At 45.6% G+C, this 144179-nt stretch overlaps 1 pseudogene across 1 annotated transcript; it reads right to left on the bottom strand.

Moving 5' to 3' along the window:
• Window positions 1-63755: 63755 nt before the first annotated feature.
• Window positions 63756-135753, bottom strand: LOC146871496 (uncharacterized; annotated as a pseudogene). Its single transcript, XR_014981005.1, has 3 exons — window positions 135587-135753; window positions 115483-115609; window positions 63756-64882 (listed from the first exon to the last, which is right to left on the bottom strand). The product of XR_014981005.1 is annotated as an uncharacterized LOC146871496 (transcript).
• Window positions 135754-144179: the final 8426 nt, after the last annotated feature.

The raw sequence follows: 144179 nt of genomic DNA, 5'->3' as shown, positions 1-144179 counted from the left end.
GTTTCACATGATTAACAACAAAGACACCAAACAATTAGTTCTTGGCAATTAATGCAAAACATTTATGAGAAATATCAAAGTATTATCAGCATTTATACAAAAAAGAAAAAATGACATCCATGTTTGCTACATTGCAATATCATTTGTAATCAATGATGTTTCACAAAAAACCAATAGACAATCACGAACGATGTTAAAAAATATTTTTTAGGCACTAAATATGAAATATCATCTTGCCCATCCTTGCCCAATGCATTTCGGGATATAGCAATTCCTTCTTCAGGAGCCTCTGGGAAATGAAGAATTAGAAAACAACAGTAAAGTTTTTATAATGATGATGAAGATAATCAATCAAATGCTTTATGTGCAACATCCAGCGAAGCCAAAATCCTTATATGTGTTAAATTATAGGCAAAAGAAAGGTGTGATAAAGGTTGTGGTTAATCACTGAATACAACAGAAATTATTTTGAACAAAAAAGAGTTAATAAAAAACTCAGTGTGTAGATTATGCACGTAAGGTCACCATTCTTTGTTAACTAAAGCAGAATAAACCACTCCCAGTGACATAAGTGAAAAAAAACATGCGCTGCCATATGTGTAAAGGATGGTAACCCACTATGTGATAGTTAAAAAACGCATTCATAGCCGTTGTCTAAATTTACGGGTTCTACTCTTTGCGCATGCCTGATAAAAACGCTGCTGTCTTTCTGTACTTCTCTGTTTTCGGTATGGGGTTTGGCGTTGGATAAAGTCTTAAAATCGTTGACTGATGCGTCCGCCGATGTCCAATTTTCCTTGCTCTGACTCCTAGCCTCTGATATTTTCTCCAGACTGAAACACCTTTTAGTCTTGTTTGTATTATCCCCAGTGCTGTCTATTGTCTTTTCAATTCTGAAATTGTATGTCTCTTCAATATGAATGCTCCAGGATTGTTCTGTTATGTCGGAGGTAACTTGGCGATGTTTGCCATTTAGCAGGAAATTGATTTTTGCCAAAAACTGTTTTGAGTTTCTCTGCTTACTTGCGTGGAGCAAGTTGGCCTCAAAGTTTTCCTTGTATGTTCGTTTGGCCACCTTTATTTTGTGTTTTAGTTCCCTTTTCGTCTTTTCTATGATTATGAGAGTCTTTTGTGAGGTTTGCGGACCTTTAGTTCGAATTAACCTTAGTTGTTTGTTCTGTACTTAATGTCTCCCCAGGAGAGGTCCGTAGATATATAAGTCGACAAGCCCCCTTTGGCCCTTCCATGCTGTGCCTCCTTTTTTGCTGGAATAATATTTTCTTTGTGGTCCACTATTAGAGAGTTTTTTGTCTGCCAGGTTTCTTGAAAAAGGAGTATGTCATGATGTTGGATAAATTCCACAAAATCTTCTTCTTCTAACTTTGCACGTATGCCATTAACATTCCAGGAGCAAATCCTAATGGCCCTTGATTTCCTAGGTCATTGGCTTGAACTGGTTCACACTTGTCCCCGCTGCTTAGGTCCCGATGTTTTTTGGGGAAGTGCCTCGAGATCCGCTGCTTCTCTTTGTGCAATTATAATTGTTATTTGTCTAATTGGATGACCCTCTTCTTCCTTGATGCGCGTTAGATCCGGGCCTTTTGTCCCTTTTTAATATGCTCTGTTTCTGTGGTTTTTTTTATTGTTATAATCGGCTAGGGTACCGTGGGGGCTCTACCTTTTTTAGTTCTTTGCCCCAATTTGAGAAGCCTATGCTGCAGGCTCAAGTCTCTAAGGCTATAATCGGTACATGTTACGTTTGTGGAGTCTGGACCGGTTAGGAGAGAGTTTGGTTTAAATTCTATACTTTACAAGTCACTGGATTTGATATGACTCATAGAAGGTAATTCTTCTAGTAGTTTTAGTATTGATCCCCTGTTCAAGATGTCATGTGGTCCCCTTGACTGTATTGCGGAATAAGCTCTATTTTGTTGCTTGTGGTTAAGCATAGTGAGTCTGTGTGATGATTTTTTGCCTCGTTGCTTGATTTAACAGTTGCAGCGCGGATTAGATCTTGATCTGGGGGGGGGAAGGACTTAGTTGGTAATGGGAGCTGTAACCTGCTGTGCCCCTAGGGATCGAGGCTGGAACAGCCTTGATTCCAGCCATCTACTCGTCCCATTTCCCCCCCCCCTCCTTTGCATGTGCTGCTCTCAACTATATCTGCTTGTCTACTAATTGCTGTCTCTTCTGTGTTGGCGCGTCCACCCGTTGGTATTGGAGGGATTTTCTGAGAATCCACGCTGGGTGGTTTGACCTTTTCTTTCCCTGCCTGAGGGTAGAATATACTGTACATTTTCATTGATTGTTGATTATTGCCAATGCGTTGAATTGTGCTTACTGTAGTTTTGTCCTCCTTTGTGGTGGGGTTGTATGGGATCTTTGCCCCTGTCATGGGCCTAATGTTACTTTCAGGGTTTTCTCTCTCTGGCGGACCCTTGTCTTTTGTCTCGGGCTTGATTTCTTGATGGAATAAATCGATCAACCCTCCATTTTTTGTTTTAATCTTTCTCGCTTTTCTCAGGCATTTTCTTTCCTTCTTAGTGAGGGGAATTGATGCGATGGATTGTTTGGGGCTAGTTTTTTCAGACAGGATGGATTGTTTTGGGCTTGCGTTTTTAGGCATTTCTAATGCTTGATTAGATGGCGCAGTCTTGTACTCCAGGGTGCGCTTGTTTGATCCGATCTTCTGGCCTCCTTAAGTCATTTATAATGGTGGCACTTGAGGGCATTGTGGTTGGTGGTCCCTCTTCTGCACTCAGGACTCCATCAGTACTGCCATTCCCCTGCTTGCCATGTTGTTCATCCCATGCCTGCTTAGGGGTTTTGTTGGACTCTTGAGGGGATTGTTTAACGGCCATCAGTATCTGCGACATCAAGATGGGTACTGTTGCCAATTTGTCGATTATCAGAGGGCAGTGACACGTATGGTAAGTAGTATACCTGTCTTGTTGTACCTTCTTAATTGTTGAGTTCAGGTCATGCAGGTTTGTTTCTATTCCTTGCACATGGATAGCTAGGAGATTTAACAGTTCGACTTGAATGTCAAGTTTATCTGCATGATGTATCATTGCTTTCCCGATCGTGTCTATTGTGTTTAATAGTTGGGGCCATGCGGAAACCGTAGGCTGGTTCATCGGTACTTCCTGGAGCGTTTGACTTAATTGAGGTGAGTACTCGAGATGCTCCATATGATCTTTGTGATCGCTCTGCTGTCTGTTTCTTTGTGAGATTTTGAGTGGCATAGCCCTCGCCTTTAGAGTACTTGGCTCAACGGTATCTTGGGGCTGGCGCCTGCTTCGTATGAAATGTTCGGGTTCTTTGTGATCTCTTGAGAGGCGGTTTGTAGGAGTTATTGGGCCCGATGGCAAGAAAAGATTATTATATTTTTCCGCCCGACCCTCTTGTTCCGGTGGATGCTGTTCTGTCATTAACGAAGGAAAATGGACCATTGCGAACAGGCCTGAGGCATGGTCCTGTTGATCTTGACCTTGATTTAAATTGTCATTGTTCAAAGAGCCGCCTTCAGATCCTGTGTTTGCATATTGCTGTGATTGCGAATAAGGTTGTTGTTTAAGAAGGGAGTCCCAGCTTACGTCAGGCTCCCTATGGACTAGAACGGGTGCTGGCTGGTGGCGATGAACTTGTTGAGCTTGAGGAAGTGACATTTGTAAAGGAGGATCTGACGCTTTGAATGGTGATGGGCTGATTCGGTCTTCTAGTCCGGATGGGCCGATATCAACGCTCCCTGAACTTGCCAGATTTCTGCTGATCTTGCTGCTGCACTCTTTATCTTTACATAATATTTTTTGTTTAATATTGCTGGGTGTGCTTTCCTTGAGTGTGCTTTCCTTGGGTGTGCTTTCCTTGGGATCCTCGATGTCATCACCTTCTGTGCTTTCCATGTGGTCCTTAAAGCTTCCTGAGGAGAGTCTGTGACAGACTTTAAAAAAATCTGTCATTAGAGCCCGCTTACTGGCTTTAAGACCGATTTTGTGGGTGGAGGGTGCACCTGGTTCATCTACTTTTATTCCCTCAGTAATTTTTGCTGAACTGCCTTCTGTGCCAGCTGCGGGAAAATCCTTAGCTGCACTGGGGGCAGGGCTCGACTCCCCTTGCTCTGAATTGTTTCGGAATTTTGAAGTTTTTAAGATATGTCTCCTTGGACCGATCACAGGCTCGATTTTTGTTTCCGTTTAGGTCACTGGCCGGGATAGATAGTTGGAAGATGCCATCCCCCTGTTTGTGTCCGTGTTGGTGTCTCGTGGGCCCCTTCTGCTTTTTTTTATTTTTCCCGCGGGTTTCACTTCTCCGTCTCTGGATTTCCCTGATCTCATGGTGGGCACTCTGGAGGAAGGCCCCTTTTTTTTTTTGGGTGACCAAATATTCTGGTGGTTAATAATGGTTAGTGGTGGTTAATGATGGTAATAAGTCACTGCCCCAGTTCCCTGATTGAGTTATTTCCCTGGTTTGCTGGGAACAGTGGGGGAACAAAGCCACGAGGTAACAGGTAGCTGTGAAGGTAGCAGGGAGGCCCGGCCTGTGCTTTTACCGGCTCAAGGCCTCGGGACACCGGGGGGGTAGCGCAGGGTTCCTCAGGGCTTCACAGATACACTCTGATGCGCGAAACCCCCTGCCACTGCCACCGCCACGCCTCTGCTGCTGCTGCTCCGTGGCACAAAACAAAACGAAACCAAGGGGTGGATTGCCGGGAGTCACTGGTCACTGGATATTCCCCATTCTCCCGGGACCCGCGGAGTCCCATGGTGCCGCGGGGCCGCGGATCAGTACAGCGTTTTTTTCACTGATGGGGAGAGGGGAAATAAGCTGGTGTGTGAGCAGGGCAGGAGCAAGCGGGCAAAGCGGCAGCGTCTACAATGCCTAGTCCTGCTCAAGCTCCAAGCTTCGTACTTCGAGCGCCTCTTCCTCCTCCTCCTCCTCCTCCTCGAGGCAAGTGCTGTGCTTCGTCTCCCTCTGTGGCTGGAGCTGCGGGCAGCTCCGGTACTCGGTGCTGGAGGAGGCTGCACCGGGAACCTCGGAGTATGCTAGAAGCCTCTGTCCTCCGCACTGCAGCACTGATTCAAACTGCACACACTCAATGGTATTCAGTTAAGTTTGGCAGGCCAGGAAAGTAGGTGAGATCATAGGTGCTGGAAGTACCGGTGTGGAGGTCCTGCATCACTACCCAAATTCACCAGGCTGGAGTTCAGAAGGTGAATGAGCGGAAAAGATACCTTTACATGCATTCTCATCTTGTAACATGTGTGGAAATGTGGATTTTCCTGGTCAGTTATGTCCCCTATCTTGGACCCCAACGGTTCTATGTGCATGTTACAAGTACATGTATGTTCCCTCCAGTTCCAGTTTTGAAGACGCAAACATATGTGCGTCCACCGTCAACATGTCCTCTGTCAGATCCGCCATGAATGGGCTGGATATTCGATTCCTAAGTATGAAAGGCCACCGACTTTATATGGCTCAGTTACTCCATTTTTACAGTTCAGGCGAGTAGGCCCGATTCTGTCCTCAAGCCTTTCCCTGCTCTCTGCCTCTGACAGCTTCAGCTTGAGCTCGCATCTGTATCCATGAACTTTGTCCTACTCCCTGTGCGGCTAACGGTGCCTGCCTCGGCCAGTTTTGCCTGCCTGCCAAGAAACTGTATTTCACCTTCGAATTATCTGCTTCCCCCTCAGCCGATGCATTCCTGCCTAGTAGTTTAAGTAAACATTCTTCCAGTTACCAAGCAAAAGGCCCGGCTTCTCTGTCTTCATGCAAGTAATTCATAGCCCTGTTACCATGGAAAGTTTCTGCCCCTTGCATCTCATATAGACACTTAGACGCTTGTACACGCACTCACAGTCAGTATAGAATAGATTTTGTCCGAGAGCCCTTCCCTTGTGGATAACACAGTTCTTTAAACATAGGATATTAGATATGATTTGGGATTAGGTTGACATAACCCCAGACTTTTGTCTCCACATGTAGAGCTAAATGTCAAGTCCCTTTCTCCCTCTAGTTGCACGTCTATCACACGTCATGCTGCTGCGCGCGCATCTCTGCCAAGTATTTCTGCTGACATTGCGAAATCATCTCCAGGTATCCACCCACACATGACAAATTACCCATTATCATCAAGTGGACGCCCACATGGACGCCCACCTTCACGCCTACTTACACGCCCACATGCTCTTATCTCATTCTCTCTTGCTCTCTTGCTTACGTACAATTGAGAAATGTATATATACTGTACTCTGTGAATAATGTTTTGAGAATATTGAGAATACTTTTCAGCCCCGTCCAGATCCTTTTTGGTGATGGAAATATTCTCCCTTTGACTCGAGTTATTGGAATAAAGCCCTTTATGAATCTGATACCACAGACTCAGCCTCTTGCTTTATGCATGATCTTATTGATAATATAAAAGTCTGAGAGCGTAATATTTTATTTACCACAGAATGGCGCCCGAACAGTTTAATCTCTTTCCCCACACGCCGGAGATGAAGGTCCAGTTTTGCCCCCTTCCATGGCCGTGATGGACTTCAAGCGCGCACGTCGCGGGTTTTCCCGCCAACTCCCTCAGGCCAATGAAGGGGACAGACTGCGACCAGGCATCCATACGAGGCGGTGAGGAACGCAGATTGTCTACCCAGAGCCCACCTGCGAGAGAGCTGTGTCCGAGGTATACAGAGGCCCACCAGGTTTTCGAAGTCCCGATGTCCAGAGGGTCCGATGTCCGCAGTCGTCGAGTCCAGTCCATTCTCCGAGGCCTTCCGTTTCAAGGAGCTACCCGGTGAGTACCATCGCCGGGGAGGCGTGTTGACGCGCACATAGGTTGTGCCGGTCAAGACGGATTTGGGTACACAAATCCGGTCTGCACTGTTTAGCAGTGTATATGTACTGTTTAGCAGTATATCAAGTATTCCGAAGTATCTAGTTATTGTCAAGAATTCTGCTTGGTGATTAGTTATGCAGACTGTCATCATTGTTGGTCATTTTTAAAGGTTAAAATGTTTTATGTTCAATGTTTAATGTGTTAAAATGTCCTGCATATTGTGGTATGAATGATTGTTCATTATTGTGCTTTTTGTATTAAGTGTGTTCAAGACCAGGTGTCAGATCAGTTGTCAATATGCCGCTCTTTTCGAAGTTAAGACAGATTACTACTAGAAAAGGGGTGCTTGAAGAAGCAGTTCCTATTCCTCCTAGGGACACTCCAGGGCACTTTATGTATCACAAGCATGGCTTAGACGCCATATTATTCCTTGATCTATGGGTGGACTACACCAAAGAGTTACCAGAAAGTCAGAGATGGCCCGTAGCTGGGACCTGGGATGCCGAATGTATCATGAAAGTCGAAGAAGAGTTGTGGAAGAGGAAAGCTAGACAGTCACAGAAAGACGCTGTTGAATTATGGCGTAAAGAATAGCATAGACGCACAGAGTAAGCGCTCAGAAAAATAGAGAAAAAGTAGGGAGGATTCAGACAAAGCCCGAGAAAGCGTATTAGTTGAGGAAGGTATCTGAGTAAAAGCAGAACAAGTAGACAGACAACGAAACACTCTTATGAAAGAGGAAATGTAGACCAGCTTGGAAGGATGCCATTGAGTTTTTGGCGCAAGGAGTGACATAGAAGGACAGAGTAAGTGTTTCACGAAGCAGAGAGAAGTGGACTGGTGTCTGGAAAAGCCAAGGATGAGATGTTACAGGAGGAATTAGAGCTGGTAAAATGAGCGTAGGCTGACAGAAAAAGAAATACTGACGTTGCTGGTATTTATCCCGTCCTTTCAGAGGACCTAGCAAGAGTGGCCCCAGTAGAAAGACCAGTTATAATACATATAATAATTACATAGTAGCCCAAAGGTTCTTGAGCCACCCACCAAATGAACAGCGCATAGCTGGTGTTTACATGGTCCAACATTTGACTACGTTGTCAATAGGAAATTGAGAGGGGTGCAGCTAGAGAAGGAGCAACTCCTGTGATTTGATGACACCCCTAATGTACAAAGTGTTAACGGAAAAATAATTAGTGAAAAGTTTAGCTTGAAAAAAAGAATTGTGGGTATTTCGAATTTGCAAATTGTTCATGAATACAGGTTTGTGTTCTTGGTGGTCCAGTGAGCCAATGTGCTGGGTCAAGTCGGTAAGATTATGACCCCCTGAGTGCAAATTGTATGTAAAAATAATTTTCAATTGAGCGAATTATTGCAGTTTTTATGGAATTGAGTAGTCTTTTTGTCTTTGACAGCTTCAGAGTGAGGAGAAGGTGTGGGCCGTGTAGAGCAGAATGTGATACAGAAATCGGAGTCAGATTCTGACCTTGTAGCCAGTGTAGGTGGGGGCCGGTGAGAGGAGCAGAATAGGCACTGCTTAGAAGGCTTCTCTGACATCGCATCTGTGTAATGCCTGCAGCTGGAGAGCCTTGGGGCCAGGAGTAGGAAAAACAAAAAAAAAGATGGCTGGCAGCCCAGGCTCAGGCCGCGCTGAGGGGCTATTTTTAGCTTCTCTGATAAGACAGGGCAGCTGAGAAATGTAAGTCGAGAAAGATTCCCTTGTTCTATTCTGTGCAAAACAAGTGCCCCGAGGAAATGTCTATGGAGAAGATTTGTTTTATTTTTTAGCAATTGTTATATTGCTTCTGGCCAGAAAGTAAAATGTTGCTCTTGTTTGGAATTTTAAGGGCTATGTGCCTATATAAAAACGATTTTCAAATTCAGACATTTTTGAATTGTGGCCACAAGCTGCCACCAGTTGCATTGGATAAATGATCCAGTGGTTACGGGTCTGTGAAGAAAGATGTGAGATGCATCTTCGACTAGGACATGAGGGTACATTGTGTACAAAGAAGCATAGCACATTTTTATAAAAAAAAAAAAAAAAAAAAAAAAAAAAAAAAGAGACAGGTTCGTGTGTTCGTCATTTTTTGATTATTGTTGCTGATCCTGTGTGTCAGACTTGACGCGGTCATCATTGGGATGACCCACTGCCAGATGGGGTTGTATAGGGCAGGTAAATAAGTTATTGATTATAAGCCTGACAAATTAAGCAGGCCAGAATGTTGGCATCTGAGCTGTAGGTACTGTAATTGCGCATCGCTGCTCATTTATATATGTTAGTGTAATTGTCTATGCTTTCTGTGCCTGGTATACTGATGGCTTGGCATATGTATTTTATATATGTTTTGTTTTTGTGTTGTATTGACCAGTCTGTTTAGCGTTTAATACCAAGTTCTCCTGTGCAAGTACAGAGATAGTCGTGACGACGGCGATCTTTGCACAGCGCTTGGCTGGAACTTGTTCACAATTACTAAATTTCACAGACGTGATATTACCTTTATCATGCTGTCAAAATAGCAGACAACACGTTATCAGTGTATGTCTAATTGGTATTGGAGATGAATAAAAGAAGGAAAAGTTATGCAAGACTAAAATATGTATCACATGACTGCCTTTCTCTTATAGACAGGCAGCCTCGGTCATATGTTTCCAGATTGGACATTAAGGAACAATTATGATCTGTGCACTTGCATCTTAACTCTTGAAGGCCTGTTTTAAATAAGGACTGCCACCACAGAGTGACAAATGAGGCCCGGTATTTAGGGTAATGAGAAAATATCTGACAGAATTTCCTTTTTAAAGTTTGCTTTAGTAAGCTCATTCTTGTGAGTGGTGGCCCCAAAAGTTGACTTGTTTTTGAATTAGGCTATTTATTGTATAGGTGGAAATTATTGCACAATGACTGATTTCTTTAGCAGATAAATTATTAATTATCAACATTAACAACTGTTCTTAAACTTGGTTTTCCGAATATTTAGGTAATTTAGCATTCCTATTAGGGCCTCCTAGCATTAATATTGACTTCAGGTTGGTGTAGGTTCATGTAATAGGGACATTTGCATATGAGATGTCATTTGGCCAGCTTATGAGCTAACACAATGAGGTTTGTACATTAATTTGAAGGATTTCTCGCCGTTTCACATACGCTGTGTATCTCCTATAATTTTGCTTACGCCCAGTAGCTACACACAGGGATTAATAGTGTTGACAAGACACAGGGTTTGATAGTGTTTGACAGCAGTGAAATCTGGTTCAGATTTCCTCCTGTCAAAAAGGGGGGGAAGGAGGAGAATATTGGCTTTCTGCTGGCCCCTGAGGAGGTTCGCTTCCCGCTAGCCCCTTAAGAAATTAAGCCCCTTAGAAATTAGCCCCCTTAGAAATTAAGCCGAGGAAATAGGTATGGTGCTTTCCCCTTTTTCTCATGTTTTATTGTGATCTTTCAGGGGAATTAGTTGTGGGCACCGGAACGTATTCAATTGATTTCTGGTTTTTCACAGCCCAAGACACAAAAAGACTAAAGTCCTCAAGAACACACTGTGGCATTTGAAGAATTAAAGAGAGCTTTATGCCAAGCACCAGTTTTAGCAAACCCTGATTACAACAAATCGTTTATGCTTTTTGTGACAGAGCGGGATGGAACAGCACTATCTGTCCTAACACAAGATCATGCAGGAAAACACGAGCCCTGTGCTTATCTTTCTAGTACATTAGACCCAGTAGCACAGGCTTTGCCTGCGTGCCTAAATCAGTTGCAGTAACGGCCTTAGCCATAAGACAAAGTGACTCGATAGTGCTGGGCCACCCTCTGACAGTACAAGTACCACACGCAGTAGAGGTTCTCTTGAACCGGACACAAACACAACACCTGACTGTAGCTAGACTGACGGATTATGAGCCAACGTTATTTCAACCACACACAGAGATCAGACGATGCAACATACTGAATCCTGCTACCCTTTTGCCCTCCAGTACAGAAAGCGTTTCACCACACGACTGTGTTGAAGTAATACATACCGTGACTAAACCAAGACAAGACTTGACAGACGTTGCACTCCCAGACCCCGACCTAACACTATAAGTTGACGGCTCATGCATGAGGACAGGGGCGGGAGAATTAGTGGCAGCATATGCAGTGACTACTGATACTGTAATAACAGAGACTAAAAGAATAGACATATTGTCAGCACAAGCAGCAGAGCTCATCGCCCTGACACAAGCGTGCATAAGAGCTAAGCACCTGAGAGTAAACATTTACACCGATTCTCTGGCGAGAAAGAGGTTTCTTGACCTCCCATGGGGCCAAGATACAGCATGGCCCCCATATTCAAGCCCTACTGGAAGCAATACATTTACCAACAGCCATAGCTATCCTAAAATGTAAAGCACATACTAGAGCCACAGATACCATTTTCCCAAGGCAATGATCTGGCAGACCGAACAGCTAAACAGACAGCTCAGACCCCACTAGACATGACAAAGTTACAGGTTCAATAAGTGTCCAAAGCCATGACAGTTAGGGATCCTTCCAGGGATGTACAAGACATTCAGACACATGCTACTGTAAACGAATTAAAGAAATGATCGGAACAAGGAGGGGTACTGACTGATCAAGGTTGGATGACAAAGGGCAAATCCACATGGTTTCTTTCTGATTCAAGGGTACAAGTGATTATAAATACCACACATAGTCCTGCACACTTAGGAGAGAAAGCAATGATAGATAGCTTACAGAATATATGGTTCAACAAGCACCTGCGTGCAGCAGCGAAACAAAAGGTCAGAACATGTATGATCTGTTGCCAATTCAATCCAGGTAAAGGCATTCCGATGGAACAAGGTGGATTCCATCCACCTGACCACCCTTTTGAAGTGCTCCAAATGGATTACATCCAAATAAACAGATGTAGAGGTTACAAATATGTCCTGGTACTAATGAAGCAGGTGTCCCTTCTGTTAGGGTATACCTGGAAATTCCATTGTGTGCGACATCCAGAAGCAGCAGGCCTTGTAGAAAGACATAATCAGACATTAAAATTTTGCGCAGACAAAGGTATAGACTGGATGGTAGCCCTGCCGGTTGCCCTCTTTTACATGCGAATGGTAGCTCATTCTAGAACAGGCTTATCTCCCTATGAAGTGGTCTTTGGTAGACCACCAAAATATGTGGGCACTACAATGCCTAAAAGATTACTTATGTTGACAGTAACATGCTGACAGATTACCTGGCTTCCTTGATGTCTGCACTACTCTCTTGTTGTTCGCAGGTTGCTGCCGCCTTGCCTGACAACACCCAGGTCAAAGAATACTCCATCGCTCCTGGATGGAAGGCGCCAAAGTCAGTGCTCTGGACCACGGGGACGGCCGTTAAAGTCAAAAGGCGGAAAGGATGATTGCACCTTCACCACTCTTTTACAAAGGAAAAAAAACTTTGAACTTGGATTTTGGATTTTGAACAACATTTTCTAGAGGAGAATGCCCAGAAGTTTCCACAAAGCTAAATTGTGATCCAAGAAGTCAGAACCCGTTTGATCAATTAAGTCCACTAGGTGGTGAAGCGGTTGAACATGTATTCTGGCTCGCATAAGATCTTGGACAATAACATAAAGCAAAAATAAGAGAGCTAGATAAGAAGCAAATAGATGTATAGTGACTGTAATTTTTCAATCTCTTATGTACATCACGATAATATGTATCAGCTTAATACTACATGCTATTTTTCCTCCTATTGCCTCACTTTTACACTCCTCCACTAATGATACCATAAAGCACACATTTAGTGATCTGCCATCCTATGAGCTATCATATCGACTTGCCTTACGCAACAATACCTTTATTCAGATGCTGCACCATTCACATCAGACTGGCAATGCTACAGACTGCTGGGTCTGTGGCCGACTCCCCCCCTATCAGAATTATAAGGGAGTTTTTGCCCCTTTTTCTCTATCCGTTCACACACAATGGCTCCTGTGGAGCATGGTTTAGTTTGATTAATTCCCTAGATTCGAATTCCGCAGTTTATCAAGACAACTGGGTATGGGGAAACCTGAATTTAGTTTTTGCTTAAAGTCTGCTACCCTAACAAGGAGGGACTTCCCAAAAGAACAGGAACTGATCTAAGAAATGAAGTATATGGATTAGGTAATTTTACACTTAACCTCATGATCCTGAACGTTGAATCTGAAGCTACACCAATCTTGCCCGCCATGTCCGTATTCCCAGTAAAAGGGGAATTATGTATAAGAAAGAATGGCTCCATACACATGGGCCATAGTAAATGCACCACTGTAATAAAATTCAGTGATCAAGGCAAGTCTACATTTAGAGCTTCTCGTCATTCCTACTTTATATGTGGCCAGACCGCATATATACGCCTACCTCTAGATTGGGATGGTACCTGTTACATAGCATTCCTCCTACCACCTGTTTTCCTAGCTCCTCCTGATTATCATAAAAATACTCATTTAGTACACAATAGACAGCAGAGAGATCTCCCAATTGTCGATTACACTGAAGCAGCATGGGAAAAATACACAGATTTCAATAAAGGTTTCTTTCCCTATATAGGTACAGTTACCAATAGTAAGCTGATACGTAGATTAACCAGAACCCTTGAAGCAGTAGTGAACGAAACTATTTCCGCCTTAGGCAATTTAACAGAAGAGCAGTCTGCTATGCGGATTGTTGTGCTTCAAAATAGTCTTGTCCTTGACGTTATCCTGGCCGATAGGGGCGGAGCTTGTAGGGTCATCGGATCAAGCTATTGCATTTTTCATACCAGAAAATTCGCCATCTGTATATAAAGCCATAACTCGCCTTCATAAGATTGTAAACCAGATACACCAGAACCCAGGCACTTGGACTTGGTCCAGTTGGTTTTGGAGTGTGATATCAGCCTGGGGATGGAGAGTTTTATCCTTCCTAGGTATTGGCCTTCTCATACTATTCAGTTGCTGTCTATGTCTACAATGTGGACCAGCGATCTGTGGTCTGTGTGCCACATCGTGTATTCCACCACCAAGATTTCATTCAAGATCACGGAAGAAGAAAGAAGAACAAATGATGCTATATGAACAGATCAATGGATTGATGAAGATTGATATCTCTTGAAGGGCAAGTAGGGGACAAGGAGGGAATGTGGAAATGTGGATTTTCCTGGTCAGTTATGTCCCCTATCTTGGACCCCAACGGTTCTATGTGCATGTTACAAGTACATGTATGTTCCCTCCAGTTCCAGTTTTGAAGACGCAAACATATGTGCGTCCACCGTCAACATGTCCTCTGTCAGATCCGCCATGAATGGGCTGGATATTCGATTCCTAAGTATGAAAGGCCACCGACTTTATATGGCTCAGTTACTCCATTTTTACAGTTCAGGCGAGTAGGCCCGATTCTGTCCTCAAGCCTTTCCCTGCTCTCTGCCTCTGACAGCTTCAGCTTGAGCTCGCATCTGTATCCATGAACTTTGTCCTACTCCCTGTGCGGCTAACGGTGCCTGCCTCGGCCAGTTTTGCCTGCCTGCCAAGAAACTGTATTTCACCTTCGAATTATCTGCTTCCCCCTCAGCCGATGCATTCCTGCCTAGTAGTTTAAGTAAACATTCTTCCAGTTACCAAGCAAAAGGCCCGGCTTCTCTGTCTTCATGCAAGTAATTCATAGCCCTGTTACCATGGAAAGTTTCTGCCCCTTGCATCTCATATAGACACTTAGACGCTTGTACACGCACTCACAGTCAGTATAGAATAGATTTTGTCCGAGAGCCCTTCCCTTGTGGATAACACAGTTCTTTAAACATAGGATATTAGATATGATTTGGGATTAGGTTGACATAACCCCAGACTTTTGTCTCCACATGTAGAGCTAAATGTCAAGTCCCTTTCTCCCTCTAGTTGCACGTCTATCACACGTCATGCTGCTGCGCGCGCATCTCTGCCAAGTATTTCTGCTGACATTGCGAAATCATCTCCAGGTATCCACCCACACATGACAAATTACCCATTATCATCAAGTGGACGCCCACATGGACGCCCACCTTCACGCCTACTTACACGCCCACATGCTCTTATCTCATTCTCTCTTGCTCTCTTGCTTACGTACAATTGAGAAATGTATATATACTGTACTCTGTGAATAATGTTTTGAGAATATTGAGAATACTTTTCAGCCCCGTCCAGATCCTTTTTGGTGATGGAAATATTCTCCCTTTGACTCGAGTTATTGGAATAAAGCCCTTTATGAATCTGATACCACAGACTCAGCCTCTTGCTTTATGCATGATCTTATTGATAATATAAAAGTCTGAGAGCGTAATATTTTATTTACCACACATGTAACACAGTGGTTCTTAACCTGTGGTCCGGGGACCTCTGGGGGCTCCCAAAGCCTACTCAGGAGGGCTACGACTGCCTAGAAAATGTAATATTGACATTTTAATAAACGTGAAAGTTTGAAATTGGAGGCTGCAAATGAAGTTAATATTATCAGATTGATTTGTGAGAGCAGTGCAAGTGCATCAAACAGAATATAGTATGGAGGCTGAGTGGCCTCAATTGAATTTAGAACTGCTCCAACCTTCATATTAGAATTAAAACCTACATTATTTTTATATTTGTTAAAAAAGTTAATCATTTGTGTATTTCTTTGATAAATGCTTGTTTCTGTATTTTTTGTGTAGTGTTTTGAAGTTCAAATCATAGAAACTGCTAAGTTGGGATTCCCGGCTTCCAGTAATAAATCACTGAGGGTCCCCGGATTCCAAAAATGATTCAGTGGTGGTCCCTGGGTTCCAGTAATGATTAAGTGGGGGTCCTTAAAAGTCAAAAGGTTAAGAACTGCTGATGTAACATTTGCTGTCCTTCAAAGACAGAGATCAAATGTTACGTTATGCATTCTGCTGAATTGCTGCTTATTCGTTTAACATGGAGTTTGGTGTTTATGCAAAGTAAAAGGATTTTGGAAAGTGAACTATGACAATCTTGTTGCGATACAGAGAGCGTGAAAGGAAAGGCAAAAGCACAAATGAATTACCTTTTATTGAAATTCTGAAGGGTGATAGAAACAAAGATTTTTGTAGGATAAATTAAAACACTTTACTTAGTGAAGCGCAAATGATAAATGCTGAAACTCGTTTTCCACACATTATCGTGTCATTCATAAAACTGCACATCCGGGCAAATTTAGAGATCATTTCAATGGAAAGTGTGCTGCCTGTAAATGACAGTGAGCTATCACATTATTCTTTAGTAATATATTAGCAACAGTGCACCCCAAAATGCACCACCAACTACATACTAAACCCTTACCACTCTCATGCTGAATCGATTTACTACGCTGGTTCTTTGTGTGACACTTGGATTTTTCATTGTCCTTACAACTTAAGAGATGTAACACTGATGCAGCATCCCAACTCTGAAAATAGTTCCAGCACCACTGCGTGAGCCTGAGATTCTTCATACTAGGAGTGCAGGCATACATTCCCTTAGAAAGTCTCTGTTCATCCAATAAATAGGAAACTGCTAATCGTCTAAGTCTTTAGTAAATCAATGGCTTAACCACATTTAGTTCAGGTAATAATTCGAAACCATTATGATTGGTGGGGAAGGAAATATTATCTTTCTAATCACAGAAGCCACAATTTAGCATTCAGTGGGTTAAAAACTTAAATAACTTGCTGCAATTTATAATTTTTTAAGGCAATTTCGACCGATTGGCTCCTAAGTCAAACATGCAATATTGTATTTTACTTATGAGAGAATAATTACAGATAAAAACAAAATGTTTGTTTGGATTGCAATTTACAGGATGTACATGTTATTTTCGTGCCAAGTCTGAGTGCCATAGCAGACACAGCACAGCAAGCAACAGACACATGGAGAAAGACGAACTTGCCATAACTTATTATTACATACGAGTAATTATTCCAGTAATCAAACATTTGTTGTTTATAGCACTTGAAAGTCAGTATGCAACAGCTGCTTCGGGCCCCAACTTAAATGGTGTACATTTTATCAGTCTTTGAAAGAGTAAGTCTGACTGTGCTATACATTTCCCCAGCAGGCTCCCTAACCCACTGAGCTGTCCTATCTGGTAGCTTGTAAAGCTACGGACAGTATAACTGGAATGATCTCATGAACACAGAGTAACACAAAGGCAGCAAGAGAGACTCGGGCTCCCACAGGGAGCTCGACCTTTAATTACTTCTGACATCCTGATCAAATACGATGATTGGCCAGGTGTGAGAATTTGTCCAGGGCGTAATGTAGACCTATGCGGTGCAATCCACCCTACCTCTTCAGGATTCCCCAGTTAGCTTAAGGCTAGGTTGGTAGGACTGTCCTCGTTCAGATCGGGGTGCTTGACCAGGCCTGGGTTCCCAAGGCCCGCCAGGAGAGAGCTGCACGGGTGGTGGAGGTGGCTTCTGTTTTACTGTGCTCACCCCCCCCAAGAGGAGACTGAGGAAGGTGGGTGAGGTTGGGGGAAGTGGCAGGAAGTGAGGGAATGATCTGCTGTGGCTGCCCTGAAGACGTCGGAAGACTGTTTGGGAGCTGTTTAGGTAAGGTGGAGAGCGGCCTCCCTGCTAAAGAGAACAGTGATTGCTTACAAAACATTGTTGGATGACGAGATGGAGGAATTGGGGATATGGAGGTGCCTGGCACAAATGGTTGGGTGGAATAGGGTTTTGGACGACAGTGAGTTGGATTATGAAAAGGGGGTGGAAGAAGGTGAGAAAAGAAGAGGATGACGCAGAATATAGAGATGTGGGTGGACAACATGGGGAGGAACGGGAGGCTGCAAGGGGTTAATGCAGCGAAGAAGGTTGACTTCCTGCAGACTTACAGGACATCAGTGTCAGAACAAGGAGATGGGAGCACAGAAGAAAGAATGAGTGCCATTGCTGGATGGACGGCTTAAGAGCAGGCCTCGATCCGACAGCCAGGAAAGGCAGACAACAAACAGGGCAAAATGGTGATGCAGTCAATTGATGTGAGAGGCTGGCTCAGTATATGAAGTACACTTATGTAAGGGGACACCTTGCACTGATCCAGACAACACTTATGGTGATTTTAGTCGTCTTAGACAACCTTAGAAAGCTCTCTAAGTAGTAGCATTGGAGGGCAGTCTTCAGGCTTAGTCCAGAAAGAGTGTAAAGCAGATTGTTTTACAAGAACATAATCTTATAGGTATAGATTAGGTGAAAAAGAACCACACACTGTATTTATAAAAATATGTATTTATTATAAGACACTCACTAACACATACAGATATCTCCTAACCGGGGATATACACAATGCACACAATACTTTGCAACAGAAACAGGTAAGTAGCACAGGATACACAGTGCTCCACAGGGGTAGAAACAACCATATACTAAAATAGTGGTATGCGAACCACGACTCGAGTTAAGACAATACTCAGAGGACGTAGAAGTGACGGAGACCTAAGGAACCACCCAAGGTGAGTATCTAGCAGCACCACGGAGGTCGTGTGCAATGTAGGAACATGACCGCTTTCTCCATATAAATCAACGTGTATGTCGCGGTTGCAAGTTTAAAGAAAGAGGACACTTGCAAGTGGACCCTGAAGAAACCCCATGGTAGACAAAAGGTTGGAGCACCACCACACACATGGATAACTTAGGAACAAGGATACCTGCACCAGGGAAACCAGGTGCATAGGTGTGAAGTGGAGTCAGAAACCACCGTCAAATCCAATTAAGAACTTCAGAAAGATACCGCTGCTGGAGAAGGTGAAAGTGTCCGGTGCAACCCAAAGGTGGATTCAAGATGTGAAGAACCTGCAGGCAGAGGAGACAGAGTCTATGGCACTCAGGAGTGACCAGGAGGCACGGAAGACGGATGCCCACCGATGTCGGGTTTTGCAGGAGAGCTGATGGTGACCTTGGAACTGCTGTTGTGTGGACCAAGCGATGCTGTGGAAGACCTGGGGCCATACACGAGCTTTACCACAAACCGATGTCGAGAGTTAAGGGGTCATGTCTGGCGGGAGCTCCAACAAGCCTTGGTAACTGCAACCAACCTGGAAGTTGAAGAAGGTGCTATGTCAGGACAAGCAAGGTCCAGGAGACTCACCACAGGAAGGGTAGTCAGGGCAGGCCCCGAGCAATCAGGGGAGCCAAAATAATTCAAATGTGACCCTTGACAGGACCCACAGGCCGTAGGCAATGAAGTCACCAGAGGACCTCGAGCAGCTTACCAAAGAAGCAGTCCCACAGTGCAAGCAATGCCGTCTGGTCGAAGATACTGGTCACTGGAGATGCTTGAGTATGGGAGCTACTTGGAGCCCAAAGATCTTGATGGAAGGAAGCCAACAAGCCTTTGCAACGGCAAGTCGACGCGGTGAACAGGAGTTTGGTTCCTGCGGCTCCGACGACGATACTGGCCTCAAACTTGGTGTGGGGACAGGGCAGGCCTCGAGAGATGTGGAGAACCACCACCTGTGTTGCTGAACCTTTTGGAGTCCGTGGGAGCCCAGGATCAGCAGACCGATCAGCATAGTTCAAGGGAGATTCCTTCAGGTGTCTTGGATGCCCACAGACCTTAGAAGGTTTCCTGTATGGAGCACAGACACTGACATTGTAGCAGATGAGCAAGGTGAAGAGATCAGGAGCAGCAGGAGTCTTCCCGGTTGCAGCCTTGATGCCCAGAGCGAAGTCCAGCGTGCCAAGACGGTCAAGTTTAAGTGGTGTCTCAATTAAATTGTGTTTCACGACGAATCCAGGGACCCACCCTTAGGTAAGCCCTTAATACCCAAGGAAAGGTTTGGGACGATTCATGGTTCCCTCCCAGGGGAGTTTGGACAGTGCGGAGGATACTCCCATGTCCTTTGTTCAGTTTCACGCCAGAGCTGGTTTGAACTGGACTATGCAAGGAGGGCACCAAATGCTCCCTTCGAGCAGACTGAGTGGCGCTGGCAAGCGATCTAACCCAGCCCCCATACACTAAACCCTATCTGGGAGGTGGTCACACCTCCCTGTGACAGGATACCTATTGTTCTGCCTTCCCCTGCTCGAGATTGGCTCAGCAGCAGGAGGGCAGAATCGCATCTTTGGTTGGCAGCAGCCATGTTGTGCTGTCTGGGTCTAGAAGACTGGTACCAGGAACACTGAGGACCTAATAGATGGCCTTTACAGTGCTTGAAATCATACCTCTCACACCATTTATGGTGTCGGGGTATGATTCCAACATGTGTTACCAAACATGACCGGGTTCGTTACAGCCAGTTTCGAGATGGTCATCGCGTAATGATGCGGTGCCCCTCTTTATGTTATACGGCTGTCTCACTTACAACCCAGGAGAATGGACTTCGAAAGCTGTAGGGGTGTCCTGCTCATTCAGGGGCACCCTCACACTTAGAACTGAGCACCCTGCCTTCAGGATTGGAAAGGCCTGCTTTAGGGGTGACTTATAGGTTTTAAGTGCAGTGACCTTAGATATAGGGAAACCTATATCTTTCGTAAATGGTGCTAGCACCAGCTTACACATGCTGCCAAGGCAGACCTGTAGTTACAGTTTGAGTGGTCCCTCATGGGTGGCCTAATGCATGCTTCAGCGAATGGGGTACCTATGCCCTGGGTACTTTAGTACCATATACTAGGGACTTACAAGAGTACCCCAGGGGCGTGGCCAAGACTCCGATGGAGGAAGACGCACATCGTGTCTGCTCCGTCTCCCAGCGGCCGGCCAACAGCATAAAATCGCCGCAAGACCTCGGGTACGCAGCCCAACCTTACCCTGAGTATCAGGGCCGGACTGGGAACCAAAACCAGCCCTGGAAAAGTGCTTGGCAGCCCTCCCCAACCCCCGCCCCCTCTCCGGGCCTTGGGGGAGCCGCCGAGCTCTTTGCCAGAGCCGGTTTTGGGCCGATTTTGTTACAGGGCCGATTTTGCAGCTATGCTGCAGAAATGGCCCTGTAACAAAAACGGCCCCCAGGGGGCCAAAACCAGCCCCCACCCTTGCGGCGCACCGGGGGATTGCCCGGTGCCCGCTACGGCCAGTCCGGCCCTGCTGAGGATCATGAGAAACCCCTCCCCATGTTGTTCGGCCCGTAATAAACCCTAGTCCGATTGGAGGAGTTCGCTGGTGGGAGCGGCCTTACCCGCCATCTAGGTCCCAGCTGTGGCAGAGATGGATGACTTTGCTGCGGCCTGGGGCACTGCGGACGGGGCCTTGCTGCTGGCTCTGCTGCCCGGGGGCTGACCTGGAGGAGTCGGGGGACGTGGACCGGGACCCGGCCATCGCATTGCCCGTGCAACTTGGAATACCGGGCCCGACTGCAGCTGAGGCGGTCCCCTGGTACTGCAGTAGCCCTGGGGTGGACCTTCTTTGCCGGGGGCCGGTGAGGTCGCTACATACCGGGCCCCGCCCTCCGATTCCTTCTCGACCTGCTGCTTCTGGGTGGAAGCCCTGAGTAACTGGGCTCCTCCCTTGGTATAAAAAGTAATTGCTTGGGGCCGGCGGGGCCTCTATCGAGCTGCCATTTTTGGGGGCCTTCTCCCCGTGAAGGGAAAAGAGCCCACCACGCCATCGCCACTGAGGCTGAGCTGCTGTGCTCCCATGAGGGGTGAAGTGGTCGATCCTACGGCCCCCCGAGGTGGGGGAGGCGCCGACTCCACATCTTCGGACCAGAGGCCCTGACCATCGCAGCAGTGTATGAGAGGGGAGCCGACATGGTTTCTGGGCCCATCCAGACATCCTGGATACAAGAGCACAGTAATACAATGCGTGGGCTGAGGTGAGTTGGGGGCACGTGGCTGGAGTGATGAGGGAACATCTGTGTGCCCTGCGGGGGCAGAGGAGACCGGCTGTGCACTCGACCGACTAACTGGGGCTCCTTTCCATCACTTACCTATCCTTAACTTTTGCTGGCAGTTTGGTGGGGACTCGGACCTGTTCTCCTGGATTAAGAGTCCCCATGATATGAGGATACAGCTGGATGCTCTGGGGGAAATTGGGGCGATCGGCTGCATAGTCGGGCAGCAAGTCGGAGCCTGAGTCGGGGCCTTCTGTGTTTTACCCCTGGCAATACCCGGACCTGTAGATGAGGATCACTTTGGCCCCCTTCTGAAACCTTTCCACGTCCCACCCCCCCTGCTGCATCCACTGCCGCCTGAATGAACTCTAGTGATGCAGTTGGGGCAGGTTTGGCTATTGGGACGATCTTACCCCCTTACATGGAACCTTGTTGGGGGCCCTTGCTAATGCTCCGGGCGGCAGGATTATGAACCCCCATTATCCTTCCTCTGGGCTCTGTGCCATGCTTCTCCCTCTCTGGGGTGATCCCTTGCCTTGTTACCTCCTGGCAGGATCCACTTGATAGCGCTGGACTGGGGAATTTCAGGGGCAATTCCACTGCAATCCCTGGTCTGATAACCAGGAGTTCACCCTCAAGAGTTGGCCACCCAGACTAATGGGAATTTCGACAGAAGCATACCTTGCACCAAGGTGGGGAGGGGGGGGGAGACACTGCTCCTGGTGCCTCTGAGGAAATAACAGTTGCCTCGCTCTGGGCGAAACCAACCCTCTGCTGCGAGGGGCTCAGCAGGCCACCACAATGGCGACATCCCTGGTGGGGAGTGTGGCGGACCCCCTTACACAATCTTTTATGACCAATTTCCTCCAGGAGATAAAGGCAGAAATTCATAGTCATGTCAGCAAGACATACGGAGTGATGTGATGGAAATCGGAACCATAGTCAACGACCTTGAACGAAAACCAGGAGGAACTTTGGTGCCACATGGCAATGCTCGAAGAACAGCATACAGAACTCGAGATCAAGCAGGAGGATTTGTAAAATAGGAGCCGTAGGAATAACCTACGTATTTGAGGGATCCCTAGGGATGCGGAGGGTCAGGACAATGACTTACATGGCGGAGCTCCTCCAGGAGATATGGGGTGATGAGGATCCTTCCCCCCTACATTGGATAGAGCACATCGAGTGCCAGCCCCCCCACGCTAATCCAAATCTAATCCCTGATATTTTAACCCGAGTGCACTTATTCACGGAGAAAGAGGTGATCGTTCGTGAGACCAGGGGAAAGTCTGACCCATCCTAAGGTGGACACCCTTTACAAATTTTTCAGGATCTAGCCCCAGTCACCCTACCACGACGCAGAGAATTTAAACCAGTCACTGATAAATTGAGGGACCTCAAAATTAAGTATCAGTGGGGACATCCTTTTTCCCTGATTTTTACATGGGAGGGTAGACGTCGATCTCTCAGATTCTTGAAGGAGGCTCATCAGCTGGCCTCTACGCCCCCCTCACCTGCTGCCTCTGGAGCATGACGGCAGTCTCTAGAGTGTCTCAGACCCTCAGTCGGGGGTGATGAGTGCTTACCCCTATACGGGTATGATCCCTCCGGACTATTTGTTTGATTGAGGGTATAACTATCTGGCCGGTGAGCCCCCTCATACCTTGGCTATCCTGCCTACATGATTCTGTATCAAGAGTTCCCGGAGTCTCTCGAGGGTGGGGGCGAACTAAGTCTTACTCCCCGTAATCATACAGTGGGCCGGCTGGAGTGGTAGCGACCAACTACATGATCTTGCTGACACCTCCCGCCATTCACTTGGTCCACATGAGAAGGGACTTCCTCAGTCGCCCTGGTCCATACCAATGGGCTTCTCCAGGACTGGGATGGACTAACATGGCCCGGTTGGCCTTTTCTTTATTTGGTTTGTTTGTTCCTTTCTTCTCTCTCCTTTTCTCCCTTTCATCCTATGGGTTCCTTTGGAGGGGAAACCGCAATACATCCTATCGCCCGGTTTTTCTAATGCAATCGATATTTGGCTTTAGAGAGGATGGTGCTCAGGGGTCTAGATCAGTAGGCATATCTCCTTCTGCACTCTCCACTTCACAGTCATGCTTCATTGGTTGGGTTGGGGACACCCTCAGGAGTGGGGTGGTGACTTACTATCCTGGATGGCTTCCTCTTTCACGCACGAATGACCATGGCACAGATTAAACGTCTCCCCCTTAATGTGAAAGGGTTTAATTGCCCTAATAAATGGCGACAGATTTGGTGCTACCACCTGATTTAGGAGCCAGACATTTTTCTACAGGAAACCCATCTTCTACAAGCAGACACAAAGCGCATGGCACATCCTGCATACCCTGGTCAAGCGTGGGCCTCTTCAACATCAAAAACAGCAGGGGTAGCCAGTCTCCTTCAACGGGCCATACACATACAGGGAATCCGGATGGTGCGAGATAAGGAAGGGCGGTATTTAAAGCTTAAGGTGTTGATTAATAATAGACCCCTTACATTGATCAACATTTATGCTCCTAACCATTCTCAAGACACATACATCAGAAACTTCCTAAAGGAGCTGGTCTCTCAAGAAACAGGCCTGATCCTTCTTTGGGGTGACTTTAACATTGATTGGGAACCATGCCTAGATTGCAGTACATCCTCCTTCCAAGGTACTAGGGCAATATCTGCAGCATTCAAGTGGGATTTCGAGGCTTTGGTCCTTCTACATGCATGGCGTTATGCAGAACCAAAAACAAGGGATCATACTTTCTATTCATATGTCCATCGGTCTTACTCGCGTATCGACCACTTTATTTATCTCAATCACTTATTCGCTTGCTAGAGTCCGCTAATATATCGGACATGTCGATCTAGGATCATGCCCATCTGGAAATCACCCTGGCTGGTCTGGGTGCGACAGCACGCTCCGTCCCTCGCTGGAGGCTCTCCCCATATAACCTACAAGATTAGGTTAATGTATCTGAAATACGTCAGACAATCCAAATGTATTTTGAAACAAATGATCTTCCAGACACTAGAGACTATATACTTTGGGATGCGTTCAAGGCAAGCATTCGAGGCACGATCACCTCAATTTCAATCGCCCAAACGCGTGAATCTCGCTTGGTAGAAGCCAGCCTTTCCCACAATATTAAAGTATAGGAGAGGCAGGAGTATGTCGCGCCCTCTAGACAGCGCCACAATCGCCTAGCCTCACTTCGGGGCCAATTAAAAGCACTTCGGGTAAACACAGCTGAACTCCCTCTCCTTGCTCTGAAACAAAAGTTCTATGAAGGGGAGAACAGGGTCAGCTCCTTAATGACTCGTCAACTTCGTATGCGCATTTCTCTGAGCCATATCTCCAGGATTGAGATCGGTAAGGGTCAATGGGCCACACCGCAAGCAGATAAACAGGCTTTCTGTACTTTTTTTCATCTCTCTACGACCAGGGCGAAGTTGCCCAGGAGGAAATCGAGCCATTCCTCGCCTCGTGCACCTGGGAACCACTGAATCCATCCCATGCGCGGCAGCTGGAGGATCTGATTACCCCGGAAGAACTTCAAAAAGCTTCTTACTGGAGAAATCCCCAGGGCCAGATGGCCTTATGGTCTCTTTTTACTGTCTTTTTCTCCCCCAGCTGCAGGCACAGATGCTTTGTTTATTTAACTCTTTTGCCGAAACCGCCAGTGTGACCCCTACTATGGCCAAGGTGACATCCTGCGCCTCTTTCCGCCCCATCTCCCCCCTTAACATTGATGTCAAAATAGACACCAAAATTTGGGCACATCGCCTAGCGCCATTTCTTGCTGGCTTGGTTTATCCAGACCAAGCAAGCTTCATACATCAAAGACGGGGGCGGACAACATCTGGTGAATAGCCCACTTGGTGGAGAAAGCCCATTGGCATACTATCCCAGCATTTTTGCTTTACCTCGATGCTGAGAAATATTTTGATAGGGTTGATTGGACCTTTCTCAGAGCAGTCCTGCGGAGGATAGGACTGGGACCAGTTATGATATTTCGCATAATGGGCACTTACATGTGGCCCTCGGCACGAATTCGAATTAATGGCCCATTAGCCCCCCAGATTCAGATTCACAGGGGAACTCACCAGGGGTGTCCCTTGTCACCCATGCTCTTTGCCCTGGTCATAGAATCCCACACAATTACAATACGCCAGTCAGTGGCGGTTATGGGCATTCCATCTGTGGGAATTGAAAACAAAGCTGCCCTCTTCAATGATGATTTATCTGCTCCTGACTCTTGCCGACCCTCAGAGTTCCCTTCCCGCCTTGCTCCTCATACTTTCTCAATTCGAAAGTGTTTCAGGGTTTAAAATTAACATTAACAAATCGCAGGCATTAAACCTCACCCTGTTCCCTCAGGAGCCTGCCGAGTTAAGAGTGCACTCCCTGTTCCAGTGGGCCCCTCACTCTATTCGATACTTGGGCCTTAACCTCACAGCCTCACTGGACTCTTGGACTGAGGCAAACTGGCCAGAGTACAGACATTTCGTTAGAGAGGACCTTAGAAGATGGAAATCGCTCCCCATAGCGTGGTTGGGCCGTCTTAACGCGGTGTCCAAATTATTGTATCTCTTTCAGGCACTCCCGACCTCTGTCACCCAAAGGGATATTGTAAGCCTCCAGAATGAGGTCAATTCCTTTATCTGGGGCAAGGGAAGGCCGAGATTCTCCAACAAACTCTTCATGTCACCAAAAGACCGAGGGGGTATTGCATGCCCCAATCTCCTGGTTTACCATTGGGCGTCACATTTGCGTTTTATCTCAAAGTGGGTGGTTCATGAGAGCGAGAAGCACTGGTTCCATATGGATAGGGCGGTGACCTGTCGCCCCCTATGGGACCTGGCCTGACTACCAAAAAGAGTGCGTCCTCACAGTGCCTATATCGCCACCACAACAAGAACGGTCCAAACCAATTTACACAAGATTATCATCTTCTCCCTAGGGCACACTTTCAATATTATAAAATTAGGCACTGGTTACATACTATCGAAAATAAACTGGGAGCCACACTCCCACTGACCCCTTTTGAATTATTAATATGATCATTTGATGGTTTGCGGGGCCTGATTTCCCAAACCTACAGGGTCCTGCAACACTCTCGCCCCCTGCCTCTCCACCCATATCAACGGAAGTGGCACATAGGCAATACAAAAGATGTCCCCTTCCCTGAACACTGGGAACAGCTATGGAGAGACATTACGAACACTTTTAAAAGTGTCACACAACATGAGTGGGCCTACAAAGTAATGACACGTTGGTAATCTACCCCTCTTCGTCTCCAGAAAATGTTCCCTATTTCCACAGCCCTATGTTGGTGATGCAGGGCAGACACAGGTTTGTATATTCATATACAGTGGTCTTGCCATCTTTTGAAGATCTTTTGGAAAAAGGTGCTAAGCCACATCAAGGACGCAATAGGATTTCCCATTCCGAATGCTCCTGGGGTGGTGGTACTGAGACTCCGACCTCAGTCTCTCAAGGCCATGACTCAGTTAGACTGGCGCTTAATACTTCACATGATAGGAGCAGAAAAACAGATCACTGCGCTCCACTGGAAGAAAGCCCTGACCCCCCCATCTTCGGTGTGACTCACCCGCCTCTGGCATGTAATGGCGATGGAGCTTCTTTCCAGCCACCTTGCACACGCGGATGCCAAATTCACACGTATCTGGCAACCCCTGGTGCAATATTGATCTAAATTAGAACATGCTCAATCTGTTCCCCCCGCCTATAGTCTCTTCAGCTATTTGAGGATGCCCTTCTCCCAAGCGGGGAGGATCAATCAGAGTGAGGCCGAACAGATAGAAGATTCACTATACCCTTTCAACCCTTCCTTCTCTTCTCCACCTCCCTACAGGTAAGGATACCTCCCGTGGTCAGGGTTGGGGAATATATCAACATGGGAATGGTCCCCCCCCCCCGCCCGGGACCCCCCACTCCCTTTTCTGTGCCCCCCCCTCCATTTCTGGGTTCTTTTTGTTCCCCTCTTTTTATAGTTCCCTTTAAATAAAGTAGCATTTCAAGGAGGAAATGGTGTTATCAACGCTACTACATCACCCCTGGCTTAACCCTTTCTCCACAGATAGTAATAATGTTTGTTGGCCAGGGTGCCTGGTTGGAGCTTAGCAGTTATTGATGGATAAGCATCTTTGCTGCGTTGCAAAGTAATATATCTGTAACCTCCTTGCTTGACGCTTATATTATCATTGTAGACGTTCTATAGCATTGCTTGATTGTGAAATTAATAAAAAAAGATTTCAAACAAAAGTACCCCGGTATCCATCAGGGATGTACCCAAGTACTTACCATAACAATTTAGGGGAGAAAGCAGAGAGATTGGGGTCCTAATTAGCAGGATCCCAGTCAGACCAGTCAGAAACAGCATAGCACCAGGCAAAAAGTGGGGGTAACCATAAAAGCAGATCCTACTTTCCTGCAATTGGGGTAAGAGATGATTGGAGGGGAATAGGGTGCTTTGCTTGCGTAAGGTTAAGCATGTGGAAGATAAGGGGATGGAGACAGAGATGGTGTTAATCTTGAAGGAAAGAGAGGAAAAAGACAAAGGTGTGAGCGAGTCACACGAAGGTAAGGGCAGAGAGACTGAGGAGGATTAAAGAAAGAGATTAAAGTGATTAAACTCAAAAAGTTGTTGTACAAGGGCATAACCAAGCGTTTGGTAGGTGCACCTCATGGCGGCAACGAACTAGAGAATGTAAAAAGGGGAGTATATCACAGTGTTCAAATTATGGCACAGGGAGGTCCGAGCAAAGAAGGGGTACATGGAAGAAAAGTATGAGCTATCAAGCGCCCAAAAGTTCAGGTGACAATTGAAAAATGGATGGCGGCATTTCTAACATATCCCAACGTATATTGTGAAAAATGCCAGTATAAGTACATTGTCCTATTAAAATATATCAATATCATAAGAAAGGCACAAGTAATGTTTTGGGGTCTTCCATGGGTATACTATCATGAATATTCAGGGCGAAGCTTGCCAAGGAAGCACAAGGAAAATGAGGCGAGCTGGACAATGATTTCTGGTTTCATACAATGGTGCATCACTGTAGCTGTGAGTTCATATCAGTTTGGAAGTGTTGGTATTTAAACGTGGTTATATGCAGGGGCGGCTGGTGGATTTTGAAAGTGGTGAGGCGAAAAATGTTGTGCGAGGGCATATACAGCTTAGCGTACTTACTGAACCGCCTTCACCAACAATGTGAACTGAATGCTGAAACAAACCCAAAAAGCATTACACTGAAACCCTACTAGATCAACCAATCAGCCACAGGTTACTTGGCAGATGTTATGCAGGAAAGCACCACTAAACCTTAGAATGAGGGCTTGCCTTTCCTGTGTTGGTAGTGCGACATTCGCACGCGTATTCACCTATAAAACATTGCACTACCTTCTCCGCATTAAATGCAAAAGTACTTTTTTGGCTTTTGTGTATTCTAGACCTGTTGTGTGGTCGTGTTTCTCAGGGGCACTTCTGATGGCTTCAGCATTAAGTTTCCATCAGCCTGTAACATAACAGGCCTTGTTTAACAATATTTATACCCACCCAGGTAACACTGGGTGGGCTTTCACTGAGCCTTCTGTTGCCACATTAGTCAAGCGCTCTGATAGGGAGAGGGGTGGAGGGTGGTCTCGACCTGTACTGCAGATAGATATTGGACGCCATTAATCAGAGTGCAGTGTTTATAATAATCTCGGTAAAATACATCTCAATCTCCGAGAACTTGCATTCTCATCGGAAGGCACAGCGTAGTAACTGCGCATGCAAGGGCATAAACTGTATCCCTGCCAGATTGCATTGCTTGTTAATACCCGCAGGCTATTAATAATTCTTCAATATGTTGCGCATGTGCCCACAGACTGCAGCTTGTTCTGCGGCTGCGATTGTGGCTAGCCACCAGTAAGTGAAACGCTAACAAGGCACTGCCGTAATTAACACTGGTGCACTTGCCCAACAAAATCCTACCGCTTTTCTAATTCTAAATAGTCTTCAGTCTGTTATCCTTACGAATTTAAGGAATAGTCCCAGGCCTCGTCTTCTACTGACTGCACCCTTGCTCGCATTTGACTGGTGATCTCGTTCCGAATAAAGCACAATGAACACTCGACTCGACTGGAAGAGAGTAGATTATGTTCCACAGTAAATTATACTTGTTCACTTACCTCAAAAGCTTGTGCTGCCTGGTTAAGTCCCATCTCGTCTGGTCGGTGTCCCTCCTGGATAATAAACCGCCAAGGCGCCAACAACACAATACACGACGCACGCACACCTGCTGCATTCTGATTATTATCTCGACCCCGAAATGAAATCGGAGCTGCCTAGACAAAATCCTCCACAGCCAGCCCACTCCCCCAGCCTCCAACATCCAATCAGGAGGCTTAAACAGCAGTACAAACATGAAGGGAGTCCTTCAGTTGTTGCCAGCCACTTCACTTCCTCGATGTAGGCCAGCCCTGCCCCTTACCATTTATTTCAATGGCGCTCTGCTGAAAATGCCTGGACCACAGCATAAGCGCCCCATATACAAGTTAACCATTACCGCTTCTACTGGCCACTCCTACCATGCTGACATCACTCTCCTCGTGTGTGTGCCTCAAGGGCGAGCGATAGCCGTCGCTCCAGCTAGCAGCCTAGCACATGCGCACGAGGACTTCCGACTTGTCTCGCTCCTCAGCTCTTCATTAAGAGGCAACAGAAAGAATCTGTGTTAACGCGAAGCAGAGAGCACTTTATTTAAAGCTGCTTCATGTTGTACGTTCATTCTCTCTTTCCTCTCGGATGCTTGATAGGGCAACGCCCCTTTCGCCCGTTATAACCAGCCGCCACTGGTTATATGATGGGTGCACGGGCACTTGATAGCATGACATGGTTGTATGTCCATGTGATGGTGGGTGTAATGTGCGACTTTCCCTTTCTGCTTGTCAGCTCCCATTTCTCATCTCTTTGTTTATGTGCCTGTCATATTGCTTTCCATCAGTTGCGGTTTCTCAGTCCTCTGTCCCTCTCATTTTGTCTCTGTTTCTGTCCCTCTAGCTTTATCCATGGTATTGTCCATAAGTCTCTGTTCCTATGTCCATCTACCAGTCTCTACCTCTGTCTGGTGCCAGTGATGGTGACACTTTCTACTGTGCTCTGGTGGAATGAGCACGCAATCATTCGCAGGTTTGCTTTTTAGCCAGCCTATAGCAGATCGTGATCAATAACACAATCCATCGGGAGATAATTCTCTTTTGCACTGCTTTGCTCTTTTTTGCTCTTGAGAAACAGACAAATAATTGGTCATCTTGTCAGTAAGCTCGATTTAGAAGTTAAGGGAACTCTTATGGTCCAGATGATGGAGCCATTCTTCATACTTGGAGAGATGGGTTGGTGCATAAGTCAGCAAAGTGATGGATTGCCTTTGGCAGGAACGCCGCTTTTGTCCACAGGACCAGTTTGTCTGGGAAGAATGAAGTATACGGCTGTACTACAGACAATGCCAGAAGTTCACCGACTCACCTTGCAGATGTTATGGCATTGAGGACCACTGTCTTGATGGTCAGCTGCAAGGGAAACTGCATTGGTTCGAAAGGCATGCACATCAGGAAAGTGAGTACCAAATTCAGTCCATGAGAGCCTATACCCGTTCTCCCTCAATGGTTCAGTACCAAGCAAATCACTCGTAGCTGATGAGAAGGTGAGCTTCCGCAGGAGATAAGTCTTCTGATCTCTACCTCTCCCAGATAATATACCCAATCCAAAAACGATGCATCACTCAAAACCATTAGCTTTAGGTGGGGTTGGGACAGGAGACTGCAGAAGGTCTAATTGCAATTAGACAGCCATTACTGAAGATGTTTTGCAGTCTCCTCCAACACCTGGAAGGCCTTTGACAGGTCCCTTTGGTGATGGGCCCACTGAGAATTCAGAACCTGCATGTGCCACCTGGGGTGTTCCACAAGCAGGACACAGAGGTCAAGAGGCCCAGAAACCTCAGAGCCACTCTCATTGAGATCCAAGTCAAGGGTTGAGACACTAGGATGAGAGTCTGGACATGCAGAGGAAGAGGGATGGCTCCAATGAAGGGGAGCCGTTGTGAAGGAGTCAGATGGGACTTCAGCATGCTGGTCAAAAGCCCGACAATGACAAAAAGTCACCCATCATCTGGAGGTTTCTTACAACTGTTCAAGTTGAACCCAACTTCATAAGTCAGTCATCGAGGTACAGGAAGACTAGAATTCCCAACCTCTGCAGACGGGCTACAACCGCCACCATCATCTTTGTGAAGACCTGAGACATGCTGGTAAGGCCGGAGGGAAGCACAAGGAACTGAAAGTGTTCTAGGTCTACCTCAGAACTGCAGGTAGCATCTGTGCAACTGCAGAATTGCGATGTGAAAAAAGGCATTCTGCAAATTCAGGCGTGATAAAATAATACTTCAAGGGGAGATGCAAATATAAACTGGCACTTCTGTGTATTTCATACAGGCTTCATGTGGGTGCATGTTTGAAACCTGAAACAGATGTAAAGCCTTTTTCAAGCGAGTATTTTGAAAGAAAATCTGAATTTAAAGTTATATTGCACTAGCAAATCATTGCGTTTATTTGTACCCCGATTTGCTGGTGAAACATTTTTAAATGTGATTGCACCCAAAACACACACTTACATTGCACTTTTATCACTGCAATGGAAAGTTTATTTAGGTATGCATTTACAAAGAAAATCATGCAATTAAAAGCCTTTTTTAAGCATTTGTTTTGCTATTAAAATCAGTTGCACTCAGAATTAAAAGTAACGGTGCACCAGCAAATCAAAATAAAAAATACATGCAGGATGTTTAAAGTATTTAACTTTTTCATTTGCCAGTGCTACATTACTTTAATTATAAATGTGTGTGAATTACTTTTACAACATGTGCTTAAACAAAGGCTTTGCAGCACTTGATTTTTTTGTTAACACACACTCAAATAAAGTCTTTACATTGAAGTAATAGAAGTTTTGAAAATCAATCACGGGCACAGAGAATTTTAAGTATATCATACCAATGCTGGACCCGAGTGTTGAAGTACACCAATCATGTGTAAAATATATAAACAGGTGCCTTCGGAAAACAGCATCTGGCATTTGACCTCGGTGTTTGACTAGGCATCAAATGTGGCGAGATAAGAACAAGATTTAGAGGCCTGTTTAGAGAAGAGTTTGGAGCAGAGAATGAAAATATGAGCACTCATGTTAAGTGCACTTTAACAAAGAAAAAAGTAGTTCCTGAAACTGAACCTAAAATGGAAGCAGTATAGAGATAGTGCAATTGGTCCATGCTCTCTGGGAGGGCTAAACCCAGAGAGAGGCATGATAAATGCAGGTCATGGACAATTACGGAGAAAGAATATGAGAGTGACATAGTAGATAGCAAATGGAAAGCCTATGGGTGGGCTGAAACCCACAAAGCAGGCACAGCATGTCCTTTCAAGACAGCGCATGCTCTGTCTAGCTGAGACCTAAACAGTACAATACCTCTGAGAACACAGGTAAGAAACATGGTTTTGGTGATGTCAGGTTATCGTAAAATTAAAAATAGGTTAATGCCATGGATGATCTCCTACCTGCACGTCCCATAGGTTTAAATGCTTTTTGAGAGCTGGCAGCATAGGCCCAAAGAGGTAGGCCAGCTTGAAAAAGGACAGAAGTTGAACTACAGAAATATGACAGCAGCATTGCACTCTTGGAAGTGTTTATAAACAACCAATTCTAGTGCATCCCACTGGATGTATTTAAGGTAGATCATGATTTGCAAGTCATCCCCCAGATCATTCATGTTTTGAATATTAATAGAGATATTGGTAGCACATAAAGGGTAGCCAACAAAACTGTCAAAGATGAAGAAGTAAGGCTGACCAATGTAGGCTCACATAAGCATATTCTAGGTGTAGGTTACCCAGTTTTACCTGCTGTGTCCTACCAGACAGGAAAGAGATATTTGGGATAAAATAACCCCTTGCCATCTACAAGATAAGGATATTAAAAAGACATTGAGGAGTTCTGTGACCATAGAGAGAAGCAAAGGCAGAGCTCCTCTATAAAGTCACAGAAATTAGAGGTGACTTGCAAGATCCTTAAAATGTATGTCAGAGGGTATTGTATTCTTACAATACACAGTCATATCATCACCCTACCGTCAAATCGCGTAAATCCTTTGTGCCTTACTCTTTTAGATGATATAGTTGCAGACATTAAGAAAAGCAGAATCAACTGAAATATTAAACACATAAGAAGAAAAACAGTAACTGGTTTAAAGAAAAATATTAGAATCCGTTTAATGCAAGTCAGATTACAAAAAGTGATGGGGCTCACAATGTGTAGCTAAATGGAGAGATCATATTTTTCCTGTAGTGATCTTTAGTGTTCTCAAACTAAATTATAACTCGCCCTCATAAGTGTTGTTATGAATGATTTCAGATAGTATAAGTGATGTAATATGAGAGGGTATAAGCAGTGCATGGTAGAGTGGCGAGTTAGTTGTGCAGTTAGCGAGCTGACAAGTGTATATAGAGGGGCACTAGTTATAATAATGGGAAGGTGGTGCATAAATTAGCAATGTAAGGTAGAACTAACTTTTACATTTTTTATTTTTGTGTACTTTAAGTTTGGTTTGTATAGAAAGAATAAATAAAGCTTTCCTAACTATAGAAAAGTTTTAACTTTTGTTTTTTTCCATTGAATTTAAAAAAACAAATTAATTTGTAATAAAAATGGGTTTCCAATTGAGTTGAGTGGAGCGCTGTTGTATGGAGAGTTCTACAATTCAGTGGAGGACAGTGTCGCGGAGTGGCAGACTATATTGTGGAGTAAAGTGTCATACAGTGGAGTGGTGTCTCCTGCAGTACAGTGGCCTAGATTGCAGTGCAGTGGAGTGGCGTAGCGTTGAGTGATAAATTGTAGTGGGGTCTTGTAGAGTACATTGGAGTGCTGTGTCAAAGTTTTTTAGAGTGGAGTAGAGAATTGTATAGTGGAGTGTACCGCAATAGAGTGGATTACAGAGTTTTACAGCTAACTGTATGGGCACAGAGTGTAGTGGAGGATCAAACAGTGGCATAGTGTGTGTTCAAGTATCATACAGCGGATCAGAGTGGAGTCACATACGTTAGACTGGAGTTGAGTGTCAGAGTGGAGTGTTATGTAGTAGAGTGGCATGGAGTGGCCTGGTGTAGTATACAGTTGTGTAGTGTCGGAGTGGTGTGGTGTATTGTACAGTCTTGGAAAGTGTCGCAGAGTGCAGTACAGTGGAGTGCCACATAGTATATTACAGAGTTATAGATTGGAGTGACATGGAGTAGAGTGCGGTACAGTGTGATCAAGAAGATTTAAGTGGCATAAAGTGGAGTAGTGTACAGTAAAGTAGTGTGTCCGCGTATTGTGCAGTAAAATGGGTTAAAATGGCATAGAGTGATGTGTAGAATGTCATACAGTGCTAAACACTAAACCAGAGTGCTGCAGACTGACACAGAGGAGTACATTGTTGTACAGTGAAGAGCTAAAGAGTGGAGTATAGTGTAGTAAAGTGAAGAGGCGAAAACTGCCGTTTGGTGGAGTACAGTGATGAGCGGTGTGCAAAGGAGTTGGGTGGAGTGGCGTACACTGGAATAGCGCAGAGTGGAATAGCATGGAGGGAGGTAGTTGTGTACAGTGGAACAGAGTGGAGTGGCGAACAGTGGAATAGCATACAGTGGAGAGGAACACCGCAGAGTGGAGTATTGCAGAATATCATGGGGTAGACTGTAGTGGGGTAGTATACAGTAGAGTGGAATAACGGTGAGTGTAGTGGCATACAGGGAGCGACAGAGTGAAGTGCCATAGAGTGGAACATCATATAGTGAAGTGTCGTACAGTGGAACAGCGTACAGAGTAGTACTGTTGAGTGGAGTGGGTAGAGTGTAATACAGTGGAGTAGAGTGGAGTACAGTGTAGTGAGGTAGAGTGTAGTGGCATTCAGCTGAGTGGAGTTGTGTACAGTGTAATAGCATACAGTGGAGTGGCATAGAGCGGAGTTACATTGATGGTGTCCATTTTACCACCTATGGTAACAATATCTTCCTTTCAAACCTGAAATGTTGGCTTAACCAATATATTTAAGTTTATTTTCTTTTCCAAAGAACCAGAGGCTCTTAAGAGTCACTCTATATTATAAACGATATATTACTGTGATCAAATCTACCCACCCCCCCCCCCCCCCCCAATTACTGGTACCATGGTACTTCCTAGGTCAGGAGTGATATAATATGCAAGGTCAAACGGTGCATTGTGGGATCACAAGTTATAGTTAGGTCAGATATCTAGAGCTGCAGAATTTCACTGGTTTTGTACAAGTGAAATCTGAGCCTAACTAGATTGTCCCTGTAACCTTATTTTGTTTGTGGATTTCTAAAGTTTTTTTAACCTCTAGTAAGATGCCCACCATAATGCAGTCCCCCTCCTCCTTGCTATCCATTGTACAAGTTCATTACCCTGCTCCCTCATTACAGCTGTGTAGCCGTTGCTCTGCCATTGTCCTTCCTGCATGCCCTAAACAGTAACATTGCTGCCCCATCGACCTCCTCCCTACCCTCTGTTGTCCGAATCCATGGACCAGCACCCTCCCTCATGCCCTGCATGGTCCGATAAGCTGCCATTGCCCTCCATTTAGGTTGACATCCCTGTCTACTCCTACAAGTTCCCCAATTCTGTGCTCCATCATTGCCCTCCAGCTTAGCCTCTGTGCTTAGCTTGCTGCATCTACTCAAGTAAGTCAAGAATACTTTATTTCGACTCTAGAAGAGCCATAAAAGATTGCGCACACACAACTTCATTTAAAAGACAAGTCCACATACACAAAATCCACACATTTTAAAATGATCAGTATCTGCTACGAATCTTAAAAACAGTAAAAAGATCATTTAAAATGCAATATATGATCTCATCTGTTCCTATGGAGAGTAGAAACTCCATTGCCAGGTTATAATTCCTAATCCCTGCGGCAATTAATAATGGGCGAATAAACTGCTTCCTCTGGGGGGTGTAAAATCTACAAAAAAGAATAAAGTGCGTAGTGCTTGGAGGTGAGCAACTGTCACACAGACAGACAGGGAGTGATGCAAACCACGAGCCTTGGATAGGAAAAGCAACTAAGAAATGTACAGTTTTTAAACCCAGCCTCGTCAACAAATGTTTTTCATTTAAGTCAATTTACAGATAAAGGGCAGGTTCTCTTTGTGGTTGACAGAGAAGCTCTGGCTGACCAGTCGCATTGCATATGGGGCCTGCCTGCACATGACTGGTATAAAAGAGACTTTATAGTGGCAGTCGATACATGTTTGTAGGAGAGTAGGGTCTGCTATCCTATGGTCACCCCAAATTTTTGCTTCACTGGTTTTTGACATACTGAGGCTGTGGGCCTGCTAATCAGACCCCCAGCCTGCTGTTCTCTCTACTAAATTGACACTATGCACTCTAGGTGCATAACCAATTGGAACTGGATCACCCTGTGAGCCCCTGTACCAGTGTACACTAGGTACCCAGGGCATTGGTGTATCTAAGGCCTACCAGGGGCTGAAGCATGTATTGTGCCACCCCTGGCCTGGCCTAACAATTTGACACAACTGGCTGATCACTCAGCTGGGGTAAGTTGGTGTATCCACCTCTTACTTAGGTGTAGTATACCTATACCTAACCTTAAATGGGACACATGTTAACCTATAAGTCACTCCTATGGCAGGCCTTAACAATCCTGAAGGCAGAGTGCTTGGTTCCATGTGAGATGGTGCTCTGGCATGAGCTGAGCCTGTCTGCAGTGGTCGGAACAACTTCCTTCTACCGTTTCCAGATATCGCCATACCATATACTCTTAAGTGCATTATGAACCTCGCGGTTAAATGCTATCTTTGGTTTGGCTTTATCAAAACATGTCGAGTAAGGTGTTATACGAATTGGAATACTAACCCCTCGCCAATTCTGGCGACGGGGTTAGCATTCCACCCTTCTAGAGGGACACGACATGTACAGATCCTGAAACCCGGGTAAAATCAGACATAGCCTCAGCTCCACAAAATGGACACTGCCACCACCGACACAAGTCTGCCCTCCTGCTGCTGGGAGTCCTTCCAGCTTGGGAGACGTGGACAAAGGGTTTCCAGCCAGGGGAGGTGCGAGCACCACCCCAGACAGGATTTTGTGTATTGGTCAGGTAGGGCTTCAATAGAATCAGACATGCCTGAGGCTCACAAGGAGCCTCGGTGCATATGCCAGTTCAAACCGGTCCTGGGGCACACCAGCCCCAGACCCGGGGCGAGCTGGACAAAGGATTGGGGGTGTATCCAACCCCCTTCCTGGTCCCACCCTTAGGGAGGGACCTAGCAGGTAGTCCGGCCCCTAGAATCCGCTTAAAGGTAGGAGCTGTGTCCTAAGACTTCGGACATCCTGGAATCAACTTGAAACTAAGAAGAAGACGGGAACTTCGACGTTCTGCTGCACAGAAGACTGGAGGAACTCTCCCCTATGGTCAGGGAGTGACCATCTTGCTAACGCAAGCACCATCCAGCAAATAGACGTCTGCTTTGCTGCCGCCTCCTGCCGGAGCCCGAGCCCAGAGACCGACAAGAACTGGACCTCCAGACCTCTCACCGCCCGATCCACAGTCCCTGCAAAGAAGGAACCCGTGGAGGCACCGAGACACGTGGAGCCAGCCATCTTGGAAGACACTCGACAAGCTGCAAGCGCGACAACAGAGGCTCCCTCCGAGTTGTGCTTTGGGTCCTGAGAAGCCCAACATCCGAGCAGCATCTGCACCAAAGGGGAGCCCTCCAGCATCTCCACGATCTGCGTGGGGCCCCTCTGCACTTTGCGACTCGACGTGCCTACCCGGTCCCTGGCCCGTTGGCTAGTGGCTATCTTGGCGAACCTTTTTGAAAACTACGACGCTGGTCTGGTTGCTCCAGACTGGCCCCTGCTTCCCTCCAAAGGAGCAGCCCCTCTGACCTTGCTGGTCAGAGCTAAAAGCTTTCTTCACTTCCTGCGACTCCTGCTTTTGCCAAGGCTTGTTTGCTTCTTCTGAGTCGCCGACAGCGAGAGCCTGCGTGGGACAGCTCGTGAACCGACTCCTGGACGTCGTCGACCTTCAGGGACCACGTGGCTGCAGAGACAAGCTACACCTCTTCACCTGTTTGCACCCGACATCGCCTGGTACCTACCTGGTGCCACGCCGGTCACTGGCTAGTGACTGTGAACACTGTCCCCTCCGCTTACAGGTCTTCTACACTTCCGATCCACCCTTGGATCCACCGCATCTCTTCTGGACCGACCGCCTGCAGCATCTTTGTCGTCAGGCTCCATTGAACAAATAGACGAAACCCGACACACTTCGAGACCTATGCACCCGCTTCCTGTGGGTGAGGTAAAGCTGGCACTCCGGTGCACAAGTGTAGAGTAACATCTCTAATGTCTAGGTTTGAAGTCTTGATTTCGTAGTCCAACCAGAAGACCCTTCTAGCAGTAACTTTTGAACTTTTACGGACCCATTGAAAACCTATGGGAGCCTGCGTGTAACTTTCCTCACTGCACACGCGACCCGTGGACCTCCTGGTCACTAACTGAAGTTAGCTCCTTGTAGGCCCGGCGATTCTAGACGCCCTAGGCCTTTTCCCTTTCCTGTTCGTGGTACTTCTACCACTATTTTAGTATATGGTTTGAGCGGCCACCAGGGCCTATCCATATAAAGTGCAACTTCTGTATATTGTGATACTTTCTTGTTTAAAGATCTGTGCTCCTGTGCTCATAAAGAGCCTAGGGGATACTTTGAGTAATAAATACATATATATTTTGAATATATATCTGTGTGGTGTCCTTTCATTGGTATAAAAGGGGGTTACATATGGTAAAACAGCTTGCTTAACACGCCTAAACAAGTTTAGCCTCAAAGAGTGCTTAGCCTACGCTACCACTAGGGCAGCTGGTCCGAAAAGGTTGACTTACAACCACACCATAAGGGTTGCTTGGCATGGTACAAGGTGGTCACTTTAATTAGTGAACATCATATACCAGGCCAACTTCTCACATTGGTGAGCAGCGGTTGGGATTTGAGCTTGCTGTGTTTTACCTCTGTAATCTCTTTGTTACCAATTGAAAGATCATACAGGTACCTTTAGGTACATATAAAACAAGCTAGTTATATACTTAAGTTCTACGGAACTTAATTGTTGTAGAGCAAAGGGAGTAGCACACCCTGACTACAACTACTAGATAGGTCTAGTAGGAAAACCCAAGTGAAGGTAGTTGCAACACTTCCACCCACACTTAAGAGCAATGGCTGGGGCAGAGGGGTCCAACGTACCCATCTCTGTCGAGAGTGACCCCCAGAGGGCACCATCCATCTTTGCTACCCTAAACCAGAATGAGCTCAGGCAGTTGGCTAATTCCAGGGGCCTTAAACAGCCCAGGAACCCTACCTCTGCTGAACTCAGAGAACTCTTGCAAACTGATGAAGATCAGAGAGCTCTCAAGAAAGCCTCCCAGTTAGGCCCCTTAGGGACTGGAACAGGAGGCCCTCCTTCTGAAGATGCTACTGAAGCACCCCTTCCTAACAGTCGCCCCTTAGTTGAGAATCAGACTACAGATGATGAGGATCAGTATAGGGACAAGGATGACAAAGGGGATGAGTCTGATAGTAGTAGTAATTCTGATGGGAGAAAAAGCCCAGTGCCAAGTGTTATACTTGGCTCAGCTAACTTAAGGCTATTGGGGAATGACAATGGGTTCCCCCCCATTGAATCTCCCTATTGGACTTAACCAGGGGTTTGGGAGACAGAGGACTCACTCATGTGACTCTAATGCCTCTCATGCCTCTAGAGGCTCTCAGGGTCATTCCAGAAGAAGGATGACCAGACCTCAGAGGAGGTAGCATGAGGCCAGAATGCAGGAAGCTCAGCTGAGGATCAGGAAACAGGAGCTAGAAGTAGCCCTGATGGAAGAGAAACTGAACAAGGCTAGGCAACCTAGAGAGAGTGGGTCTATACCCACTGGTGGCAGCATTGTCCCTAGGGACAAAGATAGGGTCTTTGATAATAGGAACCTGTCCAAGGTTGTGCCCCCCTACAAAAGTTGGGATGATATCCACAAGTGGATGACTGCTCTTGAGAGAGCCTGCAAAGTGCAGCAGGTTCCTGAGGACCAGTGGGCAGCAATTTTATGGCTCTCCTTTGAAGGTAGAGGCAGAGATAGACTCCTCACTGTTAGAGAGGAGGATGTCAGAAACTACAGAGCCCTGAAGAGTGTCCTTGTTGATGGGTTAGGCTTAACCACTGAGCAGTACAGGTTAATGTTCAGAGATACCCAGAAGGCACAGACTCAGGAGTGGTCTGAATATATTGAATGTGCCACTAAGGCTTTGGAGGGTTGGTTGCTGGGAAGTAAGGCTTCAGATTATACAGGATTGTACAATTTGATGATGAGAGAGCAGATTTTAAATAACTGTCAAAACCAGCAACTGCATCAACACTTGGTTGACTCGGATCTGACCTCTGCCCAAGAATTGGAAAAGAAGGCAGACAAATGGGTCAGAACCAGGGTTAAGCAAAAGAACCAGGGCCAAGGGGGTGATCAGAAGAAAACAGACCAAAAGGGTAATGACCAGAAATCCAAAGACCAGAAGTCTTCAACAGGGCCCCAAACTAGTACTAACGAGGGTGGGTCCCAGCCTAAAGGGAAGAAGAAAGAAGGTCCAAAGAAACCCTGGTGCAAATCTTGCAAGAATACAACTCACTGGACTAGTGATTGTAAGAAGGGTGGAGCCCCCCAACACTGTTGCCCCTAAGGCACCTGCTCCCAGTAGTACTGTTAGCAGTGTTGGTCCCCAGACAAAGGGTGTAGTGGGAATCAATATGGGAACTGAAGGAGATTCTGACTTAGATCAAGACTGCCCGTGTAAGGGTTCTGTCTGTGATGGGGAAATGGATTTGTCCCTGACTGTGAGCCCCAGTAATCTGGGCAAGTACAGACAGACTCCATTGATAAATACAAAAGTGGCTCAAGCCTACAGGGACACATGTGCCAGTGTCACTATGGTGACACCAGGCTTTGTGGATCCTGGACAGTACATACCAGGTGAGAATTACCTGGTGACCAATGCCAGCAATACCACTACTTCCCATAGTGTGGCTATTGTTAACTTCTCATGGGGAGGGGTAACTGGCCTCAAAAGGGTTGTGGTTAGTGCAGACCTCCCAGTAGAATGTTTGTTGGGCAATGACCTAGAGAGTTCTCTATGGTCAGAAGTGGAGTACAGGACACCTGCAGAGATGTTAGGTATATCACCACATGTCCTTGCTGTGACCAGGTCACAGGCCAAAAAGTGCCTTACTGAACCTCAGGTCTTGGATCCTGGAACAATGGACCAAGCACCTACCAAGAAGAAGAACAGGAGGGTTAAGGCTGTGCCTTCCCCCCTGCCTCCAAGTGATGATCAGTCTTCCCAGGAGGATGATCTAGAGAACCCTGAAGGAACTGTCCCTGAAGAGCTTGAACCTGACCAGGTTGAGTTTCTGGGGGCAGGGGGACCTTCCAGGGCTGACTTGGGGCAGGCTCAGTTATCCTGTCCATCTCTTGAACCCCTCAGACAGCTGGCTGCTGCTGAGGCTGCTGGGAATGCTCAAGGTACCCATAGAGTGAATTGGGATGATGGGCTCCTTTATTCAGAGGCTAGAGACCCAAAACCTGGTGCAACCAGGAGGTTGGTTATACCTCTGCAATTTAGGGGCTTCCTTCTTACCTTGGCCCATGATATTCCTCTAGCAGGACACTTAGGCCAGAACAAGACTTGGGACAGGCTTGTCCCTCACTTTCACTGGCCTCACATGAATGAAGATACCAAGGAGTTTTGTCGCTCCTGTGTGACCTGCCAAGACAGTGGCAAATCAGGTAGCACAACAAAGGCCCCCCTAATACCACTACCTGTGGTGGGGGTCCCCTTTGAAAGAGTGGGAATAGATATAGTGGGTCCCATGGATCCCCCCCACTGCATCTGGGCACAGATTTATACTGGTGGTAGTGGATCATGCCACCAGGTATCCAGAGGCAATTCCCCTTAGGACCACAACAGGATTCACCCAGGAGGACTGCCAGAGGTTCCAGGATTTCTTCGTAAAGAAGATATCTGATATCCTGGACGAAATTGCGGAAACCGCACCCTTCGAATGTCCGCGGCTACCGGACCCTATCGCATCACTAAACATCCCACCATTAATTGAGCTATCTCCTATCTCCACACAGGAACTACTTAAAATCATGGGCCGAGTTAAATCAGGTTCCTTGGTGGACCCATGCCCTCCAGACATATTTAAGATGGCAATGCCAGGAATAGAGGAAGAGGTCCTGCATCTATTGAATACCTCTCTTCTTACAGGACAGATCCCCTCAGCTTTTAAAGAGGCCCGCTTGATCCCCTTGTTGAAGAAACCTGGAGCAGATACTAAATGTCTGAAAAACGTCCGGCCCATCTCCCAGTTGCCTTTCCTTGCTAAGGTGATTGAGCAGCACGTGCTAGCTCTATTATCGGGCCATCTAGAGAATAACAACCTGCTGGAGACCAATCAGGCAGGGTTCCGTGCTAATCATAGCACGGAACTAGTCATGCTATCCATTCTAGATGAGCTAAGGATGCGAGCTGATGGAAAAACACCGTGCGCCCTGGTACTACTGGATCTCTCCGCGGCGTTTGACACCGTGTGTCATAAACAGCTTCTGTCGCGGTTGAGAACCTTTGGCGTCGTGGGTACAGCACATGCATGGCTCACATCATTTTTGCAAGGTAGGACACAACGAGTGCAGCTGGGGGATCTACTTTCCACCCCTGCCCCGATTACCTGTGGGGTCCCACAGGGCTCTGCCTTGTCCCCCCTACTCTTCAATATTTACCTGCAGCCATTAATTGCTCTCTTGAACAGGATGGACTGCCTAGTGTACAACTATGCTGACGATACCCAGATAATTATCCGGCTGGATGATGGCCCAGGAGCATCCACTAGGCTACAGGACATATTAAAAACCACAGTCAATTGGATGTCCGAGAACTCTTTGAAAGTCAATCCGGACAAGACGGAAGTATTGCCCATTTCCATCTCGGGTAACCCTTGGAGCGAGAAATTTTGGCCTAGGGAGTTGGGTGCACCACCTAAACCGGCAGCTGCGGTTAAAAGCTTAGGCCTATATGTGGATAATAAACTTTCCATGGAAAAACAAGTTGCCACTGTAGTAGGCACTAGTATATGCCTGTTAAGGCAACTAAGGAAGATCTCTGCCTTACTTTCTTTCCCTACTCTGAGACACGTGGTCTCGGCCACAATTCTGGCTAGGCTGGACTACGGTAACTCCCTCTACTTAGGTCTACCACAGCGGTTGCTGGACAAACTACAGGGAGTTATGAACGATGCGGCTAGGCTAATATTCAAAAAACCCAGGACTGCCCATGCTTCTCCCTTGATGCAGGAGTGGCATTGGTTGCCAACTCGGCAGAGAATTGTCTTTAAAGGACTGTGTATCGCTCATAAGGCTCGGTATGGCAAAGCACCAAAATACCTTAAATCCCGACTATCCCCCTATATACCGGGTAGGACTCTGCGTTCGTCGGACGCCACTCTTCTGTCCCAGACCCGTTTCAAATTGTCCACGGTGGGCGGCCGCGCTTTCTCCAATACGCTCCCAGCTATATGGAACAAATTGGACCCAAAGCTCAGGAAGGAAAGTAATCTACTTTCCTTCAGAAAAAAACTAAAAACGGTTCTGTTCAAACAAGCATGGAGCAGATCTTAGGTACATAGTTGGTTTTCCAAGTGTATGCAACATCTTTCACGCTAATTTGGTCAGACTGCGCTTAGAGACCCCTGTGGTTATAACGCGCCATACAAATTAAATAAATAAATAAATAAATAAACAGCTCCTGTTATGGCCAGGGCCTTACTGGGAGTATTCTCCAGAGTGGGGTTTCCTAAGGAGGTAGTTTCTGACAGAGGTACCAACTTCTTGTCAGGATACTTGACAGCTATGTGGAAGGAATGTGGTGACAGCTATGTGGAAGGAATGTGGTGTCAACTACAAGTTCACCACTCCTTATCATCCACAATGCAATGGGCTTGTTGAGAGATTCAACAAGACCCTAAAGGGTATGATCAAAGGATTACCTGAAAAGCTCAGGCGAAGATGGGACATCCTTCTACCCTGCCTTATGTTTGCTTACAGAGAGGTCCCACAAAAAGGAGTTGGCTACAGCCCCTTTGAATTGTTGTTTGGGCACCCTGTAAGAGGCCCCCTACGTCTGGTGAGGGAAGGATGGGAGTTACCTCTCAAAAAGCCTAAGCAAGACATAGTGGACTATGTACTTGGTCTCTGCTCCAGGATGGCTGAGTACATGGAGAAGGCATCCAAAAACCTTGAGGCAAGCCAGGCCTTACAGAAAGCTTGGCATGACCAAAAGGCTGTCTTGGTTGAGTTTCAGCCAGGACAGAAGGTATGGGTGTTGGAGCCAGTGGCCCCAGCAGCACTCCAAGACAAATGGTCTGGACCCCATACAATCCTGGAAAAGAAGGGAGAGGTTACCTACTTGGTGGACCTAGGCACTCCCAGGAGTCCCCACAGGGTACTCCATGTTAACAGGCTTAAAGCATATGTTGACAGGGCAGACATGGGCTTGCTCATGGCTACAGATGAGGGACAGGAGGAAGAGAGTGACCCTCTCCCAGACCTGTTGTCTCAGAACCCTGAAGATGGTTCAGTTGAAGGAGTGACCCTTGGAGGCAACCTCACTGAGCATCAGCAAATTGAATGTAGACAAGTTCTACAATCATTTCAGCATATGTTCTCACTGATACCTAGTCAAACTGACTGGTGTACCCATGTGGTGGACACCAGTGACAGTCTTCCTGTGAAGAACAAACTTTACAGACAACCTGACCATGTCAGGGACTGTATAAACGCTGAGGTACACAAAATGCTGGAACTGGGTGTCATTGAGCCCTCAGAGAGCCCCTGGGCTAGCCCAGTGGTTCTGGTCCCCAAACCTCACACCAAAGATGGCAAGCGAGAGATGAGGTTCTGTGTGGATTACAGAGGACTCAATGCTGTCACTAGGACAGACGCACATCCTATTCCAAGGGCAGATGAGCTCAGATAAACTGGCTTCTGCTAAGTTTTTGAGCACATTCGATTTGACAGCTGGCTATTGGCAAATCAGGTTAGCTGAGGAGTCCAAGGCCAAAACAGCATTTTCAACCCCAGGGGGGCACTACCAATTTTTGGTGATGCCCTTTGGTCTGAAGAATGCACCTGCCACCTTCCAAAGGTTGGTGAATCAAGTCCTTACTGGGTTGGATGACTTTTGTGCAGCATATCTTGATGACATTGCTGTCTTTAGCTCCACCTGGGAGGATCACCTGATCCACCTGAAGAAGGTACTTGAGGCTTTGTAAAAGGCAGGCCTCACTATCAAGGCTACTAAGTGCCAGATAGGGCAGAGTAAGGTTGTGTACTTGGGCCACCTTGTAGGTGGAGGCCAAGTTCAACCACTGGAGAGTAAGATACAATCCATCAAGGACTGGTCTCCTCCAACCACCCAGACTCAAGTCCGAGCTTTCTTGGGCTTGACTGGGTACTACAGGAAGTTTGTTAAGAACTATGGGTCCATTGTGACTCCTCTTAATGATCTGACATCCAGAAAGATGCCCAAAAAGGTTCATTGGACAGTAAGCTGTCAAAAGGCATTTGATGACCTGAAGAAGGCCATGTGCTCTGCACCTATCCTGAAAAGTCCTGACTACTCCAAAGAGTTTATTGTCCAAACAGATGCTTCTGAGTTGGGTGTGGGAGCTGTGCTGTCACAACTTAATGTAGATGGTCAAGACCAACCCATTGCTTTTATTAGCAGAAGGTTGACCCCCAGAGAGAAGAATTGGTCAGCTATTGAGAGGGAGGCCTTTGCAGTGGTGTGGGCCCTGAAGAAACTGAGGCCATACTTGTTTGGCACTCACTTAAAGATTCAGACCGACCATAAGCCCCTCTTGTGGCTAAATCAGATGAAGGGTGAAAACCCCAAACTGCTTAGGTGGTCCATTTCCCTACAGGGGATGGACTTTACAGTGGAGCCAGGTACAGAGCATGGGAATGCAGATGGTCTCTCCAGGTACTTCCACTTAGGACATGAAGACGAGACTGGTCATGGCTAGTTTAATGTCCCTGCGTTTGGGGGGGGTTGTGTAGGAGAGTAGGGCCTGCTATCCTATGGTCACCCCAAATTTTTGCTTTTGCTTCACTGGTTTTTGACATACTGAGGCTGTGGGCCTGCTAATCAGACCCCCAGCCTGCTGTTCTCTCTACTAAATTGACACTATGCACTCTAGGTGCATAACCAATTGGAACTGGATCACCCTGTGAGCCCCTGTACCAGTGTACACTAGGTACCCAGGGCATTGGTGTATCGAAGGCCTACCAGGGGCTGAAGCATGTATTGTGCCACCCCTGGCCTGGCCTAACAATTTGACACAACTGGCTGATCACTCAGCTGGGGTAAGTTGGTGTATCCACCTCTTACTTAGGTGTAGTATACCTATACCTAACCTTAAATGGGACACATGTTAACCTATAAGTCACTCCTATGGCAGGCCTTAACAATCCTGAAGGCAGAGTGCCATGTGAGATGGTGCTCTGGCATGAGCTGAGCCTGACTGCAGTGGTCGGAACAACTTCCTTCTACCGTTTCCAGATATCGCCATACCATATACTCTTAAGTGCATTATGAACCTCGCGGTTAAATGCTATCTTTGGTTTGGCTTTATCAAAACATGTCGAGTAAGGTATTATACGAATTGGAATACTAACCCCTCGCCAATTCTGGCGACGGGGTTAGCATTCCGCCCTTCTAGAGGGACACGACATGTACAGATCCTGAAACCCGGATAAAATCAGACATAGCCTCAGCTCCACAAAATGGACGCTGCCACCACCGACACAAGTCTGCCCTCCTGCTGCTGGGAGTCCTTCCAGCTTGGGAGACGTGGACAAAGGGTTTCCTGCCAGGGGAGGTGCGAGCACCACCCCAGACAGAATTTTGTGTATTGGTCAGGTAGGGCTTGAATAGAATCAGACATGCCTGAGGCTCACAAGGAGCCTTGGTGCATATGCCAGTTCAAACCGGTCCTGGGGCACACCAGCCCCAGACCTGGGGCGAGCTGGACAAAGGATTGGGGGGTGTAACCACCCCCCTTCCTGGTCCCACCCTTAGGGAGGGACCTAGCAGGTAGTCCGGCCCCTAGAATCCGCTTAAAGGTAGGAGCTGTGTCCTAAGACTTCAGACATCCTGGAATCAACTTGAAACTAAGAAGAAGACGGGAACTTCGACGTTCTGCTGCACAGAAGACTGAAGGAAATCTCCCCTATGGTCAGGGAGTGACCATCTTGCTAACGCAAGCACCATCCAGCAAATCGACGTCTGCTTTGCTGCCGCCTCCTGCCGGAGCCCGAGCCCAGAGACCGACAAGAACTGGACCTCCAGACCTCTCACCACCCGATCCACAGTCCCTGCAAAGAAGGAACCCGTGGAGGCACCGAGACACGTGGAGCCAGCCGTCTTGGAAGACACTCGACAAGCTGCAAGTGCGACAACAGAGGCTCCCTCCGAGTTGTGCTTTAGGTCCTGAGAAGCCCAACATCCGAGCAGCATCTGCACCAAAGGTGAGCCCTCCAGCATCTCCACGATCTGCGTGGGGCCCCTCTGCACTTTGCGACTCGACGCGCCTACCCGGTCCCTGGACCGTTGGCTAGTGGCCATCTTGGCGAACCTTTTTGAAAACTACGATGCTGGTCTGGTTGCTCCAGACTGGCCCCTGCTTCCCTCCAAAGGAGCAGCCCCTCTGACCTTGCTGCTCAGAGCTAAAAGCTTTCTTCACTTCCTGCGACTCCTGCTTTTGCCAAGGCTTGTTTGCTTCTTCTGAGTCGCCGACACCACCGACAGCGAGAGCCTGTGTGGGACAGCTCGAGAACAGACTCCTGGACGTCGTCGACCTTCAGGGACCACGTGGCTGCAGACAAGCTACACCTCTTCACCTGTTTGCACCAGACATCGCCTGGTACCTACCTGGTGCCACGCCGGTCACTGGCTAGTGACTGTGAACACTGTCCCCTCCGCTTACAGGTCTTCTACACTTCCGATCCACACTTGGATCCACCGCATCTCTTCTGGACCGACCGCCTGCAGCATCTTTGTCGTCAGGCTCCATTGAACAGATAGACGAAACCCGACGCACTTCGAGACCTATGCACCCGCTTCTTGTGGGTGAGGTAAAGCTGGCACTCCGGTGCACAAGTGTAGAGTAACATCTCTAATGTCTAGGTTTGAAGTCTTGATTTCGTAGTCCAACCAGAAGACCCTTCTAGCAGTAACTTTTGAACTTTTACGCACCCATTGAAAACCTATGGGAGCCCGCGTGTAACTTTCCTCACTGCACACGCGACCCGTGGACCTCCTGGTCACTAACTAAAGTTAGCTCCTTGTAGGCCCAGCGATTCTAGAGGCCCTAGGCCTTTTCCCTTTCCTGTTCGTGGTACTTATACCACTATTTTAGTATATGGTTTGAGCGGCCACCAGGGCCTATCCATATAAAGTGCAACTTCTGTATATTGTGATACTTTCTTGTTTAACGATTTGTGCTACTGTGCTCATAAAGAGTCTAGGGGATACTTTGAGTAATAAATACATATATATTTTGAATATATATCTGTGTGGTGTCCTTTCATTGGTATAAAAGGGGGTTACATATGGTAAAACAGCTTGCTTAACACGCCTAAACGAGTTTAGCCTCAAAGACTGCTTAGCCTACGCTACCACTAGGGCAGCTGGTCCGAAAAGGTTGACTTACAACCACACCATAAGGGTTGCTTGGCATGGTACAAGGTGGTCACTTTAATTAGTGAACATCATATACCAGGCCAACTTCTCACAATGTTGTAGTGTTTCGGGGTTTGTGTAATAATCTGTAACACCCATTTTTGCAAAACTCGTTTTGACATACCTTGTCTGAGATATTATTCAGCTTCATGCAGTCTGCCAGTATTGTCCTGTAAAGAGCGGCCTCTGGGTTCTTCCAAGTTTTTAACCAAAGCAAAAGTGGTTGTATCACAATATAGTCTATCAAATACCTCTGATCAACTTCCTCATGACAAAAAGAAACAGTGGAACTCTGTGGCACTGAGAGAAGTCTTCTTAAAAACGTATTCTCTATTATTTGATGTGATTTACAATTTGCACGTCCCCACACCCAGGCCCCAAAAGTTCCATAGAAAGGCTTTTACTCTTATAAATACGTAAAATCTCCTTAGTGGGTTTATGTCCCAGTCTTTTAGCAAATCTAAAAATAGCATTGATCAATTTCTGAATTGCATAATTCTAATATTTAAAACAGGTTTCCAATTAAAATCAGATTCCAGTGGTACCCACAGAAAAGTAAAATGTGGAACTTTTTCAATTTTTTCACCCTCAAATAAATCTTATTTTGGCTTTTTTTTTTTTTGGACCACATTTCATAATGAATTTTTTTTTTACGTTACGGTTAATTTTTCGCCCAAGATCGTTCATAAAAACATTGAATGAATCTAGCAGTATTTGTAAGCTATTTGCTGCCCTGGCTATCAGGACAGCGTCGTCAGCATTTAGGAGAATGGGGATTTGGAACATGTTGCATTTTGGGGTGTCCTTTCCCACCTTACATAGTTGGTTTGCCAGCCCGTTAATGTATAGTAAAAAGTGGAATGGGTCCAGGATGCAGCCCTTACCCCTATATCAGAGGAGAATTCTTCTGTCAAATCTCCCTTACTACTATAGCGTGCTGAGGTGTGTTCATGAAGCCTACTGAGCAAGGTGATAATTGCTCCATCAATCCCCATTTGAACACAGGCATTTTGTGCTTTGGTGTACTTTTGGACATTTAATGCCAGATTTAGAGTTTGTCCCACAGTTTCAAGGCCTGGCCGGAATCCAATTTGATAAATTGGTAGTGGCTGATGTTCCAGCGCCCAAAGTTCTAATTTGGCCAAAATTACCCTGCCCAAGATTTTGACTGAACTATCGAACAGGAAAAATTGAGTGATAGCAATGAGGGTGGGTTTTATCCCCTTTTAAAAAATCTGCACTATAATGGCTTCTTGCCAGGTCTCGACTAGTGAGCCCTGTTGGACTTGGCCCTTTTTGCAGGGTCATCCTTGAATTTTTTGCCTTCCTCCTATATTTTCTCTGACCTGTTTTTGTTGGTTTTATGACTCTGGGCACTTTACTACTGCTGACAAGTGCAGAAGTGCATATGCTGTCTTGTGTAAATTGATGTATTGATTAGGGACTCCCTGATTGGGTTATTTGATTTACTTGTCAGACCCTAGTACAGTGCACCATGTGTGCCCAGGGCTTGTAAATCAAATGCTGCTGGTGGGCTTGCAGCACTGGTTGTGCCACCCACAGTAGCAGCTTGTAAAGTGTGTCTCAGGCCTGCCATTGCAGAGCCTGTGTGCAGTCTCTGACTGCCATGTCGACAGACCAAGTGCACCCACTTGCCAGTCCCTAAACCTTCCCTTATCTTCATATCAGTCACCCCTAAGGTAGGCCCAAGGGCAGGGTGCATTGTAAGTATTAGGTAGGACATGCCCTGGTATGTGTGGCATGTCCTAATAGGGAATTACAGCCATTTTAATTTTTCACTATTGCAAGGCTACCTGTTCCCCATTAGCCAGAATGGGCAGTTTGATTATAACATCCTATAATCCTAACTGACCCAGGGAACATGGTAGAAATTAGAGTTTAGTATGCCTGAACTCAGAATGATAAAATACATCTTTTAGTGAAGGTGGTTTTAACATTCTGTGTTTGAAAATACCACTTTTAGAAAGTAGGTATTTTCTTGCTTAACTGTCCAAGCCTGCTTCTCCTAGGTTGTGTATTGTGTGTCTGGAGTTTGAGTGACAGGAGCTGGGGGATTCCAGGAGACCGGGTGAGTCAGCACAGGGCTGGATAGAGATCTGCATGTAGATGGGTGGGAGGAGCTGCACCTGGGACCTGAATAGGGCTGTGCCTTCCCTCCACAATACTGGCACCACCTCCTGTGGTGCAGCTGATGTCCCTGGCCTGCACTGTGACAGGAAAGAAGGAGTCTTGTCAACAAAGTGCTCCAGAACTGGTTTGGACTAGGCAAAGGCCTCTCTGCCTTCAGAGAACAAAGAGAATAGTAGTATAAATATGGGGACCCAGACCCCAAGACTTTAGATCACTTCTGGAACAGCAAGACGAACCTCTGCCAAGGAGAAGAACCAAAGGAAGCTGTAGGAGTTGTACTGCCCCCCTGCCAGTGTGCTGTGTTGCTGAGTTGGCCTACAGTGGTGTCTTCAGTGCCAAGGAGAGAAGGAACTTTCAAAGGACTTTCATCATCTTGCAGAATATTACTCCAAGGGCTTGAACTTGTGCTTGCCTCCTGCTGAAGCCTCAGGGACAAAAGACTTCACCACCAGCTTCCGTCTGAATTCCCTTGCTGGGAATTCTATCTGCAGAAGCCTGCGTGTCCTTGGGAGCTGGAAGCGCGACGCAACAAGAAGAGTGTCACCGCCGCAGCTGTAGTCGACGCATCGCCGGAGAAGCGTGCCACCGCCACCACACCTACCCAGAAGCGTGGCTTTGTCACAGTTGAATGCTGTCGCATCCCGAAGAAGCGGGTCGCCACCGTGAGGGTCGCCGTCGCATCACCGGCAAAGCGTGTCACAGGGCCTGTCGCAGCTCCAAAGTACAGAGTCGCCGCAAGGCTGCCAGGGCGTGCATGCATCGTCTTAACATCATCGAATCAAGACCACCATCTTATCGCATCGGATTGTCACATCGCATCGAGGTGCCATCTTGCCGCATCGCGACCAGGCTGCAGCACGAGAATCTATGCATCACCTCCTCTCCAGTAAGGATCAAGACGCATCCCCTACTCTGCACAAGCATTGAGGCGCGAGGCATCGTCTCCCCCGAAGCAAGGAACCGACGCATCTCCAACGCTGCGAGCCTTTTGTTTATTTTGCGTTACGCATCCAGGTACTTTTGTGAGAACTGTGTCGCATTTACCATCAACTTGAACTAAGTTAAGTCTACCATCTTTAAGTCAATTTTGAGTACAGAATTATGGACTTTGTCATTTGTGGTCGTGTTAAGTCTATATAAAGAATACTTATTTTTATAAAACATGTGTGGTGTCCATCTGTAGTGTTTTCACTGTATTACTGTATGTGTTCACAAATGCTTAACACACTGCCTCTGAGATAAGCCTGTCTGCTCGTGCCAAGCTACCAAGGGGTTATCCAGTAGTGTAATCCCCTTTCCCTGACTTAGAAGCAAGGGTACCTATTTGGTCAAAGGTACCTACCTCTGCCAACTAGAGACCCCCAGTTATAACAGGCCCACTATTGCAGCTTTAAAACATTTGTAATCAAAGGGGCCCAGAAATCTGGTAATTCTATCTGGCCAGGGGCTTTCTTTGTGGGACTATTTTCTATAGCTAACAGTACCTCACTCACCCCTATTGTATTGCTTAGGGCCTGGACAGGTCTTATATCACTGGGAATTTCTATGGCCAGCGATCGATTTACTATCCTTGGCTCCAGAGAAAACATTTTCAAAAAATAGTTAATCCAGGCTTCAGCTGGGGCTATGGTATCTATTTTGGGCGTTTCATCACCAGACATAGAAACTGAGTTTACCACCTCCCAGAAAGCAGGAGTCTTTTAGGGTTGACGCAATTTTTAGATCTTCCAAGGCCTTATCCTTCAGGAACAGTTTCCTTTCCCAATTGCATTTTTATAATCTTTCCTTGCTTTTATTATTTCATCCTTTTTCCGCTGGGTCTTTTTCAAGACCGACCATAATGCCTTATGTGCTTCTGAGCAGATCTTTTGAACCACCTTGGGTGTTCAGGGGCTTTTCTACTACGTTTGGTTAATTTATCTGCCATGAGGCCATTTAGATTTGTGAAGGCCACTATGACGTTCTCTGGAAAGGTGGAATCAGAGTAGTGTCTCAATATCAACCTTATTTGTTATAAGGTCTTTAAGAAAGGCAACCGTATCAACCTTTTCCCATTTAATACCAATGCCCTTATTTCATTATATACTGCATTTACTGGTCCTTTTCTTTGGCCACAAGTAGGTTTAAAGTTAAAACAATGGGATTAAGACCACTCATACAACTTGCCTTAAGTACACATCACTTAAAGAATTGTACTAGGTCTTTGCTAATTAAAATGTGTTCAATAGTCGAAGACGATGAGGGAGCCACGGATGTTGGTAGGGGGGGGGGGGGGGGGGGGGGGGGGACGGTGATAACCACATCCAGGGCTTGTGCAAATTTTGGATCCTTAGCAATGGCAACTCTATTCAATGTATCCCCATACGGCGTATGTTTAAAATGGTTTAAGGACTGAGCCCTCTCATCCCTGATGCCACAACCTTCCTGGACCCTGGGATCACAAGATCCTATATTAAAAATCTCCATCCAAAGTTATATGCAGATCTTTTCTATGATTTTTCTGGGCTTCGGTTATAACATCCTCTAGGTCATCTACAATGTTTGTCACAGTTGGATCAAAAATATTAGAATAGTTAATTAAAAGCAGATCAAACGACTTTGGCGTAATAATTAAAAGCAGCTGATAATATTGGGATTTCCACAATTCTCTTATTGAAATATCTGTCAATGCCACTGATATAAGGGTGACAAAGCCCTCTTTCGCTCTGCCTGCTCTCGAGGGGACAGCTGGTATATAATAAGAGGCAAATACTTCAACATGCAGAGGGTCCACTCTCCAAGTCTCTTGGCAACAAATAATTCGATATTGATCAAGCAAAATTCTCCAGTCAGGATTATTGATCTTGGACCGAAGACACACAATGTTCCATGAGACAATACTAAAACCCTCTTGTCATACATTAGTCGCAGGGTGAAATAACGCCGATAATGCAGTAGAATCTTCATGTAAAATTTCTTTGCCCTGTGAGTACAGTAACTGTCAGTCTTGTGCTTCCAATTCTGACAGGAGAAATATCAATATCTTAACTGGTATAATTATCAAAAATAGGTAAAAATGCATGTCAAATACATTGCAGCACGGAAAGAGGAAGACTCTTGGTGGAATGTTTTAGGAAGGTGCACTGGGCATCATATATTTTCAAAACATAATCAAGTACAGTTGTAGCAGCACTGTAGGCAAAGAATTGCATGAAAAACAACCCGAAACTGAACTTGGTGCTAGATTGTGTAAGTGACAGAACAAGTGGCGACGCAAGTGACAATGTGTGTTCAGCAAAAAACGGCACAAAGTGAAATAATATATACAGTGAGAAATGGTTCGGATACTGTTTTCAATAAATTTTTAAATTGTTTGATGGAACCATAACAAATAGTGCGCTATGATTTGCGCTGAGCGGTCGACGACGTTTTCGATCCTCTAACTCAGGATCATCTTCCTTCAGGACCGGGTTGTCTCCTTTCTGCCCACCATATTCCATGGACCTGCCAACCTCCTATCTACTCTGAGTGTTCCATTGAGCTGCCACTGACCCTCTCACCTGCCTAGCATGTTGAGATGACTGCTGCCTGTCCCTGCTAAATCCCCCCTACCTGTCCAAGCTCCATGTCCTTATCCCCTCCCTCCTGCCCTCCGTGGACCATTTTGCTGCCACTCACTTCTGCCCTTCATACCCTGTTGTGCTGCAACGGCTTTTCCTCTATGCCCTGCATGGTCTGTAGCGAAGTTCCTTCACCTACCCTCTTGTCAGTGTCCAGTCCATACCCCTGCCTTCTGTCCAACATGGTCCTTTGTGCATGCACCTACCTCCTCTCTTGCACAACATGGCCATTGTGCTGCCACTAACTCTCCCACTTACCATGCATGATCTGTGCTGCCACAGCCCCCCCCCCCCCCACCTGCCCTGTGGTTAGCTTGCTACCCCAGCTCACATTCCCTCCATTATCTGTGTATGCCATTATAGTCTCACTGTTGCCCTTCATGGTCTGTTGTACTTCCAGTGCCCACGCCTCCTGCCCTCCATGGTAAGCTTGCTGCTCCTGACACCCTTTTTCCATGTGGACACCCTTCCCTCCTCCCTTGTCTGGTCCGCTATCAAACTCCTTCACTTCATGGACCATTATGCTGCAACTGTCCCTCCTGCCCCTGTTCCCTCCCTATTGCTTTCAATGGTTTGTTGTGCTGCACTGCAATCATGCTTGCCCTGTGTGGTGTATTCTGCTGCTGCAACCCCTGCCTATAAGGTCAGTTTGGTGCCTCTGTCCATCTTCAGCCTACCCTCTCGTATATGAAACCATGTCCCCCGCCTTCATTTCTCCTGCCCTCCGTGATCCAATGTGCGAGTGGCCCTCCCCTCCCCAGGGCCATTTCGGCCCGAAGGCCCATTGCCCAGCCTTTTAAAAAATATATATTATATATATTGAGAAAGGGAAGGGGGCAGTCGGTACGATTCTGGGCCTGGGGACTCTATCCCCCAGGGCCCAGCATCTCCGATGGGGAATACATGGGAACCTGAACGCACCCACGGTCCCTGGTAGCATTGCCTTTACACAGAGGGAGCTACTAAATATGCAGCTCCCTGCGTGTCAAAGCAAATGCTCAGCTTCTAGCAAGTGAGAGCATTTCTCTGCTTTCGCTTGTTGAAAGCAGAGCGTGTGCTATGGCTTAGCAGGAGCTGTAAAGCTCCCGCCAAGCCATAGCAAACAGATATGTCCCAGGGGTGGGCACCCCAGAACATAGCAGGTACCAGGGCCATTATTGGCTCAAAGAGAGGAGTCACACGGTCCCCTCTCCTTTCAATTGAACAGGCTGCCCAGGGAAGTTGGTGGTCTCAGAGACATATGGCCGGGGATCTCTTTTTAAAGTTTTGCCCCGTCTACGAGTACCCCCATGCATTTCAATTTAGCTCCAGGGAGGTGGGGGTGAGAGCCCCCCCCCTATTTCTCCATATGTAGCTCCCGGGAGGTGGCGGTCCATGGGGCCCAACCACGTGTTTTCTCATTTCTTTGTATATAGCCTTGGTGAGGGGGCACTCCCTGAGCTTGCAGGGGAAGTTGTGGGGCCCCCTGCATAGTTTATTATCAATACCTTGGGGGAGGTGGTGGACCTCCGGGTTTTCTAAACCCTAGGAGGCATGCCTCATTCGCCCCCATCCTTTATTTTTTTTACATGCCCCTGATCTCTGGTCCACCCGGGGGCTTCCTGAGAAAGACCAAGAGCCTGTTTTTTATTCAAATTTTACCGCAGATCCACCCACAGATTTACAGCAAAATTGAATTTGTAACCCTATGGGACCCCCCACCATATCTGGAGGGGTGTCATGCAGATCCCAAAATGGTTGCCATCATTTCCTGGTTGAAGTGTTGGCAGCCACTCAAATTTCAGTAAGGGGACTGCAAGGATCCTGCCCCCAGACATCTATATTTTTAAACCTTAAATATCTCTAAAACTACTGAACAGATTTACACCAAATCACAATAAGCACGATTTCAGGTCCAACATCTTGCTTTCTAGCAAATTTGGTGAAATTCCGTCCAGGGGTTTGGGCTGTAGTCTTGTTAAAAAAAAACCCTATGGAAAATTGCATGGGTACAAAGCGTTTAAGAACCCCCTTTTGTCACAGGTCTCACTTGACGGATCACCTCGAAACTTTCAACATAACAGCTAAACTCACTAAAGTATACGTTTTAAAAATTCTGGAAGATTTGTCAAATGGCATTAAAGTTATTGGCCAAACAAAAAATGCTCCTCCTAGGGAAACTAGGTCGCAACTTTAACTACCTACAGACAGACAGACACACAGACACACAGTATTTATAAGTAGGACCGAGTTTCCATAGGATTTTTTTTTCTTTCTAATAACTTGGGAGCAGTTTGATGAACCTTCACAAAACAATTCTTAAAAAAAGTCTTATCCACCTCGACTCATTCCTGGAATGTTTTGGGGCGATCTATCAATCTGGGACCCAATAAAACGGGAGGCCCCATGACACAATTAGCCATTCAATTGCCATAGAAATTTTTACACAGTGCTACAGCCAAAATGATTCACACCAAATTTGGCAGATAGCTAGATCTTTCTCCCAAAAGTTTACTTTTTCTCATTTGGTGTATTCCGTTTAGTAGTTTTTGAGAAATTAAAGTTCAAAATGTATAGATATCTGGATAGCTAGGTAAATAAGAGTATCGGAGAATCCAGCTGAAAATAATGGAGCAATCTTTTTTACCCTTCCCCTATCTCATGGGAGGCTACCACGGGAGCACTCGTTCGGACTGGCTGGCTGCAACACAAACAGAAATATTGTAGCTGCCATTACAAAAGAAAGGATCTCCATCCCAGTGTCCTGTAAATTTAAAGTAATCGAGGTATAGGGTGCAGGGTTATGATACCCTGATTCCCTAGCCCTTGTAGAGGAGGTTGGCCATACATGGCAGGGGTGGGGAGCACAATTGCTTTACGCAAAAAAAAAAAAAAGTCGAAATTCACTGAAAAAAAGATAAGGTTTAAAAGAAAAAGAAAAAAGGTGACAGGTGAAAATGTCAGCTAACATAACATTTTATATTCCCCAAAAACCCATTGAAATTCAGCTTTAACATTTTCAGTTACTGAAGAAGCTATAACTTGAGCCCTCGCCAAGCACCGCTTATGATCTCATATTACATTATTTATGAAATGTTTCATGAAATCCTTGATAAGATCAGACTTCAGAAAATCACATCATTGATGACAACACTGAATATATACTAATTCATTAGTTATACATGGTACTTTCTGTTGTAACTGGACAGTATTTACCAGCAAGAACAAATGGTTAATCCAATTCTCCGTTTAATTTTTGATTTGCAAAGTTCTCAAAAAACAGCAACTATGCCAACTAGTAAACGAACCAAAGCTGCACATCTAGGAAACATGAACACAATGAAACATAAGATTACTTTTAAAAAACACAAATGTTAAAAAAAGGAAAATATTTCAAATGAAACACACATTTAAAGTCACACAAGATGAACTCCGTTTTAGAAATATGGTTATCACCTTTTTTATGCTGGCCTCCACAGAAAAACACTGACAAGGCAGATGCCACCAAAACAAATGAAACATATTTTTTTTCCCGGTTTGTATGTCATAAATCCTTTGCTCAAATTTCTAGTAAAATATAGTTTCCCATTCTACCACCATCTTTCGGGGAGTAAAAGTGAGACTGCAGATTGATAAACCTGAATACCGCCTCAAGCATAGCTCAAGGATTAGGCAATTTATACTCTGGTATCAATCCACTGATCAGCTGCCTTTGAAAAAAGCATTAGCAAAAAAAATCAATAGCTATGGCCTTGGCAAGCTGCTGTGAGGATTATTTTTTCTTAATGAGAGCATATAAAAGCCCAAAAATAGAAAACATGCTCCCAATCTGGATAAAGCTGCCAAAAAATTTGTAGATTAAAGAAAATCCTGACCATTGGATATATATGTGCTTCCAAGCAGGCAGGCATAATTAGAACAAGTATAGAAACCCTTTTTTTTATTTTAAATGCATGTAACGTGATTCTCACTAGTGTAAAAAAAAAAGAAAGAAAAAAAAAGTGCTACTGGCTTTGAGTTACTGTAACAGAGATAAACGCACAAGGATGACAAAAAATGTTTCAAAAAGTGAACAAAAAAAAAGAAAGCATTGGCAAAGTGCAATATTGGTCAGCAGGCTCTGGCACTGAAGTACACTTCTTTTAAGGCAGATCTGCTCGTGAGCAGACAGAATGCATTATACTCACTGTGTAAAAGATAGATGAAGTGTGCTAACCCATATCCCCATGCTCTATACTGTAGGCAGAAGCAAAATGCCAATGACAATTGAACAAACCAATAGAGCAAAACATTTTCTGTTATTGTTTTTTCATTACACAAGTAAGTAGTGAAATATTGAAGGCCAGATGAAAAAAATAAAAGTGGTCTCCTGCTACATTTGGAACATAGAGCAGATCTCGCCAAAGTCACTCAACCTTGCCGAGGGTAGAAAAGGCTGGCTGAACAGTGACGTTTTGGACATCCAACAGGATTGCAGATCCTGGCGCTGTACAAGACTGGCCCAAGTAACATACGGGTGGTATGATAAAAACCTAATTACTTTTATTTTAAAAATAAATTATGTAAGTCAAAAAATGTAAACACTGTAAAGCTTCTAACATGCATCTACCCCAAAAATAAAAAACAAAATTAAAATATCACTCAGACATGGCGCATACTACTTTTGCTATCTACAGGTGCCTTACCTCGTATGTTTGCTGACAAGCACCTGAATGAAGTGTGCATATAATGAATGACATGTTAGCTTTCACAGATATAAAAAATATACATTATACTTGAGGGAAAAGTAGAAATCTAAACTGTAAATTACTATCAGAGACAGCCTCCAATTTGAGGGCTTGTATATACAGGCCATCAGTGGCTCAAGACCCATTACATATTTTATTTAGTCTGCAAAAAGGAGTCACATGGACAACACTTCAGATTACTTTCACTTTGTTTCACACCATCACAGTGAGAGTGGTCGTGTTTGGAATCTTTAGCTTCCCTCACCTTAACACTACAGCTTCAAGGCACAGGGACTTTGTAGGATGAATAGGTGACATTACAATGCATGCTATTACATCGCATGCCGTTGCAACGCAAACTTTTACTCCGACTTTGTCGGGGGGGCGGTGGAACTTGGAATAGAGTAATTTTCTATTCCAGTTCCAGTGTGTGCAACAGTAGGGAAGGTGTTGGAGTTAAAGCCAACACCTGCTACCCACTGCTGCACACCTTTTGCGTTGCAACGACATGCGATATAAAGGCATGCGTTGTAACAGTTTTGTTGTAAAGGCTGTCTCCCTTGTAGGACAGCTCAAAACTACGAAGACTACACATTTTCCAATAGGAAGAGCTTAAAGGACACCACAAACAAATCCTAGCACCTTTCCGAACGCCATGAATGTCAGGTGGCCAAGGTTACTTGAAAGGTACTCCTTGATAAATTACACATCAAGTTAGGCATGGATAGCAAAAAGATTGCTAACCAACAAAAAACATGTACTTTGAACACAGTGCTCAATCAAGAAGAATGTTAAATACACTTGTGACAAAAAAAGACAAGTGGGTAGGAAATGAGAAAAGGAGTCATCATACATTGTTAAACCACAACAAACTGCCACAAATGTACGGAGAAAACAAAAAAAGGCCTATAATAACACACTACTCTTTTCACGGTTAATAAATAAACCATTTGAGTCAAAGGGGAATCGCAAAGATTAACTGAGAACAGGTCTGAATGCCAGTCTATAGGTAGTCCCATTCATTATGAAATAACAGAAATATGAGAGGAGGTTCTTGGGTTGGAGTTAGTTCTATTTATTAATAATCAAAATCCTCCGGGAAGTAAACTTGATAGTCATGTGCCGACAGTAGTACTACCGAACATCATACCATACAAGCAAAGCATTTCATTTCCCTCCATTGTTAATAAATAAGAAATAAAACAGCAGTTTTCGGAACACTTTCCACAGAGCTAGTTAAAGCAATACTTCCCAGCCTCCGATAGACCTCGAGCCCAACTGACAGTATTTAATCACAGTAATGAAAATGTATTTTATCATGCAATGCAGCAGTCATACCCGGTAAGACCAGACTCAATGTTGAGAAGGCAGGGTGTTTTATACATTTAAAGTACCTTCATCTTACTTTTAGGGGGCAAAAAACAGTTTTGCACAGAAAAATACTTTCAATTAGGACATCTAAACTAATAGGTAGGTCTCAACTCAAACTTATTGGGTTCTAGATCCTTCAATTGCAGTCGACGTAGATCTCAGTAAAATGAACGTTTTAGAGGAAGGAACACAAAATATTATTGGTATTCAATATGGTGGTGTGTAGTCGGTTTTTAGATAAAGTAGAATTTGACAATTACTAGGCCAATTCGTAAAGAATTAGCTAGATAATATCATTTTGAAAAGGTAATAGTCACAAGAGCTGAGATATATCCGGTTTGAATATAGGTCACTGTTTACAATAGTCAATACAATTTCAAACTTTGGTTCTGAAAAGATTGGCAATGAAAAATGTAATCTACAACTCACTCGGCATGCAAGTTACAATATGCATTGGCGGGGCCCCAAACTACTCAGAGTTGAAGTTTTATACAGGTGACAATTATGCCTCTCTTTATTTTGCTTCCCCAAGACTATATAACTAGATGCTGCAGTTCCCAAAGAAAAATGGACCAATAATGGAATCCCTTATTATTGAGGACATATTGCTAATAAAGTCAATATCTTTGCCTATTTAATTTTGTCTATTTTCTAAGCTGTATACATCTACTTGCAGTTGGTATTGGGTGCTCCCGTGACAAGTTTTTATTAAAGTATTTGACATATATTACTATTTGCATGTTCTTAAGATCTTATAGGTATAACAGAGTTTCCAACAATATTGCATGTGGATGGGCAACATATTAGCTGCAAGCTCAGTTCATCAACAACAAAAACAAACAATGCTACGTAAAAATTGGATATAAATTCATTTTGTATCCGCCTTCTGGAGCAAACTTAATAAAATACATCTCTAGCCTTCAAAGCTACCTTTTCTTTGCCAATCGGGTCCAATAGTAAACTGATATTCTCTGAAGATCAAGTATCCTCTTCTGCTACATTTCACTGTTCCATAGAAAAGACCATGCATATTGCCCATCATTTTTAACCAAATAATTTTTAATTTAGATTTTAATCCGGTTGACTTTGTAGCCACGTTTTAGAAGCAAAGCAAATGCTAGCCTCTCATTCCCCAACCTGAACAAATGTGGGTATTTTGATATTAGTACTTTTTGAAGGCTGGTCTCTTGGTGGATCTACTTATAAACAAATGCTAGGGTGAACACAATTACCTACAATGTCTATATGCCTTGATTTAGCTGTTAAGAACGTTAATCTTAACATTATGTTTGCAAATAGGAGTTATTGCAGTGGAGCGGATTTACTGTTTGCCTCGTTGTTTAGGTAGAAACTGTACACCATCTGAACTGGATTCTTCTGGCTACTGTCAGGAATCTTAAATAAACCTTGTCAAACTTTAATATATTTGGTTGGGCTTTCCTTTATATTCGATTGATACTCTTTGGCATGTTCATAGGCATTTGTACTCACTTGTTTTTTACATTATACCACCATCAGGTTTTATTTTGAAGTCAATAAAGCTTTTCATTTTAATATAGGTTGCATATTGAATAGTGGTTTACAAAGACTAGAAAAAGGAGAGATTATCTGACATCACATGCTGTGTATCCATTAAGCAGTCAAGGAGAGCAGGCCAAATTGTAGGTGACATTAATATTGATTTTGGTATAAGGTGGAACTGGAACAGTGACAATAAATCTCCCTGAAAATGTTCGATTAGAATAGTTTATACATTCAATGGAAAAATTCAATTACCTTGCATATTAAATAGTGAAATGTCGCTGTTAAGCATCATTTTCATTAATGTTAAGAAATAAAGGCACTTCTGGAACCCTAGACATGTGACAATGCAGGTGTTGAAAAGCACAATCAGAGTCTTGCGTTCTTTCCAGAGGTTGGTTTCTTGTTGTAAGTTTAAGTAATTTGTAACGAAGTATTTCAATACCTCCGGCTTCCACCTCAGCTTTCATCTAGAGATTTTATTTTACTTCTTCCATGAATTTAACACAATCTAAGCTGTGGATTCTCCAGATAAGTGGCATTTAAATATTACTACATATCGCATGTGTTGTGTATATCATTTTCATACCTTCATTAAACGTATTTTTATTTTTTTATCACCTTTTTCCCTTCAGTCTTTGTACATGGACCTAATCGACAGAAGAAAGGGGCTTTGGATCTGGTCACACAGTTTGAAAATAATTTTTCATTTGAGCCAACGTACATTTGAAACTAGGAAATCCAGTTTTACATTTTTTCATAGTGAATTATTGCCTAGTCCCTATGGAAGTGCTTAGACCAGTATTGGTAGGCTGCTTCGTTCTTTTTTGCCATGTGTTTTACAGCTCTTATATTTTACAAACATAATATGTTTTGAGTCTTTGTGCAATTCTTTTCTTGATTCATTCACCAGCTTCTTAAATTTGGTCTATATTTACATATTTCGGAATGCTTCTAGCAGTGCCCCTTCTTTATAATTCTATAGCAAATTCAATTCTGTATCTGAAACTGTTGCATCTGTTCAATCTGTTGATTGTGTTTTTGTTGATGTTTGATCATACGAGAAGGGTGACTAAATCTCTTACCACATTCAATGCATGTATAAGATTTGGCTCCTGTGTGTATTCGTTGATGCGCAACAAGATTCGCTGACCAGCTGAAACTCTTCCCACAATGTTCACATGTATAAGGCTCCTCGCCTGTATGAGTTCTCTGGTGATTACGGAGATGAGAATTCTGACTAAAGCTTTTCTCACAAAAACTGCATTTATAAGGTTTCTCGCCTGTATGGGTTCTCAAATGATTAGTAAGATTTGCATGGTTGCTGAAACTCTTTACACATAAAGTACATGCATATGGCCTCTCTCCTGTGTGGGTCCTGAGATGGGTAACAAGATGTATATTCTGACTGAAACCTCTGCCACATTCACTGCATTTATAGGGCTTTTCTCCAGTGTGGATTCTCTGATGAGTAATGAGGTTTGTGATATTACTGAACCTTTTCCCACAATCAGAACATATAAAAGGTCTTTCTCCTGTGTGAGTTCTACGATGGTTAATAAGATGCGTGCTTTTACTAAAGCTTTTCCCACACTGATTACAAGTATAAGGTCTCTCTCCAGTATGGGTTCTTCGATGATTTACCAAGGTTGCATCATGACTAAAGCTTTTCCCACAATCAGTACATGTGTACATCCTTTCTCCTGTATGACCTCTTCTTTGCTTGGTCGGATTTGTTGATTTCTTTATACCTTTTTTACCTTCAGTGCATGTTTTAGGTCCTTCAACAGGATTTCTCTGGTTTGGTTTTGGAAGGTGAAGTGTATTTATGAGGGGTTCTTGCTCTGAAATTTGAAGAACCCCCTCTTTTCTGTTCTCTGATGTTGCCAGAGAAGATTTTATTTCATCTGCACATTGCTGATAATTCATCTCCATCCACTCAACCCTGGCTTCTGGTTCTACTGGAAATAAATAAAATACAGATTATATTCTATTTTGAATAAGATACAGTTTTTGCAATGAAGAGTATATTATACTAAACAGTTTGAGCAGAACTCAAACACTACAAATTTATTCAGAAAATGATTGCAGTTATGGACACGAAAAACAAAATGAACCCAAAGAGAAAAGATGTGAACATTGTCAGACGGGAAACCATCAATATACTTATCAAAATCACAAATACTATTGTCATCCTTCCTGAAGTACAACAGGGATCGCATCTACCACTCAACAGCCAGAATCTGGAATTATTTTATTTGAGTAAAGGGTCTGTTGGAAATGGACCGTTTTGCAGGGTCATCCCCAAACGTTTTGCTTCTTCCTCCTATTTTTTCCTGACCTGTGCTAGTTGGCAATAGGACTCTGGGCACTTTACCACTGCTGATCAGTACTAAAGTGCATATGCTCTCTGTGTAAATTGTTATTGCGATTGGTTGTCCATGAATAGCATATTTAATCTACCAGAAGGTCCCTAGTAAAGTGCAGAGTGTGCCAGGGCTGGTAAATCAAATGCTACTAGTGGACCTGCAGCACTAATTGTGCCACCCACATAATTAGCCCTGAAAAGATGCCTCAGTTCTGCCACTGCAGTGCCTGTGCGCAGTTTGTTAACTGCCATGTCGACTTGGCAAGTGCACCCACTTGCCAGGCCCTAACCGTCCCTTTTCTGACATAGAGGACTCCCCTATGGTAGGCCCAAGGTACCCCCTGGGCAGGGTGCAGTGTATGTGAAAGGTAGGACATGTGCTGATGTGTGTAACATGTCCCGATAGTGAAAATATTGCCAATTTAGTTTTTCACTATTGAAAGGCTATTTTGCCCCATAGGACAGAATGGGGAATGCTTGTAACATTTTACAAGCATATCTTCCCATAGGGATAGGATGGAAAAACGGAGTTTGGTAGCTCTGAACTCAGGATTTAATAGCTTTTAGTAAAGATGGTTTTTAAATTGAGTTTGAAAATACCACTTTTAGAAAGTGGACATTTTCTTTTTCATCCATCCTGTGTGCCTCTGCCGGTTTGTGGATGGACTGCCTGGTTTCAGTGTGAAAGAGACAGGGGTTGTGCATTCCCTGTAGACAGCCGGGAGGGTGGGGGGGGGAGGGAGGTTTAAGGTGTGCATGGCCCTTCCTGGATGACTCAGTGTTGAGCTGAATAGACCCTGGCTGCATATAGAGTGGTGGGAATAGATTAACCTTGCATCTGAAAGGAGCCTGTCTCACTTGCACAATGCTGTCTCCACCTCCAGTGGTCATGCTGCCCCAGTGAAGGAAGAACTGGACTCAGAGTCCCCTGTACAAAGAGAACAATGACATTGTGGGGTATAAGTATCTGACCCACAACCCCATACTTTAGATCATTCCCCGAATTCAAGAGGACCCTTTGCCAAGGAGACGAGCTGGAGAGACTGAGGAGGAGTACTGTCCCTTTTCTGTGTGGGGTTGGCCTGCAGGTACAGTTTCTACCAAGGAAAGGGGAATTACTTTGCTGTGTCCCCTGCTTGAAGGAGATCTCCAAGGGCCTGTGTGTGCTGGCCTTCTGTTCTGAAGTCTCAGGGACACACAGACTTCACTCCCAGCTCCCCTGAACTCTGCTGCTGTGAGTTCTGACCTGCCAAGAGGTGCCTATGCCAGTACTGGGCCTCTGGAAGGTGTTGCTGTAGTTTGGGAGCTGGAAGAAAGTTAAAGAACTACAGAAATCAACACATCGCTCCTATTGCGGCTGTTTTTCCAAGGCATCTTCACAGTGCGAGAAGAATTTCCACGCATCTCCGTGCCGCTGCGAAAACAGACGCAGCGCCTATCACCGCTGCAAGAATTGACGCATCAAGGGGTCGTGGTTGAAGAAGACCGACGCAACACCAACACCGCTCTATGCTGCCGCATCGATCGCCGACGCATCCCAGATTGCCACGCATTTCACCTGTGTGGCAAGTTTTCCCGATGCATCACCCACGGACCGGAACCGGCACGAAGAATCAACGCATCACTTCCCCCTACAGACCAGATGCAACGCATCACTTCTAATGGGTGCAGCAGAACTGTTGCATCGCCTCCCCAAGATCTAAGGAACGGACGCATCTCTCGGTTTTTGACCCTTCCTCACTCTGCGGCTGTTTGGCCTTGTGAACTTTGGCACATCTACAGGTACTTTGGTGAAAAGTCACTCATCCATAGTTCTCTATGGTACAAGTTCTTGAAACCTTTTGAAAGTCATATTTTTAACTGTGTATGTTGGATTTTTGTCCTTTTGGTCTTGTTAAGTTTAGATAAAGATATTTTATCATCAAAGACCCTTTGTGGTGTTTTCACTGTGTTACTGTGAGTGTTGGTACAAATTATTTACACATTGCATTTGGGATAAGCCGGTCTGCTCGTGCCAAGCTACCAAGGGGGTGAGCAAGGGTTATCTAAAGTGCGTATTCCCCTCACCCTGACTAGAAGCAAGGGTCCCTATTTGAACAAAGGTACCTACCTCTGTCAACTAGAGAGCCCCATTTCCAACAGTGTCAATAGCATAATACTCATTATAAACCACATAAAAAAGCCTTCCAATTACAATAAATAGTGAGATACAGCTCAGGCACAGTGGGGTACAAATTAGTTGAGCTTATTGAAGAGACGTAAACAGTACAACAGGAGCAATAAGGAGTCTGCTTTATCGGTTCAGCCCGGCGCTCCAACTGCATCATGCATTCCAGGAACTCTGATACTTACACCCACATCTACATTCTATGCTCTGCATTTTGCCTGGGGAAGCTCTAGGATACCACACATCTCCCTTTTTTAAACAAGAGGAAATTGTCAGCATTGGAATTACATTAACAGACCACACCCTGTACATAACTTAAACTCCGTATATTAGGTTACATAAAACTGTGGCGTTTTCACAATACGATTAAAAGTAATTTTAGTGCAGGGAATGGTTTTTATTCCACAAAGTCATTAAGATGCTTCGCCCTAATAAGATCTCATTTTGGGGTGACACTCAGTACTAATTTCTTCTGCTTTAGCTCTTTATCCTCCACCCGTTTCCTCTTCCATGGTCACAGTGCCTCTGCTTAGGTTACAGACCCTTTCAACTTTATAATTTGCTGGATTACTCAACACCACCTTCAACTTCAAGGTTCTAGGGCAGTGGTTCCCAAACTTTAACATGTGGCTCCCTTAACAAATTGGCTGCGGCTCCCCATTCCTTTTTTTGACAGTGGAGGGGGTCGAATTTGCACTGTATAAAACTGCAAGAAAAAGGGAAAAAAACACTTTATGGCTAAATGAGTCTATGCTTTGAGACCAATTTCTCGATCAAGAGGGGTCTTTAAATCTGAATACGATTGCACTGGACACCTCTCCTGGAGAAGGAGAAACTGCATTGTTTAATTTGTCACTACCAGAAACCTTTTAGCTCGGGTATTACCCACAACCTTTTGAATATATAATCTAATGGCGGTCGCCAGTAGATAGTTATAACCGTGTTTCCATTGGAAATCTCAAAATTTTATTTTGAATAACTTTGGCGCCGGTTGACGAATCTTCGCGAAATTTTCAAAACTAATGGGGCGCTCAGCTCCTACCCTGAAAGTCTCGGGGTGATTCATCAAGCGGGGCCGAGAAAAAAGGGGGGGTCCCAAAAAGCATTTTCCCTATGCATTTTTCCATAGGACCTTTAGTCGAAGGTACAGCCCGAACAGCTGAACAGAATTACTTGAAATTTGGCCGAGAGGTAGTCCTCAGGTCAGGGAAGTGCCTTTTGCATATATGGAGTCAATCTGTTCAGTAGTTCCTGAGAAAATTGCATTTAAAAGCACATACATATCTATAGCCGCGCACGGTGCGCGCACCCTTACGTGCGCGAGCATAATTGATTGGTTGTTACATGTCAGTCAACGTTCGAATCGGTCGAAATCAGGAAGTGTCGGCCGCCATTTTGTTTGTTTTCAGTGCGAGAATGGAAAAGGAAGGTGGCGAACGTGAAAGGGGGCAGGGTAGAGAGTTCCAGACCCCCTAGCCTTGGTCAGAGGCTCCCTGAAGGACCCCGAAGGCAGAAAAAAACATTTACGTTTTATTTTTTTAAATCGCGGGGGTGCGCGCACCGTGCGCTCACGGTGAAAAAACATTACAAAAAAAAAATATAATAATTTAATACGTAGTTTATTGAAAAATAAATATATAAAAAAAATATTAAGACATACATAACTTAGCATTTAAAAAAATATACAAATTCACTGAAAAAAACCATAGGTTTCACACACGTTATAGTTACGAATTAGCATTTAAAAAACCTTGCAAATTCACTTTAAAAACCATAGGTTTCACACGTTATAGTTAGGTGGATATTTCACTCGTAAAAAACCAATGAAATTCCCCCGTTATAGTTAGTTCAGATAACTATAACTCGCGCGACCGCCACTCTATCACAAGGATGATGTCATGAGTGATGCCACTGACCATGTCATGAGTGATGTAATATGTGACGTCATGAGCAGAGGATTGCGGGCGCGCGAGTTATAGTTCTCAACTAACTATAACGGGGGAATTTCATTGGTTTTTTACAAGTGAAATATCCACCTAACTATAACATGTGTGAAACCTATGGTTTAAGTGAATATATATATATATATATATATATATATATATATATATATATATACATACACACACACACATATATACATACACACACACACAAACACACACACACACACTTACAGGGGCTTTCGGTCGGCCCTTTTCATCCATTATTAGTCTACTGTGGTGTCATTCACATTTTGCTTCTGCCCACCGCAGCACATGGAATAGGGCACAACGTAGGCCCACTTCAACCATTGATTTAACGGACTTTGAGTAATGGTGCTTACGTCCTGCACAGTACATACTCTTAATGCTCATTCATCAGCCTTCTAGCAGAGACCTTATATAACGATGGCTAATGTATCATCAGATCACAGCGAAGGGAAAGAGAATACATTAAAATGCCAAATGCAAGCCAGGCAGCTTGTTGTTTCTGTACACCACCAGAAACTGAAAGAGGTCACACATAAATCCCTACTGCATACCTTCTGGAATCAAAAGTATATCACACAATTTGTTACAAGGGTAAGCCTGAGAAACTATGGTAATTTAAAGGCCAGTTTGACTGTCGTGAACACAGGACTGAATTGGGAAGAAAAAAAACATGTTAACACCAGCATGTTCACAACTTCAAAAGAGAGTCCTGATGTAAAATATCATCAGTATTCCGGCAAAGCTGAAAAAGTGCAACAGTGAAAACAAAAGTGAGTCGCCTTGAGTGTGAAGGGCAAGGGTACCATTCTTGTGAAAAACTGTGTTTTTAGTCTGGATGAGGTGGCTTACAAAAGGGGAGACAAGATAGAAGAACTTGTCATTCAGCAATCACAATGATGCAACTAGAGCCGCTGTTCTAAATTCTGGAGGTATGTGCTCATACTGGCATCCAGTGGCTGTTATAGGAACTGCAGTTCATTGAAATGACCTGCAAAAAGCTTAACAGTTGAACAATGAATGTTGTGTCCAGTATTGATAGTTTGTCACCATTGCGCCCCTGGCCGAGTTTGGTGGCGCAACGGGGTGCCGCGGCGCTAGTGCTCTAGGGACTTTAGAGAACTATTAGCCTCCAGCTGGTGATTTTACAAATATTAAACCTTCTACAGCCACTCGCTGCCTTAAGTGAGTTAAATCCTGCTTTTCGCAGCCTGTGTCAAGACTTCTGTGAGAACCTCAATCTACGCTCCAAACATCTTACGCACCACCCTTTGTTCCAGTCCATCGACCCCGGTAACAGGTACGCATAAGGCTTCTACCCCTCGAAAAGTTCAAATGGACACCTAGTCATCCATGCCAAGTTTTCAGAGTGCATGTGTGACACTTCTATGGTTTCAGTGTGAATATGAAGTTGATTCCAATGTCAAACATTGACACTTCGAGTGACGCTGTCTTGTGAGTAAATCAAAGCAATAATTAAGGAGTGGCTAAGAATTTTCTGTTACTGTATCCAGATATACACAGCAATGAACATATAACTAAAGCTATCCTACCTACCGTCTTTGCAAATGACGGTTAGCAGAATAGGTTCGATGATTAGTAATGAATATGCTACTTACCAGTATGCATCTGTTCTTGGCATGTAGGGCTGCTGACATTCATATCTGTGCATAGATCGCCGCCTAGTGTTGGGTCCGGATGTTTGCACGTTGTTGTCCTGGAAGAGTCTTCGAAGTATCACGAGATAGGTGACCCCTCCCCTGGACCACAGTGCGCATGGGCATCCTCTCCATCCTTAGATTGTTTTTCGCCATTGTGGCAGTGATGGAGTAGATACAGTAAGTGATCGCCATTGTGGCAGTGATGGAGTAGATACAGTAAGTGATGACCATGCTATACAGTAATTCTGAGAGCTGCAGCTGCTACAGGCGCCGGGGAGGAGGGTGGGCGATATGAATGTCAGCAGCCCTACATGCCAAGAACAGATGCATACTGGTAAGTAGCATATTCAGTTCGAGGCATGTGGGCTGCTGAATTCATATCTGTGCATAGAATACATAGCAGTACCTCCTATTAGCGGCGGCTACCAGTGCCAGCTGCAGCAGTCTGAAAAAGAGTTTTGAGAACAGCCTGTCCTACAGCTGCCTGCTGTTTTGAGTGTACATCTACACAGTAGTGTTTGGTAAATGTATGTATAGTGGACCATGTGGCTGCTCTACATATTTCCTGTAAAGGAATGTTTCCCAGGAAAGCCATGGACGCCCCTAACTTTCGTGTTGAGTGGGCTCGTGGGGGAATCGTTAATGTGCGTTTAGCCTTTTGATAGCAAATTTGAATACATTTAACGATCCATCTGGCTATACCTGCTTTGGAAATGGTGTTGCCCTTGTGTTGTGGAGAAAAGGCAACGAAAAGTTGTTTTGTCTTCCTAAAGTCTTTAGTTCTGTCTATATAGTACACGAGGGCCCTCTTTACATCTAGTGTATGGAGCATTCTCTCAGCGACATTTTGTGGATTCTGAAAGAAAACAGGCAGTTCAATAGTTTGATTCATGTGGAACTGCGATATTACTTTAGGCATGAATTTGGGGTTGGTACGTAGTACGACCCCGTTTGCGTGAACCTGTATGAATGGCTCTTGAATGGTTAGTGCCTGGAGTTCACTAACTCTTCTTAACGAAGTGATTGCTACTAGGAAAGCTACTTTCCAGGTGAGGAACTGAATCTCACGAGTGGAGAGGTTCAAAGGGTGGACGCATCAGTCTGGTGAGGACCAAGTTGAGGTTCCACACCGGTGCTGGTGGGTGTCTTGGGGGAATTACTCGTTTAAGTCCCTCCAAGAAGGCTTTGATGGCAGGCACTCTGAATAAAGAGAGGTGCTGCCTGTTCTGGAGATAGGCTGCTATCGCGGTTAAATGGATACGTATTGAGGTGTATGCCAGATTGCATCGGTATAGGTGTAAGAGGTAACAGATTATGTTTTGAATGGATGCGTCTAGCGGGTTGATGTCATTGTTGTTGCAGTAAATGACAAACCTCTTCCATTTGGCCGCATAGCAAGCTCTGGTAGTGGGTCTCCTGGCCTCCTTGATGATGTCCATACAGTCAGGTGGCAGGTTTAGGTAGCCAAACTCTAAGACTTCAGGAGCCAGATTGCCAGGTTCAGCTGTTGCGGATCTGGGTGCTGAATTTCGCCATGGTTCTGCGTTAAGAGTGCAGGTTTGATCTGCAGCCTTTGATGCGGCACCACGGAAAGTTCTAGAAAGGTGGTGTACCATGGCTGGCGCGCCCATGTGGGAGCAACTAGGATGAGTGTCAGTGAGTGCTGTCGCAGTTTGCGTGCCACCAGCGGTATTAATGGCGCTGGGGGAAAAGCGTACGCAAATCTGCCGGACCAGTTCATCTATATCGCATTGCCCTGCGACTGTGGATGTGGGAACCTGGCCGCAAAGCTTTGGCATTTTGCGTTTTCGTTTGTGGCGAATAGGTCTATCTCCAGATGACCCCACTGTTGGAAGTACGGTTGGAGCACTGACGGATGTAGCTCCCACTCGTGCATCTGGTGGCTGTGTCTGCTGAGCAGATCCGCCATCTGGTTGTCCTTGCCTGGGAGGTGTTCCACCATGAGGAATATGTTCCTCTGAACGGCCCACTTCCACATGCTCGGAGCCAGATGAGACAACTGTGGAGTGTGTTCCTCCCTGCTTCTGTAAGTAGTACATGGCAGTCATGTTGTCCGTCCGGATCAACACGACTTTGTTGCATAAGTGTACTTTGAATGCCTTCATGGCTAAGAAGATTGCCATCAGTTCGAGAACGTTGATGTGGATCTTCTTTTGTTGCGCTGTCCATAGTCCCTGCACTGTGTAAGTGAGTACATGAGCTCCCCATCCCTGGAGAGAGGCGTCCGCCGTCAGTATTATTTGTGGAACAGGCTCTTGGAACGGTCGGCCCTTGCAAAGGTTTTGTGGATTCCACCAATGCAGAGTTGTATGCCCGACCGCTCACCAACACTAGGTCTTTTAATTGCCCGTGAGCCTGATTCCATTGACGTGCTAAGCACTCCTGAAGCAGGCGCATATGTAGTCTCGCGTGCGGGACTATGAAAATGCAGGAGGCCATCATGCCTATCAACTGCATGAACACTCGCGCAGGAAGGGAGTGTTGAGGTTTGAACTTTTTTTTATCAGCAGTTGCATGCGGTTGATCCTCACTAAATTTGGCTGAGCTGTGGCTGCCAGAGTGTTTATGGTCGCGCCCATGTACTGTCGTACGTGTGCGGGTTGGAGATGTGATTTTGGGTAATTTTGTGAGAATCCCAGACTGTGAAGAAGGTGGATGGTGAGGGACATGTGGCTGGTGCATTGCTGGGCTGACTTTGCTTGAACAAGCCAGTCGTCCAGGTAAGGGTAGACGTGAATGTGTTGTCTCCGTAGATGTGCAGCCACTGTAGCTAGGCACTTGGTGAAAACCCTGGGTGCTGTTGTCACGCCGAAGGGGAGGACTTTGAATTGATAGTGCTGTCCCTGAATAGTGAACCGGAGATATTTCCTGTGTGATGGGTGTATGGGTATGTGGAAGTACGCATCTTTGAGGTCTAGTGTGGCTAGGAAGTCTCCGTGGCTGAGCAGCGGGAGAACCTTCTGTAGGGTGAGCATATGGAAATGCTCTGAGAGAATGTAGTGGTTGAGGGGTCTCAGGTCTAGTATAGGTCTGAGCGACCCGTCCTTTTTTGGGATTAAGAAGTACAGAGAGTACACCCCTGTCCCCTGCTGGTTGACGGGCACGACCTCTATTGCACCCTTTTGCAGCATACTTAGCACTTCCTGCTGCAATAATGCCAAGTGCTCTACAGACATAGGACGGTGCTTTGGCGGTATGTTGGGTGGAGTGGAGGTTAATGCGAGACACTAACCGTGCTGGATAACATCCCTGACCCACCTGTCTGTGGTGATGGTTTTCCACGTGGACAGGAACCGCTGGAGTCTCCCCCCGACAGGTGTTATGTGGTCGGGGGGAAGGGAGAGGGCGTCACTGTTTGTTTTTGGGTGAGGACCTGGTGTTGCCGTAACTACGTCCTCTGCCCTTGGTGCTGGAGCCACGATATCCACCTCTGTTGGTTTTATCGTAGGTACTCTGTGTGCCTCCTTTAGTGTATTGCTGCTGTGACCCCTGGCCTCTAGCTGCTCCTCTATTCCCGGGGCGACGAAAGGAGCCACTACGAAATTGCTGCGTTTGCAGAGCCCCCCCATTGACTTCGCAGTGTCAGTGTCAGTGTCTTTCTTTATTTTTTCTAGTGTGGTGTCAACTTCTGGGCCGAATAAGTAGTCTGGGTTGACTGGCTGATTCAGGATGTTGTTTTGAATCTCTGGTTTGAATCCTGAGATTCTTAACCAAGCGTGTCGGCGTAACATGACGCTGGTGTTAATTGCCTTCGCTGCTGTGTCGGCAGCATCCAGTGCACACTTAATGGATGCGTTGGTAAGGAGTTGTCCCTCTCTGATGAGGAGCTCCGCTGCCTCTTTGTATTCATCTGGCAGATGCTGAAGTAGCGCTTCTAGTGTGTCGTAGTGTGAGCGATCATAGCGGGCCAGGAGGGCCTTTGCATTGGCAATGCGCCAGATGTTTGCTGCTTGAGCTGCAATTATTTTGCCTGAGGTCTCCAGCACCTTGGACTCCTTGTCTGGGGGAGGCGCATCACCTGTTTGCGAATGGGCTCGTTTGCGAGCGTTAGCAACCACCATGGAGTCCAGAGGTAACTGACCTCTAATGTACATAGGGTCTCCGAGCGCAGGCTTGTATTTTTTTTCAATCCTGGGGTTTGGCACCCGTGCCCTGGTTGCTTCTTTGAAAATGTCCTTTGCAGGTTTGAGAACACCTTTTAACATGGGCAAAGTTTTGACCGTTCTCTCGGAGGAGGCGAAAGTGTCCACTAAGAAGTCTTCCTCAGTGTCAGAGTGGAGTTGTACTCCATGATTGGCGGCAGCACGTTCTAGGAGGGCATTGAAGGCAGCAGTGTCCTCTGTGGGAGATGTTTTTGCGCTGTAAAGCTGCGTGTCCTGAGTATCTGGCGCGGTACCCTGGTCTGTAGGGTCATCCCATGCTTGATCTGGGTCCTGCTGCTAATCAGGATCGGCATCCCCAGGGTAGGTGGTATCATCACCCATGTAGTCCTCCACTGCGTCTGTTTCGGAAGGCGTAGGAGAAAAGGACTGGGGAACCGGATAGGAGGTTTGCAAGCGACCATACAGAACCGGTTCCGACTCTGCTGGTAATTTGTGCTTCAGAGGTATTCTGTAGGAGTCCAAGCCCTTGTCTGGCGTGATCTTCCGTTTGCGGAGCATCAGTCTGCCAGTGTCGGCGTCGATGAATTGTGGCTGTGAAGGCTCAGAAGGTGAGTGTCCAGTAGATGGGGACTGTCTGGCGGACACGTGTCCGGATCTCGAACATCTTCGGCGCCGTGGATGGCGGCAAACCAAAAGTGATGGTCGGCACCGAGGGTGCGTTTGGAGCCTTGTTAGTGTCGGGGCCCGACGTGGATCGGAGGGCTGCCCGTTCTCTGATGCGTTGCAACGACGCCGTGACTTGTCGCACCGAGAACACTGAAGGTTCTTTGGTGCCGGTCGGTACCATGGAGGTAGGCGTCGACTGCTTTGGAGCCACAGGGTCAGCGAGCCGAAAAGAGGTATCAGCGGTCGTCAAGAGTCGATGACTTGGCGTGTGCCGCCGCCTTCGAAGTGGACGCAGATGGAGCGGCCATTTTGACTTTGGTGGTCGGGGCCGACTGCTTCGGTGCCAGGGGCCGAGGCGCTTTCGCGGGACCGAGGGCCTTCTTTTTCGGGTCAGTACCGACATCCGCTGCAGCGAGTTCGGCGCCGAAATCCCTCTTAGTGCGTTCGGAGCCGACGGTCTTTGTTGGCATCGAAGGAGTGGAGGTCTTCGAGCCGATCACGGCCAGTTTCACTTTTGGTTTCGGTGGACTGGTGTGACGATTGGTTTCGGTTTCGTAGAAGGGAATCCAGTCGTCTTTGGTAATAATGGCTCGTGCTGGATGTTCGAGGCCGGGCCCGAAGAACTTTGGGATTGATCTCGGGTAAGGCCCGGAGGCGATCCTTTGACCTGAGCCGTAGAATGACGCACTTTAACGGCCTCCGTATCGACGGGTAGGCCTGGCTCTTCGCTAGAGCCATCCTCTTCGGCCCCAAAGGCCTCATCGTAGTCTCCTACCTCGTAGACGGCTTCTTCCCTGTGAAAAAGCACTTCATCTGCGTCTTCCGATCGGGAATCGTGTTCGGAAGCGGGGCTGGAGTTTACTTCTTTCACGCTCTCTACATCCTCGTCCTCGGTGCTGAAGATGTTGGCCGGGGCAGGCGCCGATTGCTGCGCTTCTAATCTCGCTGCCAGTCGATTCCGGAGAGTCTTCTTCGATCGGAATCGGGCACAGGCCATACATTTCGATTCGTCGTGATCCGGTGAGAGACATTTGTTGCATACCGGGTGGACGTCGATGTGTGGGTATTTGGCGTGGCATACAGGACACCGTTTGAATGGGGTCCTCGATTCCATCGTCGATGTAAGGTCAATTTTCGGACCAAACGGATCCGAAAGGCTGGAAGAAGTTTCTAAACTAAGCAAGAAAGCAGTCGATACCGAACGGGAACAGTACCGACGAAAACTAAAGGCCTTTTGGCCTTAGACTAAATTTTCCGAACTTGAGCTAAGATAAGCACATCCGAACCCAATGGCGGAAAAAAACAAACTAAGGATGGAGAGGATGCCCATGCGCACTGTGGTCCAGGGGAGGAGTCACCTATCTCGTGATACTTCGAAGACTCTTCCAGGACAACAACGTGCAACCATCCGGACCCAACACTAGGCGGCGATCTATGCACAGATATGAATTCAGCAGCCCACATGCCTCGAACCAAAAGATTTTGTTGTGAATAATTAGAATGAAATACATATCAATTCTGAGAATATTAGTAGGTCAATTGAAAATTGCTAGGCATGTAGAAGTGATAGTGGTCTTCGGAGAGTCTCGGCCACTCCTGTTCTTTCACACCACTTTGCTCTGCATTTTCTCACTCCGATAGCTACTTACGCCTTTTCTTTCCCTCACATCTTTCGGAAATCCTACATCTGCATGTCACATAATTTACTTCCTCTTCACTGCTGCCTTTTTACTTTGTCGTTCAGCATTACTTCCTTGCGTCATACCCTCCGCCTTGCTCTCATACACACAGTCTCTCCTCAATTGTAAAAACAGCAGTATTTTGAAAGCTGTATACCTCCTACACACTCCTTGACACAAAATGGCAATACAATTGTCACGTGCAACACCTGGTCTGTGAGCTATGCAGAACAGCTACCGATTGAAAGAGCATGTAGTATGATTTCAGCCACCTCCAAAGCAAATTATTGTATGTAGACCGTTATGCACACCCACCCATAACCTGAATTTACCCAGATACCTAGATACGTGCACTATACTATAGTCAGATTTCCTTGGAAAAAATTCTAGTCTTGTCAGTCCTACTGACATTCTTCACAATCCTAATGTAAAATCTTCCTCACTGAGAAATCTAAGCAAATCGTCCCTGTGTTTGGATAAATGTTCAGTGGCTGAAATTTAAGACTCTAGGCTATGCAGCCACAACAGTTATTAAGTGCCCCAAAAACTATATCGGATATGTTTTGGAACTACATTTTTCAGCTGTAAATATTAACTCAATCCTCCCCAGAACTCGTCTCTTATTGAATCCGCAGTAGTTGGCACAAATGTGCATGGCAAAACTAGTTTTCTTAGAGCAGGGGCATATTATTCACGTTCTCCATCCTTATGTGCCCTTAAATAAAATTATGTCTCCCCAGCATAGTACTTACTTGTGTAAGATGGTGTTTGTCCACCTTAAAGGAACACATCTCATATTCATTCAGTCCCTGAGCATCATCTCCAAATCTGGAAGGTTATCACCTACGTCCTGCCCCTTTGCAATACATAAGTGAATACAACTTTCTCTTAGCTGAAAGGCTGGTCATGGTCACGGACACGGAGACAGACAGACACACAGTTTTATCTGTGTGAGTACTTTCTTCCATTTGTTCCATCCGATTGGGTCTCCAAGCGAGAGCAAGAGAAATGGAAAAAAGAAATATATATATATATATTCACTGAAAAAACCATAGGTTTCAGGGGTGTTATAGTTAGCTGGACTTTTCACTTGTACAAAACCATTGAAATTCCCCCGTTATAGTTAGTTCAGCTAACTATAACTCGCGCGCCCGCAATGCACTGCTGATGACGTCACATATTACATCACTCATGACATGGTCAGTGACATCACTCATGACATCACTGATGACATCTCAAATGACATCACTGATGACATCACTGATGACATCATCCAGTGAATGTGTGTTATTCTGAAAATTAAATATGTTTTATATATGTATATCTCAAGGTCGATGGAAGAATAAATGGGTATATAAGTGTCTAAATGGATGATTTGTTTTTGAAAAATTGATTGTGTAACTGACTGATTAAGTGTATCATAGTGAATACATGGCTTAGTGAGTAATGTTTAAATATGTAAATATCTGTATCAGTCTCTCACTTTGTGTATAAGTGGCTGCATGGGTTGGTGAGTAGCTACATGGGTGTCTATATAGGTTATTAGTTGGTTTTTTGAGTTTCAGTCTGAGTGTCTGCATGGTTCGGTGGGGGTATTACGTAGTGCATAGGTGCATGAATGAGTGACTCACTGTTTGTATGTGTTGAACACAGTATGTGTGCAGGACTGTATGGGTGGATGAGTGTGTGTATGGGTGTGTTAGTGAGTGAATGACTGTCTCAATAGTGTCTTTATGAGTAACTACATATGTTTTAAACTAGTATATGTGACTATTGGTGTATATATGTGAGTATATGTGAGAGTGAGAGATTGAAAGAGTTCCTGTATGAATAAGTATGTGTTTCTATAAGTGATTGTTTAAAAGACTAAGTATGTGTAAGTTTCCGTAGAAGTAAGTGTGGTGGTGTGTGTATAACTGTATATGCAAGTAAATGTATGTTTGATTCTTTATTAGCATGAGTGACTATGTGTGTGAGTAACTCTATGGATGAGTGGCATTGTGTAACAGGATGTATAGGTGTATGAGTACCTATGATGAGTGAGTACATGTATGAGTGACTGTATTGGACTGTTGGTGAATGAGTGGATGTGTATGTGGATCTTAGAATTACTGAAGAGGTTGTTGTAACTGGTATTGGTATGTCCATTGTTTTGAAAATTTTAGTCTCTATTTTTGAATGTGTGTATCAAAGGTTATATTAGGGTGAGAGGAGGTCTGCCACTCTATCACAAGGATGATGTCATCAGTGATGTCATCAGTGATGTCATTTGAGATGTCATCAGTGATGTCATGAGTGATGTCACTGACCATGTCATGAGTGATGTAATATGTGACGTCATCAGCAGTGCATTGCGGGCGCGCGAGTTATAGTTAGCTGAACTAACTATAACGGGGGAATTTCAATGGTTTTGTACAAGTGAAAAGTCCAGCTAACTATAACACCCCTGAAACCTATGGTTTTTTCAGTGAATTTCTGAGGTTTTTTAAATGCTAATTCCTAACTATAACGTGCCTGAAACCTATGGTTTTTTCTGTTAATTTCAAAGGTTTTTTAAATGCTAATTTCTAACTATGCCTACAGAGATAGGACATGTGAAGAAAGAAGAAAAAATGCACAGAAAGAAACAAAAGAAGTGCAGAAAGAAGCAACAGAAGTCCTCAAATACGAAGATAAGTGCAGGAAGAAGGATAACGTGCAGAAAGAACAAAAAGAAGAGCAGAAAGAAGCCTTGTTGCAAAATCATCCTGTACCCTCAACTTTTTCAGACGGATACTGGTGGTAACTGAGTCTGACTAACCAGTCCTAGAGCCAGTGCTATGTTAAAAGACACTTAGAATACAGTGAAAACACCTACATACACTAGGGAACATTATGCGTTGGGGTCCCCCTGTGATTAGCCTTACCTCCTCTATAAGCCCCTAGTATATAATAGGGCATGGGGATTAAAACTACCTCTTAAAACAGGCCACAGGGCGTTTTTGCACACGTTAACTCAGGCCCCGTCCCCTCCTTTCACCATTGTGTAAACACGCCCTGTGTCCGTTTTTAGTTGGGAGATTAAGTTCATTTGAGTCCTGAGGGTCCCTAGGGTCCAACTAGCCCACTAGGTACCTCCAGTAAGTGCCACAGAGCTGCGTTGCAGAGAGGTGTAAAAAGTGGCACGGCCTGGACCACCTCTCTGCAATGCAGCTCAGTGGCGCTTACTGGAAGCACTTGGTGGGCTAGTTAGCCCCCAGGGGCCCTCAGTATTGAAGGGAAATTATATCCCCAATTTAAAACGTGCCATGGTGTGTGTTTGCACCTGTCACCTCAGGCCCCGTCCCCTCCCTTCACCACTGTGTAAACGCGCCCTGTGGCTGTTCTAAGTTGAGAGATTAAGTCCCCTTGAATCCTAAGGGTCCCTAGGGTCACACTAGACCACTAGGTACCTCCAGTAAGCGCCACAGAGCTGCATTGCAGAGAGGTGTAAAAAGGGGCTTGGCCTCAGAACACCTGTCTGCAGCGCAGCTCCCTGGCGCATACTGGAGATGCCTGTTGGGGGCGCGTTTGCAGAGTGCTGCATGGAGGGGGCATGGCCTCCGGCACGATGCCAGTCTTTTATTTATTTTATTTTTTTAAGAAGGGGGGCTGTGTGGTTCCCCTTCCTATTCTAATTTATTGGCCCTGATGACCCCATCCCCCAGGGCCTGTCTCCTAATTATATTTTTTTGACCCCAATCCCCAGGGCCGGCCACTGTTTTTTATTATTTTTAAAAAATATATATTTATAGACACACCTAGGACATGCTGGACAAACCGTACGTACCTATCACCATGACGATTTGCGTGATATTCATTAAGAGGCGACTATGCATGCAATTAATCCACGTGGAATGTATTTACACCACTAGTGAAGCTCTGACATGTCTGATGCTCTACCGTGCCTAATCCCGGTAGACACCCTTGTCGTTTATTTATACAAACATGGGTAGCTATTGACGGGCACATTTAATACACATGCACACCAAGCCATTCAAAGGGGATTCGACAAAAATTCGACCAAAACTATGCAAGAAACCCCCCTCACAGTTAATAAAACACACATCCACTGCCGGATGTGTAATACTTTTTATTTTACTCTCTGGAAAGGGGACGAACATCACTTGCGAGTCACAGCGCGCTCCTGACAGAGCCCAATGCTGTGTTACACCCACCATTGCCTGCCGAGTGCCACACACCTCTGTATTGTATTCCACTAGCTAGTGCATATGCTATGACACTCTCTAGCCCATGTGCACTGTAACACCACCCCGTGAAAATGTCATGCCACACTTGTCTTCGCACGGGTTATATTGCCCCATCTAACGTGCCTTCCTCGATGCCTATGTTATAACGCACAGTGCTATGCCATACATATTACAATTTGGGATCCATATCTTTGTCACAGTGCATATGCAACGTTACACTCCCCAGCACATATTTTATATTACAACTTTAGAGACTAGTTAGGTTACACAACACTGCCCTGTGCATATTACTCTCCAAGGCGCATATCGCATAGCACGCGCTAGTGCCTGTGCTATATCGCGCTCTCCAATGAATCTGTCATTGCGCACAATGTATTGCATATTATATTTCACGCCTGGTTCATCTTATATCACACTTTTTGGTGCATAGTTTATGCCATACACTATATCTAGTTTTCATTTTCAATCGTGCTCTCAGGACTATGTTCTACATAACACTGTGTTCATCTACCCTTTTCACGGGCATTACATTTTGCGATAGGGGGTGGAGGGTCAGGGGGTGTTTTTGCCAAGTGAGCCCGGAGTCACAGTCACTAACGTCTTCTTCTTCCTGAATAAAAGTGAGATTATGCTGCATACTTGTTCATATTTTAAGTAGTTTGCACAGACAAAATGTTTTAAAAACAATAAAGTTTCTAATACCCACCTTCTCTGAACAGTTAGCTTGCTGCCCCATCCCCCTCCTCCCTATCCTCTGTTGTGTGAATCCATGGACTAGCCTCCTCCCTCCTGCCATGCATGGTCTGATGTGCTGCCACTGCCCTCAATTTAGTATGATGTACCAGTCCACTCCTCCTGCCCTCCATTGCCCAATTCTATGCCCCATCATTGACCTCCTGCTTAAACTCTGTGCTTAGCTTGCTGCCCCTATTCTCCTTCCCCCTGCCCTCCGATGTCTTTGTGCATGCCCCTGCTCCATCCTTTTTGCCCACCTTGTCCCATGGACCTGCCACTCCTATCTACTCTGAGTGTTCTGTTGAGCTGCCACTCCCCTCCCACCTGCCTAGCATTGTCAGATGACTGTAACCTGTCCCTGCCACCTCCACCCTGCCTGTCCACATGCCATGCCTCTATCCTCTTCCTCCTGTCCTACATGGTCCATTGTACTGCCACACCCTTCTGCCCTCCCTGGTCTGTTGTGCTGCAACTGCTCCTCCTGCCTGCCCCGTGTGGTCTGTTGTGAGGCCCCTTCCCCTGAACTTTCTTGTCTGTGCACAGGTCCTGACCCTCCCTTCTATCCTCCATCGTCCTTTGTGCATGCCCCTGCACCCTCCTTCTTGCCCATCATAGCCATTGTGCTGCCACTAACCCTCCCACTTGCCATGCATGGTCTTCTGTGCTGCCATGGCCCCTCCCACCTTCCCTGTGTGGTCAGTTAGCTGCCCCTGACCCCCTCCCACCTTCCCTCCATGGTCTGTGTGTATGCCATCACAGTCTCACTGTTGCTCTTCATGTTGTGTCTTGCTTCTAGTGCCCATCCTGCCTGACCTCCATGGCCATCTTGCTGCTCCTGCCCTGCCCCCTTGCCCCCAGCCCTCTGTTTACATGTGCAGACCCCTACTCCCTCCCTCCTGGCTTGTCTGTTCCATTGTAATGCCCCTGATCCGTCCCTCCTGCCCTTTATGGTCTGTTATGCTGCAGCCTTCTCTCCTGTCTGTCCATTATGGTCAGCTAGCTACCATTGCCTCTTGCCCCTCTGTTCTCTGTTGTCCATGTGCATGGTCCTGTCCCCTCCCTCTTGCTTTCTATGGATTGTTGTGCTGCACTCCCGTCCTGCATGCCCTGTGTGGTGTATTGTGCTGCTGCAAACCCTGATGCCTGCCCTGCAGGGTCAGTTTGGTGCACCTCTCCATGTCTCTCCTGTCCTCTGTTATCCAAGTCCATGTCCCTATCCCATTTCCTTCCATGATCCAATGTACCATACTTGCGAACATTTTGAACTTGGTAAGAGGGAGATTTTGAAAAAAACTGGGGTATTGATTTTCCCCTTTGAGTTACATTGAAAAAGAGGATATTGTAGACAGGAGACAGATCAAATAAAGCCTATTTGAGCTTAAAAACATTGGACGTTTCCTGGCTGAATCGGGTCTGTTGGCATGTATGGTTGTACTACCATTGCCTCTTCCTTCTGCCCACAATGGTCTATTACATTGCCACAGCCTTGAAGGAGGGTAGATTTTGTATCACAGGGGGCCCCTGGCCCCTTCTGTCCACACCTGAAGTATGAGACCCTTGTCCTTGCCCTGCCAGCCGCATTTGTAGGCCGTATTAAATTGACCAGCGGGTCCTGTGTTGCTATATAATTATCCTGAGACATCCTTACCACTCAGCCAGCATAAAACCCCTGTGTAGGCCCTTCTGTTCAATATGTAGGCCTCTTTGTTAAATTGACCATAGCTCTGCAATTTTAGTGTATAGCAGTCTGAAGGCAGGTCTGCGAGGCCTTCTGCTCCAAACTAGTAGCCCCCACCCTACCCGAGTGCTCCGTGCTCGGTATCAAAGTTCAACATCCCCCTGAAGCTGTCGACATACAGTAGGCTGCATCCTGGACTGGTACTTGCTTCCTGGGCAGGTTTCCCGCTTTTAAGGAAGTGGCAACCGCAGAGCGTCAAGTTAGGAGAACTGAGGAGATTTTATATATGAATATATTGAATTCCTGTACAATACCCATTATTTTCTGCTTGCTCTATGGAACTTACGATAAGCGATTGGCCTGAGAGACTGACCTTTTCACCCAGTCCATTGTCAGCATTAAGTGGGTAAATGACGAAATGTCTGGTAAAATCTGCAGACGAAGCTTTTGGGTAGCATACGTAGGTAGATGTAGCGTGCAAAGGAGCCCACAAAATGATATAAAAAGGGAGCACCCACAGATATCGACGGACAACCTCGCCGTCTGTATGTAGGTTAACAGGCTGTGCAGGTTTTCCCCAAGAACTGGGAGCTCTTGTCTTCCTTTGCTTAAAATGTCTTGCTCTGCTTTGCTTGAAGTATCTTATTCTATTTTACCTATATGAAATGTCATGTTATGTTTAACCATTGTTCTCTTTACTTTTGCATTTAAAAGATGTTGTATTGTAATTGCAGGAATGCTTGCTCTAAGAGTAAATGTGAGTGTCCCTAGGTAACATTTTCCTTGGTGTAACTTGTTTCTCATGATGCATTTATAGATGTGTTTTCTCTCTCTCTCTGTCAGTCCATTAATTGAGATAGAGAATATCATGACAGCTGTATGATTATCTGGATTCTGTATTTTGTACTTTATGTCTCTATTCTGCGGTTTCTTTGAAGTTGCATCTTCTCATTAAACTGCCATTGTATTCTGCCTCCAATTCCATGTCTCATATGTCTGTTTTCTTCATTTTTGGAGCAAGCGTTCCCAGGCACCCCGGCTCAAATTAAGGTGCCCCTTTTGTCCCTGACTCACTCTCCTGCTCAGTTCTGTGGTGGCTCCCGGGGCTCTGGGGACCGCCCCTAGCTTCCTTGACCCATAATAGATCTTCCCTCCAACAGCCTCTCTTGCAAGTCCTGTATTGTTGGTTTGTTGCCCCTGCCCCCCTTTCCACTGCCCTCCATAGTCTGTTGTGCTTCCACGGCCCTTCCTGCCTGCTCAGTGTGGTTAAATTGTTGCCTTTGCACCCTCCTACCTGCCTTCAATTTTCAGAGTCCGTGCCCCTGGCCTCTGCCTCTCAACAGTATCCTAATGAACAACTAGATTGCTAACATTCTATATTTATTACAAAAGTGTGGAACGCCTGACATCATCTTGATGTAATCAAAACTGTAATACCTAGAGCATTCCTTTAGAAATTACATATATGAGAGGGTCTTATTGGCATCAAAATTATGGTTAGTGCTCTAAAAGACTAAAATAAGGACATATTTTCTGAGTTTTCAAATAGCGACAAAGCACTTTTAAATTATTTGTTATCTTTATGTTTTTTTATCTAGTTGACAACTTGATTAAATGTTGCACTTAGGGGAGAGGATGTGGTGTTACTTCCAGAACTGCAGACTTTGCAACTGGGGAACCAGGTTGAAGTTTCTGCTTCAGCTCGACATTCTGTGATTCTGGTCAAATCACTTAGTCTCCCCATGTCTACAACCAAAATGAATTTGTTCTTGTGTGATGTAACCAATGCTCATGTAAAGCACTCCAATACCTGACAAGTCTGCACTATATAACACTGCAAAAACACAAAATAATAAGTGTTTTGCACACTTCTGTCATTGGGCTATATTTGGGCTATATCTGGGTGATTTTGGGCTACATTTGGGCTCTTTTGTCTCCGGTGGCCATCTTGGGAGATTTATTTGTTATGAAGTTTCCTAATTTCCTCATGTACTGCAGTCTCCTCAGTCGGAAATGCTTTCAGTTTTTTACTTTGATTCCATCATGAAGGTATTCAGATATGTCACACATTTGCCATGAATTCTGAATGTTAGCACTCTAGTTGCTCATTAGATCACTGTAGTAAAACTACTGTTCACCATGGAAGTCTGCTCCTGGTATTAAAAGTGCATGTTTCAGTCTGCATGTCAGAATTTTTTAATGAAATAGAAGAGGATTTGAGAAGTCACTCAAAATGTGCCCTCATTTTCTTTCTTCAGCATTAATCATAATTTCTATGGCAAAATGAACCCCCTCATTGTGTTCCTTTTTAAATTAAATGTTTTAAGTGTTACCAGTTTATTCCAATCAAGATGGCTTCAGGTGTGCCATACTTTTGTCATAATGAAGACAGTAAGTGCTCTAGTTGTTTTTAAGAACATTCTTGGACATTCTGTCATTGGGCTATACTTGGGCTACATCTGGGTGATATTTGGGCTACATTTGGGCTCTTTTGTCTCTGGTGGCCATCTTGGGAGACTTATTTGTTATGAAGTTTCCTAATTTCCTCATTTACTGCAGTCTCCTCAGTAGGAAATACTTTCAGTTTTTTACTTTGATTCCATCAAGAAGGCATTCAAATGTGTCACACATTTGCCATAAAATCAGAATGTTAGCACTCTTTTTGCTCATTAGATCACTGTAGTAAAGCTACTGCTCACCAGGGAAAACTGCTGCTGGTATTGAAAGTGCATGTTTCAGTCTGCATGCCAGGATTTGAGAAGTCACTCAAAATGTGCCCTAATTTTTCTTTCTGCAGCACTAATCATTCTTTTTATGGAAAAATGAACCCCCTCATTTTGTTCCTTTTTAAATTAAATGTTTTAAGAGTTACCACTTTAATCCAAGCAAGATGGCTTCAGGTGTGCCATACATTTATCATAAGTAGGAAGGTTAGCGCTCTAGTAGTTCTTTGGAACACTCTGGCAAGCTGCAGTAGAACACAAAGGAATCAACTGACAGTCTCTGCCCTTGTTGGATGTACATGTTTTACTGAGAATGTCAGACTTCATTCTCACATGACTGAGAAAGATAATGTGAATTTACAGAAAATAAGCTCTCAGTTTAGCTTATAGATCACCTTCCAAACCTCTGTGGTAAAAGCATGAGAAAATATCTTTCTCTCAATCATGATATCCCATCAGAAGTCTTTTTCACATGGTGAAATCACCTTAGAACATACCACAATTCCTAAAATGAGTATGGTACCATCAACAAATGATTTATAATGTAACTAATGTCTTAAAATCTTCTATTAACTGCAATGCTTTTTAATGAGGTGCTATCATGTATATTGGTCCCAAGATGGCTGCCAACACTTCTTGGATGAAGTGCTGACAGCCAATCAGATCTCAGGATGAGATGTGTGGTTAGGCTCCGCCCACATATATATATTGATTTAAATGCTATTTTCTCAGGAACTACTGAACAGATTTACACCAGACCTACAAAAGGCACTTCCTTGACCAGAGGACTACCTCTCTGCCAAATTTCAAGTAACTCTGTTCAGCCGTTCGGGCTGTAGCTGTGTCTAAAGGTCCTATGGAAAAATGCATGGGAAAAACGCGTTTTGGGACCCCCCTTTTTTCTCAGCCCCCGCTTGACGAATCCCCCCGAGACTTTCAGGGTAGGAGCGGAGCGTAGCGCCCCACCTATTTTGAAAATTTCGCGAGGATTCATCGACCGGCGCCAAAGTTATTCCAAATAGAATGTTGCGGATTTCCTATGGAAACAGGGTCCTAACTATAACTATCTACTGGCGACCGCCAGTAGATAATATATATATATATATATATATATATATATATATATATATATATATATATATATATATATATATATATATATATATATATATATATATATATATATATATATATATATATATATATATATATATATATATATATATAGGTTTAGCATTTCTGGAAACGGACCACTAGACACAGCTAGTGCCTTGGCCCCAGCTCCTACTAACTTGGATTAGTCTTCTGACCAGTCTAAAGCCCTTTCAGACCCAGCATTGCGCCTCAAGATCCCGTCCCAATATCCAATATTGCGCTTCTTCTCTCGCTCGTCCTCAATCCTGGAGCACTCTCTCCTCTGCCAACTTCTCTGTTGCTCTCGCTTTTTACTGCCTTTCTTTTTCCACTCTCCTTCGCCTTCTGTTGCACTTGCTTTGACCCTTTTGACGGTTATGCTTTCGCTGTCTGTTTTTCTTTAACAGTTGCTCTCACCCTATTGTCTGTTTTTCTCTCGCTTTTGCGAGTGCCTGTTTTCAGTGCCCATACTTCAGTGCCCTTTTGTTCTTGTGCCTTTTCTAACTCTTGTGCAATGTTTTGCTTGTTCCTTCTTGTTCCCTCCTGTTGGAAATCCTCCACTCCCACACCGGTAAGGGTTGGTGGTAACGGAGTATTTCCAGGGACACACAGTGGTAGCTTGGCTCGAGTGGTCAGGGGTCAGGCACCGTGCTAAGCATACGATATACCCATACAATAACCATGCGTGCATCCGTTCCAAAAACGACTCTACACCGTAAAAATTATGAAAATATCTCTATCTTCTTTTTCTCTTAGTTGCTGATTAGATAAATAATAACACAATCACAATATACAAACTTTTTAAATAGTGCAGGTCAAATAAATACTGGCTTAATGATTCAATAAATAGGGGTGATCATAAATATTAAAGGCATAAATATAAGTGCAATTCATACAGGCAATTAAATATTCTGAGGCAATAAATACTGTAAACCAATAAATATTGTGCATCAATAAATACTGTGGACCAATAAATACAGTGAAGCAATAAATAGGTTAAATACAATAAATACAGTGCCCCTAATAAATAATTAAAAGCTGACAGTGACACTCATAGAATCAGATCACATTTGAGATTACTATGGGCTAATTTGGCCCAGGCACAGCTTGTGGGGATGTGGAAGGCTTGAGGGTGTCTACTCCCTGGCTTGGACAAGGCTGAGGCCTAAAATGAGGTAGATCAAGGGGGAAATACCAGAGACCTGGCTCTCTCACTCTACACAACCCCTCTAGATTAGTCCCAGCTCACCCCTGGCACAGTCCAGCTGGTTCCAGCACCTCTCTAACCCCTAGAGTAGTCTCTTAGGATTCCACAGGGCCTTTGGCGCCCTCTATTCCACTTACTGCCCTTTTTCTGAAGTTCCGACGCCGCTGGAGTCGTGTCGACGCCGTGAGGCGGATCCGGTTCGACGTCGGCGGCCTCGGCTCGATCTCGACCTCCGATTCGATGGCGTCGGGCACTCTTGACTCGATGTCGACTTCGGGCGGCTCCGGTCCGATGGCGACCTCAGCTTCGATGACGTCGGCCGGCCTTGGCTCGATGTCGACTTCCGGCGACTCCGGCGTGCGATCCTCACTCCCGACCTCCGGTGCTCCTCTCCTTAGGTTTCCGGCGACTCCGGAGTGCGACCTCCACTCCCGACCTCCGGCACGATTCTCTCAGGTTCCGGCGACTCCGGAGTGCGATCTCCACTCCCGACCTCCGGCACACTTCACCTCGGTCTCCGGCGACTCCGGAGGGCGGACTTCACTCCCCCGTCGACACCGCTCACTCGACCTTGGGTGACTTCCTCCTCGACCTCTGGTACTCCTCACGTCCTCCGTCGGCGCCCTCTCACGATCTCTGGCGGCTCTGGGTACGACGTCTGCTTTTCCAGTCAGCGCCGCTTCTCCACCTCAGGCTCCAGGTCTCCAGGCTACTCGACGTCCGGCTCCAGGGAAACCAGTATCCAGGTCAGGTACTTGCTTTCTTGACTTCTAAGGCCTGTTCCTGCTGTCCAGGTCCTTAACATGGTTCTTCTTGCTTCTTCCCACACAGGGCTCCAGGCTGGGCTCAGTCAGTAGGGACTAGTATCAAGGGTGGGTTTATGGACCCCACTCCAGGCACAAGTTTCCACCCCTGCTGCCTCACTCCTTCCTCCTTCAGGTTTCTGCTCCTCTCTCTTCACCAGTCAGGTGCCAACTGCCAGCTCCAACTGCCAACTCTCCGTCTTAGCTTCCCAACATTCTAAACCGCCTCCAACGGTCACAGGGTTCTGGAATGTTCTGGAAGATGCTGGTAGGTTCCAGTGGATGCTGGTGATGTCACAGGTGGCCACCATTTTGTGCTCCAGGCCCTCAGACAGAAGTTTCAGGGGTAGCTAAAATGGCTCCCTGAATCTGCAGCAACACGAAAAAGTCTGGTGGTTCCCAAAAAGGAAAAATTCAAATAGGGTTTGAGGCAAAAGTGGGACAAAATAAATAATGATGAGGAGGGACCACCCAAAGGGCTGACAGGTCTAACACCTCCTCTTCCTCCTTGATCTCGCCTTCACTCTAGGGACTGTCCTCCCCCCTCCCGCGCTTTCCGAGCATCCCTTACCTATTTTCTTCAATCTTCATCTTGTGCCTTCTCCTGCCTGCTGCTTCTCACTTCCGCTCCTCCCCCTCCCAGGTCCTACTTAATGACGGTTGCAGCACACCCACACAGCAAGCGTGCTGAAGAGACACCAAAGGCTAGCCCACCTACGACCAGGGCCACAACCCAGATTCGCCCGATGTAGGAAAGGACCTTTTTGCATGGTTACCCACCACTTTTTGCCTGATATTTGATGCACATTGATTGAATGTGCACTATGTTATGTTATTTGGATTTATAACGCGCTCAGCTACTCATGAGTGTCCCGGCGCAATGTCTTTTAGGGCAGCAGGAAACCAGCAGACAAAAAGATATGTTTTAAGATTTTTCTTGAATGCGGACAGGTCTTCAATATTGCGTAAAGCCAGAGAGATTGCATTCCACGCTACCGCAGCCCTCCGAGTCAGAGACCTGCCTCCCAACCTCTGGAACTGAAATCGGGGAACCAGTGCGAGTCGGTGGGATGCCGATCGCAACAGTCTTGAGGGCACGTAGAAGGTAAAACGCTTTTGCAGATAGGATGGACCAATGCCATGTAGGGCACGGTGGGCTAGAACCAACGATTTCAACTTTACCCATTCCACTACGGAAAGCCAGTGGAGGGAGCGCAGGTGGTGCAGCACGCGGTGTCTGGTGGAAATGCCCAACAGAAGTCTAGCTGCAGAGTTCTAGACTACCTGAAGCTTTTTTAATCAGGTAGCCAGGGATGCCAATGTAAAGTGCATTGGCATAATCCAGCCGAGACAGGATAAGGGCACATGTGACCGTTTTCCCTTCAGAGGAGGGCAGGGGAAAATCAGGTGGCCACAGATCTTCCCGGAACCTGGGAGAGAATTTTCCAAACAGGAGTAGCTCTGACTTCTCCTCGTTGCATTTTAGTTGAGCAGCCGCAAGCCACCTGAAAATGAAGGAGAGACAGTGCTGAACTGAGGCGACAGAACTGTCATCACTGTCCCAGGTAAAAAGCAGCTGTGTGTCATAGGCATAGGCCATCACGTTAGCTCCCAAACTCTCAGCCAGATAGACCAGGGGGGTCACAGAAATGTTAAAAAGAAGGGGACTGAGGGAGGACCCCTGAGAAACTCCCATAGGCACCTCCTGACAGAGAGAGGAAGATGGAGGCAACCAGATCTGCTGGGCCCGACCCTCGAGAGAGGACCTGAGTCAATTCCAGGCCGACCCCGACACACCTATCCTGGCCAGATGTGAGAAGAGTGCGCCAATCAGTTTCCCAGTGCCTGTGTTCTTTCCCAAAACTGTACCTTTGTTTCACAATTAGCACACCTCTGGCCCACATGCAAGTCCCTTGTAAAAGGTATGAGTGGTACCAAGGGCCTTGTGACCAGAGGGTCTCCAAAGGCTGCAGCCTGCATTGTGCCACCCTCAGCGACTCCTCACCAAACACATACACACCGCCATTGCAGACTGTCTGTTCCGGTGCCGACAAAACCTAAGAGGCGACATGGCACACATCCCTGTGTGCCATGCCCACAACCACTGCCTGTGGCATAGGTAAGTCACCCCTCAAGCAGGCCTCACAGCCCTAAGGTAGGTGCACTATACTACCGGTGAGGGCATGGCTGCATGTGCAATTTGCCCCCACAGTGTCTAAGCCAATTCATATACATTGTAAGCGCATTGAAACCATACAGAGTACATGGGCTGGGAGTTTGTCATAAACTCCACAGCTCCATGATGGCTTTACAGAATACTTAAAGGTTTGGTCACAAACCTCTCAGCACAAACCCTCACTGATGCCAGTGTTGGATTTACTGTAAAATGCACTTAGAGGGCATCTTAGAGATGACCCCCTTCAAACCGACCAAATCCCTTGTGTCCAGCCGACTGTTCTGCACCAGCATGCCACACACAGACATGTTTCTGAACCCCCTGAGGTGGGAGCCCTTGTGCTCTCATGGGTCAGAGAAAAAGAGTGCTTGGGGTGGAGGTGCTTCACACCTACCCCCCAAGCAGGAACAGCTTTCAGGGCGGTGAGCTTCAATGGCTCTCTGCCGTTTGATTTGCTAGCCAGAGCCTCTCCAACTAGTGGAGATGCCCGCCCCCCCCTGACCAAGCCCCACTAGTTGGCAGCAAGGCCGGCGGGAAAGTTAGCAGTCAAGAGAGGTGTGTCCCCTCTCTGCCACGACCACCCCTAAGGTGCCATGGACAGACGTGAACCCCTCCCTCCTTAGGAAATCCTCCATTTTGAATGGAAGGATTCAACCCAATCAGGTTAGGGGATGACCCCTCCCCAAAGAGAGGGGACCAACAAAGGTTGTAGTCACCCTAAAAGGTAAGTCCCCCATGGGCTACCAGCTGCAAGTACCTGTAGTACCCCTACATTTAGTATTTAGGGGCACCCCTGAGCCTTGATACACATTTCTGCAACCTACGAAGAAGACGCAGTGCAGCAAAGCTTGAAGACAGCGACTGACCAGGCCCTGGCCCTAGCCCTACTGGCCTGTCTCCAGCTAAACGAGTCTGCTTTGAAGACGACGCCTGTCCTGTGGCCAGTGACTTCCAAGAACCCCAGGAAGACGGCCACTCATCAACAAAGACCAGATCTCCAGAGGACAGCGGTCCTGTCCAGAAAACTCCAACTTCTTGGACTCCGAATCCAGGCGGATCCGCGACCCTTGGCCACACTGCACCAGACACCAACAGCCAGAGTCTCAAGTGACTAACCTGTCAAGTGAAGTTTCCAGAGCGATCCAGATTTTGACTCCATCGGTGGCGGATCCCTCCTGGACCCCACAAAGTCACCTGCAGGTTCTACACGAAGGGTCCCCCCCCGACTGCGACCAGTTCTGGTGAAGAAAATCCAACACCAAAGAGCACCCCCTGCATCCTCCACCCCAACTTTAAGGAGCCCAGCCGACAGTGCCCAGCCCTCCTACATCTCTACCTGCCTGCCTTGCAGGTAGTCACCTTTATCCAGGCCCCTGGTCCGAGCCTGCAGACTTTGCACTACCAAGATTCCCCATTGAAACGCATTAGGCGCCTGGAGGCGATTTGCACCCTGCTGCCACTGTGCCGCTGGTGGTATAAGGTTGGTGCTGCCTTGTGGCCTCCCAGTGCTTGCTTTAACCTCCGGAGCCTGTGCCCCGAAACTGCAGGTACTAACCTGCAAACAGCACCTCGTGTGTGCCACCAGTCGGCATTGATTAACTTTGGGCCCAGTGACCTGGTGATGCAGTACCGACCTCACACTGACCCTTGCCCAGTGTTGGTCTAAATCCTTGAAGACTGGAAGAATATGTTGTGTACTTACCTGCAAATGCATAACTGTTTTCTCTACATCGGATTGCATTTCTCCCATTGTATTTAACTGACTGTACTTTACAACTGCTAAGTTGCTACTGTGTGACTGACAACACAAATGTATTTCCCATACTGTAAAGTATTCCTATTGCCTTTGAAAAACAAGTCATACTGCATTTTTTAAAGTATTACTACTCTTAAACCTATGACTTAACTGCAGCTGAGTTCCTCTTAGCTCAAAAATAAAACAAAGTAATAACTTTTTATACAAAACAATTAAGATTGGATTCAGTCTGAGTGTGGTAATCATTTCTTGCCTGAGTGTGAACAACTAATGCTTAACACAGCCCTCTGACAGGCCTAACTGCCCGACCAAACTACCTCAAATATAGTTTTTAGTGTGATCTACTTAAGCCTCTCGGGATCCACTGGACTCTGTGCACACTATACCTTACTTTAGTATATTATATACAGAGCCAGCTTATTACACCCTAATGCTTTCACTACACATCCTATGACCTGCAAGCATTCAAACAGCAGAAGCCGCCATGACAGATTCTTGCGCACCACACCTCTCCACAGTAGGACCATTCTTGTGCGCTCACTGCCACTTCTGCTGCAGCTAGTAACAAGGAATTGTTTGGACGTGTTGTTTAGCTAAGTGTCTTTTAGATAAACCCTTTTAGACACATAAAGAGGGTTTGGTGTGTTTATTTCACTTTTTACTTAAAACATTAGTTTATGTAGCATACATAAAAGACATTAGATTCATGTCACAGGAAAAAGACATATTATAATTTAACACAACATCAAATCATGAATACAATATAATTGACATTTTAACAAATACATAACAAAGAGTCATTGACAATATAAATGACTAGTCCTTGAATTAGAAAAGAGACCGTAGCGGTGCAGGCTTCTTTCTAATTTACGTCACTGCAACCTGCTAGACACAGCTAGCTAGCTAGCAGTTTCCGTGCTATGTTGTGCTGCGGAATCCTGACTGAGTGATGCCGTTCTAGATGGATGGAGATTTGCATGTTTATCGCTTTCTCCATAACTTTGCAAGGGAAGGGTAAGAGCGAGATGGGTCTGTAGTTACTGAGTACTTCCTGGACCGCAGAGGGTTTTTTTCAGGAGAGATTTGACCTCCGGTGTGTTTCCAGTTGCCTGGGATGTTTGCACAGTGGATAGAGGTGTTGTAGATAAGGTGTGGCCAGGGGGTTGGTGGGGGCTCCCAAGTAGATAGTTTCATAATTTAGGCAGTGACTTCTGCAGTGAAGGTCTCCAGTGTGTTAGTTAATGCTTGTTCTTGGACAGTAGTCTGATGGGGGTCTTCTGAAGTTGGTTGGGGAATCGAAGTTAATGTATCTCTTGAATAATCTGTTGTGAAAAAATTGAGTGGTTGTTGGAGGTCCTGTGATTTTGATGGTGCTGGTGGTGGCTGCTGAGGGGGGGGGGGGGGGGGGGGTTGGACAATTGTCTAAGTTTACGTTGTTGGAGCTGGTTTCCAGTCTCAGTGCAAGGGCCGCTTTCCTGGCTTCTCTAATCTGGGTGTGATACCTTCCAAGTGCGGATTTGGAGGTGCTCCTTGGGTTGGCATCTCGTCTGATTCTCCATCTTCTTTCCAGCTATTTGTAGTAACATTTGGAGTTTCCGGTCTTCTGAATACCAGAAAACGTGAGCTTTGGTTCTTGTTTGTCGGAGTTCCTACAGGGGGGCTCCCACAACCCTGTGGCCTGCTTGCCAGCAGCCACCAACCGGAGCCCCCCTATCGTCCATAGGATAACATAGGGCCTCAACACTCTGCACCGGGCCGCCCTAGGGCCACTGGGGGTGAAACAACAGTGCATCACTGATCCTGGGAGACCCGAGTCTAACCCCAGAACCCTAACTCAAAAGACCGATTACTTACCTTGGAACCGATAACTCATTTTCCCCTCATAGGATAACATTGACACTTTTTCTCCCAAAAAGTTAAGTGTCAACTTTTGAAATACAATAATATTCCTTAAAAATCATACCTTTAACCAACACGCATTAACTCACCTGTTTTCAGGAAATGTCCCAGGGCTGAATCTAGGATCCAGTCCTGTGGTTAGGAAAGTAATCTGAAAAGTAATTAACTGCATTTTTCTTTAAAAGCCCATTCAATTGAATGTACTATACCTGCAATATGTTGCAATCTGCTTTCTTAAATCTGTAATCAAAACCAGTACCAGTTATACTGCAATTCTGAACTGTGTTCAAACAAGACAATTACTACTGCAAAGTATTTATATGCTTACCTGTACCAGGCTTGCTTGGTTCTAGAAATAAAAACAGTATATTTTTTTTATACTAAACAATTGGCCTAGAGTTCAGTTCTGGAGTGTGAGAGACCATTTGCTGACTGAGTGTGTACATCAAATGGTTTACACCGTCCTCTGATACGGTCTTACTGCTCGACCAAGCTACCACTTGAGAGTAAGGTTCTATCTAACTTTAACCTCTGCCAAACCTCTGGAGACTCTTGGACTCTTTGGTGCAGTATATGTAGAGCCAGTTTCTTACACTGTGTGCCCATGTCCCGCTCGCTGCTGCTGCCGCGAGTTAGAGGCAGTCCTCCACCCGCAGGCTTCCACCTGTGCCTCATCCCTGGTGGCCCAGTGGGGAGCCGTAAGTATCTGTGTGCCCCCTTTGCCTATCTGCCTCTGATTTTATTTTCTGTATTACGGTTTTCTGGTGTAATTCTTCTGTTGTAGCATTGTATCGTGCCTCGCATTTCACACCAGTTTCTGCTATCCCTTTCCCGCCGCTGTGTCCCCTGCGGTCCCACCCCTCGCGTGCCCATTCGCCCCGCTGCCGCCTCCCAGCTGCTCCTCTCTTCCACCTCCCCTTGTTATGGCGGCCACACCGCTGGTGCGCCGAAGGCACGCCTACGGCAAGCCCGTCCGCACCTGGACCATGCCTAGCACCAGACCCCCTGGCCCTCGCAAACACCAAGACACCCGACTCCGCTACAACGCCAGCACCCTCCACGCACTCAACACCAGCCGATCACACACCTGCTTCCGGGCCACCCCGAAGCGCACCCATGGACCCTTCTCCTGCCATAACTGCAACTACAACAGCCTCCAAACCACCACCACGTCCACCGGTGTAGGACTCAACAGCCTCCGATGCATTCTACTCAACACCCGCTCTGCCAGCAAGCACGCCATCGAACTCCGTGACCTACTCGACTCCTCCTCCCCAGACGTCGCCTTCCTGACGGAGACCTGGATGAACCCCTCCGACACCCGACATCGCCATAGCCATCCCCGACGGCAACAAGATCACCCACAAGTACCGCGGAACAGGAGGAGGAATCGCCATCGTCCACAGAAACACCCTCAGAATCTCAGCTTATCGCCGAACACCTGCACTTCCAGATCCACACCGACCCCAACACCACCCTCAGAGGAACACTCGTCTACAGACCACCCGGCCGCAGTTCTGCGACTCTATCGCGGACTTAGTCGGCACGCACGCCTTTGCATCCACGGACTACATCCTCCTCAGAGACCTTAACTTCCACCTCGAGAACACCAACTCCACCACCCTGCTCGACAACCTCAGACTCAAACGGCTCGCCACGACTACCACCCACTCCGCCGGACACACGCTCGACCCCATCTTCGCCTCCAGCAACCACGTCACCTTCAGTCACACCACCGAACTCCACTGGACCGACCACTGCTGCGTCCACTTCACCTTCGAGAAGCCTACCACGCACCACTGCACGCAACGGGCCCCCCGCCGCAGCTGGAGCAAAGTCACCAAAGACCAACTAACCACCACCCTCGCCGGAAACCCACCAATGGACACTACCGACACAGACTCCGCCGCCGTCAACCTCAGGCAATGGATCGACAACTGCGCTAACACTCTCGCCCAGATCAAGAACCCTCGAACAAACGCACCGACAGAAAAGCCATCTGGTTCACCGCCGACCTCCAGGCATCCAAGCAGGCCTGCCGTAGGCTCGAGAAGAAGTGGCACCACGAACTGACACCGGACAGCAACACAGCCTACAAGAGCCCCATCTGCAGACACCACCAACTCATCCGAACCACCAAAAGGACCTCCTTCAAAGAGCACATTGACAACAACGCACACAACAGCAAAGAGCTCTTCTACTTCGTGATGGAACTCTCCAACCCCAACCCCAGCTCCAACTCCAACGACATCCAGCTATCACAAGAACTCTGCAACTCCCTAGCCACCTTCTTCCACCGCAAGATCGCAGACATCCATGACAGCTTCAGCAACGAGGCCCCCGACAGACACAGACAACTCAGACTCTCCACCCCTCAGCCGCATCGACCCCCTGCTCTCCAGGACCCACGTCAACGACTAAGACACCATCAAAATCATGAACACCATCCACTTGGCTCACCATCTGACCCCTGCCCGCACCACATCTTCAACCAAGCAAGCTCCAACAGACCCAGGACCTGCTGGCCTTCAGGAGACTCCTAAAGACCTGGCTGTACGAGCAGTAGCAGCACCCCCTGACCCCCCCCCCCCCCAGCGCCTGGAGACCCTCACGGGTAAGTAGTGCACTCTACAAATTAACTGATTGATTGAAAGGCGCTTGTCACTAACTCCAGATCTAGTCTCACCCCTTATTAGCCATAATGCCTCAAGCTCACCGCCAGCCCTGGCTCCGGACTCTCCAACATTTCACCCAAGGACACGCGCAATGAACTGCTAGACACACAGTGCTGAGTTGCATACGGAGGGTGCTCATGCTAGAAAAGGGAAACCCAAATCAGCTGCAACTGTGGGGTCCAAACGCAAAAATAGTCCTGTAGAACATGTGGTGATTGGTGACTCTGGGGAGGCGGGGACAACGCAAGTAGGACGGAGCAGCCGGTTTGGGTGACCAACTTGGTGGTGGACTTACAGGTCCAAGTAAGGGCCATTATGAAGGATGAACTCAATAAATTGATGGAGCGGGTAGATAAGCTTTCATCTTTGGTTGAGCTATAGGCTGGTAAGACAGAGGCACTCACAAGTGGGAGTGAGTCTGTAAATTATTCGAATCTACAGCCAGCCCCTTCCTTTACTAGGTTGGAACCCATAGTGACAAACAACATTATTACTACCACAACTGCCAACTGTACAATTCAGGAGGGTGTAGGTAAACGCATTAGTAACCCAGATAGGACAGTAACAGACAATAGTACCATAGTACCCATTGCCAGGGGCATATTCAAGGGGCAGAGATAGGAAGCATTTGCAGGTCACCTACAGCAAGGCCACAAGCATGTGACTATCCTCAACAGAGGTCTAGCCACAGGGGTGGTGTGAAGTCTGTCCCACGAGAGGAAAGCAATGAAACAAGGCTAGCCTTGCCATGCATTAATCTTCACCCGGCCTCAACACCCTATGTAATGATTTTAATTGGAATTCCAGAGTTGAACAATGGGCGTAGGGAATCTCATTCTGAATTAAAAAATAAATGTATATTTTGGCTTGCTAATCACTAGCAATTTTCCTACAGAGATGTAGACGAAATTCTTACGACACGTAGAGTGGGGTGGGTGGGCTGGAGGCCGAAAGATGTCCCTGAGAATTGTGTTGTGAAAAACTTTAGAAACCCAAGGTCGTGGAAGCCCTTCTAGATCGCAATCACCGAAGGGAGGATGGGGGTATTGGGTCCTTCCCCCATGGGCTATTTTTCCCCCCCAGGGTTTAAATCACATAGCAGAAGGAGAGCTGGTTATTAGAGAGGGAGGGGGGGGGAATCAGAATGAGCAATACACAACTCTAGGACAGGACCAACCAAACCCATCGCTCTACATCTCAAATAGATTTAGCCCTCTCGAGTCAGTAGATTGACTTCTGAGCACTGGACCCTCATATGAGAGATTTGATTGCCAAAAGGAGTTATTGGGGGGCCCAATCCAACAGGGGGTGCCCGCAGAGTGGAGAGGGACTTTGATTCAGAAGGGGGTACAGATGATGGCACATGTGGGTGGAGAGAGGAGCTGTAAGTGGAGAACAGAAGAAGGCCCCTATAAGTTCACCTTCGCCTGTCCTACCACTAGAGAGCACTCAGGCAACCAATTACCAACAGTTGGTAGCTGTAATACCCTATCCAACCCAGCTGGCCATCATGACATCAGCAATGACTTGAGGTCGGAGGGGCTGGAGGTGACCAATCAACTTCATCAGGCCCATATAGTGAAATATGCCACTCAGTCCCTTAATCCAGTTAAACATACCGGCCCTCCCAGGTTGCAGTTTCTTTCCTGGAACATAGCTGAACTTTTCCTCCAAATTAGATAATCCGGAGTAGGGGCTATTTATAGAACAATACAAGATCTGCATGTTACAGGAACCATGGGTTAGGGCGGACACAGATAGATTGGGCTATGCGTCATGCGTTCTAAACGGGCATGGACTCCACTGGTGTTAAAATGAATACCCTCACTCTGAACCTCTCATTAAGAGTGTGTAATGGTCGTACAATTTCTGATACCCTGGGGAATTACACCTTTGCTCATATTGGGGGGGGGGGGGGGGGGAAGGGGGGACGGCCTTCAGGGGGTCTGTGTACCTGGGTTGGTGGGCACCTGGGTTGTGATGTGAAACAGATAGAGACTTCATCACATGACATCCTCTGTATCTTCCTGACCTTTCCTACAAAGGTCAGAATTGCCCTGATAAATGTCTATTCACAGCTGGTTCGGTATGACCAAGAGTCAACAACTCTTGACCAACTGACCACCCTTCTCCGAACAATCCTCGATATTTTTGGGGTAATTATTGGCAGGGATTTCAACTATCAGTTCGAACAACTGAATGGCCTGGCCACAGGCAACCCCAGTGACGAGGACCTACTCTGGGCTATCCCCGAGCCCAAAATTCCGCCTACTTGGGCATGGATTCCATTGGTTTTGCAGATTAATACCCTCACTCTGAACCTCTCATTAAGAGCATGTAATGGTCGCACAATTTGACACCTCGGGGAATTACACCTTCAATAGACCAGGGCACTCCTCTATTATAGATTACGTTCTGGTAGACAAAATCCTAGCATATTAATTTTGCCATGTGCTAATAATGTATTTGAAACTTCATCACTACTTGACCCTAGATTAACACGGTCTAACTCCAGGAGGAGAGTTCGTGGGGGGGGGGGGGGGGGGAATTTTCCCAATTGCAAGGAAAACTGGCCTCCCTATACCAATCAGTTTCTCATGGTTGCGAACCAACTTACCTTGAACAACGGCATTCCCATCTCCCTCTCTAAAAATTTTAAAAACCATCAAGATTTACTCTCTACTATGTCCAATATTTTTCACCCAAGCAAAAGGTCAAGGGGTACTTAAAAAAAAAAAACTCATTACCCTTGGTACAATGATGGTTGTGATGTAGCCAAGTTAGATCTCATTGCTGCCATTAAAGCAAACAGGTCATTTGTCAGGGGAAAAAAAGGGCAGTTCACAAAAGTGCCATCGCTAAGGCAAAAGGTAGTTGGGAGTGCCAAAAATGGGATACCCCCAGAGGCACCCTAAATAACCATGACAGGAGTTCCTTTTGGAACGTGGTCAATTCGGGATCCCAAGAAGGCAAATTGGCGATAGAACCTAATATTGGGGAGGATGCATGGAAGGCACATTTTGAAGCCTTATACTTAAGGGTGAAGGATGAGGATGGGCCAGTGGCAAATATACTTGCGGCCCCCCTCCCCCGAGTCTAGTTCTTTAGATACCCCTCCGATCACCCTTAAAGAGATAATTGACACACTGAGTAAGATAACACCATCCAAGGCTAGACCAGATCCCCGGGGACTTTTTTCGTTCTGAACCAACTATCTAGGCCCCCTATTTGTGGTCTTTGTTTAATGCCATCATGCAGGATATGGCGATTCCCACTACCTGGTCGGGGACGAAATTAAACATCTTTAAAAAGGGTTCACCGCTTCTCCCTGTTAATTACTGCCCCATTAGCCTGATTGATGTAAGCCAGAAAATATTTGCCAGTGTACTTTTGGGGTGACTCCAGAGTTGAATGGATGAGTAATGTTCTCAGCCCCCTTTAGAGCAAAGATCTCTACAACTGACCAAATTTTTAGGCTACAACTATTATATTGGAAAACCGTGTGTATAGAGGGTGGCAGCCTCTATTTAATATTTGTGGACCTAAAATCTGGATTCAACCCGGTACAAAGGGATAAACTATGGGCAATCTTATCGGATATGGGAGTCCCAGTGTACCTTTGCCATCAGCTGAAACGCTAACATGTGGGAAATTTTGCCCAAATTAGGTTTGGCAAAAACGGTGAACTCACAGCCCCTCTACCTGTAGAAAGACGTGTCCGCCAAGGCTGTGTCCTGGTCCTGACCCTCTTTTGCCTTTTTATCAACGGCTTAGTTGAGTCGTTGATTGCAGGGAAGGACATTGATGCCCCCAGGTTAGAAACTCGTAAAATACCAGCTATGATGTTCGCTGACGACACCCTCTTGCTTTCAAAATCACCCATGGGAATCCAGAGGGCCCTTGCCATTTTCAGGTTCTTCTGTAGAAACCGGGTCTGGAGTTTAAGCTTCAGAAAACCAAGTACATGGTATTCAATGCGAATAATAGTACCCGCCCAAATCCCCGGCTAGATTGAAGACCATTAGAGAGGTATCCATTTTAGAGTACCTTGGGATCACACTCACAGAGAAAATGGACTGGGGTGCGTAATTCAAGAAAACAAGTCTAAAGTTGGCTCAGACAACGGAAGGCCTGATAAAAGGTGTATAGGAGTTGTACCCACAAATTTGTCAGACCAGCAGTGGAAATCTATTAAGTACAAGCCAGGGGTGCTGCCCTGTACGGTCCCGAAATTTGGGGTCATGGTCCATCTGGCTCCCTATTGAGCACTGAGAATTCCTATGCTAGGCAAGTAGTGGGTCTTCCCCATAGCACACCAGTAACACCTCTACGAATGGATTTGGGATTAGACCAATTGCAGACAAAACCGCTCTTAGACCCCTTTTATTTTGGCGAAGTCTGTGGAGCACCCCTGAATTGGCTGCATACAGGGATGAGCTGAGAGAAGTGTTGGGCCTACATTGTGCAGACAAATTATAATGGTTGGCATATATAAAGGAACACCTGTGTGGCCATGGGTAGGGGTAACCTGTGGGACAACGCAGAAGAAACTTGCCCAGTGCCTCCTCTGGAGGTCCTGATGGACAGCTATAGAGAACTTGAAACTTGTGCAGTTACACAGGAGGCCTACATCTGGCCGATTGACCCTAGGGTTTTTGGAAGTAAACGACCAATATAGACTGGAATCCGTCCTATACGACGCACAGCCGCTCCTTGCTAAAAAGCTATATTTGCAATTCAGACCTGGGGTGCTCCCGTTGCGTACTTTCCAAACAAGTCGGCGGGTTCATCTAATCTGGATTGCCCAGCTTGTAACAACACAGAGGAAACGGAATATCATGCGTTATATTTTTTGTCAAGGATACAAGAGGGCAAGGATTTGATGGCTGCTTCAGTTATGCAGATATTTGAGGTCCAGACACTGTAGTGAGGTTGAAATAGAATACCCACTTACCCATTGTGTTCTCTATATCACGTTTTTTATTTTCTATGTGGTGCATCCGCAGGGCCATCTTAAAGATGAACCCATAGGCCTGGAATGTCCAGTATAACATATTATGCAAATCGGGCCCCCTTTTTCTGTTTTTCCAACTGAATGAAATCACTGACTTTTTAATGATCTTTTTAATCATTATGTGTGATACAAACTGTTGCTTTTATACTTCTCCATTTTATTTACTGTTGAATGCTGCTAGGTGGGGGCCACCATGACAGCAGTAAAAATGCTGTTTTTGGGTAATTGTAATGGCCTTCATGCTTTGCATACGCGGCCTAGGAACAAAGCAAAAATCAACTTGCAGCTGAAGTATGCACATGCACTTTATTGATACTAATATCCATAGGCTAACTTATGGCATTTTAAGCCAGGGTTGTGGAACAGTTGAATATTCCAGGATTATTGTAATGGGCCTATTCCTGTCTAGGTAAGGCACGTGCACTTAACTGATTCTGTTCTTTTAAATAATGCAAATGCTACTACGCGGCCAAGTTTTGCACAAGCACTTTCCTGAATCCTAGTTGAATGATGTTGGTTCTCTGTAATGGCCATCAGATAGGTCATGCACATGCACTTTATCGAACCCCATCGTCGGACTAATGTAAAGATCTCTTGTTGCCTGTATATTGCACAAGTATTTCATGGCTCATATACCCATGTGTTAGTCATTGGTAGGTTGAGGCTGGCGAGAGGGAGAGACGATCGTGCTATATAAAATGTTTGCAATTCTATATTAACAATGTGCTACGTGGTGCCTCACGCAGAAAAATTGTTACTTTTCATGAACTGAATGTCAAGTATCGTTTTTATCTGTGCTTCTATGGCCATACAGGCTGAAATAAAGTTTTATGATGATGAAAAAACTGCTGGTGAACAATCTTTAACAGCCTGCTTCGGTTTTCTTTCACACCTACAAACTGGAATGAGTTAAACCAAATGACTATACTCCTTCACCTACAATACAGTTGAATATCTCAGCACCACCATAAGGATTAAAAACAACATAACAATGAGCTGTCACCTACTGTGTCACCCACCAGGCAATGTACTCTCCTTTGATGAACACCTACCAGTTCTGATAACACTGGTCACTCACATGCTAAAAATATTATCCACGGGTACCTCAACCTTCACTGGACCGATGAAAGAAACACTTGAATCTAATCCTTAAACAACCTCTCACTCAGTAAGAAACTCTCCCAGTATTGCAAAGGTCGAACCAAGAACAAAGGCTCAACCCTGAATGCTACGAAGAAACACCAACTATTGACAACATAATTCCTGTCGAATGGTCAGATCACCACATCATTTTGTCTCACATCAACAAAACGTTTCCCCACCCAACTTGTAGGCAAAAAAAACCTTCAATGGATGGGAAACAGAAGGCAAGTTCTCCTAGTGGACCTTGAAGATAGAATGTGGTCACTACTACACCCCCTCGTCAGATAGCCTCTCAACAACCGACCTTAACACCCACTACAACTCAGCGATGTCCTCTATCATGGACCAAGTAGCCCGTCAAACTGAAAAGGGTGAGAAACACACCCTTGAGATCCTAGTTCAATAAAGACCTCAACATTGAAAGATGACAGCTTGGAGCGGTAGAAAGACTCGCGCGAACAAGTCTATTGGCAGCCCACCTTGACAAAACGCAGGAGGGAATGCAGGAAATATGAAAGAACATATCATGAAAGAAAAAGCCACCTTTTTCTGCAACGTGCTAGTTAAGGCCGAAAACAGCACCAAAGAGTTTTTCAATATCAAACAAACCTCTAAACCAGCCTTAGAAAACGTATCTCTGAAGAACAGTGTGACAACTTCGCCAATTTCTTTAATCATAAATCATGAAGATTGAGCTTTACCTGCATGTTCCCAACCAGTCAGCCAATGGGAACCCTCCTCCCAGAAAGGAAGATAACAACCCCCCACTTCTAACTCCATGGCCATCCTTGCAGTGATCACTCAACAGGATAACAGGCGTAATAGATTCCTAGTGCCTCACACAACTCCTAGAAGCCAGAAGGTATTAAACAGACATATCTGTTCTGTTGACTACGTCCCAACCCTCCTCCCACCTTCCAGACCACCCCTCCCTCCCTGGCAAAAAGAATTCAACCACGTCATAACACCCCTGGACTAAGATTAGAAACAGGTCCATGATGCCTGGAGTGATGCCAGACTGTCTAAAACTCTGTCTAGTCATGCCACTGCTTAAAAAAAACTGTGAGCAGATCCGAATGACCTCAATAACTTTAGGTCGGTTTCCAATCGCCCCCTCCAAGTCAACATTCTAAAGAGATGTGTTCTCTCACAACTAAACCACCACATCGACAGCAATATCCTGGACTGTCATCAATCGGGCTTTCAAAGAAGATGCAGCACAGAAACAGCTATTCTGAACTTAGTAGATGACTTACACAAAATCCAACATACAGACCGATGCTGCCTGCTCATTCTCCTAGACCTATCGGTAGCCTACAACACAGTCAACCACAAGCTGCTCTTAGATTCCCTCCAAAAAAAGGATCGGCATGGATGGGGTGGGCCTACGCTGGTTCACATCTTTTATACAAAACCGCTCACAGCAAGTAAAAATAAGCAATCTGACTTCTGATACAATGGCAATTACCCAAGTTGCCCCACAAGGCCCTATCCTCCCACCAACCCTGTTCAATTTCTACATTGAGCCCCCCTCACCGTCATTCTCAACCAAGTAAACAACCCTTCCCATCTACATGCAGATGACAGCGAGCTCTTCATGGAAATCTCAGTAGATGATGCACACCGGTTAAATGCCACCCTCAAAAGAGTACAATACCTATCTCGCAACCACTTAAAACTCAACCACGATAAGATAGAAACTCTTATATCAAAGACAGTTCCCTCAAATGCAAGAATGGTTAAACTCCATAGATGCTGAAATCTAACACTAGCTTACTCTGGCAAATTGCTAGGAATCACACAGGACCCCAAACTGATCATGAAGGATTATATAAAGAATAGTGCGAAAAGTGCCTATTCCAACCTGAAACTTCTGAACAAAATCAAACCCTACCTACCGCCGAATGATCTTAAATCTGCCTTGCAAGCACTGGCACTTACTAGATTGGACTACCGGAACGCCACACTCAAAGGGATGCAAAATACCACATTGCACCCCTTAGAGCCACTCTCAATGCATCAGCCAGAATGGTCACAAGAATCAAAAACATATGAACACATCTCACCTGCCCTGAAAGAATTGAATTGGCTCCTAATTTAAGCACACTGCAGCTTCAAAACTGCTTGTTTCACTCACAAAGCCCTTCACACTGGGAAACCAGCTTACCTCCCCTCAAGACCCAAAAAGGCAGGGCAGAGGAGAAGCCTAAGAAGCTCAAACAACCTACTCTTCATTCCTTCTAAGCCCACAAACACACAATTCTGGTACGCTGCTTCTTGAGCAATGCCCGCAAAAATCTGGAACTCCGTACCAAGACACATCAGGACGAATCCCTCCTTTTTGAGCTTCAAGACACAGCTAAAGGATATCCTCCTCACCCGGCATCTCATCTAGCGGGACATTAATCGCCCAACAAGATAAGATCTTTACCCCCAGTTCTCTCTTTTTCCATTCCATGTTATTTCTCCTCCCTCGTGATCAACCAGTGTTTTTTTCGATTAGATTTAGCTGTTCCGATTATACTTGCTATTTGTCATGAACATGCACTGATGTGACACGCTCGAATACACTTGGGTCTTGCCAGCGCTATACGAAACTCTTGAAAAAAAATTATCCAGCCCTTTTCCGATAGTATTTCACCATGTTAATATTTTTCTGAAGTACTTGAATAAACATTTGGTTAGTTATGCTCATCAGGCACAATGGATTCTGCCAACCAGTTGCTTAAGAATTCTACTATTTCAGAACTCCAGGTTTGGATTTTGGTCCTTTTCGGTTGTCAACTCTGCTCTCTGAAACACTCTTCATGAAGAACTCCAAAAGCATCCGCCCTTCTGCTTTTAAATGAAAAGCTCCTCAGTCACAGCATTTAGCTCTGTTCAGAAATGTAGGATACCTTTTTAGCACCATGACACTCAACTGCAGGAAACTTCGTTTTAAAGACTGAAATACTTCATAAGACAGACACATATAAAACTGAATATATGAGCATTCTGAATATTAAAAAGGGTACGTTCAGCCTTTCCTTTGAGCTTTAAGTACAGGACCCACATGTTTTAATTACCATTACATTTGTAAAGAATTCCCTGGGGTAAAACCTAAAAATATCTATCTTACATGGCCTTTAAATTCTTATCACCCTCGAACAAATGCGGAGATTGCCCATCATCACAAAAGGTTTATATTGCCTACAATAACTGATGCTGTTGGCACAAAATGGAGAGAGACGTAAAAGTGAATTTTGGACATGTTAGGAAAGATAAGGAAGAGAGGTGAACATTTTGCAAAGGGAAAAGATAATGCAAGTTTTCAATATTTATAATCAACAGCAGTTATTCTTATGATGTGTTTGCCATAAAAGCTGATTTATTTAAAGTTCACATAAGGCTGTTGAAAGAAATCGAGTTGCATGCTATGATGCAAATAAATCCTTTAAAAGTATCTATTAAAGTGGAAGGATGATGATATATACACACTTCCCTTTCAAAAGAAGCAGTCTATCTGGGAATATGAGAACACTAACTGATTCTGCTGAATCCCGGTGCAGAATTTCTATGTGTGGTCTGGTATTCTGAGACTCTTGTCCCATATCTGAAGCAATTACGGAGAAAGCTTGGAGCATCCAGGTTCACATAACTGTTGTAATGATTTATTGTGCCATGTGCATCAGCTCGTGCCTTTTGATTCTGGTCTCCATGGTGAGGTCTCTGCAGAGACAGTTGGAGACCGGAGAACTGACAGGCTAGGCTGACAGCGAAAGTTGGTGGTGTGACTAGAAGACAATAAACTTGTCAATAATCATCCAGTGTCTGTGTTCTGAACACTGGCGACGAGTGATGCTTGCGGGGGACAAGCTCCCAACCAATTCCCCTTTTGGACCCACGGATATCCGATTTGTTTTGAACCTTTTTATACGATTAGCGGTGACCGAAGACTACAACATCTCTGCACCACTGGACCTATTGAGGATTGATTCTACCGCACTGAGTTCGGGTAAATCAGCGATTTCTACTTATTTTACCGATCCTCAGATTTATAACGGCTCCCTGCTTAGCTCGCGGCAACGCTCGTGGAGCCACTCGTGCCTACAGAATACTCATGCATCCTGACACGCGAGTAAACATCACATACGCGTACGTTGCGTACCGCCATCTTTGTTGTTCTTGGTTGCCTTAGCAACAGCCACACATGAAATCAGATACGGAGCGAGTGGAAGTTCAGTTTTTCTCCGATTTGTCATCTCCTGATGATTTCTCCTGTATATACTATGAGATGCTAAATTCTGACATTGCAATTGATCGAATAAGGGTTTATCATCAATGAGAAGTGACATAAGTGAAATTTTCAGGCATCGCTTTCTTTCCATTAAAGGAAATACTTCAAGAATAGTAACAATTTTGTTTGATTTGTGGAATATATTTCTATTCTGTTTTTCAAAGTAAGTCTGCCAGCATTACAGCCACGTTGATGAATCAACCCCCAACCTTCTATGTGAGAAAGGTGAACCGTTACTACCGTGGAAAAGGTGGAAACAGTTATTTGATTCTTACCGAGTAGCAATAGAAGGTGAAAAAATTCTATGCACATAGGAAATAAGCGATTCTTCTCCACAATCTGGGAATTGAGGGCCGCAACATTTATGAAAGTATTGATGTAATACCAGTGGGTGAGGGAGATGGTGAACCCTCAGATGTTTTTGAGATGTTCATAAAAATTTTAGAATCCTATTTTGGTCCATGGATGAATGTTGTGCTGGATGGACAAATTCTTTATGAGGATCCAAGGTTGGGAACTACATTGCTTCTTTAAAAACTCTTTCCCGCATTTGTGAATTTGATGATCTGACGGACTCCTTATTACGTGATCAGTTAGTTGGATGCACCAACAGTTCTAGGGTGCAACAGAAGCTTCTCTCAAGAAATCCTTCACTTAAAGAAGCCATTGCTATTGTGGAGGGTGTAGAGAATACTTCTGGTTGGGTCAAAGAAATGAAGACTCATAAACATGCAACTGAAGATGTTCCCACTCCCAGTAGCATACATGAAGTAACACACAAGGATGTTCAACAAGACTCTGTTATTAAAGTGGTTCATGGATCAAGGGGCAAGGTCTCCACTGAAAATAAAATGCTATAGTTGTGGGAGTCTAAATCACAACTCCAATAATCCAAATTGTTATGCTAAAAATTCCACCTGTCACAAGTGTGGGATTAAGGGTCACTATGCCAGAGTTTGTAGATCCAGTGTGAAAGTGCGCATGGTGGAGAATATTGAGACTATCACAGACATTTCAAGAACAATAATGCTGAATGTGAGAAGTGATGGTGTGGTGGACGCTGATCTCATGTGGGACAAAACGTTTCCAGCTTTACAACTTTTCACTCCCGATATCAACCCAGTAAGCTATGGGGGGGGTTCGCATATTGATGTGATGGTGTATGGTGTTACGAGAAAGTATTGGAAAAATCTATATGGCCAAACGAGGGGACAACCTTTTAGGATGGAGGCACCAAAGATATTTGGGTATAATACTTAACCCCAATGCACGTAATCCATCTGATCAAGTCATGGTAGTGGACGATTGTGGAGGCTCTAACAAGTTCTTTGAAGAGATTCCACAAGTCTTCAGTGATAAACTTGGTTTAAAAGACTTTGAACATCGGATTGTTCTAAAAAAGAATGCAGTGCTGTGTGTGCATAAGGTGAGGAAAATTCCCAATATGATGTTGGAGCCCTTGAAGAATGAACTAAATAGGCTGGTGGCTCTGAATGTTATTGAGGAGATTGAATCTGGGGAGGGCATTCAACCCAAGCTGGACTTGGCAAAGAGTATGGTCAATGCTCCTGCACCCACTATCAAGGAGCAAGTGAGGTCCTTTCTTGGCCTTGCTGACTTTTACTCAAAAGTTTATCAAGGGTTTTGCCACCATTGTTTAACCCATTAGGGCTCTACTCATGAAAGGAATACAATATGCCTGGTCAGAAGAATGCAATGCAGCCTTTAACTCTGTTAAGCATGCTATTGGTTAGATGCCCACTCTTGGTCATTTCGACACAAGAAAGAAAACTGTTCTCACCACTGATGCCAGTCTTTTTAGACTTGGCCAAGTTCTTTCACAACTGGATGGAGGTGAAGAGAACGTCGTTACATTTGCTTCCAGAGCATTAAAGAAAGCTGAGAAACAATATTCCTACATAGAAAAAGGTTCTTACAATAATATGGGCAATTAGACACCAAGTTTTATTTATGGGGCATACCTTTTAGTAATGTCTGACCATCGTCCTTTGGTGCAAGTGTTTTCTTGCATGGAGAGTGAGAGGTTGACACCTAGGTTAAAACGGTGGAGCAAAGGTTTGTAGGAGTTTAATTTTCAAGTGCAGCATCTTCCTGGTGTAGCAAATAGAGCTGCGGATTGTTTGTCTAGATTGCCGATTGAGAACAGTTGTGATGTTCACGACATTGAACCCACTGGAGTATGTTGGGTCAAGGAACCTGCCATCACAGAGGAGGAGTGGGAAATGGCTTTGTCTGATGATTTAATTCTTCCTGTTGTTGACCTTGTAATTAAGGGGTGGCCTGAGTGCAAAAAGGATCGATTCTGATTTGTCCCTTGTGGTCTGTTAGGAATGAACTATGATTGTTTTAAAATCAACTCATACGTGGTGCCCCCCTGTGATTTGAGATCAAAACTTGTAAATCCTGCTCATGAAGGGCACTTGGGAAGAAGTCTTACCAAGTCTCGGCTCTGATAAAGGTATTGGTGGCCTGGGATGGATTGCCAGGTGGAAAAGTTGGTCTGGGAGAGTTCTCAGTGTGCCACAAATGATAAATCTCAGGTCACCAACTCTGCTCCCTTGTTTCCAGTGGAGATTCCGCATGAGCCATGGATTACGTTGGGTTTAGATCTGATGGGTCCTTTTGAGCTGTTAGGACCCTCTGAAAGGTTTGTGATTCTTTTGGTGGATTACTCGTCAAAGTGGGTTTCCATCAGGTGTGTGAGCACTGTCAGCACCACAGTGGTTCTAGATTTTCTTAAGGATGAAATCATGAGTGATGGCGTTCCTAGGTTCCTGGTTACCGACAATGGGGTGCAGTTCACCTCACAAGAGATGCAAGAGTTTCTGAAGGATTTTGGTACAAGTCATCAGAGAACAGCCCTTTGAGTCGCAGGCAAATGGACATGCGAAGCGCATGAATAGAGTGGTCAAAGCTTGTGTTCAGAGAGCCATGGAGACGAGGGTTCCTCTAAAGGAAGTTTTGAGGGATACTTGGTGGGCACACCGCAGCGCGCTTAATGGAGTTTTGCAAAGTCCCCCGTTTCAGATATTGAGGGGGCAGGGTAGCTCCGTCCAAGCTGAATCCTGGGTGGTTGCCTTTGATTGAGGGTGTTGGTTTGGATAGAGAGGAGATTGATGCCAGAATTGAATCTTCTAAAAGAAAATAAGGATAGATTGGATTCTAAGAAATTGGTGAAGGCAAAGAAATGGAATTTTGGAGAGTGGGTGCTCATAAAGAAACCTAGGTGGCATAGGAATGGGGTCACTTAATTTATGGGCCCTTTTGTTATAACTTCCATAAAAAGGAATGTGGTGATGTTCCACAATGGTAGTATGTGGAGTATGTCGCGTCTTGTGAAATTTCGTGGTGACAAATTGTTGCATCCTTCATGCCCTGGTGCTACTCTGCCTGGACCCAATTTGTCCGAGGGTAATCCTTCTTCAAATCTTCATGCACGAGGTTTCTCTTCCAGATCTTGCCATTCTCTAGAACATTTCAAGGACTATGTGATGTATTGAAGCAATGTTTTTTGTTTTCCTTATGACATTTTTCACTTCCTTGTCTTGCTTTCCTGTTTTTCTGTATTTCAAGTAAGGGGGATGTGTTATAATGCCTTATTGTGCCATGTGCATCAGCTCGTGCCTGTTGATTTTGGTCTCCATGGTGATGTCTCTGCTGAGACAGTTGGAGACCAAAGAACTGACAGGCTGGCAGCCAAATTTGGTGTCGGTCTTAACAATAACCAATCAAGCAGGTGGAAGGAAAAATGTTAGTTACGTTTTAGCTCTCAGTTTATAGCTTGCAGTGTTGCTAAATCATGTACTGCACACTCCTGTCATTTAGTGTTGGGTGCAAACGATGCAAGTTGCTTATCTTCAAAATATGTTCCAGTTCGGGGTAACTTATGACCCCCCCCCTTCCCCCCCCCCCCCAAAGAAACTGCCACGCACCAGTACAAATACTTCACTAAAGATTGTGCCTTAACACCCAATGGGTGAGTGAAAGTACGTGGAGAGAAGTGAAGTCAGAGAATAAATGCATGCAGGTGCATTGTGAAAGCATGTATAATGTAATTAGTTTGAAGCATTTGTAGCATCTGCTTGAGTCTATGGAGATGAGAGGGCACATGTGAATCTACAGCACTACAAGCTATACACAGATAGTTACAGGGCAGGTAACTTTTTTCTGTTAGTAGCACATGCAGCTATAGATCACATGCTTTGCACAGTACGGAAAGCAGTGTTCTCCAATTAAAACAATGTCTTGCGAAAGGCTGATGCAGATGTTTGGAATAATAGTTTATGAACCGTCTGCCCGACCTGTGCTTCGTCAGGTAGGAAAGACCACACAGCAATGATTTATGAAAGTGCGCGACATGGATCACATAGCAACGTTACAGGTTTCTGCAAGTTGCACGTTTTCTAGAAATTCCAGTTTGGCTCCCTTTTTGCAAGTAGAATGATGTCTAGATACTGTGGAAAGAGTATGTGGTACTCCATAACAATTTTTTCAAATATATAGAAACATATTCATAAAGCAATAGGTCTGCAAAGCTCCATGGAGATCCGTGAAACAGGGGCAAATTTATTAGAAAGCAAAAATCCATGACATACCTATCTCTGGGATAATTACAGAGTGGCTACTGCCACTGTGTAATTAAAACACACACACGTTAGGAATACTACTTACCACCAATGAGGTCACATAAAGGTCACAAGAAGTAAAACACGCATTATAATAGTAATCACAAGAAGATTACTGCAATGTAGTGCATGACGTCGTAACAACTGACACTCAAGGGGAACATGTGCAATTACTTCAAAATAGCCTTCAAAAATGTCAGCGCCCTCTTTTTAGGTCTCGCCTGGCTATCGCGTAAGCGATCGCTCAGCGAGACTTATGTAGGGGCTTCCGAAAATGCTCCCAGGCGGATCGGGTGGCGGTTACGCACACAACCACGCGCATTACATTTGCCACCAGCTACTTCCTGCGCGTGCGCCGCCTCAAGCATTCAGAGAGATTTAGTAAGGGGCACAAGACCATAGGAATGCGGTTTATGGCCAGTGCATGTGAGGCATTCAAGCGCGAAGCTGGCATCTGACTTGAAAGCAGCAGACTGCTTTCACCAGAACTTTCGTTATAACTCACACCCCATATGCTCGTTCCCTCCCACCCTTCCTTTGATGTCTGCTTTTCTTGTTGTTTACAAACCATGCCACACACTGCTGCACGCCACACTGCTGCACGCCTCACACTGCTGCACACTGCCGCACGCCGCCACACGCCTCACACTGCCGCACGCCGCCACACGCCTCACACTGCCGCACGCCGCCACACGCCTCACACTGCCGCACGCCGCCACACGCCTCACACTGCCGCACGCCGCCACACGCCTCACACTGCCGCACGCCGCCACACGCCTCACACTGCCGCACGCCGCCACACGCCTCACACTGCCGCACGCCGCCACACACTGCTGCACACCTCACACTGCCGCACGCCGCCACACACTGCTGCACACCTCACACTGCACGCCACACACTGCACACCACACACTGCCGCACTGCTGCACACCACACACTGCCGCACTGCTGCACGCCACACACTGCTGCACGCCACACACTGCTGCACGCCACACACTGCTGCACGCCACACACTGCTGCACGCCACACACTGCTGCACGCCACACACTGCTGCACGCCACACACTGCTGCACGCCACACACTGCTGCACGCCACACACTGCTGCACGCCACACTGCTGCACGCCACACTGCTGCACGCCACACTGCTGCAAGCCACAGTGCTGCAAGCCTCACACTGCTACACGAAACACTGCTGCACGCCGCACACTGCTGCACGCCGCACACCGCTGCACGCCACAGTGCTGCATGCCTCACACTGCTACACGAAACACTGCTGCACGCCGCTGCACGCCACACAGTGCTGCATGCCTCACACTGCTACACGAAACATTGCTGCACGCCACACACTGCTGCACACTGCTTTTATGTGAGTTTATGCTACTGACAATGCCTTTTGTTTTAAAACCAAAACATAAATAAAAGGCATTGTAATTTTACAATGCCAATAGCTCAAACTCTTAAAAAATGCGAGACCTATTGCATTGCAAATGCTTGTTTTTATGTTGGGTTGTGTAGCTTGCAATGCTGAGGTTTGTGATGCACTACTTTGGTGAGTAGGAGAGGTTGGCACGGCAGATGCCCCATCTGTACCTATTCTGTGCATATTTACTGAAGTTTCAGGAAGAAAAAAAAAACTGTCTGTGACTGTGCAGAGTTCCCCAATTTTGAGAAATGGGGACATTAAATTCAACATGCAACATAATTTCCAATCAGGCCTGAATAAAATGTTCACACCATGTTTGAGACCACGATTTAAATATAGTTTGGCCTACGACAAAGGAAGGCATCGGGCAGCATTTAATTTCTAATGATAGCAATCATAAAACCTTACGTTCTGAAATCAATTGTTCATCACCCTGTTCTTGCTTCACGACTATGGTAGACGGCTGCTCTTCTTCTACAGTAGCCATCACCTCATCTGCAAACTGGATAGCGACAATATAAAATGTAACTGGTGTCTGAAAGAAAAGCAAAAATATCGTATCAGTCCCAATTGCTGATTACAATCTCGACTCTCACTGCTGCAGAAAAGAAAGTCAGCGCAAATGAAACAATCTTTGTTCCCATAATAAATATTGAGATATGTATAGGTTAATGTTTTCCTAACCTTATTAAGTGTAGATTAAGCACTGAAAAATCAAGAACCATGTTATTACACCTGGTCAACATAAAAAAGGTCACAAAATTGATTTTCAACATTTCTGCCACAGATCCAGAAAGACAGATATGAAATTCCTTAAAATAAGTGAAGTCAATGGCAGTTGAAATGGAACCATAACAATCAAGTATCCACATTCTTCAGAGATTTGCCATTCCATCTTTGTAGCAGTGTACCTCCACTACTCTACTAGCGGACTAACCTATTCAATACACATTGGGCAGGAAACCCCGGATGGCAATACTGTAAAGGACTACTCTTCAAATTTGAGTTCAGTGTGGCCTCAATGACTGCAGAGGGAAGGGGGGGGGGGGGCTGAGGTTCTCTTTGGATAGCTAGGACTTCTTTTTAGTCTAACACTGTTCTTCGTTATTCAGTAATTAGGAAAATCATTTAGTCACTTTATCTATTACAGTAATTCTAATGAAAAAAAAATATATGTAAAAACGGAGTGCTTAGGAAGTCCCCAAAATGTTTTCATTTAGATTTAAAACAACTTAATACAATGTAGGTCCAAATTCTTATTCCAACCATGCAATCTCTTTCAGGTCTAGTTAATGCACAAAAATTGCTTGGGAAGCCAAGTAAGTATTATTCAAAATTTGCTGGATGTAGTGATCATTCAAACAGATTCTGCTCATAGATTTCAATATAATGCAGGAGCCAAGGAATGATATTTCAAAGCAAACTTACTCTTCTTTACCAAATCCAACAGCAGTTCAGCCAACACGTTTCGACCCTAACAGGGACTTCATCAAGGAATAGAAAAATTGTTTTTCTCTTTTAGTGATGCTTTTCTAGATAGAGCTATACCATAAAGATTCAGGCGTAGATTGACTGTATCCCCAGTAGGACTTCTACATTAAGCAGAATGGTGCCAAATCCCATCTACACGAATCCTTATCATGATTCTACTTATATAAGAACAGTCACCTCTAACTGGCCATATAAGACCATATTTGCAAAAGATACAACTACAATATTTCAGGCTTTCCACAGATGCACTGTTATAAGTATGACGTTCTATGCACATGCCTATATTTACAACAGGCAACGAGTTTGAATATTAGAAAGATTAGTATTTTGGTTCTTTTAATTTGATGTTGGTATACAGTAAAAATTATTTCAACAATGGCATTTATGATGACACGTGTGTTCTAATACCAGGTAGGACTTAATTTGTTTTAGGAATGTTGCATTTGTCAAACTATAACAGGTATTAACATAAGTAAGGCTAGAATCTGTACTTACTGCAAATAACTGAAATTGGGTTGTAGTTTGACTGGGGTATGAGCCTAGTGAAGCAGCAAACACAATCCTAGTCAGGATAAGAGGCAGGCAACCCCAATATTAACCTGTGCTCACCCTCAGGTAGTTTAGCACGGAGCAGCCACGCTTAACTTCAGAGGCAATGTGTAAAGTATTTGTGCAACACTTCTTAACAGTAAAAACCACATAAAAGAAGATTCCACACCAGCTTAGAGAAATAGAACTTAATTAATAAAATAAGACAGTAAATACAAAAACCCAATAAGTAGAACTGGAGATGTACATTTTTAAAGAATACACTTTAAAATAACGCTTAGAAGCAATAAGCGCTTACTTGGAATATCTGGTCGTGCCAGACTGGGACAAAGTCAAAATCTGAGGCCAACTGTGATGGTGTGGGGCAAATACAGGGACCGAGTGAGGCCCACTAAACAGAACCTTGATCCTGGCTGTGTGGACTGCGAAGGTGTGGGTCACATCAAAAGGATGAGTCGTGTCGATCCATGCAGTGAGGGTGATGGGGCAGTCTTGAACCATGCAGCAGTGACGATGCATCAGTTCCGATGAGCTGCGATAGAGATTTGTCGGCGTCGAGGAAGCAGTCGACAGATGCGGTGACCCTATGCAGTGGTCGTCCAAATGCAGTGGGGCAGGCCAATCCACGCAGTGAGAGCGATGCGCTGGTTCTCGTTACGCAACAGGAGTGACGCACCGGTTCTGACCCACACAAGAGGGGAGATGCACCTGTTCTGAGCCACACAACGGTGCCGATCCGACAGAGGATGGGTGGGTTTTGCTGATGCAAGCACCCTAGGCCTCACTTTAAAGGGTCCAGGACTGGGGTGGCACCACTTGGCAGGGCAGACTCAACAATGGCAGAGTACAGATGCACAAACAGGCAAGTTAAAATTATTTTATGTCCCGAAGACTTCAGATTAGAAGGCCAGCCAGATAACCTTTGGAGTCACTCTGGGTTCATGTGATGCAGGTCCAGTCCTTTTCACCCAGACAGGTGAACAGCAGGCAGCATGGTAGCACAGCAAGGAAGGAGTACAGCAAAGCAGCAGTTCAGCAGAGTGACAGTCCTTTTGCAGCACAGCAGTCCTTCTTCCTGGAAGAGTCTGCACAGGTCCAGAAGTATTTTGAGGTGATGGGAGTCAGAGGTCCAGGACTAATACCCAGTTGGGCCTCTGAAGCAAGCAGGCGGGGGAGGGAGAAGGGGAGAGAGGGGGGCGGGGGGGAAACAAAGACAGGTCTTTGAAAAATACACAGCAGCCGTCACGAAACGTCAGCGCAGCTTCCTTGAGATTAAAAAAGAACTCAGAAGCAGGGAGTTACCATACTCCATGCTGTTTCCTGCTAAATTACATGTGGTAGCTGACCGGAAGACATGGTTTTTTTGACACACCGGAGGAAGCCCAGGAATGGCTCGAGGGCTGGAGATGCGTGGGGGGACCACGACGGATAGAAAGATCGACAGAGGCTCGGAGAAGAAGACAAAGATCGAGACGACAGGCGGGAGGACGAAGAAGGGGCTCCCTCAAGTACAGCGGCTGCAATGTAACATCTGAGCCACTGCGCACCTTTGTGACCGCATCGGCGGGCTGACGCCGCTCTGGGGAAAGTCTACTTAAAGAGAATCAAGGGATCCGGGCAATTGGTCGTCCAGGATGTCAACCTGGGACGGCGCATGACGACTCTACATCGGTTCCGATGAACCAAAACAAAAATGTACTTTTTAAAACAAAATGTCTTTGCCTTCCGGCGGAGGAACGAAAGAGGCGCTTCCGGACTTCCTCCCCTCGCACCCAAGTACTGGTTAATGAGACTGAAGCACTCTGCAATGTTGGGGTGGCGGGTAGTTGGGGTTCCACCTGGCAGGGGAGCAGGGAGGGGGGTGGTGGGGGAGATCAGTTTCTTTTTTTGTTGTTGGTTTTTGTTCATGAAGGTTTTGGTTGCTACATACACACGAGTGCAAATACAACAGGTAGGAGTTCGTTACACGACCGATATTCTACATGCTTACTAATCCGCAGCCTCAAACCTCCTATCAAGCAACGCGTACACAATTCCTTAGCCTATGCCATCTGGGACCACAGGCTCACAATTAGATCATGCACGTGCGCAGGGCAAATCATTGACCATAATATCCTGGAATGTGAATGGGCTCGGGAATAAGATCAAACGGGGTCTAGTGTTGCAATATCTCAGGAGGCACGGCCCATCAGTGTGTCTTTTACAAGAAACCCACTTGGTGGGCACTGTGGTTAAAGCACTGGATAGATGGGGGTTCAAGATGGTGACCCACTCAGAGTTTAAGTCGGGATCTCGAGGAGTCGGGATCCTGGTCAGAAAGAGCTGCCCTGTAATAGTGAATGGGTCATGGACAGATGACCAGGGGCGCTTTGCAGCGGCCTCATGTCAATGGGAGGGGGAAGGTGTATAATTTTGTTTCAGTGTACGTACCGCCGGCACTTCATACAATTGCCTTCCCAGCCCTGGGCAAATTTCTGCTAGACCTGCCCCCGGAGAACTGGTAATAGGGGGAGATTTCAACGCCACAATGGATGATGTAACGGACAGACGCCCATCAAGGGGGATGGTAGCAAAAACATCGATCCTACGAGACTTCACCGAGGCACTGGGCTTGGTGGATGTCTGGAGCATGCGACACCCAACAGTCCATCAGTACATGTACCACTCAGGCGCACATAACAGTCTCTCACGGATAGATCTATTCCTCACAACACCCTCTGCTCAGGGTGCTATACAAGACATCACACACCTCCCTCGGGGAATCTCGGATCACTCCCCTATACTGCTATCGTATGCATCACACCTCATGGGACGGAGACGTATTTTCCCCATTCACCCCGGATACCTCAAGGTGCCAATCATACGTAAAGGTATACATAGGACCACTAACCAATACTTTCAGGAGAATTAATATTCAGTGGCCTCCTCAGTCACACTCTGGGAGGCGTACAAGACGGTCATACGCGGCCAGGCCATCTTTGCAGTAACGGCCCACAAACGAGGCATGATTCAGCAGATATTGACATTAGAACAGGCGGTGGAACTTGCGGAGGGCGCCCACACTGCAGATCCCAACGAGGACACTGTCCACACCCTTAGTCTCGCTAAGCAAGCCTACAGAGATCAGGTGTGGGAGGAGGCTCAGGCACGCATCACGAAGACGCAGCACAAGATATATGAAGTGGGGGACAAGGCTGGCAAATTGTTAGCGTGGTTGGGAAAAAAAGAAAGGGCGTCGGACACTCTGGTACCACACCTGCTATGAATGTACCAGGCCAGCCTAGTGGCAGGCTCTCTCCCCCGTGATCAAAGGGTGGCAACGATTGCTACGATTCTTAAGCCTGGTAAACCCCCCCAGGAGTGCAACTACAATAGACCAATTTCACTCCTTAACGCCGAGGTGAAAATACTAGCTAAGGCATTAGCAACGGCTGCAGCCCCATCTCGCGACACTTCTACACCCAGATCAATCCAGTTTAATGCCGGGCAGAAACACGGCGATGAACCTCAGACGATTGCATGGGGTTTTGGCGAGGGGGCCATACATCCATGAGGAGGCGGCGATACTCTCCCTGGATGCCAGTATGGCCTTTGACCGGGTTGAGTGGCCCTTCCTGTTCGCGGTGCTGCGACACTCAGGCTTTGGACCCAAATTTTGTGCCTGGATACAGCTGCTCTATACACAGCCACTGGCGCACGTGACAGTCAATGGGCGCCTTTCGGAGGACTTTCCGTTGGGGCGGGGAACCAGGCAGGGCTGTCCCCTCTCCACGCTCCTGGTTGCCCTAGCATTGGAGCCGCTTGCGGTGTGGATAAGGAGAGACCCAGTGATTTCGGGATTAAGGTGGGTGGAGGGATGGGAGGACCGTATCTCACTTTACGCCAACGACATTTTATTATACCAGACACATCCTAGACGGTCTATTAATTGTTTACTAGACATTTGTGTGTCCTATGGGAGGGTCTCCGGCTACACCATTAACTGGGCCAAATCTATGCTATATACACTGCAGGGCCCTCCCCCAATCCTACCCCGGGGAGCAGAGTTACAGATAACACAGACCGGTTTCAAATATCTGGGTATAAAGATCACACCCATCACGAACGGTTCATGGAACGTAATTTGCTCCCACCGCTGCGGAGACTGAAGAACGCTGTTAAAAACTGGCAATCACTCCCATTGACATTACTGGGGAGAGCGGCATTGTTCAAGATGATGGCCCTCCCTAGGTGCCTATACGCGTTACAAAATACCCCCGCACCGATTCCCGACTTGTATTTTAAAGCCATTGAGGCGGAGGTGGGCCTTCTCCTATGGGAGGGAAAACCTCATTGAATAGCTTTGAGTAAACTAACTCGCAGTTGGTACGACAGCAGCATCACCCTGCCCAACATAGTTATATTACTGGGCCTCCCAGCTGATAGCGATAAATAAGTGGCTGCACGCCCCACAGGATGAGCCAGCTCTGCGGCTGGATAGGCTCATGTTAGGTGTGAATTGTCCCATGGAGGCACTGTATGATAAGCACAAGAAAGACACGCTAGTTGGACCCACGGCCCACAGCGTGCAAATCTGGTACACAGCGCGGAGAGCACTGGGAAGGGAGGGGGTAAGAACTCAGCATACCCCACTGTGGGACTCCCCGACACCCGGAAAATTGAGCACATGCACAGGGTGGGATCTCATAGGCATTTCCAAAGTTGGCGACTTATGGAAAAAAGGTATGGTTGTTTCCTTTGCACAGCTACAAGAAACGTATCAAATGGCGGGCAAGGAACAGTACCGATACACTCAAGACATGCCCTTACTAAGAACATACCCCCTGGAGCAGATCTTCCCGAGTCCTCCCCGCTCAAGGACCGTCTACTCACAGACGCGCTATCCAAAAAGGCAATCTCTCTCACTTATCGAAAGCCGATAAATAATCAGAAAGATCCCACACAGACATTAAAAGAGATGTCAAGCAGAGGTGAGGGAATTGGACGAACAGGAGTGGCAGGAGGCGCTGGCGTCCCCACGGAGGTGGCAACCCCTTCCAGGTTAAAACTCGTGCAGCTCAAAATATTACACAGAACTTACTATACGAGATTGGTAATGCATAAAATAGGGAGGGCTGACACGCCACTTTGCTTGAGGGGCTGCGGGCTTATTGGGTCCTTCTATCACACAATATGGGACTGTCCTCACATCACACACTACTGGAGAGCTGTTATGACGACGATCACCCAGGTATGTGGGTTTGAGGTCCCTCTTAAGCCCCGAATGTGTTTACTTAATGTGTGGGAACCCACCGATCTTAATCATGCGGCGCAGAGCTGGGTTACACTCAGCGTCACCCTAGCTAAGAGGAACATTGCAAGACACTTGGGTGCCCAAGTTGCACCGACCCATAAGCAGTGGTCTTGAGATCTTGACAGTGCCATGGTGGCAGAGAAAGCAGTCTTTATTAACAGGGTATGTCCCCGTAAATGGGCCAGAGTGTGGGGGAACTGGAACAACTTTCAGGGAAACATATGTTGTCCCCCCCCTCCCAACGACTCAGACGTTGGCATGAGTGACTAATTCTCAAACTAGGGAGATGCTACGAGGGAAATGTTAAATGTGGCTCACAGTACCGCGGTATTTATGTGGAACCAGGGGGACGCACCTGCACCTACATGTCCTTTGTTGTGTACGAACCTACTGTGTGTTCCAGCATATTGGTTATTAACTGTATACGGTCATGTCTTGGAGTTCCTTTACTCGCTGTGTATTGAATTGTCAATAAAATGTTTATAAAAAATAAAAAATGTTTGCGTAATAAAACAGAGCTAATTAATCCTTTAAAAATAAATAAAAAATAAAAAAGACAGGTCTTTGAAGAGCCCAGATGTCTCCAAAGTTCTTTCAGCCTTTGTCTACTCCATGGCCAGTTTACTTTCCACCATTTTTACTGAGGCCAGCTGCAGTTTGAATGCTCTCACCTTCCTCCGGGGATAGGCTGCGGGAAGGGACACTGCTCTGCTCTTACAGGGGGCTCGGATTCAGGGTTTACACCCTCAGCTAATGCAGGTAGTTCCTCAGAAGAGATTATCAGGCTCCCACAAGCCATCATTCTCTGCTGTGTGGTTCACTCCTCAGAGCGTGCTTCGTCATAGGCCCTAAGCATCTTTTGTAAATCCACATTCTTGTTGGAACTCTTGGAAGGAAGCCAAATCTCATTGCAAAGGTCTTTGAGCTAGGACACTGTATAGGTTTCCAGATTGGCCAGCTGAAATTCCATGTTTCCAGTTATAGAACCAACAGCCACAGACATGATTTGGGAGAAAAATAAAAAATGCAAATTTGGGAAAATGTAACATTCAAATTGGTCCTGGATGTACACCAAGTTACTGTATGTAACTGCACAAACACAAGTCCTCACCAATGATCACCAATGTTAGAAATTGGGTTGAAGGCTGACTGGGGCATGAGTCCTAGCCAAGCAGCAACCACAATCCTAGTCAGGGAGAGAGGCAGGCAAACCCTAAATTAACCTGTGATCACCTTCTAGTACCTTGGCACAGAGCAGCCAGGCTTAACTTCAGAGGCAAGAAATTGTGCAAATCTTCCAAAAGTAACGCAGTGAAAGCACCACAAAAAGATTACAGACCAGGTTAGAACAATAGTACTTAATACAAGATCAAATCAACAGACAACCAATAAGTAGAACTTGAGATATGAATTTTTAAAGAATAAACTGTAAAATAGCACCTAAAAACAAGCGCTTACTTGGGATAGCAGATTGCGCCGGATCGGGACAAAGTCTGGAACTGATCTTCTTAGTAAAGATGGCAGCCATATTGGACTGATTCACTCAGAATGTTTTGAGTCTCAGACAATACAAACAACTTTCTCAAGGACCTAACGCTGCTTTGACATAACACACACTTACCCAATTGACCCAGTGTATCGCAGACTTACCTAATGTAAAACAAGAAAGAGGACCACACCCCAAGAGGATTAAAAGATTCCAGACCAGGTTAGAACAATAGTACTTAATACAAGATCAAATCAACAGAAAACCAATAAGTAGAACTTGAGATATGAATTTTTAAAGAATAAACTGTAAAATAGCACCTAAAAACAAGTGCTTACTTGGGATAGCAGATTGCCCCGGATCTGGACAAAGTCTAAAGTTCAGGCTGATTGTGATGGAACGCGGGCCTGATACAGGGAGCCAGTGAACCCCGCTTAACAAGAGTTCTTTGATCCTGACTGCTTTGATGGCGAAGATATGGGTCGCAGCAGAAGTGGTGCGTCGGCTCTAATGACCGAAGAGCTGCGATGCTGACATTTGGAGTCATCGTCAAGGATGCAGTCGATGGAAATGCGGGAACCTTGTGCAGTGGTGGTTTTGAAGGAGATGTGTCGGGCCGATCCACGCAGTGAGGGCAATGCACCGGTTCTGGTCACAAAATAGAGAAAAAAAAAAATTATAAATAAAATCAATCGCTGGGTCTGATCCACGCAACAGAAGCGATGCGCCAGTTCTGTTCCAGGAAGGCCGGGATAGAGGAAGAGATGCCCGCCATGCTGTCCATATCGACCCCCGGCTACTGCGAGTCCCAGGGGGCCGTGAGCTCTTGCGAAGGATCCCAGATCGTGAACCCTGTTACTACTAAGCATTGGGTCCCTTGTTTTTGTCTTGCGTCGAGCCCACTGCCTTGATACTGCGACCAGGGGAGTGATCAACAGTGTGAATCAGGGAGACAGTCTCCTTGTGCGCTGATCCCCGTAAGGCAGAAGGTTCCGGCCTGCTGTGGATGCCCCGACGACCCCTGAAGAAGGGGTGAATCTGGGATCGGACGAATGGATGAAAGCACAGCAGACGCACACACTGACCGGTCCTCTGGGAAATCGGGCAGCACTTCCAAGGTATGTCACCTCCCCCGTCCCTCCCGTTGGCGACCTTAAGTTAAATTACACCCGGACTGAGGCGGAAGCGCGCTCATTGCTTGGTGAACGAGGGCCGGTGAGCGCACGGCCAGATTGCTTGTCGTTCCTGACAGGGTTGCAGATCGGTCTGCATACAGTGCACTGAACGCAATACGTTCTTATAAGTTTTAATTTGGTTACGGTCAGTAATCTTGCACATTTAGGAGACCCCTTCGGGGGTTTGGAGCCCCTAGGGCTTTTTTATCTGCTTTGATCTAGTTAGGAATGGCCAGCTTGGACACACGGTGGAGACCATTTTGTATTCCCTGGCATGTAGCTGCCTCCATAAACTCTTCAAAATGGCAGCAATACAACTAATCAGGGAGAAAGGACTTACTTTGACATGGTTATAATCAGTAAGAGACAGAGGACTTCCACATAAAATCCACTTCTTAGTAAACAAAGAAAGGACTACCCATCACAGTGTACATAACGAGGGAAACAGAACTACTCCCTACTAGAACCAATTAATGGAAAGTGTAAGAGGACTTCCTCTCCTCTCTGAAACTGATCTTCTTAGTAAAGGGGGCAGCCATCTTGGACTGATTCACTCAGAATGGTTTGACTCTCAGACAATACAAACAACTTTCTCAAGGACCTAACGCCACTTTGACATAACAGCACACACTTACCCAATTGACCCAGTGTATCGCAGACTTACCCAATGTAAAACAAGAAAGAGGACCACACCCCAAGAGGATTAAACAATGGCAAGTGAGAAAGGACTTCCTCACAGGATCAGAACTAGATAGTAAACACGGTGGCCATCTTAGACTGACTCATTCTGTACAGGATGGTTCTACTATATATTCTGCAACATCCTCAAGTCCCAATCCAATATCATAATTGATAAGACTTCGATCGAAGACATAACCCCACATACACGTAATAGTGCACACTGCACCACGTGCCCACCCTTCCAACCCCTCCAAGTTCACAACCGACATTTCCACTAGGGAAAGCACAGGTCAGCACACTTTTTCCATTATTTACCCACCCAACGTTTAAAAAAAAAAAAAGCAGCCAAAAGCTTTAAACATAATCTCACCCTGAAACCCCCATCTCCGACCCCTACTTCTCATCCAACATGGGATACATAACAAAGGACATCATCTTTTATACAAAAAGAAGAGCCCAATGGAGGAAAGCCTTTCTAGCCATACTCTTGATCACCTCCATGAGGAAAAACAGCACATGGCCTTTCGCTATCTGTCATTCCCTCCCCACTCTACAAAGGAGCAGCAACAATCACCATCTATCATAATGGAATCATCCTCAGGCAATCTTCAAACCGCAATCTTAACCTTCTAGATAACATCTTTCCTCTCATCAAGGAATAAGTTACTAGACCCCATCTCTCCCCCCCTAGCAGATAGCAACCTCTCCCCACTTTCCATCTCCCTAGCAGAGTCTCCTGTAAGTCCGAGCCCCCGGACATCCTATCCTGCATATACACACACACACTCCAGACCCAACAGTCACCTCTAGTGAGGACACACACCTCCCCATGTCCTATGAGGCCCCCACCCACCCAATACACCCACCGTCCAAATCACACCCCACACCCTTACTGACCTATATCACTCCTTACTACCTCACACCATGTCTCCCACCAATTAACCACATACAGACCGCCTTACCCTCTCTATTCTCCAATTCCCTCACCCTCCCTCCCACATCTCACACCCTCAACCCGCAGATGCGGAGGATAAACCCTCTATCAGCAAAAGACTTAAGCACCCTCAATCAATCAATCAATCAATTAATTTGTAAAGCGCGCTACTCACACGCAAGGGTTTCAAGGCACGGGGGGGGGGTGCTGTCTCCTGAAGGTCAGTAGGTCTTCGGTTTGTCGTAGGTAGAGGGGGAGGGTGTTCCATGTCTTGGCGGCATGGTGGGAGAAGGATCTGCCTCCGGAAGTGGTTCTATGGATGCGCGAGACCGTTGCCAGGGCGTGGTCAGTGGAGCGCAGTATCCTGTTGGGTACGTAGGAGAGTCGGCTGTTGAGGTAGGCTGGGCCGGTGGCTTGAAGGAGATCCTTCTGTCGACAGGGAGCCAGTGTAGGTTCCTCAGGTGGGGGGTGATGTGGTCACGACGCGGGACATCGAGGATCAGGTGTGCGGAGGCGTTCTGGATTCTTTGTAGTCTGTTGATGAGCTTGGACGAGGCTCCGGCGTAGAGGGCGTTTCCGTAGTCGAGTCTGCTGCTGACTAGGGCCTGGGTGACTGTTTTCCTCGTGTTTGTCGGCATCCATCTGTAGATCTTGCAGAGCATGCAGAGGGTGTTGAAGCAGGTGGAGGAGACAGCGTTGACTTTTGTTTGGTCATGGTGAGTTTCGCGTCGAGGATGATTCCCATGTTGCGTGCGTGGTCGTGGGGGTCCCCAGTGATGCGGGCCACCAGGAGTCGTCCCATGCGGAGGGGTTGGGCCCGAGGATGAGGATCTCTGTCTTGTCTGAGTTCAGCTTAGGTCGGCTTTCCTTCATCCAGTCGGTGACGGCCTTCATTCCCTAGTGGAGGTTGGATTTGGCGGTGAGAGGGTCCTTGGTGAGGGAGAGGATCAGCCGAGTGCCGTCGGCGTAGGAGATTATGTTGAGGTCGTGCTATGCATGCTAGTGGTGCCATGTAGACGTTGAACAGCGTGGGGCTGAGGGAGGATCCCTGTGGGACGCCGCAGATGATCTCGGAGGCCTCGGACCGGAACAGGGGGAGGCGGACTCTGAGTTCTGCCGGAGAGGAAGGAGGTGGACCAGTCCAAGGCCTTCTCCCGGATCCCTGCGTCTTGGAGGCGCGTGCGTAGTGTGTGGTGGCAGACGGTGTCGAAGGCGGCAGAGAGATCTAGGAGGATGAGGGCCACCGTCTCGCCGTTGTCTAGAAGGATCCTGATGTCGTCTGTGGCGGTGATGAGGGCGGTTTCGGTGCTATGGTTGCTGCGGAATCCTGATTGGGAGGGGTCCAGGATGTTGTTGTCTTTGAGGGGACGGGTGAGCTGGATGTTAACTATCTTCTCGATGACCTTTGCTGGGGCCGGAAGTTCTTGAGGTCGCTCTGATCCGCCTTGGGTTTCTTCAGTAGGGCGTTGATCTCTGTGTGCTTCCAGTTCTCAGGGAAGGTAGCGGTCTCGAAGGAGAGATTGATGTTGTTGCGCAGGTGGGGTGCGATGGAATTGCTGGCTTTGTTGCAGATGTGGTGTGGGAGAGGGTCGGACGGGTTTCCGGAGTGGATTGTGTCCATGATCTTGATCGTGTCCTCGATGCGCATGTTGGCCCAGTTTGTCAGGGAGTCTTGGACGGTGGGTCCGGCGCGGCCCGTAGGGGTTGTCCGGGGTTTGAAACTGTCATGGATGTCAGTGAAAGAAGGTGGCGAGGGAGTCGCACAGGGCTTGCAATGGCGGGATGTCGTTGGCGCTGGAGCTGCTCCGTTCCTACAAACTACCGGTTACCCTAATTAATAGTGAACTTACAGTTAACTCGCAAAAACATTTGCTAATCCACTCCATCTCCCCTGATATCCATCGAGCCACAAGACACAACTCTAGAGGTATACTTGTAAACAACCTCAAGAGAGTCCCCCTCATACCTGAATCCAACACTACACACATCAAAGCACAACTAAAATGCATACATCTTAACTGCAGGTCGGCATCAAGACATGCAGCAGATATAGCTGACCTCATCCTTACCAATGAACCTGACATACTAATTTTGACTGAAACATGGCTAAATGATTTGTCTACGCCCATTCTAGACATACTGGTAACCCCCAAACTATGGCATCACTAGACTAGACAGAACGGACAGGCCAGGTGGTGGTATCGCCTGTATACATCGAAGCTATCCAACAGTAAACCGATCTTACTCCCCATCATTATCATCTTCCTGCGAATACCTATACCTAGGTATCACTAGTAATAAGACCATATGCTCACTACATACATTCTACCACCCTCCAGGAGATAACCTTACCTTAATCGAACACCTAATGGATATTCTAAGTACCAATGTTTAACTCCAGAATACTCAAATATTCCTAGGTGACTTCAATCTCCATTGGGATGATCTGAATGACCCAGGGGTCAATAGCCCCAAAGCTTTCCTCACAGACCTTAACCTCACCCAAATCTGCACCAGTCCCACACATGATAATGTGGTTATCTCCAAAGCTGACTCTACTGTGCTAGAATCGATCCTCCCGTGCGACTGATCTGACCACCACATCATTACATTCAACATCAATCAATCAACTAAAGTACCTGCTACACAACCCACGAGAACGAAAATGTGGAAGCGAGATATGAAAAATAGCAGTTCCAACGTACTCTCAAGCTCCGTCCCCAACAGCTTGCTCCCCCCTGAAGGATCATCCGATGTTCATAGCCTGACCAATCACTACTTCCACTCCATGAACACATTTCTAGACAAAGTAGCTCCCCTTCAAACTGAAAAGAATTACCAAAAAAGACTCAAAACCGTGGTATGACGGCAGGTTAAATGAAGCCAGAAGATCCCTCAGAATAATCGAACGACGGTGGAGATGTATCCCATCCGCTGACCACCTCAAGGCTCTAAGAACCACGAAAACGCCTATTTTAGAAAGGTCAGACGATCTAAAGCTGACTTCTTTAGCACTCAAACCTAGCTGAGAACTGACCCAAAAAACTATTCGAATAAATCAAAGTGCAAACTAAGGCTGCACCCCCCCTCCACCAGGATAATCCAGACATAAGACCCAATTGTGAGGATTTTGCCGCATTCTTTACTAAGAAGATGGAAAGCATAAAGACGGATCTGCTCAACGACTTAATAACCCTCACGGACACTCAAACAGTCCCTTCAATTACCAAACCACTAGCCCCAACCTCCAGTTCTTCAAAATTCGACCTCAAACACAACGCATCATGGTCCTCCTTCAACTTTTACTGTGAAGAATCCATACAAAAAAAAAATTCTGATGGCCTTGAATCCCTCCAACCACTTCACAGACCCTCTCCCCGCAAACTACCTAAAAGACTTAATACCATTTGTACTACCTCTGTGGACCAAGATCATAAACACATCCCTCAGTCAAGGAACCATCCCAGATATCCTTAAAGCAGGTCAGGTATCCACAATCTTAAAGAAGCCATCGGCCGACCCATCGGACTTGAACAACTATCGCCCAATATCCAACATCCCCACTCTGGCCAAACTCCCAGAAAAATGTGTTTATACAAAGTTGGGCAACCATATAGTCCATTTCAACCTGCTCAACCAGCTCAACCAATACCAGTCTGGCTTCCAGGCAGGGGACAGTACAGAATCAGCCATGACACTAGACGACGCACTAAAAATCCTTGACCAAAACGAAACTTGTTTACTAATCTTGCTTGACTTATCTTCGGCCTTTGACACAGTCAAACATGACAACTTGCTAGACCTCCTGAAACACAGAATGGGTTTATCAGGCTCTGTATTTACTTGGTTCACCTCCTTCCTCCAAAACAGATCACAAAGATTCAAGGTCAACAATTCCTTATCCAATCCCGTGCCAGTAACTCTAGGAGTACCACAAGGATCATGCCGCTCACCCACTCTTTTCAACATCTATATGGAACCACTCACCAAACTCCTCAGCACATCTAAGGTCCACTATCACATGTACGCAGATAATACGCAACTCTACATAAAGATCCATTCACTGGAGTACATCAAATCTCTCAATTCAACGCTGGGAAAAACACATTCCTGGCAGGCCGAAAACCATCTGAAACTAATCTCCCTCAAAACGGAATTCCTCCTAATCGCCCCCCTCCCCCCAACCAATCTTCCATGATTCACAACTGGCTGAATCCCCTAACAGCACTCAAAGGTCAACCACTTAATGTCAATTCAGAAAAATCACTGGGAATAACGTTCTACAGAAACCTAAACATGCAACAACATATCAGTGCCTCTACAAAAGGAGCAAATTTTCAAATAAACACCTTAAGAAAACTGAAACCCTTTTTGCCCACAAATGACTTCAAACAGGCTGTGCAAGCCTTAGCAATCCCAAGATTAGAATATGGATGGGTCGCCCTTTGCGGTCTTCCCAGATCAACGACAGCCCCGCTAAGAGCCACAATCAACACAGTGGCTAGACTAATCACAGGCTCCAAAAGAAACCTTCATTTCTCCCCGGACCTTACAGTTCTCAATTGGCTACCATTCGAAGCGAGAATTCATCTAAAAATCGCTTGTCTGATGCACAAGGCCCTACACCACAATACCCCAAGTTATCTATCACAAAAACTATCACATACATGTGGTAACAGATCCACCAGGAGCTCCAAGAATCTTCTTCTGGAACCGCAAAGATTCACCCAGAAAAAAACATAACCAATCCTTCTCTGGAATGGCCCCTAGGATCTGGAATGCCCTACCCCCAGAAACGAGACAGAACCCCTCTACTGCCTCTTTCAAAAAAGAAGTGAAATCGATTCTCATGGCTAAGTTTACGTGAAATATTTTATTTACGGATTTTTAGTGACTACTTTGTACTGGATCTATCGCAACAAGACTTGAACTATATTCTCAGGGATATTAGGTTTCTAAAAAGTTTGTATATAACCTTGTAATGTATGTTTTTTTTTCCCCTAGTGGTAGCTACTTCTATGTATTAGAATCAGTCATAGATTCTCTACTATATTTGTATCTGCTCCTGACATCTTGCTTGTAAAGCGCTCTGATAGCCGCAAGGTTCTTGTTCGCACTATATAAAACTCAAAATAAATAAATAAAAATACACAAAACGCCGATGCGCCGGTTCTGATCCATGCAACAGCGCCGTTTCGACATAGGATGCGTGAGTTAAGTTGGAGTTTTATGTCCCCAAGTCTTCAGATCAGAAGGCCATCCAGCTAGCCCTTAGAGTCACTCTGGGTTCAAGTGACGCAGGTCTAGTCCTTCTCACCCAGGCAGGGGAACAGCAGGGTAGCACAGCAAGGCAGGAGTTCAGCAGAGTGGCAGTCCTTCAGCAGCACAGCAGTCCTTCTTCCTAGCAGAGTCTTCACAGGTCCAGAAGTGTACTGAAGTGATGGTATCAGAGGTCCAGTACTTACACCCAGGTGGGCCTTGAAGTAGAGGGAGATTTCCTGGCATGGATTCAAACACACTACAGGGGGGTATTCAGCCCTTTGTGTGGGGACTGGACACAGCCTATTCAGGTGTGAGGCTAGGTCCAGCTCCTCCCTCCCATATTCCCAGGATGGCCCATAAAGTCACACCTAAGCTACCTTTCTGTATGGCTGACATGGGGAAATACACAAAGCCAAGCTGTGACCGACTCCAGACTGATCAGAGACATGCAGTAGACACCAAATGGTTAACGTATGAAAATGCCAACTTTCTAAAAGTGGCATTTCCCAAAGTGAAATTTAAATTGGGATTCTAGAGACACCAGACTTTGGGGGTCTCATCTATTTTCAATTGGAAATTCCACTTATAAGATGTAATAAGGTAATCCCAATTTCATCCTATAGGAGAGACAGGCCTTGCAGCAGCGAAAAACAACTTTGGGAGGCTTTCACTACAAGGACATGTAAAACTTAAAAGTACATTTCATGCCTTTTAAATAAATTTCACCCTGCCTTCTGGGTAGTCAAGGGCCTATCTTAGTGGTGACATATGTATAAGAAGGGAAGATATAGGACTGGCAAAAGGTTTATTTTTCAAATTATAGATATTTCCTGCACACCTACGTGTTCAATGTAATAAAGATAAACTGCGATTAAACTGTGTTAGTCTAATGTATGCTACCTTATGGAAATGTATGCCAAACGGAGGAGGCTGTTTTCAAAACCATGAGTCACCCTCTACCTTTGTTTGAGGAGGCTTGTATTCAATGTATTCACTCATAAATTCTGAGTGTTATCTACACACATCGGGTTTTTTCTAATCTAAAAGGGAATGAAACAATCCATCCGTCTCCATCGACCGTCAATGTCGAGTATCTCGGCAATGACACTCGATGGAGACGGACGAATGCTTGTCTCACTCCTTGCCACTTGATCTAGATTATAAGACGCCAGCTTGGAGTATGCGTAGTTAGGACCTGAGAAAACAAATGCACTTAAAGATAGTTTGTTCTATGCCAGTTTCGATTGATGAGTTGGAACCACGACTTGGGATTGGTGGTCAACTCAGAGTTTATACCACAGATATTGGACTATTGACTGTGGCCACACAATTCTGGGACTTAGTCAGACGACAATTGTCCCGAGGAGACCCCGTAAATCAACAGGGGTCGAAACATCAACATGTGTTTCACTTGGTTGCTTTGACTATTGACTAGTTGACATGCTGTGATGCGATACTTGCGGTTCTTCATTATCCATACATAGAACCAGTGTACTTTTTGTTTTGTGTATATATTGTATATGTTCTTCATACTAGAGCACTGCGTCGCCTGCACTTATGCAACTATACTGTCACCTGCATATGATAAGAAATATGTTCTGACAAATAATACAGATAAATTACCACAGAAACCATTGTCATCATTTTCTTAAGCAAAAATTGTTTTGTTCTCTTTTACATTAGAGAAAACCCGCAGTGTGTAGATAACACTCTGAATTTAATAGTGAATACATTGAATGAGAGCCTCCACAAACGAAGGTAGAGGGTGGCTCCTGGTTTTGAAAAGAGTCCCACGGTGGACGTTGTTCGTATAAGTATTAGTAACCCTGGTCCACGTGGGTATAGAAGGGGTTGTCCTTGTGATAATATATAAACGGAGGAGGCTGGACATATCTATTTTTCTGGCTGATCAAATGTGCACAACCAACCTGAAAAATTGTATCCAGTGTGTGGACTGGATGTCAGTCATTTGAGTTTCTGTTTGTAGGTCCTTTTTAATTTCTACATTTCATTTAAAAGCAGCTCCCCAGTAGTACTGAACTTTTGTCTGCAATGTGGTGCATCCCATGCAGCCACTATTGCTAAAGTGGTCAGCCATCTTGAGATGTGATTTCTCATAGTCTATAACTGTTTTACATTTCCAAGGTGGCCACCATGTTTAGGCCACCTTGGAAAAGTGCAACACTGATACACTATAGCATCGCATAATGGTTGCCCAGTGCAGTTACAGAGTAGCCATTTCCGAATTATTCCATTGCTCTTCCGTGATCCCATATCATTGTTTAATCACTTGAAGATCGCCAACAAGTTACTTCTAATTCTGGAAGGTATGTTGGAACTTTAAACAACGATAAACTACGTGGAATACCACTGCGAGATGGTCGTGCATTACTATGCTTGATTTTATTTTCAGACTGCAAGAATATGCCTGCCAAGTTTGGGTGCTGCCATGTTTTTTCTCCAATTTTCATCTTTTCTTTAACATACGCTTGTCGAGTTTGGGGGTTTGTTTAATTATGAGCAGGTTACTGGGTGAATACAAGAATACATCAATAAACTGATTCTTCTGTAATAAAATCACCTCCATATACAGCATCTTCAACCCTCAACCAGACCTAGTCACAGTCAAAACTCACTTCCAATTTCGGCCGAAAAACAAACAATGACTTTGTGGACTGCCATCCCCACAGTCGATATTGCTTCTTGCCACGTAGTTTACCATGAGCCTTGCTCCCACCATGTCTTCACCAAATGACTCTTTCTGATCAGCGAAGCACTAACACTTAATCCTCAACACCTCCTAAATCATGGAATGATCTGCTACTTCACATCAGAGCCTCCTGCTATCTTGAATGCTGCAAGAAACTAAGGACCTGGCTTTTCAATTACCCAACCAACCAACCATAGGCATAGCTAGCCATACAAACCTGCTCAGCCCTAGGATACCCTCACGGGTGGTAATGCGCTTTACAAATAGACATAACATGAGGAGTGACAGAGTGCATGTATGACAACTGGAGTGCCTAAATTCACCAGCAACTGAAGAAGAACTTTCAGTTCAAAGCTATACCTAATGGCGCTGGTAATGGTTTGTTTTTTCTAATGTCGCGGCTAGTATGTGCTTCAGATCGGTTACTCATCTATCTTGTCACCTTCATTAAGTTAAGTCCAAATGCATACAAATAACATTAGACTAAGAACATCCTTGAACGTTGTCATCTTATTTCTCCTATTGTCAGACCTGAAATGTTAAAGATATTTTGGTAATTTGTCGACCCATCTGTGACTAGAAACGTTTTCATACGCTGACGCCAGCTCCAAACTTAGTTCCAAATTCGTAAAATCTCGTGATACTAATACGTACATCGAGATATGTCAATCTTTCACGTCGGCAGACAAGCCTCGGCCCCGCCTTTATGGGCCTGGCTTTACTGCACGAGCACGGTCTGTTTCCAACTTTATTTACCTTCGTTTAGATCAATCATTAATTCTCACAGTCTCTCAAACCCATCATGCACCAACCGGTACTCCCAGATAACCTAACCCGCCTACCAACTTCTGGCGACAAAGTGTCGCTATAATCTTTACTCCTTTTACCGCAAAGAAACAGTATCATCGTATCCTTAGGAATTAATTCCTACCTGCTCCGCCGTTTCCATGGTGGTTAATTAAATATGCTGCTAATTTTCCAGGAAAGTTTTTTGTTTAAGCTGAAATCCGTGTTCCGGTGTTACACCTTGAACGAATGCCGCTTGTCCCGTAATAACGCCAAGTTCGGCTGGAGTCAAGGGGGACACCCAAGTCAGTGCATCCAATCGTATTGGAGGAAACATTTTGAAGTTATAGTGGGGAAAGTGTAATGACATTAGGTTGGTTGTGGAAACTCATCTCTGGATTGGGTATAACATTTCTCGATGTTTATTGGCTGTACCGTATCTTAGCCTGTAACGTGATAGATGATTGGCTGAGTAAAACTCTGCCCAGTTGTTCATTGGTTACGGTGGACGGGAAGCGCATGTGATGCTGCGGCTCAACACAGAACTTGCCCGCCGGCCTTCAGCCTCCTTCTGGTCGGTCGGCAGGGTTCTGGAGTTGAGCGGTTAGTTTTGTCTGGTTCTGTAAACACGTGTCCCAGTTGATGCCACCCAGAGGTAACAGCGATCCATGTAACCTTTTTGAAAGCTGGTGAGGAGACTTTCCTCTACTAAAGTCTGTTGGCGCTCGATAAGGAGTTATTTAAAAAGTTTTATTTAACGCTAGCTTGACCCGTGGGTATCAGAGCGCTTTACATACACACAGTAAAGACAGAAGAACAATGCATTACATAGTAGGAAGGCGGTAAGGAAGCAAAACAGAGATAAAAATACAACATGAACAAGCATTGGCATAGCCAATAGGTCGCGCCTTTGGGACCTTATAAGTGTTTAGCTATGCAACAGTTGCATAACTAAATACTTATAAGGTCCCAAAAGCGAGACCTATTGGCTATGCAAAGCGGCCATGAAAGTGAAAGTGATCGCCATCACGATCAAACATCAAAGCGGCCGTGCGGCCGCGAAAGTGAAAGTAATCGCAGTAAAGCGCGGTGCGTGCGCCCTTGCACTGTAGCTCTAGGCTGGCCTGGTAGCACTTTTTGGAGCCCTCTCAATAAGTCTCGCCAGACCAGCGCATGCGCTGGGTCAGGCGAGACCTAAAAATAGGTAAACATTGCAGGGGAGGGAGAGAAAACAAACGAAGGTGGCTAACACAGTCCGGTCACCAACTATCCTTGAATGTCAAGCGAGAGAGGAGTCAACTCAGATATATAGGTCTAGGTTTGTTGACGTTGGCCGGGGAAATATTTGTTGAGGAGATGGAGTTTCAGGTCCCTTTTGAAACAGGAGAAGGAGGGGTTGCATTGAGGACTATAGGGAGAGCGTTCCACATCTTGGGAGCGTTGCCAGAAAATGATCGGTACTGAGTGGTTTTATTTTTCAGTTTGGGAGGAATAAGGAGTGAGTTGGAGCTTCTCAGAGTTCTGGATTTTCCTGCTTTTACCAGTTGTTTAGGTAGTTGGGGGACGGAGAGTGAAGGGTTTTGTGTGTGATGTAGGCCAGCTTGTAAATACACCTTCCCATGTGTTCAAATCTTTTTACCCCAGATATGATATGGCCTAATGGTGTGCGCTGCCGACTTTGGAGCTGGGGAACCAGGTTTGAGCCTCGGCTTAACACCCTGTGATTCTGGCAAGTCACCTAATCTCCCTGTACCTTCCAATAATGAATGTGTCCTTGCCTAACGTAACTGGTGCTCATGTAAAGTTCTCCAATACCTTTGGGTTGAGTTTGCGCTGTATATAAGCGCAAACAGAAAAAAGCCACCTGCTCTTTCGTACCTCATGCAAAAAAACAAAACCGGGTTTTGGCTCAAAAACTCAGCTGAACTGAGCCCAAAATACTAGAAAAACAGAACAAAAAGTTCAAGCTAAGACTCACTCAACCTAATGCTTTAATAACTCCTAATAAGAAATGAAACATGAGAGGAGGGTTTTATGAATTTCCTTATTATTTGACGGAAATGATTTTAATTAATTTCACATTTCAAAATGATTTTGCGCTGAGACATTGCTTCATAGCGCTTAGATCTAATGTACAAATTCCTATCTAACAAAACATGTAGTACATCAACATATTATTAATGATCCCCTGGGTGACTGAAACAGACATGCAAACACTCATCAAGCACTCATGGCCATTACACTCATGCATACACCAAAACAAACACTCACTATAAAGAACTAGGTCCTTGTAGCGACCTTTCTTCTCTTGTAAATTGATTACATCTCAATTTTAACATCAAGAAACATTCTGTTTTTTCGTTGACACAATGAAATTGACAGATTATTTTGAAACACACAAGAAGAACAAAAATATCTTAAAAGCGGTGCGACACAAGGACCAAACTGGTCGACGCGTTTCGAACCACTGTATTTTGGGTTCTCCTCAGGACCAACCAATTTCTGCAATGAACAATAAAAAAACGTTTTAGGATATAATACTGTGACTCAGAATTCCTACAAAGCACCATCAAGGCCTCACATCACCCACCTTGGAATTAGAAATCTATCTGCCCGAAATGTATCCAAATCGTTTCCAATGATGAGGAACCTAAACAAGAAACCATCTGCATTATAGTTTCCTACTTGTCTATAACAGGCTATACATACAGCACAGGACAAACAACAGACTTTGGATAAAACAATGGTACTAACTCCACTTACTGGATCAGGGGAACGTGTCCTCTTTTCCGGCTACCAATAATTTGATACTGGCTTTTCTAAAACGAGGGAAAACGAGCTACGATTACTAACGTCATAAACGTTCAGAAACCGAAAACAACGTCATCACTAATGTCATAAACGTTCAAAAACCGAAACCCCACCAGCCTTGTGAAGTGAAAAACTTACTTGTATAAGTTCATAAGTTCATTTCAAATGGTTTGCCCGCGCCGGGATCTAAAAGTAAACAAAGCGGTATAAGTCGTCGCAAATTCTACTAAGACTTAAGTCCTCTAAGCTTCCGTGCCCTTAGTGTTCTTTTCTTTTTTCGCCTGCGAGCTTACCGGGAGTTCACCTTTCGTCGCTCCATGTACGTGTCAATCCATTAGTGAGGTACACGTTGCATTATGGGAACTAATGACGATTTGAACTAACTGAAACTACCAGAAGCCCAAAGGTTGCTGGTAGATGTAGTTTATACTTGGCAACCTTCAAGGTGTATTTTAGAAAACGTGGCCACGATTTAAAAAATGCTTGGAACACTCAAGGGGGTAGGCTTTTAAATTGGAAACGCATGGTTGTCCACAAAACCCGCCAGGTGGCTGCTGGGCAATGTGGTTCGAACTTCACTCTCCTGAAGTTATATGTTTAAATATACGCAGAAATTTTTTTTTTGCGTGTCAAACGGAGGAAGGCAATCCAAGAGTAGCTGCAAACCAATCGGCACTGTACATGAACTATAAATAACGGACTCAGTTGACAGGAAAGCCGTATAAAGTTTGTAACATTGGAACAGCAGGACGAACAGGAAAGACAGTGGTGACAACTGGACGATGTTGTTCTCAAATTAAACAATTGGTCTGAATATCTCCGCTACTTCATTCAGGCCGTTAATCGCCGTGTTGAATTTCATGATGAGTAATGCCTCACGCTGGCTTAATTGGCCTTCCAAATCGCCTCCACGCGGGTCTCTTTCAATCTTGGACAAAACTGTCCATTTCAAATCCTCCTCACTGTGTGTCATTGTGACCCAGTGGTTGACTAATGGGGCATTTTCCACTCGTCGTCTAATCCTAGATTTATGCTGGATGATACTTTGTCGGACCTCCTGGGTTGTCTTCCCAATATACAACTTTGGGCAGGGACAAGTTATTGCATAGACCACATTTTTTGTTTTACAATTACTAAATGTGTTATGCTTCCAGTGGATGGTATTGAAAGAAAAGACATCACCCTCTATGGTCTGCTCGCAACTTATGCATGTTCCACATTTGTGGTGACCCACAACTGGCGGTAAATTCAGCATGCTCCTTAATGTCCGCTGTTCTTGTTTTGGTAGAGCAGCACGGACTATGTAGTTGGCTACACTTTTCTCCTTTTTATAAGCAAACATTGGAGGGGTGGAAAATTCTTCATGGAGGTCCTTAATCAAATGCCAATTGCCTAGGATGAGTTTCCGGAGTTGGTGGCTATTAGGGCAGAATGTTGTTACACAGACTGGTCTGTTGCCCTTATTCCTAGTTTTTTGCTCCAACAATGTCTCTCTTGGTGTCCACCAAGCTCTCTTCAAAGAGTGTTTGAGTAATTTCTTGGGATATCCCCTCTCAAGTAGGCGATCTCTTAATTTGTTGGCATGCGTGAAGTATTCCTCTATTTTGGTACAGTTCCTGCGAATTCGCAAGAACTGACCGTAAGGTAGATTTTGTCTCAGACTGCGAGGATGGTTGCTCGTATAATGTAGTGCCTTATTCCGGTCTGTCTGTTTTCTAAAAAGTGTGGTTTCTAGCTCTCCATCCGAAGCCACTACCTTAACGTCCAGAAATGTAATTGATTCGTTTGACGAAACACTACTAAATTTGATGTCATTTGATCTTCCGTTGAGCCAACCAACAAACTCGTCCAGTGCTTGCTGTGTACCAGTCCAAATTAGGAAAATGTCGTCAATATAGCGCATATAGTTGGAAATGTTTGCAACAAATGGGTTGTTGTTGTATATGAAATTGTTTTCATATAAACCCATAAATAGCACAGCCAACTCCGGGGCGAAAGGACATCCCATCGCCACGCCTCTTGTTTGGTAAAAAAACTGTGAATCAAAAGAAAAATAATTTTTGGATAGTGCAAACTTGGCCAGAGACAAAAGAAATTCCGTTGGAACTTGTACCGGTCGCTCTCTTTGACATAAAAACCACTCTAAAGCCTCCAAAGCTTGATCCTGAGGAATTTGGGTGTAGAGTGACACCACGTCCATTGAAACCATCAGTTGTTTAGTTTTGTTGAACTGCACGGATGCTATTCTATTGAGAAAGGCAGTGGTGTCTTTCAAATGGGCCGGAACTTGATTGATGAATGGTTTCAGAAAAAAATCAATATATTGAGCCACCGGCTCAATAAGTGATTCACAACCAGATACTATAGGTCGTCCTGGGGGATCAAGTTCATTTTTGTGAAGTTTGGGCAAGGAATAAAAGACCGGTATCCTCGGATTCATATTCTTAAGAAACAGACGTTCTTTGGGGCCTACGAAACCTTGTGAAAAGCCTTCTTCGATAATATGGAAAAGTTGATCCTGTAGTTCTTTTGTTGGATCTTTCTTAATTTTCCGATAGCAGGTCACGTCTTCCAACTGGCGTAGTACTTCCTTCTTATATTTATTGACGTCCCAAAGGACAACTGCCCCACCTTTGTCCGCCTGCTTCACCACTATAGATCTATCATTTTGCAGGTCAATCAGGGCATCTTTCTCCTGTTTGGCTAAGTTAAACTTAACGAAGCTTTTTTTACTTTCCATTGCCTGAATTCCATTGCCGTACCTCATGGCTCTCCTGTTTATCCTAGACTCCACCCTATGTAGCTGGCTCGGATTGGCTGCTCCTTCGCTTTTACCTCCTACGTCGATTAAGTTATGGACATTGGAAACAAACGAGAATGTCTACAATCTCTTGATTAAGGGTAGTTGCATTGCAGGAATTAAAGATGCCTTACAATGAGGAATAACCATAGATCAGCTTATACCTCCTTCGGGCACGCTTTGGCAGCGAGTTAAAATCAGTAGGAAACGAATATAATGCTGGTGTTCAAAATTACTCCACTTGAGATTTTTGCAAAACTCCAATAAAAACCTGATAAAAACTTGATAAAACACTAGTGTTTTTATTTGATTAGAAGTTAACAAGAATTGGTTTGGTTGTCAGAAGTTTATGTAATGGGAGACCACACAAATCCATTCAGTCAATAGGGCACGGTTTCACAGTCTAAGAACTGATCATCCCACATGAGCTAATTGCTTAACAAATATTGCTTGATCGGGTAACCAAAGGATCCTGTATGTGATGTGGTGTTGAGTAAATTCCAGAAGGTAACTAGAAGCATATCAGCTCCAATACTTGCATCCTTCCCCAGGGCACAAGTCGGGGGTACATTGTACCATCCCACTATTTTCACAGGGTGGATGCTGTCTACCGTGCCAAGAAGTTGGGCCCCACAGAAAAATTCTGAACTTGTCCCGGTGTCATTTTTAGGTCTCACCTGAGCCAGCGCTTTAGCGCTGCTCTGGCGAGAGCTTTAGAAAGCGGGATTTGGAAGTGCAAACTAGTGCTTTTCAGGCCGCCAACAACAGTGCATTGGCGCCGGGCGCGCGCACCATTTGTCAGCCTGCTGATCGCTTTCGCGGCCGCTTTGATGTTCTCAGTGAGCCGCGCGGCCACTGAGAACATCAAAGCGACCGCGATAGTGCTCACCATATGCCAGCCTTCCCTGTGTTGCTTTAGCACCCTAAGCACCCCCCCCTGCCCTTCCTTGTTACCCGTGTGGCTCACTTTCTCTTTCATGACGGCGCGGCGTTAATTTCACGGCCGCGCGGCCAATGCTTGTTATAGGCAGTGGCCAGGGTGTAATATCTTTGCGAAGCTTGCCTTTCGTGTGGTTGCAGTAATGAAGATAAACAACCAACATATTTTGCCTTCCCTCGCGGCTGCCACTGCAAATTTTTCCTGACAGTCTAAGCACGCAGTGAGGGCTTTGGGAAATATTGCAGGTATGTGCCAATTGCTTACAAGTGTTCTGTTTTGGGGGTATTTGAGCTCTAGCCTGGAGCTTAAAAGCGCCCACTCAGTTTTATTAAAATCTCCATGAATGATTCGAGATCTGCATGGGTCGTCTTACTTCTTTCCTACCCGGATCCCAATCTTCTCTTCTTTCCTCAGTGCCACACTCCTTTTCACTTGCCCCTCTAAATCCTTTGTCCTAGTTGCCGCAATTCGGCACTATGAAGCCGATCATAACAAAAAAAGCTTTTGCAATGCAATAGGTATCGCATTTGCAAGAGTTTGAGCTATTGCATTGTAAATGACAACGCCTTTTACTGCTGTGTTGGTTTTTAAACAAATAAAAAGCATTGTCATTTACAATGCCAATAGCTTAAACTCTCGCAAATGCGAGACCTAATGCATTGCAAATGCTTGTTAGACATGGAGACCCGTTCAGCAACACATGGAAGTTGTCTTCTTTCTATTCCCAGCAGCAGCATGCAGGCAAAGAGGGGGGCTTTTTGATTGTAACCTCCAGCTGGGTCGAAGTTAAGGGGCCATCAGGGCCTCCCTTTGCTCAAGTATCCTTCCTGGCCGCTTCCTGGAACCTCACCTATATGCAAATGCAACGGAGGGTATTCAAAGCACACAGCTTGTGATCTCTTCACGGTACTTAAGATAGGCACGCTTTTGACTTTGTTCAGTCCGTGTATATAAGCGTGTAATGATGAAGCTTCTGCATAAGTAGAAATAAGTGAGCTTCATTCAAAGATGTGTAGTAAATCTCCAAGCCACTGCCGTGTTACGCTCTCCAGGGCTATACAACTGTCACCTCTGGAACACAGCTTTAGGATCACGAGGGGTGGAATGATGGCATGGACCATGTTCCAAGCCATGAGTCACAACATATTCTGTTTTTCTTTACAATAATCAATTAGACAATTTAACAGAAACTAAAACAAAATAATAAAACTAGACTATAAAACAAATAGCAAATAATAGTAGTAAAATAATGAAGCAACCATTACATTTCTATCAGAAACTGGCATTTTAAGAGACCATAAAAACACAAAAAATAACATCATGCAGCACAAATTTATGAGCTCTTCTTAATCTCATAGGCACAATACTCTTGTGGATAGTGTTAGAACTGGGGGTCTCTAGGTGGCAGAGGTAGGTACCTTTGACCAAATAGGGACCCTTGCTTCTAAGTTAGGGAAAGGGGATTACACTACTGGATAACCCCTGCTCACCCCCTTGGTAGCTTGGCACGAGCAGACAGGCTTATCTCAGAGGCAGTGTGTTAAGCATTTGTGAACACATACAGTAATACAGTGAAAACACTACAGATGGACACCACACAGAAGGCGTGGAAAAAAAAAGAATTTCTAGCCATTTGCTGTAATAATCCATTAGGACAAACGCATAATGCACATGATGAGGCAGAAAACTAAATGATCCAACCGTATCTTTTCTCAATTTAGCCCATGGTCTGTCAGTCTATTGAATAGGTTGCAAAGGTGGCAACACCACTCTAAGACCTTTCTGTAAATTACTGCACACTACACATTCCTTGAATTCACAGTCAATATCCTTGTCAAGTGAAGGCCACCATTAGTGAGCTCTGGCTCCCCACCATGTTGTCACTGTAGCCCCCAAATACCCCCATGAGACATTTTAATGAACTTTTGACTACCCACTCTGAATGTTCACTGGAGGCTTATGGTCTGTCTGGAGGCAAATACTCCTCCCTCACACATATCACCTAAATGTCTCAATGGCCCAATAGCATGCTAGCAACTCTTTCTCAATTACAGAGTAATTGAGCTCTGGGCCACGAAGAACCCTTGACGCATGACTTATGGTGACAGACTCACACCCCTTATTTTGAGTTATAACAGCCCCCAGGCCATACTTGCTCTTTTCAACAGTAATAGTTCATGGGAGCTC

Source organism: Triturus cristatus, chromosome 1_1 (assembly GCF_964204655.1).
Source record: "Triturus cristatus chromosome 1_1, aTriCri1.1, whole genome shotgun sequence".
Classification (NCBI taxonomy): Eukaryota; Metazoa; Chordata; class Amphibia; order Caudata; family Salamandridae; genus Triturus; species Triturus cristatus.
The sequence above is the reverse complement of the archived record's forward strand: the minus strand, read 5'-3'. Positions and strand labels throughout refer to the sequence as shown.